Here is a 143,501-nt window from a genome sequence, read left to right on the forward strand (position 1 = left end):
CCTGTCATGATCCTAAAGCCACAGAGAAATGTGGCCATGTCTGTCCTATAAAAGCCCATGCTTGAGCCAGACACAGTGGTGCACTCCTGGAATCCCAGCACTTGAGGAGGCAGAGGCAGTCCGATCTTTGTGAGTTTGAGGCCAGCCTGGTCTACAAATCGAGTCCAGGACAGCCAAGGCAAAGAAAGAAAGAAAAAGAAAGAAAGAAAGGAAGGAAGGAAGGAAGGAAGGAAGGAAGGAAGAAAGAAAGAAAGAAAGAAAGAAAGAAAGAAAGAAAGAAAGAAAGAAAGAAAGAAAGAAAGAAAGAAAGAAAGAAAGAAAGGTAGAGTTAGGCGGTGGGAGGGAGGGAGAGGGAGAGGTAGTCCAATTCTCCAGCTGTGGGATTACCGCACTAGCCTTCAGGTGGTCCAAGTGAGACAGCGGGCTTTGGGAGGGAGGAGAAAGGCCCAGAGGCCCACCGGATGCGCCCCACTCCACCTTGGCCCTGTGGAACATGCTACTGTGTAACTGAGGAGAAAGCGAGTCCACAGCTGGGTGAAGAGCTCAGAGGGCAGACTGATAGGCAAGTGGAGACTAGAAGTCCCTGCTGGAGGCCGAGGTTTGGGGACCTGAGGACAGGTGAGCACAGAGGCCAGAGATGAGGAGATAGCTCCCGGGATGGTTAAGAGCTCTGGGGACAGCCTAAAAGGGGTGGGCATCAGGTCTAGGGATTGATCCTAGTCCTGGCTGTTTAACAAAAATGCTGGGTTCCCGTCCCACTTGTGTTTCTGCTGGGGGCTTATGACCCACGCATCCCTTCACTGGCGCGAAGGATGCACCCTGCAGCTCTTTCTCACGCTCCACCTTCCGGCAAACCCCAGGGTTAATTTTCCCCTCCCCCCCTCCCCAGAGCAGGAGCGTCTCCCTGCTTTGTGCGCCCAGGCGCTAGAGGCGAGAGCCAGGGGACAGCTGAGGTGAGGAGGGTGTCGGGGGCGGCGGGGACCAGGCACAAAGAGGGGGAGGGGGCTCTGCCTGCAGCTGTCCCGCGAGGGGCTGGGACAAAGGGGCCTGCTGGCGGCCAGGCCCAGCCGTTTTCATGCTTGTTGGGATTAGGCATAGGGAAAGGCGCTCCGGACCGTGATGATCTGCAGCCCGGTGCAGCGCGGCGCGTGGGGCGGTCGGCGCCACCACCCTTGGCTTTGTGTGCAGTCCCGCGGGCCGCCGCCGGCTCAGGGAGGCCACCCCTTTGTCTGCGTCTCTCTGGGGGAACCCCGAACGTCAGCTGAACGCACCCCCACCTCGCCCCAGCCCTCGCTGGTCCCTGATGGCTGGACGGGTCCCCAAGGATTCAGCCCCTCCCCAGGCTCTAACACGCCAGACCTCAATACAATGAACCCTCCGTTTCCCCCGCGCCACTCCGGTCCCGCACACCTGCCAAGTTGCTCAACCCAAGGAATCTTTCCTCAGATGTATGGGTGATGAAACACAAAGATTAGGTGATGGACTAGCGCTAAAGCTTGTTAGGGAGGAGTAGAGCTGGGAAGGAGCAGGTGGGAGGACCCGGGAAGTTCTGGGATAGGCCAAAGTCTGGCCAAAGTATCCCTCAGGCCCAGGACAAATCGCGATCTTTATTCCTGAGGGGTTGGTGGGGCATGAACGAAGTGTCCCCGAGTGAGCGACGGTGTGTGTTCATACACAGACGTGGGCGCTGATCTGCTAAACCTGGTGGATATGCAGGATGCTGAGGCCTGGCTCAGATCCTGACGTCCTTCTGCCCTTCAGAGCATCCATCAGACTTACGGAGCTGCAGCAATGCGGGGGGTGGGGTGGGGGGGTGGGGAGGCGGTGGGGGTGGGGTGGGGGAGTGGGGAGGCGGTGGGGGTGTGGTTCGTTTTTGTTTGGTTTTGAAAGACAAGATCTCATTTGTCCCAAGCTGTCGCTATGTAACTAACTTTCGAATTTCTGCCTTTTTCTCCTGAGTGGGATCACAGGCATTCCCCCTACTACACTTGCTTTTAGGAGATGCTCAGGATCAAACCTAGGGCTTTGGGCGTGGTAGGCAAGCACTCTACCAGCCACTCAATTCTTCCCTCCCCTCGAAATCCCTCGCTCCCACCCGAATTGATTTTATTTTATCTGTGTGAGTGTTTGCCAGTAACACCCTGGAACTGTTACTTACAGAAAGTTGTGAGCTGCCGCCAGAGTACCGGGAACCCAGCCCGGGTCCTCGGCAAGAGCAACGAGTGCTCTTGACCGCTAAACCGTTTCTCCCACCGCAGCCATGATTTTTAATACACAGCACAGCTGCTCTACTATAACCCCTTCCCTGCCTACGGTGGCCTTCACCCTCTCTCCCTCAAATAATGACAGCTAGAGTTTCCGAGCTGCTTCCAACCAGCCAGGCTGGGGCCTAAGCCCTCCACCTACAATGGACTCATCCAACTCCTTCGTGGTAAGGACAGCACTGCTGTTATCCCTGTTGGACAGATGAGGAACATGAGGCCCGGATAATTCCAAGACATGTGTGTCCACTGCGCACCAGAAATCTGTCCTCTCTCGCCTGCCCTTCACTGCTCTCTAGGCTCCAGGAAGGAAGAGCAATACTGCATGGCTCCTCTCCTGTTCCTATCACCTCCAGGCAGGCACCCAATAGGAGGCACTAACCCTGGGGTTTGAGTGAAGTCTAGAAGACAGGTTACACACTGCCATTGGGGGCAGTCACTCTCCTTAGAGGCAGCCACTTCGCTGGGTGGTCTAAAAGTTTCAGGCCCTAGATTGTGGAGGACACTTAACATGTTTTGAAGCTTTCTGACCCTCCCAACTCTGTATTCTTCCTTTGTGCCCAGATCATTTCCTGCACCCCAGTTTTTTAACCACATCTTCTCTGATCATTTTGTAGGAGCTGACCTATTTTTTGTCAGCTTACACAAACTTAGACATATCTGGGAAGAGGGAATCTTAATTAGGAAAAGGCCTCCACAAGGCTCCAAAAGGCCTGTAGGCAAGTCTGTGGGGGTATTGTCTCGACTAGTGATTTATGTTGGGGTGTGGCCCTGCCCATTTGGGGGTAGTGCCATCCGTAGGCAGATGGCCCTAGATGGTATAAGAAAGCAGGTTCAGCAAGCCATGGGAGCAAGCCAGTAAGCAGCACGGCTCCGTGACCTCTGTATCAGCTCCTGCCTCCAGGTTCCCATCCTACTTGAGTTCCTACCTCAACTTCCCTGATTGATGGACTGTGATCAGGACATGTAAGACAAAACCCTTTCCTTTCCAGTATGCTTTCAGTCCTGGTGTTTTATCACAGTGGTAGAAACCCTAAGACTGAGACTGAGGTGAGAAAGATCTGGATGAGTGGAGCCCTCCTCTTACTTTCTCCCCTAGCTAGGGCTACCTGCTCCTTGGCAGTCCCTTCGTGCTTCAGGTCTCCTGTTGGTGTCAATATCAACCCATAGTTTTCCTAAGCATGACTCTTCAGATAGCATCCAAACACCGGGTTGGAAGAAGGTGGCAATGACCTTCTGCCTGCATCTTTCCAACTGCATGATCCTCTCCATGATTCCCCGACATCCCCAGGGAGGAAAAAAACAATCCCCACCCCAACAATTAACACAAGCTTCCAGATTTAAAAAAAAAATCTTAGGGGCTGGAGAGATGGCTCAGAGGTTAAGAGCACTGACTGTTCTTCCAAAGTCCTGAGTTCAATTCCCAGCAACCACATAGTGGCTAATAACCATCTATTATGAGATCTGGTGCCCTCTTCTGGCATGCAGGCAGACAACTGTATAAATAATTAAATCTTAAAAAAAAAAAAAAAATACCCGGCTGAGACCTTCTCAGAGTATAATGTTCCCTTCCCAAACCCAGAGCGGCCTCTACATTAGGCTCCTTATCACAAGTCTCATGGATTTTTGCAGGCCAGAGCTGTGCAAGGGCAGGGCCAGGGTGGGGCCCTGAAGGTCCTCTGCAGTAGGGGTTTGATCTGAATGCCTCCAGAAAATCGTAAGGTCCATTTGCTCAATCTTTATAGCTGCCGCAGGTGAGGAAACAGGTCTGCCCCCTATGAGGTATGGAGTAGCCCCAGCAACATCAATTTGCTCCAGCCCCTTCCACTTACAGTTCTGGATTTGGTTGGCTCAGCCACTGGGGTTCCGCCTCCTGGCCCCCAACTGAACTGTAGCAGTGTGGCTCTGGCCAGTCCCCTTTTCAAACCTACCTCCATCCCAAGAACTGTGCTTACCCCCAGACCCAAAAAGACTAGTAAGGTCCCATAATATATGATGAACTTCACGGTTTCCTCGGCCTGGTCCTCATCTTTTGCTCAGCTCTGAAAGCCCCCTGGCTCCGACTTCAGACCCTCCCCATCCTGTACTGGGGTTCAATCCCAGCATCTCTCTCAGGCTAAGAACCCTCAGCCTTCAAACAACTTTTTGAAGTTTTTAATTGTTTCTACAATCATTTGCTGATTTATAGTGTGGGCACATGGGCCACCTGTAGAGAGCAGAGGCCGATTTGTGGGAGTTGGGAGAACAAACTTACATCATCAGGCTTAGTTGCAAGCGCACCTACCCACATTGAGCCATCTCACAGCCTCAGAGAGATCTTCGTGGAGAGAAATATTAAGTCACTTTGTCTGTCTGTATTTTGAAACAGCGTCTCTTCCAGCCCAACCTGGCATCCAACTCACTCTGACCCCAACTCCAGGCTGCTCTTAAACTTCTGATCCTCCTGCCCCAACCTCCCAAGCAGAGATTAAAACCTCCCAAACTGAGATGCCCCACCCCCCAATTTTGTTTGGTTTGGCTTGTGTGTGTGTGTGTGTTTCTGGTAAGGTTCTCACGTGTACAGCCCTGGCTGTCTTGGAACTTGCTCTAGACACCACCCTGAGCTCTACCTCCCAGAGCACCCCATGACCCTGATTCTCCAGGGCTGGGACTAAGGCATGCTGGGATGCACATGGCACAACTTTACTTTTTTAAAAGACCCTCCCCCATTTTTAAAAGATGTTCCAATTTTTAGATTTTTTTTTTTTTTTGGAGACAATGTTTCTCTGTGTAGCCTTGGCTGTCCTAGACTCACTTTGTAGACCAGGCTGGCCTTGAACTCACAGAGATCCACCTGCCTCTGCCTCCCTGAGTACTGGGATTACAGATGTGCACCACCAGGCAGGCTAGATCCAACTTCCTTAAGGGGGGGGGAAGGAGAAAAATAGATGATGGAGGGAGGGTGGGATTGGGAGGGAGGGAGGGAGGGAGAGGGCTACAGCTGAGATACAAAGTTAATAAACTGTAATTAATATAAAAATAAAAATTTAATTAAAGAGATTGATTTTCTGTAAAAAAGTTAGGTATGACTAAGGAGATGGTCCAGAGGTAAAGGCGCTGTGTAGCCAAGGATGACCTTGAACTCCTGATTCCTCTGCTCTACCTCCCAGGTACCTTGCATTACTAGACATTCACGCCCACGCCTGAAAAAACAAGCAAACCTTTTTGTTTTCACATGCTAAATAAGCACTTTGCCATTCAGCTACATATTTAGCAGATGAATTTTTGAGAAATTAAGAAATAATAATATAGCTGGGCAGTGGCGGTGCACACCTTTGATCCCATCATTCCTGGAGGAGGCAGAAGCAGGTGGATCTGAGTTCCAGGCCAACCTCCAGGACAGCCATGGCTACACAGAGAAACCCTGTCTAAAAAAGAAAAAAAAATCATTTAAATGAGGGCAGAATGCAATCATATAAATTGCTATCAGCTGATATCTGCCATGTTATTGGTCCCAACTTAAAAGGGAAACTCAGTGTGAAAGAGGCCACCAGGCAACAGACAGGACAAAAACACATGCTCACATGATTTAATTTTCTGCCTTAGTTTATTTATCCTGGATTGGTCCAGAGGCCAGGTTCACATTCAACATGCAAGAACTATAGAAAGTCCCAGGGCCCACATTCCACCCACCCACCCACTCACCGATCAAGGACGGAACTGTCTGGAGATAGAGTGGAAGAGGCCCCACTTTGCAGGTGGGGAGACTGATGCCCAGAGGTAGCTGTCCCTGTCACCTGCCACCGTTGCCTCTTCCTGTCATTGCTCACCCATTAGGACCTTGCATTCTCTTGGCACCCAGAACCAAAACAAAAGGTTCTACTACCTTAACTACTGCCCCACCCAATACACGTTTCCAAGGCATGAAGCCTCTGCTGCAGCCTGTCAACCCTTGTTCAAAGGGGCCACAGTAAAAGAAGAGTATAGTCAACCATCCTGAGAGCTTCAGGAGGCTGGACTGACACTGTCCTCTGTACGACTGGAAAGCTGAGCTCTAGCTCCTCTGGACAGGCTGATTTCAGAAAAACAAAACAACCCAATTGGACATTCATTGCTGCTGAAGCAAGGTAGGCACAGCCACGGAGAGGTGAAGAGAAGGGAGGTCCCCTCCCCCATGGCCTTGGTGTATCTGGTCTAATACCTGCATGCTTACATGGACACAGTTCCTTTCAACAGAAGTTTAAACCGTATGGATTTCAGCCTCTCTCCTCACAGTAGAGCAGTATGGTGGGTTTTGTAATTCTCCTAATCTTCATAGAGTTCTACATTGTCACTCTCTCCTCCCTCCCACAGAGACAAAGACAGGGTTCAAAAAGATCCTTCCTTTCCCTTCCTTCCTTCCTTCCTTCCTTCCTTCCTTCCTTCCTTATTTCTCCCTGTAGCCCTGGCTCTCCTGGAACTCACTAGATCCACCTGCCTCTGCCTCTTGGTCAACCCCTTGAGTGCTGGGGTTAAAGGCCTGCACCACCAGCATCTTGTTAAGAGGATAGTTTTATTTTTCTTTATCCCCACTCCCACCCTTGCCATAGGCTCCACCACCATGCCAGTTTCCTTCCCGATACCCATTCTCCACCAAGTGTCCTGACCAAACAGCAGCACAGGTGCGAAGGAAGGCTGGAGCAGCCAATAACTCTCTTATTGGAGGATGGGTGTGCAACTCAGTGGTAGGACATTTGCCTAGCATGCACAGGGCTCTGGGCTCAATCCCTTGTACTGTAATTAGCAAAACAAACAAAAAGCAACCACCCCAAACAAAAAACTCTTACCAAAAAGCCAACATCAGGGAGGGCAGTCTTAGCAGACAGGGCAAGGTCTGGATTAAATAAGGGGAAGGGATGGAAAGGTAGCCGGGGAAATCCAGGAGAATGGGTTAGCTACAACCCTCAGATACAGGACAGCGAGACAGGCTTCTTTCTCCAGGAAGCTGTGAGACGCAGGACAGAACAAGGCTGGGGTAGACTCTGGGAACACAGGGGATGGGTGGATGCCCTGCAGGTGTAATTGAACGTATGTTTGCACACACCTGCTCTAAAGTCTTTCTGCAAATACACATGTTCCCAGGACATGCTTCCTATGCCGGCACTGGCAAACATAAGTCTCAACACACAAAGGCTCATTCATACCGAACACAAGCTTGTATATATTCAAACTCATATATACGCATACATATCTTTTGCCTGTATATCTTATTCCAGAATAAGTGGGTACCTGGCCACACATGCATACATAAACATACATGCCACATATAACACATATAAGTTCATTCATACATGCCTGGACATAACCTACCTACCTGTTAGCACAAACACTTATTTGCACTCATGCCAACTAATACTCATGTATTTATTTGTGCATAACCACAGGCCTGCAAGCATACACACTTTCGCACACCCTTAGCCCTGGTCCTGGGGCCTGCAAGGTGCTTCCCTCTGTTGGAGACAGCGGATAAGTTCCTTTCGGTTGTCTAGGATGGTGTCAAAGCTCTCCTGCAGTCGGGCCTGCTGGTCCACCAACTGGTGCTGCAGAGCCCGGATCCACTGGAGCAGTGCCAAGCGACGGTACATCACCAAGTGCACATGATGCTTCTCCTTCTCCCGCTCTTTGTAGCGCTCCTGAGCCTGCAACTGCAGCACGGCCTGGGCCACAGAGGGCAGCAGGGGATCCAGGGGGCTCGGGCCTCGAGGGCTCTCAGAGATGGGCTCTGGGCTGCTGCTCAGGCTGTCGATGCTCAAGGAACTGCTGGCATAGCCCACGTCCTCCAGGGGGGAGCAGATGCTGCTGGCGCTGCTCAACTTCTCAGGCTCAGCCCCGGGGATCTCCGCACCCTCCGGGGGGCTGCGCACTCCAGCCTCGGGGAGCCCAGGGGCTTGGAAGACCTGGTTATCAGAGGGCGACTGGGAGGAGCTCCTCATCAGGATGGGTTCCGCTTTGCCGGGCACACCATGCCAGTTCTTGTTGGCATCTTTAGCACTCTCCACAAAGTTGGAATTATTGTCTGGTTGGAGCTCTGGCTGACATACTCCGGGAGGCAGGGCCCCCAGGTACTGGGCCCCCTCTGCTAGTCCTGGCTGGATGGCGGCAAACATCTGGTCTGCGAAGAGGAAGCAGAGGAGTGAGTCACAGCAGGACAAGGTGGAGTGGCAACCTTGAGTGCAGTAACCTCTTTACGGTTCCCCCTCCCTTCTCTCTAATTAATATAGTTTGTCTCCCTCAGAGGGTTTTTCCTTTAAAGCTTTTTTGTCATTTTCTCTCGCCTGCCTGCTTTCTTTCTTTCTTTCTTTCTTTCTTTCTTTCTTTCTTTCTTTCTTTCTTTCTTTCTTTCTTTCATGTATACAATGTTCTGCCTACAAGTATGTCTGCACATGAGAAGAGGGCACCAGATCTCACTCTATGGCCACCATGTGGTTGCTGAGAATTGAACTCAGGACTTCTGGAAGAGCATCCAGTGCTCTTAACCACTGAGCCACCTCTCCAGCCCCTTCATTTTCATTCTACATACTTCTCCTCAGAGAACTTTATTCAGTTTTATTTGTTTGTTTTGTTTCTACACAGGGTTTCTCTGTGTAGAAACCTAGATTATCCTGGATTTGCTTTGTAGACCAGGCTGGCCTCAAACTCGCTGTGATCCGTCTGCCTCTGCCTCCCAGAATGCTGGGATTACAGACATGCGCCCCTGTGCCTGGCTCTCCTCTTCAGGGTCCTCAGGCAAGAGAGCTCTGCTCCCTTGTTAAGTCATGCTAGCCAGATGCGTAAAGCACCCTGGACTATGTACCCTCCTTCCTCGCCCCGCCTCACCGTCACATTCTGACAACTCCTCTTCATGCTCACTTGGCTCTGGTCATTTTTACCCAGATGATTGCCACGGCCTTCACTCACCCACCTCCAACTAAAAACTTAAAATTTAGGGGCTGGAGAGATGGTTCGGCAGTTAAGAGCACTGGTTGCTTTTCTGGAGGTCCCATGTTCCATCCTCAGCACCCAAGTCAGGTAGTTCACAACTCAACTACCTGCAACGGCCAGCTCCATACCAACACCCTCTCCTGGCCCCTTCATTCACCCACAGGCAGGCGTGCTCGCGTACACACACAGGCGCGCACACACATATGCTGACTTTTAAAAATTATTTTTAAAAAAGATGCCCCGTTAAATAACAACAAATAATATTTAAAAAAACATATATCTATATCTACACAGACATATACAGATTTCACAGGGGTCGTGTAAGACCATTGGAAAACAAATATTTACATTACTATCCATAAGAATGGCGAAATTTCAGTTACGGAGTAGCAACCAAAGCTGGGTGGTGGTGGCGGCGGTGGCGATGGCGGTGATGTGGTGCAAGCCTTTAATCCCAGCTCTTGGGAGGCAGGGTGAGTTAGTAGACTGGTCTACAGAGTGAGTTCTTGGACAGCTAGGGCTACCCAGAGAAAGCCCTGTCTCAAAAAACCAACCAACCAACCAAACAAACAAACTTACTAACAAACCTAAAAGAAGTAGCAACAAAAATAACCTTATGGTGGGGCCCACCCCGACATGAACTGTAAAGGGTCTCAGCGTTAGGAAGGCTGAGAAGCGCAGCAGGTGTCAGTGTTTACCTGCTGAAAGTGAACGAGAGGGGCTTCCGTTGGATTCCTGTACTTAGGAGAACACAGTAATAGTAGCAGAGGACCTAGGGCTTGAACTTGTCTCTTTCCTCTCCTCCACACTAAGGAACCCCTTTCCTAAGGAGAACCCACAATGCCAAGCCTCTTACAAGTCTGTCCCTTCCCCTCCCACTGCTCCTGGGACATGTTCACTGCAAGTCTGCACCCATCCTGGGCCCTCCCCACTCCTTCCCTAACTTTTGAGCTTGAACTGGCAAGAGATCCTACTTCCTATGAGTGGAAGAACGGAGGACTCAAGAATGAGAAATACTATTAAATCAAGCAGCCACTGGGAAGGTTCCCCTATAGGTGGCAGGGACCCTCCTCCCCACACCCAGCAAAGGGCAGAGGCCATGAAGAGAGTAAGGTTGGGACAGGCATCTCACCCTTTTGGCTTGTGAGAAAAGGCCTGAAAGTCATGTCCCTCTCCCTCCCCCTTCATTTTAATTTTTTTTTCCTAAGCCTGGTCAGGCTCATTAAGGAAGCTGGGGTGGGGTGGGAGTGGGGCTAAGGATACAGGTTCAAAAAAGAGTCAGTGAAATATGAGTTCAGACATCCCAGGAGCAGGATTTTCCCAAACCAATCCAGTGTAGGGGTAAGGGGCTGGCTCCAGGACGGGAATTGGCATTTTAGCAGGAAGACAGAGCACTGTGACTCTAATCTCTGCAGAGGTGGCTCCCCGACCCGCTCTCCCGCAGCTGGGCCCCAAGCCCTCCATCAGGCCCGGACTCACGGCCTGGAGACTCCCGCTCCTGCGGGGCTGGCTACGGTTCCTCCGGACCTGCTCGCTGCGGGCTTGGGGTAGGGTCCTCCGCCTGCGCGAGCTCCCGTAGAGGCGTGGCTGCTTGGTCCCGGCACACAGCTCCCAGCCCCAGCCCCGGCCTCGGCCCGGACTGCAGAGTCCAGCAACGTCTGCGCGGCTGGGCGGGGCGGCCTGACCCACGTGGGCCGGTTCGGTTCTCCCCGCAGGAACTGACTCCTCCCGCGGCTTGACCCCAGGGCCTTCCAGGTCCGGTGTCATCGCCTAACCTCTCTGGCCCGGCGCCATGGATCCATCGGTTCACCTTGCTGCAGACATGGCGACCAAGAGCCTCCTTCCCAGGTTTCCCAGGGGCTCAGAAATCCGCGAGGCCGCGGTGGTGCGCATCCGGTCCTGCCGACCTTACCCTGCCCCACGCTCCGCTCCTTTTGGGTTTTGCACACACCTTTCTGCCCAAAACATCCTCTCTTCATCTCCACTTACTCGTATTTTGGATCTTTGAGGACCCTCCTGCCGCCTAGACCTGGTTACTCCCTCTTCTATCCTGTGTCAGAGGGGGTTAAAAAAAAAAAAAAAGCCTTCACAACGTTTCTTACTGTACCGTGCCTGTCTGATTAAATTTACCTAGTGAAAGCTTTGTGTATTTTATTGTTTTGTTTGTCTGTTGTTTTGAGACAGAGTCTCATTATGTAGCCCTGGCACTATGTAGAAGCAAGGCCTGCCTGTCTCTGCCTCCAGAGGCAGGGATTAAAGGCATACTCCATCACCACCTGGCTGTTCTCATTCTAAGGTTTTATTTTTTATTTAGGTATCTGTGTTTGTGTCTCTCTTTGTGCGTGTGCATCTAAGGATGGGAACCCTGATCCGGGTAAGGCACAGTTCTTCCTTTAGACATGAAATTAAAAGACAAAATGGTGACGATTGGAGTCTGGAGTTTGCAGCAATCCTATTTCCTGCCAGGTGGAAGAGGCCAGTCTGTACAGTAGGAGAAAACGATACTGACACACAGGGCAGAGACAAAGGCACACAGCTGGCTAAGGGCCCCAGTTTCTGCTTCCTGAGTTTCTAGAGCTCTGTTTTGTTTTTCTCTGTGTAACCTTCATTGTCCTGGGGACTTGCTTTGTAGACCAGGCTGGCCTCAAACTCACAGAGATCTGCCTGACTCTGCCTCCCCAAGTGCTGGGATTACAGGCTCGCTCTACTACGACGGGCTGAGTTTCTAGTTGTGATGCCTTCTCCTCAAGTTCCTATCTTACCATGCCCAGCCTGAGTGGAACTTACCTCACTGATAATCAGAAGATTCTTGAATTAATACCTTAGCACGACGGGGTAACCCCAGCTTCTAATCAAGCGTTACTGCTGTGTAGCTGTTTAGCCTGAACTGACGCATGAGAGGGCAAGTTGTGAGCTTCGGAAGCTAATGATTCCCAGGGTCCCTCTTCCCAAGGTAAGGAATGCAGTAAAGAGTTCCTGGGGCAACAGGCTCTCTTCTGTGAGGCTGCCTGTGAGTTGTGCTGGAAGCCCAGGGATGTAGATTTTCTGAGTGATCATCCATGCTGGACTAAGCCTTTCAGTGATCTAGCTACCTTCAAGTCATCAATGCCCCTGTGAGCGAGCCCAGACCCGTAAGCAAACCCCAATCAAGTCATCTATCTGGTTCACCAAGCTAGACCTTGATGGGACTGTTTCTTTAGTCTGGCATCACCGCCCTCTCTAGTGGGAATAGATGCCTGTTCACATCTCCTCGGACGGAGTCAGACAATCGCTTAACCCTCAGTAAGCAGCTCATTTCCCCTTGACAGTCACCGTCAGGCCCACACATCCAGTGACCCGCCACCACGCAGAAGTGGGAGGGGCCTGAAATGCAAAGAAACCATCCCCTTGGTCCTGGCTAGAAGTGTTCTTCCCTAGACACCTAACCTTCCTGACCTGCAGAACCTAGAATCTCAGAGATAACAGGAAAACTCGCCAAGTCTTCAGGCGCGACCACACGCAAGGTGCCATCTTCCACTACATTTTTATACAAATTCTGACTTCAAGACGCAGAATTACAAGTTGGGTACTTGTAGTCCCAGCTATTTAGAAGGCTGCGGCGGAAAGAACACTGAGATCAAGGGTTGGGAGGCCAGCCTGGACAACACAGTCAACAGATGTATAAACCAAGGCCAGGGAGGTTAAGAGCACTTGCTGTTCTTGAAAGAGGACGATTGTTTGGTTCCTAGTACCCACATGGTAGCTCACAACTGGCTGTAATTTCACTTCCAGGGGATCAGATGCCCTCTTCTGGCCTCTACATGCACATGATACAAGCAAACTGTTAATCTACATAAAGGTAAATATGTCTTAAAAAGAATTACATATAAGGGCTGAAGAGACAGCTCAATAGTTAACAGCACTTGTTGATCTTGCAAAGGACCTGGGTTCAGTTCCCCACAACCACACGGGGGCTAGTGACCATTTATAACCCCAGTTCTAGGAGATCTGACCCTCCCTTCTGGTCTCCACGGGCATCAGACACACATGTGATGCACACAGGCAAACACTTACGTCATAAATCCCAACCTGGTTCAGCTCAGTCAATTCCAATGTTCTCTGTAGCCAAGCGGACCTTAAACTTGCGACAGCCCCTGGAGTAGCTAGGATGACAGATCGGTGTCTCCAGGCCTGGTTTCTATCACCCTATAAAGCTAGTAAGACTGGGCTTGGTGCCACACATGCTTAATCCCAGCACTGGGGAGGCAGAGGGAGGCAGAGGCAGATGGAGCTCTGTGAGTTCAAGGCCAACCTGGTCCACATAGCAAGTTCTAAGTCAGCCAGGGCTACGCAGAGAGACTCTGTCTCAAAATAAAACAACAAACAGTTGCTTCCAAATACACAGTACTACATAAGTCAAGAGGATTCCAAGGGCGCCAGACAGTGACCTCGATGGTGATGTTGCAGGAGATATTCCGGCATTGTATAAATAATGCAAACAGTGATTCCTCCCTCCCCCCCCCCACGACAGGGTTTCTCTGTGTAGCCTTGAGCCTTGACTGTCCTGGACTTGCTTTGTAGACCAGGCTGGCCTCAAACTCATAGCGATCTGCCTGTCTCTGCCTCTCTGAGTGCTGGAACTACAGACGTGCACCACCGACCCAACTAGAGACAGTGACTCTTGCTGTTCCATAACCTTCAGAAACATGATACTGTGGAGAACAAAAAGCCATGGCTATTTCCGTCTGGATGGAGACAGAGAGGCACATACCTGTTATTCATTCACCAGTTGCTTCTCCAGTCAGGACCCTGGCGGATGACTCACCTCAAATATAGAAGTATCTATGACTGTGTCCACTTCTCTCCCTAATATGTGCCAGAGACCCAGAAACCGCAAGCTACCCAGGGCTCGGCTGCAGGACAGGCCATCATGAAGGCCTAGAAGTGAACAGCCTGAATACTGGCAAACAGGGGATGGAGACATGGCTTGGCGGATAAAGTGTTTGCTTACTGCACAAGTTTGAGGACCTAAGTCTGGACCCCCAGCACCCGTGTGAAAGGCAGGCGATGGCAGTTTGCACCTGTGAACATTAGCACTGGGGAGGCAGAGCTGCGATCTCTGGGCCTCACTGGCTAGTCAGTCTAGCTGAAATCCAGCTGACTCTTGGTTCTGTGAGAAGCTCTCAAAAAATAAGGCGAAGGGGCTGGAGAGATGGCTCAGCAGTTAAGGATATTTATTGCTCCTGAAAGGACTGTGGTTTAGTTCCCAGAGCCCACAGGGGATCCCGTGCCTTCTAACCACCCCAGGCACCAGGCACACACATGGTGCATATACACACATAAGCAAAACACTCATACACATAAAATAAATCCTTAAAAGACATGATAAGGTGAAGCAACATAGGAAGTTACTCAAAGTCAATCTCTGGTCTCCACATGTGTATACAGAGCCAAACACACCCGCATGAGCACACACATGCACAAACAGGCACAAAACACACACACACACACACACACACATGTTGGCAAAGGACAGAGGCAAGAAAGGCCAGCAGTGAGTAACCAGGTTCAGGCCCCAGGGTCTGGGGTATCAGACAAAAAGAAGGGAAGGCAGGAAATTCTCCAGGACACAAGGATGAGGGCTCCTCCTGGGTGGGTATTTTTCAGTGTCAACATGCCCAGGAAGAGAGGGTTGGAAGGGATCTAAGTATCTCAGCTTCAGCAACCTGGCCCTTCCCCACCCGCCTGTTGACACGCAGGGCCCAGCCACAGAGCGCTCTGCTCAGATACCAGGACAGAAATTCAGAACGGAATCAAGCAGTCTTGACGAGCTCCCTGTTTAGAGAGGGGACAGAGAAACTTAGACCCCATGCTGCCAGAGGCCTCACAGCGGAGCTGCTAGAGAAAAGAAAGTGCAAGTGAGAGGGTGGGGAAAAGCCTCCAGAGGCTGAATTTGAGATAGGGCTTGACTGACTAGAAGTCACCAACACAAAGCAAGCTTTGGAGGCAGCCTGTTCCGGAGGTATGAGGTATGGGGACGGAGTGAGCCAGGGCGGCTGGTGCTTGGAGGCGAAATGGAGGTAGAACATTCTGCTGAAAACAAAGCCCAGCTGTGCGAGGTCTTGCTCGCCAGGACTCAGGCTTCATCCTGTGACAGCGGGTTGGTCACTGGGGAAGCCTCCCCCCAACTCCCCACCCGTGACTCTGCTTCAGAACATTCTAGTCCTGGAGGACAGACACTCTGCTTCACTCTCTTCCTTTTTCCTGATATCACCTGTCAACTTTCTCATGCGGCTTCGGAAACTTCTACAAATCAAAAGGCTTCCACGCGTTTGAACTAAATACGGGTACTGTGCCTTTAGAAGAGTTGGATATGAGTTATTTGTGAACTTTGTTACTGGAGCTTCAAAACACAGGCACAACACAGGAGGGCCTTTGCCCTAACCCCGAGGGGCCTAGAGGCAGATTTAGAAGGAAGATTATACTCCAGAATTGGCTCTTCTTGGGAAAGGAAGATCCAGGAAGCCTGTGACCTAGTTCTGTTCATCTCTTCTCCATCGCCTCTTAAAGGTAAAGGCCACCTTAGACTATCTCAAAAGGCTGTGTGACTTAGGTAAAAGGGTAGGCTGTTTTCTCAGATGGGAGTGAGGCTGAGGTACTTCCAACCAGAGGTTTTACAGTTTGTTGTTTTTTGTTTGTTTGTTTTGGCTTTTTGTCTTAGGGCAGAAAAAGGTTTTTTTAGTGTTGGGAGTTAAATTCAGGCTCTCTTAAGGCTAGAGAGATAGCTCAGTCGCGTAGGGCTAGATAGGCTCAGAACCACTTACAAGCTTGGCAGGAGTTCTACCACTGAGCTGCGGCCTCACCCCTGCTACTGCAGGCTTCTTAAGGACCTAGACTATAGATATGAGCCATTGTGATGCCTGGGAATCACTTTTTATTTTCTTTGAACAAAACAAAGCTGGATGTTGGTGGTACACACCTTTAATCCCAGCACTCAGGAGGCAGAGGCAGGTGGATCTCTGAGTTAAGAGGCCAGCCTGGTCTACACAGTGAGTTCCAGGATAGCCAGGGCTACACTGAGAAACCTTGTCTCAGAAAATGAATGAATGAATGAATTCTTTTTATTCTTTTTGACAGGGTCTCACTATGTAGCCCTGGTTGTTCTGGAACTCACTATATATAGAGAAGGCTGGCCTTGTATTCACAGAGATCTCTCCATCTCTCCAGCCCCAAGGAATGTAGGTTGTTTGTTTTCTTGTTTTGTTTTTGTTGTTGTTGTCTTGTGGTTTGTTTTTTTTTCCGAGACAGGGTTTCCTCTGTGTAGTTTTAGCTATTCTGGAGACATGGTAAACCAGGTTGGCCTCAAACTCAAGAGATCCCCGTTTCTGCTGGGATTAAAGGCATGCACCACCACCACCCTGCCTGAGTATGGTTTTAAAGGTCAGTGGGGCACAGTTTCAAACCCACTGCACCACATGAGCACAGAAAACGGATCTACTTCCTATCCCTAGGCCTACACCCCAGGAGAAAAACAGCAAGGCTGCTTGAAACCCTGTAGACTCTCTCTGCAATGCCTTCAAGTAGTAAATACCTTCTCCCAATATCTTCCAAGAGACCAGGATAGCCACTCTACAGCGGGAGCTTGTGACCAGCCTAGAGCCCACAGCAGGAGTGACTAGATGAGAGAAGCGCATCGGAAGAAGGAATGAGGGAAGGGGGTGCCTGCCTTCCTGTGTATACCCCTTCCTAGCAGCTGCCTCTGTGGGTTCCATAATCAATCCCCTTCCCTCACCTCCACTCCACCCTCTGGCCGCCCACCTCTCCTCCACCCACGCCATTCATCGGCAGGGCACCCTATTAGTGCAGCATTTCAGGGCCTGACAGATCCTTTCTGGGTGCCCCCCACATGTAACCACTTAACCCCCAGCACAAAAGGCCATGCTGAATAGGCTAGGAGCCAGCGGCTCGTGCGGAGGGGGAGGTCTCAATAGGATTTGGAGAGCTGGGTGTATAACGCGCTCTGCTCCAGCAGCCCCCAATGGAGGAGCTGAAGTCGGGCATGTGCCGAGAGGAGGAGCCCGGCAGCTGCAACCCGCCCCCGAACAATGATTTATTCATTCTCTTGGCACGCTCAGAGAAAACAGGCTCCAGGGAACGTGGCCCCACAAATCGCCCTGGGCCTCAGATAATTCCCACCATCACCACTGAAGTTCAGAGAGCTCACTCCTCCCACCCCCCGTAATTTATTAGCTAAAGCTTAAGTTCCTCTTCCCTGTAAGGGAGGGCTTCTAGAAGCGCTGGGTTGGGGGTAGGGTGGGTCGGGCAGGTCTCGTCCTTTGAAGGGGCTACACCCAATCCGGGTCTCTTCAAGTTCCTTCTCTTGCCCACCTGCGGCCTGTAGAGACCCGTGTAAACAGCCCTCTCTAAAGTAAAGAAACAAAACAACAAGGCACATAGAGTGGCTTGTTTTTAGAACTGCCCTCACAGGGTAGGGCAGAGGAAGAAGCTGGGTGGCTTAGCCTAGCAAGCTTGCTGGCTTAAGTGAAGGCTGCCAGCAAAAGGTACTGTTCTTGCTGTCCCTGCTCTTCTGTCAAGCCACCTCCTCTAGAGGAATCTCTGGAAACTTTGGGGGTTGGGGTCCATAATAAAAGTAGGTAGGCAACATTTGGTAAATCGAGGCAGGAGGATCACAAGTTTGACGACAGCCTGGGCTCCACAGAAAGAACCTATCAAAAAAAAAAAAAAAATCAAATGTCAGGCAAGTAGTTTGTTTGATTCTTTTTTTTTTTTTTTTTTTTTTTAAGACAGGGTTGCTCTGTGTAGTCCTGGCTGTCCTGAAACTCACTCTGTAAAACAGGCTGGCCTTGAATCAAAGAAATCAGCGTGCCGCTGCTTCCTGAGTGCTGGGATTAAAGGCCCTCCCCTCCCCCCGCCACTCCTGGCCAAGTAGTTCCTTTCTTTTAAAAAAAAAAATCTTCTATGTGTACAACTACTTTGCCTGCATGTATGCATACGTCCTATGTGCATGCCTGCTGTCCAGCTACATAGCTGAAACTCTATCTCATAAAAACAAGTAGCCTTGGGTTGTAGGTCAGAAGCGGGTACTACAGCCCCTGGAGTTAGGGATGGTTGTGAGCTGCCATGTGGATGCTGAGACTAGAACCTGGGTCCTCTGCGAGAGCAACCAAAGCTCTCAACCACCGAGCCACCTCTCTAGATCCAGCGCTAGTAGTTTCAAGAACAAAACTGTGACAAGCAAACTTGCCTTCCCACCTTCATAGCTCATGTCACTGAGGCCAGACTTTTAAAAAAATCATAATACATAAAACTAAAAAAATCAATAATGTTAGCAGAACAGGAGTGTCAGGTTGAAGTGACCATCCTCAGCCTGGCCCCTGGGCCTCCTAGCTCCAAGCTTGTAATTACCTTGTCACACAGAAAACAAATCTACTGTGGACCTTACCAGTGAGAGGTGGGAGATCCAGGGCTGCCCAGTTGGGAAGGGGAGGGAACAGCAGGGAGACTGATTAATCCTCAGTGCCGGAGGTGAGAGAGCTCAGGACTGGCAAACCGCGGCCTAGAGAGCTCAGAAAGTTTTCTTCCTTTCAGAAGAAGGGCGGACACACCAGAGGAGCTGATTTGGGGACTAAGGAGAAGGGCTCAAACCCTCTCCTGCAAGCCTCAAGGAGGGACGATTGCTAAGAGGCTGCTGCCCTCTGGTGGGCATAAGGAGAACCAGCAACACCTCCACCGCTGACACCCCATCCTGAAAGGAATCTCCCAAGACCAACATCCTTAGGAAGCTGGTACTCAGAGTGTAGCATTCACTCAAAAGGTCCTCTTGCATGGCACAGTGCCACAAACCTCTTTAAAAAATTAAATGCACATTGGTGTCCTGCCTGCATGTATGTCTGTGTGAGGATCTCAGATCCCCTGGAACTAGGATTACAGAGAATTGTGAGCTGCCTTGTGGTAATGGGAATTGAACCCAGGACCTTTGGAAGAAGGCAGAGGCAGGAGGATTAAAAGTTTATAGTGAGTTCAAAGCCAGCCTGAACAACATGAGACCCTGTAGCAAGCAAGCAAGCAAGCAAGCAAGCAAGCAAGCAAACCAATAAACAAAAACCCTAGTACCTTTGGTTTTCCTGTCTGTGAAAATGGGAAAGAAACAGGAGCGGGCTAAGGAAGTTGAAAGCTCCCCACAAGGAGCTCTGAGGTTAGAATGGCTCTTCGGAGTCGTCCCCACCTGATCCGAGCTGGCCAGGCCTTTACATACCTGTCCTCAGCGGAGGTGAGCTGTGCCTGAAAGGGGCCTGGCCTTGCAAGGTACTCTGTGGCTGAGACAAGCCTCAAAGGCTGAGCCACAGGAAGTTCCGCCCACAGTGTTCCCAGCAGCTGGGTCAGTAAGGTCTTCAGTGAAGGGTTCACCCCACCTGCCACAACTGCTCATCACATGCGTAAAACGGCCCACAGGGTTAGCGTGGGCCACAAGCTCTGGGCTCCAGGCTCAGTTACCAGCCTGTTATGCACTGAGCCTTGGGGATGGTCAGGCGAGCCTTAATACTCAGCTTTCGGATCCATTCATGCCACTAGCATTCACTGAGATTTCCTGGGCCAGGCCTGGAGGCGGACACTTTCCATTTTTTCTATTTAATCCTCACAACTGTGGAGTGAGTATTAGGGCAGATTATTCAGATGAGATCAAGTTATTAAGTGGCTTTCACAGTCCAATGACACTTTAAGAAATGACACTCACAAAGGGGCAAGTGTTATTTCTGCTGTCAAAGACTCTTCGGGCCACAAAAGGTCTTGGCTGCGTTCCACCTGTGTGTGACGTGAAACAGGATGGCTGGAGGTTGGCAGTCGGAGCATATCCTCGGCTGGAGCCAAGCGTTCTGTTCCACAGCCCCCTGCTTCAGCTCCTTCCTAAGAGAGGTGAGAGAGGCACCGACTGTAAAGTCCTGCCAGAGGCCACTGTCAGCCAAAAGGAAGCAGGAGATTGCTGCTCCAGAAACCCCTCAGCACCCCGTATCTCTCCATGGGGACAAAGGCTGCGGACAGAAAGCCATCAGCCCCGACTTGCTCTCATTCTTGGTCAATTAAGCCTTTCTAAGCCTGATGGTAGGGGTGTGTACCTTTAATCCCTGCACTTGGGAAGCCGAGGCAGGTGTGTGAGACTGAGGCTAGCCTGGGCTACATAGTGAGAGCATCTCAAAAAACAAAAACTGAACCTTTCAGCACATCCAGGCCCCAACGTTAAGTTTTTATTTTATTTTAGTTTAGTTTAGTTTTAGTTTTTTCATTTTAGTTTAATTTAGAAAGAGGGAAGAGGGGTACTTAGATGCTATTGTTTTTTTTTTCCCCTGAGAATGACTGGATAAATTTACTCAATACTCCTGCTCTCCTTCCCACTACATACCACACACAGCACGTGCATGCACATGTGCTGGCGTGCGCGCGCGCGCACACACACACGCACACACACACACACACACACACACACACACAGACACACGAACGCGCACACACACAAACGCACTCGGCCTTCCCTCCTGGGCTCCCAGAACCTAATTTTTCACGTTTAGAAAACCCAGATGATTTTTGCCTGGGTCCATCTGGTTTTCCAAATAACCTGTCTTTTTGATAAATAACGTAAGTTAAATTAGACAAGACAAACAAAGAGAGGGGTGAGCAATCAGCTTCCCTCCCCCCCCCCCCAGCCTCTGAGAAAAAGAGGGGGCTGAAAAGCCCAGAGCACAGTTCACTCCCCACCGGTCCCCAGCACTTTCAACCCGTGGACTGGGCCAGTGCTTCTCCAGCCTAGAGTGGGGAGAGCTTAGCCACCCCCACTCCTGGCCCACCAGCCCACCAGCCCTAAAAAAAACACCACATGCCGTGTTTCATCTGAACGTTAGCAGAGAACCCAAGTGTTCAGCCCCAAAGCTTCCTCCAATCACCCTTAGGCTGTGGCTACTTCAAACTCCCTCTTCTCATTATGTACCCCACCACAGGGAAGAACGAAATCAATACACTGAAAATGAAAAACCTTTAAGGTGAGAGAAGATGGGAGAGAAAGAGGGGACGGGAAGGGCATGGGTAGAACTAAGATGGTGTAACTAAGGGATGCAGCGATCTGGCGCCTTGTTCTCAGAAGGTCAGATCGCAGGCCGACACCAGCTGCACACAAAGCCAGGCCTGTTATTTTAGTTCACATTGAGAGTCCTGGCAATACCTTAGGCCTTCATTCCTATAGCTGTCAAAGTTTCAGAATAGCACTAGCAGCCACTGGCTGCTGGATTAGGTAGCCCCATGGTCTGGGAGAGCAGGGGGCTTTGTTGAGGCACGGCGTCATCTCCTACCCACCCCGCCAGTGTGCCCAGGCCTCAGCCCCATCGTCTCCTGAGTGGCGAGTTGGATATGCAGCCACATTCCATCGTACCTTTAGTCCAGCCATAACCCAGTGAGCCGCACAAAGTCAGCTCACATGAGTGCCCACCTCCAGTTGAGGGAACAAATCCAGCGGGAAAGACTCAGACAGAGCGAGGTCTCACACATCCATCTCTAGTCCATGCTCCTTTAGAAAGTGTTATAAACAAGCCAGCCATGGTGGCTCACACCTGTAATTCTGGCTGCAGCCACCAAGGCAGTGAATAAGCTAGCAGAGCCTACACAGTGAGGTGCAGGCCAGCCTGAGCTATAGTGTAAGACCTCACCTCAAAAATACAAAAATAGGGGGCCAGAGGGGTGGCTTAGGCGGCTACAACTGTCTGTAGCCTCAGCTCCAAGGGCTCTCATATCTTCTTTTGGCTGCCTTGGGCACCTGCACATACATGGCATTCACACACACACACACACACACACACACACACACACACACTGCACATGAGTGGGTATGCTCACACCACGTGCAAATAAAAATAAATCTTAAAACAAAAATAAAATTAAAAAAATACTTCTTTTTGAGACCGAGTCTCACTACATAGCCATGGCTGTCCTGAAATTCACTCTGCAGACCAGGCTGGCCTCGAACTCACAGGGACTTGTCTGCCTCTGCCTCCCTAGTGTTGGAATTAAAAGCATGAGCCACCATAATCTGCTATAAAGTACTTTTTAAAAAGTGTTGCTGGCAATTCAGCTCTAAGCTTTTCACCAGGTGTCTCAACCCTTACTGCTCAAAGAATATTAATTAAATAGCTTTGTGTGTCAGGTACAACGCTACCCCACAAAACAAAATAGTCTTTCAAGGAATTTGTCTTAACTGATAAAACAAACCTATCATAAAGTAGAAAACTGTGATAAACAATCCAGAAGTGTAGGGACCATTACACAGGTTACATCACCATTATAGTCATTGTCTCTGTTCCCCGCTCAGCCTCTTCAGGCCTGAACCATGCTGCTCAGGCTTTCCCTCTAGCTTGTGGCAATCCTCCTGCCTCTACCGAATGCTAAGATTATAGGCATTCACCACCACACCCAGCTCTGAAAAGTTTGTTTTTGATGTTAGGGATTGAACCCTGAGCCTTGTGCCTGCTAAGCAAATAACCTGACAACGAACAACAACCCTTCCCCGGGGAAAGGTTTAGAGCAGCCAGTGCATCCTCCACACATTATGCACGTGGAAAGGGCACCTTCTGCCTGCTATGGAGACTGGAAGAAAAGGAAGCAAAGACAGAAGTGGGGACATCAGGGGACTACTGCAGCACCCTGGAAAGAAGCTGAAACTCAGCACAGCCCTGGCTGCAGAGCTGGAATAAGTGAGCCAATTCAAGATGCAAATTATGAGAAAGAACTTACAGACAGGCCTGCAAATGGACAAGATTGTTCTTTACTTTTCCTACTCGAGGGATGGGGATGCAGCGATAACTATTTCTTCAAGATTTATTTTTATCATTTTAAAATTGTGTGTGTGTTTGTACATGAGAGTGAAGGTGCCTGGGAGAGGCTAGAGGCACTGGATTCCCCTGGAGCTGGAGTTAATAGGCAACTGTAAGACACATGACGTGGACACTGGGAACCGAACTTAGGTCCTCTGGAAAAGCAGCCTCTGAGCCATTAGGAATTAATTTTTGAGCCGGGCATAGTGGCACACGCCTTTAATCCTAGCACTCGGGAGGCAGAGGCAGGCAGATCTCTGTGAGTTCCAGGCCAGCCTGCTCTACAGAGTGAGCCCCAGGGCAGCCAAGGCTACACAGAGAAACCCTATCTCAAACAAAACAAAACAATAAAAACATAAATAAAAATAATCTCAATCCAGGGAGAAGTTTACAGAGAAGTTGAGATGATGGGGGTCTGGGAGGCTCAGCCTCTAGAGATTTAAAGCCTCCAAAAATCAAATACAACTTGATACTTTACAGAAGATTCTTCACAGCTTGTGCAGCTGTAGATTGACATGAATTAGTGAGGCGCAGAGATGGGTTTAAATGACTTCAATACCACATGCCCCTACTTGGTAAGTATATTTTCATAATGAAAAGTGACTTAGAATTAAAGACTCCATTTTTTTCTTCCCTAAAGAACATGTTCTTCGGGGCCAGCAAAATGGCTCAGTAGGTAAAGGCACTTGCTGCCAAACCAGAGGACCTGAGTTCAATCCCCAGGACCCATATGGTGGAAGGAGAAAACTAACTTTTGCAAATCATCCTTCTATTTCTACATGTGTTCCCACACATATACACAAATATAAATTAAATATAAACATAAATTAAATGCAGCAAGATTAAAGAAAATAGGTTGCTGGAGAGATGGCTCAGTGGTTAAGAGCACTTTTTATTTTTTTTTTTAAGAGGATCTGGGTTCAATTCCCAGCACCCACATGGCAGCTCACAACTGTCTGTAACTCCAGTTCTAGAGGATGTGACACCTTTACACAGACATAAAAGTAGGTAAATAAATATGAAATAAAAATAAATAAAAATTAAAACATTACAGATAATACATTTCCCCAGAGACTCAAAGAAAAGCAATTTATCTCCCAGATTTGTTGGGCAATGACTTTCTTCTATTTAGTGGTCAGTTCCTTTTTATCATTTCTTCTAAGAAGAGCATGTGGAGCGAATGGAGTGCCTGCTCAGCCTAGGCAAGGCCCTCGCTTTGCTCCCAAGTAACTTACCGCTCCAACAGGGCATGTGGAGAAGCGGAAGGGAGAGCTGTAACCTCACCTCTTGGCTCTCTTGCTCAGCGGTGAGGAGGTACCTTGGTTAGGTGCTCAGAGAGTGCTAGCCATCACCTTGGGCCCAGAGCAACACCCAAGTATATGCAAAGCCCGCCAAGAAGAAGGTGCTCCCCCTGCCCCAAGGACGCATGGACCCTCTCCTTCTGACCGGCTCTGAGTTAAGACCACTAAGTGGGCAGTCTGATCATTCAGGGATGAAGAAGCCAGCAAAGGGCAGCTGCAGAGCCCTTTTATTCCCCGGAAGGGAAACATTCTGAAAATGAGATACTCTCTTAACTTAGGCACTGACCTCAGAATGAGCACTCAAGCTGGACAGCAAACCCTGCCCTTAAGGAAATGAGATTTATTGAAAATCTACATACATATTAAAACAGCTTTATACACATTTCTCCTATTACAAGATTACAAATATACAAATGTATGTTCTGTCCAAGTCAGCATCCTGAGTATTAGAAATAAAATAAAAACAAAAAGCCCTATCAACCAAGAGAAAACCTACATCTTAGTTTCATCAGTTGAATTGGCTGGTTTATGTCTCTCAAAAGACAGACACAATCTTATTCAACTTCCCATGGTCAGCTTTTGACACTGAAACCCAACATAATCCTGGAATGGTTTTTGCAATGCAACACTGAATTCAGTTCTGAGGGGGGAAATTGGTGTATATTTCTGAAAGCCCAGTGACAGGTCAAAGAAAGTGATGGCAGTTCTTTTCAATAATTTTATTAAATTTCACTGTTCTGATCTCAATATTAGTGATGAAGCAGTAAAATGTTCTCTGATTGGTCAGGGCAACAAACTCAGCCCAAGAGATGTAATAAATAGTGGTCAGGCAGATGGATCTCTGTGAGTTCAAGGCCAGCCTGATCTACAAAGTGAGTTCAGGATATCCAGGGTTACACAGAAAAATCCTGCTTCAAAAAACGGAACAAAATATAAAAAAGTGGTTGGATTTCTTCTAGTCTGCAGAAGGGAGAGAAGCTCAGGAACAAATGCTTTAAGTTGAGACTCTTGTCCCAGAGAAGGTCTCTCTCCCACGGATTACCCAGTGCCAGTGGACACTGGGTATCACCCCTCTTCTTCCAACTATACTCCAGAAAATGAGGGTTGATCTCTTTATAAACTCGGTACCAGCTTATGTCCGTATTTCAAAGGCATTAAAGGTTGATCAGAAATCAAGGCTAGAAGCTTACAGGACACAGAAGGAATGAGACCGGTGCAGCAGGCGGGTGGGTGTTTTTCAGATCCTCCATCTCAGCTGCTCACGCTGAGGCCTGGTAGCCATGTCCCACGGTGTGGAGGAATCATCCTGGTACTGGCTTTCAGTAATTTTTATGCCACACTTTCTTCCTTCTCCAAACACCACCACTTCAAAGTGGTGTCAACCCAGGAAACTGCTAGGAAAAATGTCAAATGCTTAACAGAAGAAGTGAGACTTCAATTATTCTGTAGGTCGATGTTGCAGGGTCTGCAGTGACAACACTGGTGGCCAAACTGGAAAATAACACCAGGAAAGAAAAAAAAAAAAAAACAACGCTGCTGAGAGCCGTGCCGTAGGAAGAACTCTGCGCATAATGCATTGATCATGAGCACCGGAGTGGGTCATCAGCAGAAACATCAGTTCCACCTTTCCGTGCCAGACCTACTTTGAGTAGTTTTGACAGACGCTGGTCGCCTGGATGGTGTTAGCTTTCCAAGTATCTGAAGATGCTTCGCTTTGGTCCTGGACTGTTCTTATCTGTCTTTAGCCGCTTAGGAGACGGTGACATCATTAATGATGGTCCCCTTCTTCTCACCTAGAGAGAACACAGGAGTCAGGACCAGCTCAAGACTCACACAAATGCTTACCTTCAGTGAGTTCTTTAGCAACTCAGTCAAATCACAGATGATTAACAGACAAAAAAAGAAAGGGGAGCTGGAGAGATGGCTCAGAGGTTAAGAGCACTGGCTGTTATTTCAAAGGTCCTGAGTTCAATCTCCAGAAACCATATGGTGGCTCACAACCATCTATAATGAGATCTGGTGCCCTCTTCTGTTGTGCAGGCACATATGCAGGCAGAGTACTATATAAATGAAAGAGAAAGAGAGAGAGAGAGAGAGAGAGAGAGAGAGAGAGAGAGAGAGAGAAAGAAAGAAAGAGAAACTTTGAAGGCAACTTTAAAAGCTGACTGTGGATCTGAGTGTGGAGGTTAGAGGTTTCTGTTGTCTTCCTCTGCTGTTCTCTAACCTGTTCCTTAAAGTCAGAGTCTTCTCTGAACAAAAGTTTGACATTTTAGCTAGGACAGCTGGCCAACAAACTTCCAGGATCTGCCCGATGTTGAGGTTACAGAATTGCACAGCCATACAGCTATGCCTGGCATTTAACATGATGCTAGGGTTCAGACTAAGGTCCTCATACTTGCACAGAGAGTACTCTTAACCTCCCCCGCCCCCATCGACATGCTTTTATAATTAAAACAAATAAATCTGGGGCTGGAGAGATGGCTCAGTGGCTAAGGTACTTGCTCCTCTTGCAGAAAGACCAGATTCTGTTCCCAGCACCCACGGGACAACTTACAGTTGTCTGTAATGCCAGTTCCGGGGGATGTGGCGCCCTCTTCTGGCTTCTCCAGGTACTAGACATGCACACAGTGCATGTACATAGAGGTAGGTAAATTACAAACAAATCTCACCACAAGTAAGCTCTATTTGGGAAGCATATCAGTTATCAAATCCTCTACCTGAGGCTTAGATGATTCCTTTACTGCCTCCGCCTTGGTGGGAGAAAGTGTATGAAAGACAAAGTTTCTTGAGTTTCGGGGAGCGCTGGGGTTGAGGTCAGACAGGGCAGCGAGTTTCTGAAGCACAGCTTTGGGCTGATTCAGCAAGGAGCCTGTCTTCAGCTGAGGAAACAAGAGTCACTTGATATCAAACCACAGATGCCACAAAGAAGAAGACCACCCATCCCTGTCTGCCTTGCCTGGTGCTGAGGGGATCATTTCTACCTTAAGCAAGACCTGCCCACTTCCTGTGGCCACCTCCCTCCCTGAATGACCATCTGATCTACAGACCACGATGTCAGATTAACAGGGTCCTAACTAACCTGGTGAGCACCTCCTGGTCTGATGGCTTCAAAGGGGTTACTGGACACAGACTTTGATTCCTGAACAACGGCAGTACGATTGGCTGGAAAGAAAACATAGAAAGAAGTGTTCTTGGCAAAGCTGGGTAGAATCCCTTCTACATTCAAATAAGCAAAGAGGACTTAAAAGCTGACGTAAGAACTCGTTTATTTTATATTCATGACCTTAAAACTATAGCAAGTGTCACTAAGGAGACAATGAAATTAAGCTTATCAATTAATCATTAACAAGGCCTAATTTAGGAAAAAAACAGCAGTTGGTGATTGTGGAGTAGAGTATGAGAGCCCATTTCTGGAGTTCAGTACACCGACGTTCAAATCCCAGCTCCAACACTTGAGCACAGAAATCCTGAGCAACAATTCACAATTCACCAGCCAAGCCTTAAAACTTAAAGCAATACTGGAGAGATGGCTCAGTGGTTAAAAGTACTGGCAGCTCTCAGAGAACCTGAGTTCAATTCCTAGAACCTACATGGCAGTTGATAAACATCTATAGTTCCAGAGGCTCTGGCACCCTTACACAGGCGTACTTGTAGCAAAACATCAATGCACATAAAAATACATAAATATTTAAGAAAAAAAAAAACAAACAACTTAAAGCAAAACAAACTAAATAAACCAAAGCACAACTTCTACTGACAGATGGCTTAAGAGCCAATCTCTGTCCCTCCTCACCTCGATGGCCCCTTTAAGACAGTATTACAGAAATGCTATGTTAGCTGCCATAGTCCCCGGAGGTTAGAGTCCCATCCAAGGCTCCAGCACTGACAATCCAAGTAGCTAGACCCAAAAAGAACCAAGCAAGAGCTCACCATTCTTCTGCAGAGCTTTGGCTGTGACTTTCTTGGCCAACATCATAAACTGACTGTCCTCCCCAATGTCCTCTTCTTCGGCAGAAATTTTCCCCTGTTGAGCCTGAACATGAAGACCATACAGTATTAGCCAGGTAGGGCGGCACAGACTGACAGACTGAGGAGAGGCAGAGGTTGGCTCTAAAGCCATCGGGCAGTAGAAGTTGTGCTTAGGTTTATTTTGCTTGTTTTGCTTCAAGTTTTTGTCTCCAAAACAAACAAAACAAACTCATGCAACATTAGATTACTGACAGCTTTCCCAAACAGTCAGTGTAAAGGGGCTGGAGAGAGCTCAGTGGTTAGGAGCACTGGCTACTCTTCTAGAGGATCTGGGTTCAACTCCCAGCACCCACATGGCAGCTCATAAATGTCTACAGCTCCAGTTGCGGGAAGTCTAATGCCCTCTTCTGAGCTCTGCCGGCACTCTACCTGTTCCCGAAGCCACTGCTCTCGTTCAATTCGCTCTTTCCTCCATTTGGCTTCAGTCTCATCAAGCTGCTCTTCAACCTGATCGTCATCAGAGTCTCTGTGGAACAGATCCATCTGGGAGGTGTCATCTAAAGGAAGGAGGAAAGGCGCTTAGCATTCTGTAATCCTCATGGAGAGAGTGGTCAGACAGACAACCACAAGCCTGCATCTGTGGAACATGGACATGAACCTTTCCCAGAACAGAAGAAATGAATGGACACAGCTATGTCTACCATATAGCCTGGTGTGTAGGCGGTTTTCTGTTTTGTTTTTTGTTTTTTTTCCCCAGAAAGGGTTGCAAGCAGCCAGGTTGGCTTTGAACTATGGAGCTAAGGATGATCGACTCCTGATCCCTCCTCCTCCCAAATCCTGGGATTACAGGCATGCACCGCCATGTCTGGTTGTTTTCTAATGTGGTGCTGGGGATGGAACTCACAGGCATCCATGTTCTAGGTAAGCAACCTACCAACCAGGACTCCTGGCTTAGTTCTGACTGCCATTTACCATCTTAAAGTGGACAAAAATGTATGCTGGAACCATTTCTTTCTAAAGGACCAAGATACCTATGTGTCTCCATCGGAATTTTCTCGTTCGTCCAGGCCCATCGCTGTGCAGATCCCCATCAGCAAGGTACCTCTCTTGGTATAACCTCAGTCGTCGCTTATCATCATCCAACACGGCTTTCCTACAACAGAAGAGACAAGGTGCTCGACACCAGGATCATTCATTCTGTCAGGTAACATGGCGGCTTGAAGCGCCCTACTGCTTAGAAAGGCTTGTTAGGGTACTAACATGTGTATTTTCTTGACCTGACTCTCCAGTTCCTCATCAGATGGAAGCACTTCCTCAATGATGTCTTCTTCATATTCATCGATCTCTTCCCCATCATACTCATCTTCACTTCCCACATCACTTCCTGACACCTCCGCCTCATCTTCCAAGAACTTCTTCAATCTCCTAGAAAGCAATTTGAAAGATTAGAAACCAGACAATGGATACATACATGGAATATGGATGCAGTAAGAAAAGCAGAAAGCCACTGTGGTTATCTCTGCTCCAGGGGACAGCCCCACAGGAGTGGCCCTCCATAAACCCAGTTAAGTCACAGAGCAAAAACAAACAGCTGAAAAGTAGGGTGCGCTTGGTGTGGTAAAGGGGGTGGAGTGATGGCTGTCAGGATGGAGGGACAATGAGAGAAGCAGAAAAATGAATGTGACCAGAATGTATTGAATACATGTAGGAAATATTCAAAGAACTAATAATAAAAGAAAATGCAGAACCAACCATTAATAATAGGCTTAAATTTATAAGATACATGTTGATAATATCTCAAATACTCTTTTTGATATTTAAACGGTGGTCACTTAGCCCATACCACGGCCAGGAGCTGTTCTTTATAGATATTACCATTACCCTCTTTCTTAGGAATGGGTACTAGTACCTCTGTCATTTCATAGTTAAGAAAGAGAATATCTAAGACACGAGGACTGGAAGCTATAACACTCAAAATGACACTAGTTCTGGGAGGAACTAGAGATATTTGTAGAGAAATCACATGTAAGGAGGCTCAGAGAGACCAAACAATTCACTTAAAATTACCACAAGTATGAGGAGGGACTCAGCCTAGGCTTGGGCAATCCTACAGCCAGAAAACTTGATATATTTTGTGTGTGAGTGCCTGCATGCAGAGGTCTGGGGACACCTTGTGGGAGTCAGTTCCAGCCTTCCACCTTGAGTCAGGGTTCAGCTGCTTCACTGTGTATTCCAGGCTAGCTGACCCACAAGCTCCCAGGTCATTCTCACTCTCTTTAAAAAACGAACAAAAGCCAGACACGGTGGCACATGCTTGTAATCCCAGCACATGAGGAGGCAGAGACAGGAGGATCTCTGTGAGTTCAAGGACAGCTTGGCCTATAATGTGAGTCCGGGGCAGCAAAGGCTACACAGAGAAACTCAGTCTCAATACAAAACAAAACAAACAAAGTCCAAAGCAGAGCAAAAACCCCAAACTTAAAATTACTTCATTATTTTATGGGTGTTTTGCTTGAGGGTATGTCTGTGTACCACATGCTTGTAGTGCCTGCAGAAGACAAAAGTGGATGGCAGATCCCCTGGAACTGGAGATGGCTGTGAGCCACCATGTGGGTGCTAAGAATTCAATCTGTGTCCTCTGGAAGAGCAGCCAGTGCTCTTAACCACTGTGACATCTCTCCAGCTCCCCCATTCTCCTGTTGCTTAGTAGTGCTGGGATTCTAGATGCACACTATAATCCCAGCTGGCTTGCTTCCTTCCTTCTAACGTATGGGTTCTGGAGATTGAACTCAGGTCATCAGTCTTGCACAGCTATCAGTTTCACCCAGAGCCATCTCCAGGTTCCAGAAAACCCTTAATATTCCCTACTATTTGGGAGTAGCTGTTAGGAGGTTCAAACTAGTTTGTTTTGTATTTGAGCTCACCAGTGCTTAGAGAACAGTATGATGCAGTGAGTTCAGGATTCCCAATTGACTGAGACCACCACAGTTTGTCTTCTTCTATTTTCTTTTTTGGCTGAGTCTAGACTTGCACCCACCTCTAAGCTTCAACTCCACTCTTACATTTTGAGACATTTCTTATTAAGTTGCCTAGGTTGACTACACCTCTGTGGGCCAGGGTGATCTTCACTTATCAATTTCCTACTTTAGCATTCAAGTAGAGTTACAGGCCTGTACCACCAGCCCGGCCTATTGATTTTTTTTCCTACTTCATTCTCCTTGAGAAGAAGGCAGCTATCGACCGTGGCTTCAAAGTCTTGTGATCTATGGTTACAAGAAGCAGAAATTTGGAGGGTCTAAAAGATGACTTCCCCCCCCCTTTTTGAGTCCAGGTCTCTACATAGCCCTGGGTGTCCTGGAATTCACTATGTACACCAGACTGGCCTCTGTGGAACGCACAGAGACCCACCAGCCTTTGCCTCCCGAGTGCTGGGACTAAAGGCGAGCGGCATCGTTGCCTGGGCTGGAGAGTCCCTTTAGGTGTCCCTAGTCACCAGGTTTCCCAGTCTTCTCAGTAATGTAGCTGAACAGTTCAGCTCTGGCTAACATTCTTTAAAAACTCTGATTTGAAGACCTCTGCAGTTAAATAAAGCTTACCAACCACTGACTCAGGGGGATAAGATCTATGGATAATTTAAAGCTGTACAAAAACATAAGGTGATAGGTGACAAATTAGAACCCCAACTGGATCTTAAAAGAATGGAATGATAGGCCAAAAGCAACAATATAAACTTAATAGATCAATATAATGTCCTGGATATGAATCCAAAAGTCCTGCACATGTTCTATGTTAACTGAGACTTCTTTAAAATCATAGTACTATGGATACGTTACAAGGACGGACAGTCAAGAGGAAAAATTAAACACACAGGGAAATTATTTAAATCTCAATTATCAAAGAATATTTGCATAAAAAGTTAAAAAGAAGTTGTCAAAACTTTCACATACATTCCAGTCAACCAATATAAACAACTCTCTTCCTTTCCCCTCCTGCCCTCCCTCCATTTTTGTGGCACTGGGGATAAACCCAGAGCCTTGTACATAGCAGGCAGTGCTCTATTATTGACCTATGCTTCCAACCCGTTTATCTGTCCATTGATAGGTCTGTCTGTCCATCCCTCCATTTACCCACCCACCTATTTTTTGGGGTATGTGGTGTTGGAGCTTGTCAGGGCCTCATTTATACAAGGCAAGCACTCTACCAAAAGAAAAAAAAAAGTGAGCCATTGCTTGCCTCATTTATACAAGGCAAAGGCAAGCACTCTACCAAAAGAAAAAAAAAAAGTGAGCCATTTGCCCAAGATGAGAATCAAGAAAACTAAGAATGACAGAAATTCAGAGGAGGAAGGTTCCAGGCAATGTCAGTTATCTCCGAGATCCTTCGGTTACAGGAAGTGATTTGATTCTTGTGACCTTGGGCTACATGACAGAAGTACAACAGCCAGAGCACATCCAAGCAGAAAGAGAATATGCCAGGACATGAGAAGAGCAGAAGCAACACTACCGAGAATGTCACTAGGTCAGGGAGAAAGCATAGAGACAGGACTTAAAGAAAACACAACTATCTTTGAGAGTCAAGAAGTTGGCCATAGAAGGATTTTTAAAAACTTATTAGTTTGTATGCATGTGTGAACACAGTGGGGAGGTCAGAGGACAACTCTTGGTTTTCTGCTTTCACCATGGGATCTATAGACTGAGTCAGGGTTGCACAGGAAGCACTCTTACTGCTGAGTCATCACATTTGCCTCAAGGCCACGAGGGAATCTGTTTAATTTACATTAACCACAAAAAGTAGAAACTGAACCATCAAGTTTGCGTAAAGGTAACAACCTATACCTCAACTCAGGAGAGTTGTCTAGAAGCTGAAGGAAGGAACGTAACACCTACATTTGCCTTTTCATCTTCTCAGACTGCTTCAGGAGCTCTTCTTCATCCTCTTCCTGGTCCAGGGCCAGCTCTTCATCACTAGAGTTGCTGTGTTCATCCTGCGATGACAGAGCAACACACTCAGAGTTCTACCCAATGACACAGGGATTGCATGAAGGGACCGCTGCCCTGCCATGAATGTATAATGAAGGTTTGTGTGCTCTTTCACCTGTTCTGAAACTTATTTTGCAGACAGAGTTTTGTTGTGTAGTCCAGGCTGGCCTTGAACTCATAAATCTCCTATCTCAGCCTCCCAAGTGCTGGGATTACAGGCATGTGGTCCTGAGTTTGAACTCCAGCACCATGAGACAAAACCGGAAGGCAACAGCAAGATTTACGAACTTCTGTCCCCAGGCCTCACCATAGGACATTGCTTCTGGTTAGACACTAAACTCAGAATTCTCAAGTAGTGATGCAAGAGCAAGAACCCGAGGGGAGTAGAGCAGAGTTTGGTTCCCTCTGCACTCACCTCATCACTAGTAAATCCATTTTCCCTTGAAACAAGCTGAAAGTCTCCAAATTCCTCCTCTTCGCCCTCTTCCTCCCTAGAAGACAAATCACTAAGTTACTGTAAGCAAACCACAAGCAGTCAGCCAAACTAAGAACTTAAGAGATTTATCAGCACTAGTAACTTCTTTAAGAAACAGGAAATAAAATATTTTGTCTTTTAAAAAATGTTTTGAGGGCTGGAGAGATGGCTCAGAAGTTAAGAGCACTGGTTGGTCTTCCTAAGGTCCTGAGTTCAATTTCCAGCAACGACATGGTAGCTCACAACCATCTATAATGATATCTGGTGCCCTCTTCTGGCATGCAGGCAGAACACTGTAGACATAATCAATTTAAAAAAAAAAAAAAAAAACTTGAAAAGTTTTGAGCTTGATGGCTAAAGCACTTACTATGGAATTTTTGCGATAACTGGGGTTTTGATCCCCAGGACCCACATCAATGCCAGGCTGACAGAGTGGCCCACCTATAATTACAACCTCATAAGAATGCCCAGGGTGGACAAACTAGAAAAGCTAGACACGCCTGGGTGTAATGGCACACATCTTCAATCCCAGCACTTGGGAGGCAGAGGCAGGTTGATCTCTGTGGGTTTGAGGCCAGCCTGGTCTACCCAATGAGTTCCAGGCCAGCCACAGCTACATATTGAGACCTTATCTCAAAAACAAAACAGAAAAAAGTATATTAACACTATTATACAAGCAATGCCAAAGTCTTCCAGCTAGTGAAACTGTACCCCCACTAAACAGATCTTCTTTCCTCTCTCTAGCTACCATCAAATTTCACTTTCTGTCTCCAAAAAACTGCTTATTCCAAAGACCATATATATATGTGGACGTTGACAGTATTTGCCCTTCTATGACAAAATTTCTTGTTGCTAGCATAACATTTTCATGGTTGCTCCATGCTGAGGCATAATCCTTCCTGTTAGGCTAGGTGATGGTATACACTTGGAGGATCACCAATTTGTGGTCAGCCTGAACTAACAGCGAATTCCAGGCCAGTATGGGCTGCACAGGAAGACCTGGTCTCAAACAACAAAAACAAATTTCCTTCCTTTTGAAGCCGTTTAATACATATAAATTTTATTTAGCAGATGTGCTGGCTGGTTTTATGTCAACTTGACACAAGCTATAATCATCAGAGAGGAGGGAATCTCAATTGAAAAAATGCCTCCATGAGAAAGAGCAGTATATAAGCCTGTAGGACATTTTCTTTTCCTTTTTTTCATCTTTTTTTTTTTTTTTTTTAATGTACATTGGCGGTTTGCCTGCCTGTATGTGTGCGTGAAGATGTTAGATCCTGGAACTGGAGTTACAGACAGTTGTGAGCTGCCATGTGGGTACTGGGAATTGAACCCAGGCCAGTGCTCTTAACCACTGAGCCGTCTCTCTAGCCCCTGTAGGGCATTTTCTTAATGAATGATAAGGGAGTGAATGGGGCTATTCCTGGGCTGGTAGTCCTGCATTCTAGAAAAAGCAGGTTTAACAAGCCTGTAAGCAGCACCCCTCCAGGGCCTCTATATCAGCTCCTGTCTCTAGGTCCCTGCCCTGCTTGAGTTCCTGTCCTGACTTCCTTTGATGATGGACAGTGATGTGGATGGAAGAGTACACTAAATAAACCCTTTCCTCCCCAATTTGCTTTTTGTCATGGTGTTTTATCACAGTAATAACCTTAACTAAGATAGCAGCCCACTGTATTCCCTCTTCATTAGGCTATTATAGAATAATGTTAAACATAAATTATAAAAGCCTGTTTCATTCAGTTATTTATAAGAAAGGAGTTCATGTAGCTGAGGCTGGCCTTAAACTTTCTTGCCTTTGTTTATTTATAGACTTATTTCTTTAAGGTGTGTGCATGCGCAAGTGTGCGCAGCTATAAGCACATGCATGCCACCGCCTGCATAGAGGTCAGAGGACAACCTGTAGGAGCCAGTTCTTTACTTCTGTGTTAGACACCAGGGATTGAACTCAGGTCTTCAGGCTTAGTGGCAAGTACCCTTACCTACTGAGCCATTTACTGGCCCTGAACTTGTGATTCTCTTGCCTGTTTCCTGAATATTGGATTCCAAGCATGACCAAACCAGGCTGTTGTTCATTTGTTTTTTTGTTTGAGGCAAGTCTTTTCCATGTCACTCACTTGGCCTGGAGCTTACTACAGCTGAAGATGACCTTGAACTGCTGGCCCCACTCCTTTTACTACCTAAGCTCTAGGGTTATAGGTGCATACCACACCTGCCCACTTGTGGTTTTTTCACTTTTAAGTCTGTGTGTGTCTTTCTTTTGAGACAGGATTTCAATGTGTAGACTAGGCTGGCCTGGTAGTCATGATCCTTTTGCCACAGCCTTCCCAGTGCTGAGATTATAGGATATACTACCACGCCTACCACGAAGACTTCTTTTGAACCTAAGTTGGAATTGCTGAATAAGATGGTAATTTTATTATCAATTTTGAGAAACCATAGCACTGTTCTTTCCTAGTAGTAAATAAAGGTTTCCTTTACCTTTGCCAATACTTAATTGTCTATATAAAATTGTTGTTACCCTAATGGATGTGAGGCAGTATCTCAGATTTGCCTTTCCCAGTTATTTAGTTTATTGCTAAACAAGGTTTTTGTTTGTTTGTTTTCTGAGACAGGGTTTCTCTGTATAGCCCTAGCTGTCTTAGAACTCACTCTGTAGACCAGGCCTGGCCTCAAACTCAGTGCTGAGATTAAAGGCATGGGCCACCATGCTGGGTGGATCCTTGGTTTTATCTTCCCAAGTTCCAACTAATCTTTGAGACTCACCTGTCTGTTGGGAAAGAGCCTGAGCAAAGGGCAAGTGCCTCTTCCATAGGATCATCTGTGCTGTTCTCCCTTTCTTGCTTACTCAGCTCCAACGCAGACATAGGGGAGGCATCTACCTCAATAAGAAAAAGATCAGTAAGGAAGGAAATGACACCTTACTCTCCCTAGCCATCTAAATATGGGCCAACTCAATTCAGTTCGTAAGTATAATGTTGAAAAGCTTACCATCCATTCTTTCAACAAATTCCTCCTGCCCCCCTTTTTTGAGACAGGGTTTCTCTGTGTAGCTCTGGCTGTCCTGGATCTTACTCTGTAGACCAGGCTGGCCTTGAACTGTCTCTGGCCTGTCTCTGCCTCCCTAGCGCTGGGATTAATGGCATGTGCCATCACGTCCTAGCCTTTCTAACTTTTGTATATAGATTAAATTATACATTGTGATGCTGAGGCTAAAGTGGTCCTAAGTTGACACTGTTATTCTAAGAACATAAGAGCTGTAAAGGTAAGGAACTGAATGAATTCCGTCACGTCCCTGTTTTCTGTGCACTCGCCACAAGGGGCACAGGGCTTCTCAGGACACTGACGTTAGCTGACTTAAGACTGGCTGTGGTAAGCTGGGCACTCTTGCTGAATATTTACCTTGAGAAGGAAATTTGCCTGAGCAAAGATTCAGAAGTTCATCCATGTTTTCTTTTTTGTCATCCCTACTAGGCTGACATTTCCCTTCGGACTGAGATGTAAACTGTCCGGTACACAAATCCAGCAGCTCATCCATGTTGGCATCCATAGCATTCTCATCCATACTGGCCAGTGGCAACTGAGGCTTCAGAGTTTGATATCGATTCCGGTGATTTCTAATGTTTAAAAATCTACGAGCAGCATGAGATGTCAGAAATTACCCAAAGAGACGAAACTGCAGGTAAAAACTGTCTGGTTTCCAACACCAGAGTTAGAAGCTGAAGGTGGCTAGCAAGATGGCTGAGTGGGTAAAGGGCGCTTGCTGCCAAGCCTGATGATCAGAGTTCAATCCCCAGGATCCACACAGTGGAGGGAACCAAGCGCAGCAAGTTGTCCTTACATGTGCACATGTGCACTTACACATGCATGCACACAAGGTAAACAAAGTGTAATTTTGAAAAATTATACAGAGAATTACAAAAAGGAGCTGAATGTGATGGGAATCGTGAATTTCAGCTTGATGGCCGGGATTTAGAATCACCATGAAAACAAACCTCTGGGTATGTTCAGGGATTATCAGATTAGGTAACCTGAGGGGAAAGACCCGCCTTCTCTGCGGTGGCTCTACTGGGGTCCTAGGCTGACTGAAAAGCAGCTGAACAGAAGCATTCATTGCGTTCTTCTTCCTGACTGTGGAGGCAATGTGCCCACTGCCTTCTGCTCCTGTCGCCGTGACTGGGCTGCCATGATGGATGGTATCCACTGAACTATCGGGCAAAATACGCCCTCCTTCCCCAAATGGCTGGCAGGTATTTCAGTCACAGCAAAAGGCAAGTAACTAACACACCGAGCCTCGATTCAGAAAACAGGATTCAAAGGTCAGCCTCATGCTAATCTAACCGGGGAGCATGGGCAATGTCAAAAGGTAAGGTATAAAGGTGGCTTCTAACAATACATCAGGGATGGGCGTTATAGCCCAATCTCACCCAACAATCAGAACACAAGAGGATGAACAGCCCTTACTATACAAGATCTGTGTGTCTCAGATAAGGTTAGAGAATCGGGATGTCAACAAGAGGTATCTACATTTTATTTTCTGGAGATTTCGTTCAAACTCATAGAATGTGAGTCTAATGGTCGGTACACCTTCTCTTTCTCAGAAGAGAAAGCCAGATGGAGTGACAGAAGCTCATTTTATTTTTAAACAAAATTAAGCAGCACCCAGCCTTATCCCCACCCACAGAAACACAAAACTACCTACCCATCTGCATCCAACAGTTGGCTCTGAGTGTCATCTTCTAAACAGAACTGGAAGTCTCCTGCTCCTAGGAAAAGTGTCTTGGGCTCTGGGGAGGCGGTGTACAGATCCTGGGAATCCTCTATGGGAAGTGAAGGCTCAGACAGTTTTCCTGAACTCTGGCACCAAAATAAAAACAATAGCAAAACATTTTACAAATGCCATTCAGTGTCATGACAACAACAGAAGCTGCTCCTTGTGATATGTCATCTGCTGTTAGGCAATCACAGTTGAGCAGGACAAGGCATAGTCAAAGGCGCTCAAGGAAAAATACCTCTAAGCAAGAAGAAAGCTTGCTAATACACAAGGGAGGTGGATTTTTAAGCTGAGCACCAAGGTGGTGGGAGGTGGCTGGCTGGGGCACACTCTGTTTGGCATTATGGGAAGTGAGAGCAGGAGGAGATTAGAAAAACTATCAGCACCTTACCTTAGAAGTTGAGCTGATCAAACTGGCTCGAAACAGCCCAGGGGAAGGGGATCGGAACCCTCCTGCTGTAGGGAGAAAGCTGGCCCCACGGCCTGTCTGTCTGTTGCAAGGCTGATAGGATGGAATTGTGGAGCCAATCAGTTCAAAGCTGCTATTGTGGCTGCTCTCCTTTGTTAGCAGTGAACACAAGTCATCTTCATCTAAAGAGGACGGGGAAATACCCTTTAAAGGTGTGATTACAGAAACGAGGTGGATTTGTTTAGGAAAAAGGGCTGAGGATGAAACAGGTAAAATTCACCGGCAAACCACTTATATTCTAGGTTTCAAATCATTCTGTTGAAGGTAAATTACTCTAATTTACTACAACAGCATTGCACAATCAGGGCTCATGACTAAGCTAAGTGACACCTGGAAGTTTTCTTTCCTCTCTACCCTGCCTAAGGCCTCCATCAGTCTTTATTATTCCAACAAATTACATACCTTTGTTTGATCTGTGTATAGAAATATTTCATGTTTCACTCAATCAAGAAATCAACATCCACCCACTCAGGACCTAACACATGTCCACCGTCTACTAGAAAAGGATAGCTCAGGGCCTGGAAAGATGGCTCAGAGGTTAAGAGCCCTCGCTGCTCTCGCAGAGGACCTGTTCAGTTCTCAGCACCCACGTGACAGCTCACACCACCTGTAACTCCAGATCCATAGGTTCCAGTACCTTCTCTGACTTTTGTCACACACATTCATGCAGGCAAAACATTTGCAAAGTAAAAATAAGTCAGTGTTAAAATTAGCCCCCCCAAATGGGCTATAAAGATATTCCAATTTAGGGGCTGGAGAGATGGCTTGGAGGTTAAGAGCACTTCCAGAGGTCCTGAGTTCAATTCCCAGCATCCACATGGTAGCCCACAACCATCTATAATGAGATCTGGTGCCCTCTTCTGGCGTGCAGATATATATGCAGACAGAACATTATATACATACATACATACATAAATAAATAAATAAATCTTAAACCAACCAGAAAAGATCACTACTTACCCAGTTTGCCAGACTGCTTGCCCAAGTGTTCATCTGTTTCTGATTTTTCTTCAGTAGGAAAGTAACTACAAATTAAAATAATACACTGCTTTAGTATCTGTTCTTACTTCCTACTCTCTTGTAAGAAATTCAAAAGATGCACTAGAAATGGCCCCACCGTTAAGACCTCTTCCAGAGGTCCCAAGACCGGTTCCCAGAACCCACATCAGGCATAACCACATAGAACTCCAGCTCCAGGGCACCTAACACTCTCTTCTGGCCTCCTCAGGCACCTGCACTCACGCACACACAGACATGCACACACCTTAAAAAATACAAGTCTTTAGAAATCCAAAAGAATTTTGTATGTCCTTAGAGGAACTTACCCAGTCTTGGAAGAGCTGTCCTTAAACAGAAGTAAGGTGGAATCCGAGGAGAGGGGCTTGGGAACGGAGAGGTCAACAGACTTGCCAATTTCACTACTGCCATCTGTATTTTCTTTATCTGTTTCCTTTTCATCTTTGGTTTCTGTATCTTCACTAACAAGAAGAAAGTCTGCAGTCTATGCCAATCATGTAAAAAATAATACAAGTCAAAAAATGTAAAGCAGATCCATTCTTAGCCTGAAATATGGATTCTTGGTTATAGGTAATATCTCAAGTATGAAATGGTAAACTTAAAACAAACTTCTTAGAGTTGTTTTTTGGGTGTTTTGCTTTGTTTTTTGAGGCAGGATCTTACTATGTGGGCCTGGCTCCCTGACCAGTCAGTCTAAACTCACTCTGTAGACTAGGCTGGCCTTGAATTCACAAGAGATCCACCTGCCTCTGCCTCCCGAGTGCTGGGATTAAAGATGTATGCCACACCTAGCTAACTTGTAGAGCTTTTCACACACTCCTAATATTGCTACAATATTATGAAGGAAGATTAGGTTAGAGTGTTACTAAGGCACTAAGAGAGTAAGGGTGTGTAGAGATGGGATGACTGCTGATCATAGTCAACCATAGACGACCATGGCTGCCCAGCTCAGCACTACTTTCTCGCTCTTTATGCAGGGTTAAGCACCTATGTCTTTCAACCAACAGGAAAGGGCTTTTCAAACCTCACAGGCGTATAATCAATCACCGCCTCCCCTGAGCTGCAAAACCACTATTGAATAAGGCCAGAGGCTGTTCTATAAATGTCCTCCGTAACTAAGAATGAGATTAATTTAGGAAGACCTCTTGCTCGAGAACTTATTCCAGACCTCAGCCTAAACAAGAACAATTGCTTTTTGATCTGAATCAGTGACAAACAGAAAAGTTCTTATTAATAAAGTTATTTTCAACATAGCACTATATTAAAATATATAAACTACCAGACAGAAACAGGACACAGACAGCTGTGAACTTCAGATACTCAATATTGCCAAGAGAATTGTATGGGCTTAGCTTTGAGCACATATATACATAGCTAATTTCATCCATCCTTCAGACACACACATGATACACTCACATACATAAAGTCAGTGTTAAAATTAGCCCCCCCAAATGGGCTATAAAGATATTCCAATTTAGGGGCTGGAGAGATGGCTTGGAGGTTAAGAGCACTTCCAGAGGTCCTGAGTTCAATTCCCAGCATCCACATGGTGGCCCACAACCATCTATAATGAGATCTGGTGCCCTCTTCTGGCGTGCAGATATATATGCAGACAGAACATACATAAAGGCAAAAACATGCATACACATTTTTAAAAACATCTTTTGGGCCGGGCAGTGGTGCATTCCTTTAATCCCAGTACTCAGGAGGCAGAGGCGGGGTGGATTTCTGTAAGTTCAAGACCAGCCTGGTCTATAGAACAATTCCAGGACAGATAGGGCTATACACAGAGAAACCCTGTCTCAAAAAAACCTAAAAAAAAAAAAAAAAAAATCTTTTTGGGGGATGGAAAGATGACTCTGCACTTTGTGCTCTTCCTTCCGGAGTACAACTCTGTTTCAATTCCCAGCACTCAGGCAACAACCACCTGTGACTGCAGTTCCAGAGGCTCCAGTACCTTCTCTAGCCTCTGCAGGCACTGCAGGTAAAGCACCCATACACATAAATAATAAGTAAATCTTATCTTTCTCTTATTCATCATGGCCAAGCAACAAAATTATATAATTGCCCCAAACCTCCTGAGTGTCTTGATTCTCCTCCTCTTCTTCTGCCTCCTCTTCTCCATCTTCTTCAGACTCATCTGTCATTTCTTCTTCTTCCTCCTCCTCCTCTTCAAACCCATCTTCATTATCTAATTTTAATAACGCTTGGCGCTTTTGCCGCTCCTCAAGCCTTCGGAGTTTCATTGCCTCCTGCAATTTAGCTTTTAGCATCTGCAGTTTTTCACCTGAACAACAACAAAAGATTAGTGTGCTATAGATATGACCGACTACACAGTACAATAAGTAAACATGCCATTTAAGCAACTCTTTGTATTCTAGACACCCAAAAGGAAAATCAAAGACCTTAGTATGCTAGGCTTTTATTTATTTCAGCACAGGATAGTATAAGAGAATGTCTGTACCCAGATGATTGTAAATAACTGTTTAAAGGACGGTTGGGAGGGAACAAAGCTTCAGTAGTCTCTAGCTCAAAAGGTCAGGGATACAGCTCAGTAGAAAAACATTCAGTTAGCATGCAAGGGGTCCTGGGTCTGAGCCTCAGCACTGGAAAAGTCCCACACTCAGAAGCCATGATGGGAAACAGTGAAACACTTATTTATATAGAGACAAACAATTAAAAAAAAGTAAACTTGGTAAAAGAGATAATTCTCTTGCCTCAGCATCCCAAATGCTGGGATGTGCACTTCTGTGCATCACCATGCCTGGCTTCTCTGTACATTTTTTACAGTGAGTATTTATGACTTTTTATATTTGGGTAAGCACTTTTTTTAAAAAAATAAAGCTATTGTGGGCACACCCCCCCATGCCACCTTTGAATCATCCTGAAGGTGGTGCTGCCAGTCTCCACGGAAAAGTTCTGTAACTTCATGCCATACCCTCAACAGAAAAGAGAAATACCTGGTTTTGTGTGGCTTGCTCCATCCAGTTTCTCAGCTGCCAAAGTCACAGGCACCACATCCATCTTTAGCTCCTCCTTCCCGCCAGTGCCCAGGTCCTTCACGATGATGTTCACATTCACCGTCTGACGAGCCCTGGGATTGGCGGCTGGGTTAGCGTGCCTCCAGAAACGCTGCTTCAAGGCTTCCAATTCTAAACCCAAACATGAACCAGCGTGTCAGTGTGCCATGCTCATGCTCTTTAGAACAGTAAGTTTTCCAACTTAACAGCATTGAGGAATTAACAAGAGAAACCAAAACCCTCTAGCTAGTAAGATCTGCACAAAGTTCATATGCTGTAACCCACAACTATTTTCTCTCTGGTTTAAAAAACCAGACTCTTTAAAGCAAAATTTTATTGCATTTATTTTGTGTGTGTGTGTGTGTGTGTGTGTGTGTGTAAAAGCATGCCATGGCCTCTGTGTGGAGGGCAGAGAACAATTTTTAGTCAGTCCTTTCTTTTCACCATGTGGGTCCCAGGGACCAAACTCAGGCCAATAGGCTTGGTGGCAAGTGCCTTTGAGCCCTCTGCAGCCCTCAATTACCTTTTAGTATCAAATCAGTAGTAAACAAACAAAAAAACTGCTTCCATTTCAGCTATTAAAAAGCTTAATTTGGAGCCAGGTGTGGTGGTGCATACTTTTAACCCCAGGACTTGGGATTAAAGAGACAGGTGGATCTCTGCTCGTTTAAGGCCACCTTGGCCTACACAGCAAGTTCCAAGATAGCCAATGCTACATAATGAGACGATATCTCAAAAAACAAAACAAGTTCAGTTTGGGGCTGGAGAGATGGCTCAGTGGTTAAGAGCACTGGCTGCTCTTGCAGAGGACCTGGGTTTGGTTCCCAGAAGCTACACGGTAGCCCACGTGACCCCTGTAACTCGTCTTCTCCTGACCTCTGAGGGCTCCTGTACACACACAGTGCACATTCATACATTCAGGCACATACACATAAAAATGAAACAAATAAATAATAACTTTAAAAAGAGGCAAGATTAGTTTTAAAAAGAAAAAGCTTATTTTTGGTGGTTATTATTATGTTTGTTTGTTTTTAGAGACCAGGATCTCAAGTTGTCCAGGCTTATCTTGAACTACTGATCCTCCTGCCTCCACTAAGAGCTGAGATTATAGGTGCACACCACCACACCCAGCAATGGTTAATTTTTAAAAACATGCACTCAAATCCCATGTTAGTAGCAGTTTGGTTATGTTCTTTACTTTCCTCAGAGGAGACACAAATCTTTTTATGTGTCTCTAACAATTATTAGTAAAAACCCAACTCAAAAGCATGGTTTGTCTACTTAGAAAGAACAGTGGGAGAAACCCTAAGTTTGCCTCCTATTTATAGTGGCTCGGTAAAGAAGCAACAGGTGGTCCCAGCAGAAAGAGAACAGAAATAGGCAGATCATTATTGGTGCTAATAAAATAAAGCAGTTGAGTAGGAAGATTTCAGTGAGGCCCTAAAATAACAGTGAGGAATTTCCTTCATTCATAACTAGAGAAAGTGAGGATTCTCAAAGCTCTCCATTCTGGAGTCAGGTGAAGCAGCCACTTTCTTTGCCTTCGTTACCTGCCTCAACCATCCCTCAGTCTTTTCCTAGTATCTCTCATCTCTTCTCTGAGTAGAGAAAACTCTGTCCCAGCTCAAGTTTATAGGCCCATAGCTTTGGTCCACTATTCTCATTCTCACTAGCTTCCTGTGCCTTCATAAAGAATAGAAATAGTGTATTTCCTACATGATACAATTTAAATCTAGATTCATTTTTCTCATGGACATTCACTCTATGAAAAACAGAAATTGAGCTGGGCGGTAGTGGTGCACGCCTTTAATCCCAGCACTCAGGAAGGCAGAGGCAGGCAGATTTCCGTGAGATCGAGGCCAGCCTGGTCTAGAAAGCAAGTCCAGGACAGCCAAGACTACACAGAAACCCTATCTCAAAAAACCAAATAAACAAACAAACAAATAAATAAAAATTGAAATATTATCCTTGTTTTCATTCTTCTTTGTACATTTTGAAATTTATTTAAAAATTTTAATTATGCGTGCGTGTGTGTGTGTGTGTGTGTGTGTGTGTGTGTGCATGTGACTGCAGGTGCTCCTGGAGGCCCTAAAGCATCAGATGCCCTAGTGTTGGAGTTACAGGTGCCAGACGTGAGTGCTGAAACTGACTCTAATCCTCTGTAAGAGCAGCACATGCTATTAACCACTGAGCCATCTCTTCAACCCTTTCTGTTTCTTTGGTTTTTGAAACAGGGTCTTGGCTATATAGCCTTGGCTGGCCTGGTCCTTGGTACATAGCCCAGAGTATCCTTGACCTTTCAATAATCCTGCTTCAGCCTTCTATGGGCTAGGATCACAGGCACAGGGAGTCATGCCCAGCTCTAAAACTCTTTCAAACCATCAAGTATGCTGGTCATCAGTTTGAACATCCTAAAGTAAGTGACTGAGTCATTTTCCCTGCCTAAAACAAAACTTTTCAAGGGTCCTTTACTAGAAAAGGCTCAACTGAAGCTCTACCACGCCCCCAAAGCCCTACTGGATCTAGGCTATCATCAATTCCCCTACAACTTTCAGTCCACCAGGCAGCACTTCCTGTGATTTCTATTATCTGTCTTTTGTAGTTTCTCTACCAGACAAGCTGCCTGCTTTGGTATCTCCCCTCTGTTTTCAGGACTGGTTTTGATTGTTTTTTCTTTTCAGAAACTTCTCCAAAGTTTGCTCTAGGGTTCCTATGCATCTCCTCCAGTCAACACATACTGACCACTTTATTTACCATCTAGTACAATAATGGTTGGCTTGCCTATCTCTATCATATTTTCATTTCCTTGAGAATAGTATCCTGTTTAAAAACTGAGCTTTCATGTCAATTATATTAAAGAAAGTCAGGGTCTTACTATTTGGCCCTGGTTGGCCTGGAATTCTACGTAGACCAAGCTAGCATTGGTCTCACAGAGATCAGCCCTGCCTCTACCTCCCAAATGCTGGGATTAAAGGTGTGCGCCATCATGCTCAGTGAAAACATGCTGAGTTAAATGAGAAAGCATCCATCATGTGGCAGGAATATGCTAAGTTCTGTATAAGCAAAGTATCATGCTAGGAAAAAATCACCCAACTCCTGAGCCTCAGTTTCTTCATTTTGCAAAATAATCTCCAGGGTCATTAAGAGTCAAGGAAGATAATAAAGAGTCTACCAGTATTTAATATAGTAGGTCCTCAAAAAAGGTCCCCCCTGTATCCCCAGGACTGCTTAGATAATTGCTAGTGCCACGAAACAGTGTTTCCTCAGCGCTGTGGGCAGCAGCTCCTTCTTGTCCTTTGCTGATGAATCTACGCTGCTTGTGTTAGGAAACTCCCGACTGTGCCTCCAGCTCTAATCAAACTCTCTTCTCCCAGCATGTACTGTGCCGAGCCTTTTCTGTACCTTCTAAAAATGTCCTTGTCAGGCGTGCTTGCAGTGCACACCTGTAATTCCAGCACTTGGAGGCAGAGGGGGAAGAATCCTGCAAGTGTGAGGCCAGATTGATCTACATTGTGAGTTCTAGGATAACCAAGGTTACATAGTGAAACCCTGACTCAAAAAAAAGTTTAAAATAGATACACACATGTGTATGTATATATATGTATGTATATATCCCCAGAGTATCCTTCTTTCACCTCTACGAAGTCCATCTACCCAATAAAGTCACCAAGCATGTTTTACACACCAGACATAGTGGCTAACATAGCACCTGTCAACAATAAGTTGCAGATTCAAATATTCTTGATGTAAACAATTCCAGTTACCAGCATTTGAATGCTTTTTTTTATCCTATTCAGTTGAATACATTATTTCAATACACCTCAGTATAGCTCCTGATCCACACAGTGTCTTTCTTTTCTTTCTCTCTAAGATGGGTTGGAGCGAGCCCAGGCCTGAGTGTTGGCACATATTGAATCCCAACCATGAGGCAGGCAGGTTGGGGAGTTCAAGGCTAGCCTCGACGACAGAGAGATCCATTTGAACAATAACTAAATAACCTACACTCGGTTAAACAATTTGTAATATATGCCTGGGATAGGGGTGTGACTTAAGTGGCAGCGTGCTCACACGCATTCGTGAAGTCCTAAGTTCAATCCCCAGCACCCATGAACCAGGCCTACAATCCCAGCACTCACAGGCCAAGGACATCCATGGCTACACAGTGAGTTTGAGACTAACCAGAGAAACATCAGACACAAGAATGTCCGAGTGCCTGGAGCTGCAGTTGAAGGTCCTTAGGCGCCATCAGGCATGGGAGCTGGGAACTAAACTCTCTGTCCTCCAGGGAGCAACACGTGCTCTCACCCCATGAGCTGTCCTGCCAGGCCCTACAGTGAGAGTACTGTAAGCGAAGGGTGTATGTATGATTTACCCAGTGTACGATAGACTGCCTTGCTTGTAAGACAGGATTTTTATAAGGTTATAGGTGACTTCCTCTGTCAGCCTGGAAGAGTAGAACATTTTATAAACGCAGCAGATAGTTCAGTATCTGTTGAGTTTGAAGGTGGGGAAAGAAGTAAAGTTTTGCAGAAAATTTAAGTGGACCAAACTGTTTCTCTCTGGCTGTGAAAAATGGAATGTTTTTATGAATGAGTTCATTAGATCTGACACAGGGTCACAGAAAAATTTAGGTGTTCAAGTCAAAAAGGGAGAAATAAATTCCTAAATACCATAACCCAACAGCAGTATGTCTCTTTGGTATGTTAATTACCACCAGGTTTCTATTTGAAAAAAATTTAAAAGATAACCCTGACATCTGCCAAAGCCATCTGAAAGGAATTCTGCCCACCTCACGAACACCTAGAATGAGATCATGAGCAATCACTGGCTTCTCCCACACTCCCCATCTTCCACAGCAGCAGAAGCTGAGGGTAGGAACCACCCCAGAGAATCTCCCCACTTTCAAGGGTTACCTCGGTTGGGTTCAGGTTCATCAAGTATCACAAAGGAGTCTTCGTCAGCACCCAGCCGGGGCTGAATGGAAACATCCACTCCTAGCTGCCTAAGTCGGTCTGCGGTGAATCTTCTCACCTTCTTGGGTGGCGTACCTGCCAAGGATTTAGTTCTCTGCGCAGGCTCTCCCTCTTTTGCACCTGTTTCTTCTGTTGTTTTCAGTTTTTCTCCCTCTAGGGCATGAGGGTCAGACACTGTGAGTTCTCCAACCTGATACCCCTCATTGATCCTGGAGATGGAGGGTTCCTGCTGTGCCACTGAAGTGTCCCCAGGAGAAGGTCTGTCATCACCGTGCTTCTCAGTCTTCTCAATTTCCAGCTCTCTTACTGGATCCTTCCCACAAGCCTCATCTGATCCAGCAGTAATTCCAGCTTCTTCTGAGACCTCAGGGGGAACATTAGTTTCCGTTGCAATTTCTGCACCTGTTGTCTGCTCAGAATCTTTGCTGGGATCGTCGGCATTCATTTCAGCTGCATTGGTCGTGTTTATGGTTTCCTTGTAATGGCCTGACTGATACTTACATGACCTAGAGGAGGGGACATGAACTGGAATTGAAAATTCTCACGGTGAAACACTCTCATCCCTCAACACAGAATGAATCATTTAAATCAGCTTTACAGGACTAAGGATTCTGAACTTTACACCAGATGCTACAGAACTGAATATCCACTAAGACTATAATCACAAGGAAAGCAATTTCTTACTTCAGCAAGGCCATGGCATTTCCCTGGCAAGTGGGCCTGGGTTTACGTTTGAAGAAATCGTGAATAGTTTTACTCTCAGGCATATGATATGGAAGATTAAGTGCAGATTCTAAAAAAATGGAACAAAACAAGGAAATACTCATGTGTATATTCTGAAATGTCACTTCACACTCAGTTAAGCAAATACTACAAAACCAAGGTATCATGAGAAACAGAAAACAGTCCTGCTTTTACCAAGGGCAAGAGCCAAACACATGCAAGGTCCTTAAAGATCACTGGCTTTTGTGCTTGTTTTGATATGAAACAAGGTCATGCTGTGTTTCACAGCCTGGCCTGGAACTTGCTGTATAATCTATGTTGACCTCAAACTTTCAATCCTCCCACTTTAAAAACCTTAAAGGCCTTGGGCTATATGCCAGGCAAAATAAACCAGAATGCTTTTAACAAATGCATATTCATGGATCCCTTTTCAAACCTATTGAGTCAGAAACTTTTATATGTCTCCAATAATTTCACATATTTCAAAACTCCCTAAAGGGATTCTGACACGGTCAGCTCATAGACAAAATATAACAGTTTTCCCTCATGGGGCTACAGAACTTTGGCTCTCAGAGGATCTGAGCTCAGTTCCCAGAACCCATGTCAGGTTGGCAGCTCACAATGGCCTCTGTGGGCAACTACACTCACTCCCACATATATACATATACACACATGTAATTTTAAATATCTTAAAAAAAAACAATCCCCCCTTTAGCGGCAAATTTTCTGTTTATATTGATAGTCCAAGGGCTTGAGAACAATGGACATTTATGAAGTTTCATATCACAATGTGAATTCACATTACAAGTGTTAGCAAACCAACTCCCCAACATCCAAGATGAGCAGACAAAAAAATACAAAGCAAACAACTTATCCTAATTTCCCTCACAGTTTATTGTAGTGGTTTGTATTACCTCGGACTAGACGCTGAGTCTCGCTATGCAGTCTTTTTAATGCTTCCTTACTTAGCTTCGCTGCCTTTCTTTCCTTAAAAAACACAAAACAAACAACAACAAGAAAGGTGAAACTCCATTAATGGTCTTTTCCAGAAAGAGATTTGTCTCTGAAGATTTTTCTCTTCAAGAAAACAGGAAGAGAGGGCTGGAAAGATGGCTCAGAGGTTAAGAACATTGGTTGTTCATCCAAAGGTCCTGAGTTCCATTCTCAGCAACCACATGGTGGTTCATAGTCATCTACAGTGAGATTTGGTGCAAACATGCAGATAGAATGCTGAATAATAAATAAATAAATAAATCTAGTAAAAAAGAAAGCAGGAAGAGAAGGAAGAACAGGCACTCATACAATCAATACAAGAATAAGGAATGTACTTATTAGCAAGTTTCAGAAAACAAAGGTACCCTAATGATATTTCTGTTCCTACTGTATTCAGGGAGGCAGAGGCAGGTGGATAGCTGCGAGTTTGAGACCAACCTGGTCTACAAAGTGAGTGTAGGACAGCCAGGACTGTTGAAACCCTGTCTGGAATTCCCACTTCCCACCCCCCCCAAAAAAAAAAACCATCTTGGATGACAGAGAGATGGCTCAGTGGTTAAGGGCACCTGCTTTTCTTGCAGAGGACCCAGGTTCAGTTCCCAGCACCCACACGGTAGCTCACAAGTAACTGTCCATAACTCCAAGTCCAGGGGAATCTGATACCCCCTTCTGGGTACCAGGCATGGCATGCACGTGGACATAGACATACAGGTAAAACATATACACATAAAAATAAACAAAAAGAATGAAGTAAATTAAAAAAAAAAAAAGAAAAAAGAAAGAGCTTGGTTACCAAGGCAATCGAGTAAGATACAATATTTATCTGTGAGAAATGCACACTCTCGTGTGGGAAGAGAGCAGTGTGAATACTGGGTAGGGCTCTGTCTTACCTTCCTCACGCTGCCTTTGGATACCTCATTTTCTTCTTCCAATGAAAAGGTCTCACTCTCCAGAGATGGTTCCTTTTTCTAAAAGATTGATTAAAGGCAAACGATTGAAGACAAAAATTAAACTCAGATAGAAAGATGTGTTTCTCTTGTTTGGTGTCAGGAGTAGAACTCAGGGCCTAGCACAGGCTGGGCAAGTGTTCTACCACTGACAGACATCCCCAGCCCTCAAGTTTCACTTAATGAGACAGGGCCTCATTAAGTTCCCCTTCACGAGGCTGGCCTTGAACTTGCAATTCTACTGCCTCCCGAGGAGCTCAGGTAACACAGCCACCAGGGCTGGCAAAAGGATGTTTTTCGCTACCTCATATTACTTTACTCTGAAATAACTGCCATAAAGTTTTCCTATGTGCCTAGAAAAGTTTTAGATAAAACTGGAATCAAAACCCTAATTTTTCTGTTTATATATTTCCTAAGAAGGAAATGACTGCCAGGGAACTTCAAAAAAAAAAAAAAAATCCCTCCTTTATGGGGGCTGAAAATGTTAACTCAGCAATTAAGAGCACTTGCTTTCGCAGAGGACCTAACACCTACATCATAGTTCATGGGAGTTTATATTTCAAGTTCCAGCGACTCCAACGCCCTTTTTAGCTTCTACAGGCACTGCATGCACACAGGGCATATACACAGGCGGCGCGTACATACACACATAAAAGAGGGAGAAAATCCCTTGTGCTGGTTGATTTTTGTCAACTTGACATGAATTTAGACACATCTGGGGACAGGGAAGCTTAATTAAGGAACTTCTCAGTGTGACGGGTTTGTAGGCAAGTCTGGGTGGGCACTGTCTTCATTAATGAATGATTAATGGGGGAGAGGTCGAGCCCAGGTGCCAACCCTGGGCAGGCCGTCCTGGCTTGTATAAAAACGCAGGCTGGGCGAGATGTGGAGATCGAGCTAAGCAGCACTCCTCCGTGACTTCAGATCTCGCCCTGACTTCTCTTCATGGTAAACTATGACTATAAGCTCAAATACATCCTTTCCTCCCCACCTTGCGTCTGGCTGTAGTGTTTATCACAGCGATAGAAACTAACTAAAATATTTCTCTCTTTTTGTTTAGGTTTGTGCATGTGTGTGAACGCATGTTTGCTGTATATGCATATTTGCACTGACAAATGTTTTTCTCTTGCTTGGTGTGAGGAGATAAACATTTGGTGTGCTGACAGATACCCATATACAGCAGACATGTGTTCACACACACGGAGGGCAGAGAAGGCTATCAGGTGTCCTACTCTGTTAGCCCCCTTTGGTTGAGACAGGGTCTCTTTACTGAATTTGGAGCGAGGTTGATCACCAAGTCCTCACAGTCCTCACAGTCCTGGGTTTATAGCTCATGACCATACATGGCTTTTTTATCTGGATTCTGAAGATTTGAACTTTGGTCCTCATGCTTGCACAGCAAACAGTCTTACACACTGAACAAGTGTAGAGGACCCAGATCTAATTCCCAGCACCCACAAGGAAGCTCATCATCATTTGTAACTCTTGTTACAAAGGGTCTGATGCCCTCTTCTTGGCCTTCATGGGCACCGTATGCATGTGGTACACAGATAGAAAAGCAAGCAAAACACCCAGATACATAAAAACAAACAAGTATTTTAAAAATTAAGTTAAAAAAAAAAAGCTGCAACAATAAATCCAAAAACAAAGCAAAGGGTGAAAGAGGTGGGTAGGTAGGGATGATTTTTTTACTTGCCTTGTGATGTTTTGCTTTGTTTTTTACAGCCGCCCTTATTGACTCTAATGACTCTTCATCTTCCAATGGAGAGTCATTTTCCTCCTCCAAACCTGTTTCAAAAAGATCACTATCTCCAAGAAGACAGCCACTGTCATTAAGTGGCTGGTCTGCATCACTTTCCTGGACAATAAATACAGAAAAGGCACAAGTGAATCATTTTAAAGTCTAGCATTTCACAACATCACATGGTAATTTGGAACAGACAACAAAAAGCTGACCTTTCATCAACAGACAAATGTGACACATCTAGATATTCTTACCAGCTCCTAAGCTATACTTGTCCTTTGAGACCCAAGCTAGGACTTTTATACAACTACCCAAAATTTACTTAGTAAACAGTAAATGTGTCTTGAAAAATTAACTAAATACTTACAGAGCAACTACTTTGTAAAACTGGGGGATAATTTTTTTTATTTAACAAATGAACTTTTCAGTGATGCATGTGTAGAGGAATGTTAATTCAGAACATGGCTATTCTGGCAAGAGATCACATCTAAAGACCTTCTAGGTATGTGTGATACAGCTGGAATACAAATAGACCTTTAATCCCAGAATCAGATCAAGTTTCAGGTGAAGAGACTGCTTAGATCCAGGAGTGGCGAAACACGTCTTTAAACCAGAACAATGACGGTAAAGTTATTTGTAGAAGGAAGCACCCATGTTTGAAAGTGATGTTAAATTGAGTGGCAGAAAATGTGACAAATCAGAGAAAGACTAGACAGAATAGGGTACAGCCAACTCTCACAAGAAAAGACAGGAAATGAAAGCTAGTTACAGTGCAATACAGAGAAAAGAGACAGTTTTACCAGGACAATAATAGAGACGGGTTTCGGAAAGATAACCCAGGTGAAGACAGAAAGAGCCAGAGAATGAGAAGAAGCTACAAGATTAGAGCAGATTGCTAGAGTTAGTTTGAGGCCAAGCTGAGTAATTCAGGAGCTGAGAGAAAAGCTAGAACAAGAAAGGCTGAGCTTCTAGGCATAGGTTAGTTTGTGTGGAGGCTAGAAGCTTCCAGGACTAGACCTAGGTTAGCAGACAGAGGAAGTAAGACACAACAATTATAGCAGGCAAATAAAAGTTCATTCTACATGTATGCATTTTCAAAAATCCTCCCTTCAAAGTCAATTTCATCAGAGGAGTAGTGAGAAGAACTACAAGAACACACCAAGAATCCAGGAGCCCATTAATTTGAAAGTGTCCTTCACGCAACTACAATGGCAAAGATCACTAATTGTAAATTACCGTCACTCTTTATGCAAAGCAGACAATTTAAAGCTATATTTTGTGTGCAAAAACAACATAAGGAACTAAAACCTAAAACATACTCGGATCTACCAGAAAAATAAAACTTAATTACTCTTTAGAATGCACCTCAACAGTAATACATAAAATATTCATACACACTCAAGGATATATTGTTCACCCATAAAAAATGAGATTCTGTCATTTGCGGCAATGTTGATGGAACATTATGTTTGACATTATGTCAAACTAGAAAGAGAAACATCACGTTCTTAGTTCTATGAGAAATTAAAAAGCTGGTCTTGGGCTAAAAAGATAGCTCAGCAGTTAAGAACACTAGCTGTTGTTACAGAAGGTCCAGGTCCAGTTCCCAGCACCCTCCCCTGGTGGCTCACCACTGCCTGTAACTCCAGTTCCTGAAGATCTGACACCTCTGACCTCCACGGGAACCTGCACCATCCACGTGGTGCACACGGATTCACAAAGGCATAAACATATGCATATACAAAACAAACCTTTCAAAAAGAGGAGAGAATAGAATGGCAGGGCCTTGGACAGGGCATAGGGAGATGCAGGAGCGTGGGTGTTAAGAGTAACTCTTAAGGTCCACAACAAAGTAGGGTAACTACGGGTGGACAACTATTAACTCGGTATTTCAGCATAACCAGCAGACAGGATTTTTGATGTGTCGAACACAAAGAAATGCTAACTGCTGGAGGTGATAGGTTTGCCAATTGTTCCGATCCAATCCTTACATGCTACACACATGTAATATGTACTGAAATATCACAGTGCCCCCTAAGTATGTACAATTAAAATTTGCACCAAGTAAAAATAAATTGTAGGCCAAGCAGTGGTGGTGCACGCCTTTAATCCCAGCACTCAGGAGGCAGGGGCAAGTGGATCTCTGAGTTCAAGGCCAGCCTGGTCTAAGGAGCAAGTTTCAGGACAGCCAGAGCTATACAGAGAAAACCTGTCAAAGAACAAAAACAAATATAAAAATAAAAGTAAATAAATTTCAGAACTTGGATAAAGACTGCATTACAAAGTTCAGAAAAATGACTGCTGAGTTTGGTGGTATACTCCTTTAAGCCCAGCACTTGGGAGGCAGAAACAGGTAGATCTCTGTGAGTTTGAGGCCAGCCTGATCTACAAAACAAGAGTATCAGACCAGCCAAGGCTACATGGTGAGACCCTGATCAAAATCAACAACATTAACAAAACACACACACACACACACACACACACACACACACACACACACGCACACGCACACGCACACGCACACGCACACGCACACGCACACACGATTCCAAAGTTCAGAAAATTACAACACACCCGATATTTTGTTTCCTTCTTTTTCAGTCTCCTAATTTTTTCCATCGTTCTCTCCTCTTTCTCGAGTCTTCTCTTGGATTTTGCTTTTGCTTCGGTTCCTTCTCTGGAGAGTTTTTTGGAAAGCGTTCTGTTGGTGGTGAAGTCCATAGGGCTTCCAGGCTGGAAGCTCAGCTCTGAGGTGGGTGTCTGTTGAGTTTCAAGGCTCTCCGGACACAGAGTTCCCTCACTGTCACTCTCATCGCTATCAGCCAGCCTTTTGGAAATGCTTTTGCTCCTTCCAGTCTTGCCTGAGTATAAGTTCTCTTTAGTCTCCTCCTGGCTGCCATAGGTGGGTTTCTCCGGAGAGCCATCTCTGTCCTCAGCTTCAGAATCGCTGTCTTGCAGCACTTTCCTGCTCTTCAGCTTCTTGCTCACAAATATCTCTTCATCAGAATCTGAAGGAAACAGCTTTGGTTTTTGTTTTCAAGAAGGTACCCAATCATTTGGCCTTCTTCCTAGCTACTTAAAAATATATTTAACTACACATGTGACATGTCACCTTGTGGGATTATCCAAATACAGAACTGATTGTAGCAAAGCAAATCTAAAGATATATTTTTAAAAATTTTTTCTGTGGCAAAACTTCACTTGCTAAAAAAATGTAATCACATATATTTATAATGTGTAAAGTTGTTCTAATCATCTTGGCAGGTGTTAGAAATCCTTTTCTATAATGAATGCACTTAAGCAGACAATGTAGTAACTATTAGACATTTTATCTATTCAGTTATATAACCGGAATGGGTATTCTTTATAAAAATATGTGTAAGCACTATTATTTTGAATACGTAATAAAGAAAATAAATAATAAAGTTGGGGCACTAACAATTTGATAAGTCAAGAAAAATAATGAGATTAACTGAAATCACTCACCACCCAAGACCCCCCCCACACTCTATTTCTGAAATTAATATAACGTATATTACAAACCTCTTTCACTCAAGAGTGTTTCTAAGCTGCCCTGTCCACTGTCCACAGGACTATCTGCTTCTTCTTCTTCTTGTGAAACAAGTTTTAGATCACTGATTTCCAGGTTAACCTAGAAAATGAGAATAAAGTTTGCATTAACAAGGAGAAGACATAGCTCCAAGTATGTAGGCATCCACAAAACATGGGATCATCCAGCCGCAAATGGAAAGAGCCCATGCAATGGTTCGATGAAGGGATGATATTTACAGTTACTGGCCAAAACCAAAACCAAGCACAAACAGAAATTGCCACACGATACTAAATGAGCAACTCCTTCTACTCTTAACCTTTAAACACACCAATCGCACAGATCAGATTCGCTCTTTTCCCTTTTTTAAACTGAAAGTACTTATTTATTTAATGTGTATAGGTGTTTCACTCGCATATGTCTGTGCACCATAATCATACAGTGCCAGACGAGGCCAAAAGGGGGCATGAGAGCCCCTAGAAATGCAGTTACAGACAGGTATCATGTGGATGATCGGAACCGAACCAGGGTTCTGTGCAGTTACAGAGGGGTCTTAACCATTGAGCTATCTCTCCAATCCCTTTTAAATTAAAAAAAAAAAAAAAAAAAAAAGTACTTACTTATGTGTAAAAAAAAAAATTTTTTTTTCAAGACAGGGTTTCTCTGTGTAACAAGCCCTGGCTGTCCTGGACTGGATTTGTAGACCAGGCTTGTCTCAAACTCACAGAGATCCACCTGCCTCTGCCTCCTGAGTGCTGGGATTAAAAGTGTGTGCCACCACATTCTGAATGTGTATGATATTTTTTTTCCTGCATGTATGTAAGGGCACTGCATGCATGCCTGGTGCCCACGAAGGTACCAGGATCCCCTGGAACTGGAATTACAGATAGCTGTGAACCACCATGTGGGCAACAGGAATCAAACCCAGATTCTCTGGAAGAACAGCAAGTGCTCTTACTTATTAAGCCATTTTTCTAGCCCCTCTTTAATTTTTTTTTTAAGTTACATCTTCATTTATTTTTTTGTATGTGTATGTATGGAAAGGGAGTGATGTACCAAGGAACATGTATGGAAGTCAGAGGACAACGTGCAGAAGTCTATTCTCTCCTACCTGGTGGATCCTGGAGACAGAAGTCAGGCTGTCAGGCTTGGCAAAACTGCCTTTACTCAGGAGCCATCCCTCGGGCCCCTGTGATATTTACACTTACACTCACACACAGTGCGGTAATTGTGCTCATCTACCATTTCTCTAACTTTCTCTCTCTGCCACTATTCTCTGTCCCTAGTAACCCCTCTCCTACTTTTTTTCCCTTTCCTCCTCCTCCTTTTCTTTTTAAATAAGACTCAGCAAAAGTATGGCTTATGAAGTCAGCCACCTGCTTTTGTAAATAATTTAACTGAAACCAACGCTTGTGAGAAGACATGTTGGTGCAGGATGAGATCTTATCTTGACTTAAGTCTGACATTTTTGTTCAATATCTAATCATGAAAACTTTATGTCAAAATACGGCTTTAGTTTGGTGATTTAAGTTTTCTGGTACACCATTAAATCTGTTCCCAAGGCAACTGTTTGGTCCTAGTCCTGGCTCCAGAAAAGAGCACAGAACCCGGAAAAAGTTTTCTATGGCTGAATTCCACTAACGAGCCATCAGCTACCAGGTGGACACCGTGCGCGGGGGACACTCGAAGCCCTGCTGGCAAACACAGCGGGCCCACGCACGAGACCCTCAGCGGTCCCTTCCAGAACCAGTTCCAACTGCGTACCACCCTCACCCCGCACCCTCCAGGCCGGGCTGACCAAGGCCTCTTTTTCTGCCGGGGATGCTGTAAAAGGAGCTTGCGCGGTAGGAAACGCGCCAAAGAGCAGGGCGGGCTGCAGTGACAAGCCCAGGACCCAGCAGCGCGCGCCGGCGAGCCAAAGAGCCGCAAGGACCTAGCGCGGGAAGCTAGGCAAAGACCCACCGGAGGCCCCAGGCCCTGGTACCCAGAGCAGGGATCACGGAGCGGTGCACGCCGGTAATTGTAGTCCTCCGGGCTCGGCGCTCCGGCCCTGCTGGGGTCTCCCGTCCCACCCGGTCTACGGCGAGAGGCCTCCGCAGCCCGGACCGGAGCCTAAACTCACCTCAGAACCCGCCTCGCCGGTCATGATTCCGGCCTCCCCACCGCGCGGCTCCGGGAGAACCCGTCCCCAGCAACTTCCACTTGCCGGCGACAGCTCCCGCCGTCTCCAGCCCGGCAGCGGAGTTCGAGCTTTCGCGCCTAGACGCAGTCCGGCACCCACCCTCGATGGTTTGCGCCAATCCGAGGGAGGATTTCCCCCCAGGCCCCACCCTCTGTCGTCCTGCCAATCAGGAAGCGTCTGCCGCTGGCCCGGCAAAAGTAATTTGGGTTGGTTTGGCGGGTCGCGGCTGCGCTTGTCAACCAGATCAAGGAGTGGCTTTGGGGTGACTGGGGGTGACCGGGTGCGAAGGGGTCCGGCGCTATTGCGTGGAAAGAAGGTATCTCGCGAATGGTGTTCTTGGACTTGTGATCTTTGCCGTAGTTCCATGGGTAATACCGAATGCAGCTTGGGGAGAGAAACTTCAGGAAGTGAACTAGGAAGTCCCCAGGTATTCCGGGGTGCCCCACACCTGAATTTTTGCTAAGGGAATCCGAGACCCCTTGGAGGCTTTCTCTATCAGTTCGTCCCTGGAGCAGCCCTGTAGTTATGCTTTTGCCTTTTTGTGTCAATTCTCTGCCCTTTCTTTGCCCTGCTCTATGGGCAGGCAGGACTGACCTCTCTGGACTGTATTGTCTCAGCTGCTTTGTCGTTTATCTTCTGTATGGTCAGGCCAGTGGTAAAAACTCCTTACAAAGTTATTGTAAAGAGACCAGGGAGAGAAAGATCTGAGCAATCCTCCCCCCTCCTCCAGCCCCCAAAAGCTCGCGTGCCCTTCACCTCTACTAGTGTAGGGACCAACTCCGTCCGGTTGGCTGAGGTCTTTTCCAGGTTTAGCACGGAAAGCCTCCCATCCCTAGAACCTCCTCAGAGCCGTTCGAGAATGGCTGGACACCCCTTACACTAGTCTTCCCTTTAAAATTTCCAGCCTTATCTGAATCCACATTCAGATAAAGAGCAACCACAGATAAAGAGTCACTTCTGACCCCTCAACCGACTTCTGCACCCCTAAGGGTTCTTGAGGTGGGGGTGTAGCAGAAAGTACAAAGAGTCCCACCTTCGTTTTTCACCTTTTGATCTATTTTACTGTGACCTTATACATCAGTGATTCATGAATATGCATCTATCTTTAGCGCTTCCTCCAGCGTTTGGAGGACCAACCTTTATTGGCAAGGCACTTTGTGACAGAAACAATGGGCAGAATTTTATAATCTTTCTTTCTTTCGGTTTTTCGAAACAGGGTTTCTCTGTGTAGCCTTGGCTGTCCTAGACTTACTTTATAGACCAGGCTGGCCTCGAACTCACAGAGATCTCTTTGGCCTCTGCCTCCTAGAGTGCTAGGCTCACAGGCGTGTGATACAATGTCTGTCTTATAATCATTTTCTTAATCTTTAGGGTAAGCTTGTAAGGTAAGTGGCATGATCATCTCTGTCTTAGCAAAGGAAAAAAAACAGACTTAAAAAAAGCTAGGAACTGCTGGTGCCCGATGTCCCCTGCTTTTCATGATTTGAGGGCCCTCTGAAGTTTCCCTTCTTCCCCTGTTCTGTTACCCCTAAAAATATTATTTTCAGGGGCTAGAGAGATGGCTCAGAGGTTAAGAGCACTGGCTGCTCTCCCAGAGAACCCTGGTTCAATTCCTATCACCCACATGGCAGCTCTCATTTGTCTGTAACTCCAGTTCCAGGGGATCCAACGCCCTCTTCTGGCCTCCATGGGCAAAAGGCAAAGATGTGAAACACAGACATACATTCAAGCAAAATACCCACACGCATCCAAATAAATAAAAAGTTATTTTCATCTATTAGTTTATACTTCCGAAAAGTTAGGTACTTTAGATTTTTACATAGCACACAGAATCAATATTTACAGATCAGCTCAGGCCAACAAGATGGATACTCAGGTAAAGGTACTTGTTGCAGGGGCCAACATTAGCCCTAGAGTTTTAGCCCTAGAACCCACAACGGAAGGAAAGAACTGACTCCCCAGAGTTATCCTCTGACCTCCACAAGTGTGTCATGGCACCTGTATGCTTCACACACACGCATCATTTTAAAAAAAGAAATCAAAAAGAAATTCTGAGAATTACACATACATGAGAAAAATTAAGTTTAATATGTTCAGGCCATTCTCAGGTGTTTTGTTATGATTTGTTTCATGGTGGATAAACAAAGACAGGTGCTAAGGCTTATTAAGAAAAGCCTAAAGAGATGTCTATCTTTCACTCCTCCAGTGTTTTTTGTTTGTTTGCTTCTTTGCTTTTTGATTTTTTTTTTCTATGCTGAGAATCAAAGCCAGGACCTCATCCATCATAAATGCAATAGCTCTAGAATGTTTTTCTTCTTTTTATGAAAGAGGGCCTATCATGTTAGAGATATACCACAATTTTGAATAATTTATGAACTGGTTTATTTTAAAGGCCTGGGCCTGAGACACCTCATTTCTGGAGACGCACTGCCACCAAGTGGTAAGTCTCGGTAATGTTAGTCTACCTTTTTTTTTTTTTACACACACACACACACACACACACACACACACACACACACACACACCCATTCTTTTAATTGAGGAAGGGAGTGGTATGCCAGTGTTGGGGACCGATAACAACTTGGAATCAGCTTTCTCCTTCCAGCATATGGGATCTGGGAATCGAATCCTCTATAAAGCTGGAGTTACAGTTGTTTGTAAATCCCCAGGTGTGGGTGAGAGCAGTAAGCAATCTTAACCTCTGAGCCATCTTTCCGGTTCCCTCATTCTACTTCTTATCTGCAGCCACTAAAAGATGACTTGGGTTGTGTTTGAGTAGGAAAGTCACTGTGAGGTTATTTGAAGAGTTATCTGAATGTGTCTTTAGTAGAATGAAATGTTTGTATCACCAAGCATTGGACTTCAAAAAAAAATCATATTTCTTGCTGCTTTAAAGCTCTTAAGAGAATGTCCTTAGAGGCCACAACTGGTTTTCTTGCTTAACACAATATTTCCTAATTTAAAAAAAAAGTCATGCAATACTTGAAACATAGTAGGTGCTTAATTGCTGCATGAGTGATCAAAAATATTATACAAAAAAAACAAAAAAAGACCAGGGCCTTTCTCCAAGATAAGGCAGTCTAAAATAAAAACCAGCTACTTTATGCAAAGAACCTCCTGTGCCACAAGTTTGTCCAACCTGAAGCCTATTAAAGAGTCACCTGAGGGGGCTTGGGAGATAGCTCAGAGGTTAAGAACACTCCCTGTTCTTCCGAAGGTCCTGAGTTCAATTCCCAGTCAACCACATGGTGGCTCAGAACCATCTATAGTAAGATCTGGTGTGCAAGCAGAATGTTGTATAAACAATAAATAAATCTTTAAAAAAATAGTTACAAAAAAAAAGAGTCCCCTGAGCTGGGCGTGGTGGCACACACCTTTTGATCCCAGCCCTCAGGGAGGTAGACACAGGCGATCGCTGTGAGTTGGAGGCCAGCCTGGTCTATAAAAAGTCCAGGACAGCCAAGGCTACACAGAGAAACCCTGTCACCAAAAAACAAAACAAACGAGTCACCTGTTCATTCAACAGACCCCAAGCGCCTATTTTAAGCCTCTGATAGACATGAAGAATACAAAAACCTATAAAAGCAGTTTGTTCCCAGAGAGCCTCCCACTGCCAGTTGGAGGCAGGCAAGCAGGCAAGTAGATGCAATATGTAAACGTGTACAAGAAATTGTAGGGAGCTGGAGGGAGAGGCGTCTGCAGTTGGTGGCAGACGAAGGCTGGGGCAAGTCAGGGGAAATGACTCACTGAATTTTAAAGATGAATTAGGGCTGGCACAGGAAGCATTCCATGTATGTGCAGGGGCTTGATAAAGCATGTTGTATTTGGGGAACTGAAAGTAGGTCACTATGGCTTAAGCGTTGGGTGTGTATGTAGGGTTGGAGTAGGGACCAAAATGAAGGCTGTGAGTTACACGTGGAACAAAATGTCTGGAATGTTCTACTCAGAATTTCAACAGTATGAGCTGGGCAGTTGAGGAGTAGGGGATATTGTTAAGGAGAGTGATATAGTCATATATGTGTGTGTGTGTGCATGTCTGAGAAAGATTAGTCTAGCAGTGTGTGAAAGGTGAATTGAAAGGGGATTAGACTGGAGGCAGAAAGACCAGTTGTCTCTGGGCGATTATGGGAACTTGAACTAGGTCAGTGATAGTAACAATGGAAGAGAGGAGATGGATTAAAAAAAAAAAAAAGAGGCAAAATTAATAGTGCTTATTGGATGGTTAACTTGAGGAGGTGAGGTAGACTCCAGTGAGACCATGTTACTATCCATCAAAACCGAGAATGCATGTCACTAAGCAAAAATTCACCCACCACTCAGGAGGTCTATGGAAGGGAGATTGTGAGTTTGAGGCCAGGGGAGGGAGGGAAAGCGTGAGAAATAGAGACAGACAGAGAAAGAAGAAAGGGGGACTTGAAAAGTGTCTTGGCCACTGGAGTGCTGGCCTAGCCACAGTCTAGACCCTGGAGTCCATGGCCAGCGAGCGTCACAGAAACCGGGCATGGTTGCACACAACTGTTGTCCCAGAACTAAGGAGAACCTTAACTCGGCAGCTTTTTGGGTTCTCCTCACACATCGTCCCTTCACTACTGCATCTCTTCCCCAGTTGTCTAACCCAAGAAATACGTGCCACAGGAGTTCCTCTGCCCTGCGTGGACTCAGTTTTCTCAGGAGACTTTAGATCAGCGCAAAGAAAACTCCTTCAGACATTAGTCTCCCCACCACTCCGATCACTCAAATGCACATCAGGCTGGGCTCGAGGGAGGGCGTAGCAGTTAAGAGCACTTGCTGCTCTCGTAGTGCAGAACTCAGTTTCCAGCGCCCACATCAGGTGGCTCCGAACTGCCTATAACTCCAGCTTTCGATGATCTGACACCCTCTTTTGGCTTCCGTCAGTACTCACACATACCCGTCCAGACACACATACACACACATAAATAGAAACAAACTACATCTTTTAAATGTATATATTTATGTCTATAGGTCATATATTCTATACATATATTATGTATATAATAGCTATCACATGTAAGTATATAAGTATACTTTGATCATATAAACCTTAACCAATGTAGGGAGACTTATATAGGTATGTATGTTTGCAGAAAAGGATTCCACCACAGAAGAACAGAGGGATGTTGGTCCATCCCTATATCCTGTTCAGTTTCAGGGCCCATTTAATAAGTTGATTAATGCCTGACCTCTTTCGGATATGTCGAATGACTAAAGTATACCTAGATAGTTAGAGCCTCACAGTACTATGTAGTTGGGATGTTTTCATAAAACAAGGGACAGAGCCGGACAGAGTAACACTGTGCCCACCATAGGCTCGAAGGATGGTTTTACTATTGGTATCAACCAGAGATTTCTCCTGGCTGTCGTCATGACTCAGATTTGGTTGGCATTGGGTAGGTGAGGCCAAGTTTGTTAAATGTCAGTGAGAAATGCTCAAATAGGCAAAGAGGAAGAGGAGGGGAGTATTTTAGGCAGGAAAAATAGAATGAGCAAAGATGTGGAGGTAGGAAAGACACTAAGACTTAAGGAATTATTCAACTAGTGACTGTGAGAAGAGTGGGTGATGATGATGGAAAAGGAGATGGGGACTAAGACATAAAGGTTAAATCCAACTCACAATAAGAATCGGCAGTGTGGGCTGGAGAGATGACTCAAAGGTTAAGCGCACTGGTTGCTCTGCCAGAGGTCCTGAGTTCAATTCCCAGCAACCGCATGGTGGCTCACAACCATCTGTAACAAGATCTGGTGCCCTCTTCTGGAGTGCAGGTGTACAGGAAGGCAGAATATTGTATCTATAATAAATAAATCTTAAAAAAAAAAAAAAGAATTGGCAGTGTTATTTGAGCTTGAATATCTGCCATAACCAAGTCACCTTTCTTTGTAGATAAAAAAAAATACACACAAAGCAGTAGATTATGGAACATTTGGTGGCCAAGGTTGATGCTTTTTTTCAGACCCAGTGAGCCTCCAGATGATTGAACTGTATAAGTCAGCAAAGGTAAACCAAGAGAACAAGCCAGATTACAGAACTGTGGACAAATAAGTGGCTGTCATTTGGTACAAAATCTCAGCTCTTACAGAGATCACATTCTTGTAGCAGGCAGTAAGTGGATAAATAAATAAATGCTTAGAAGAAAAATAACATGGATTTAGAGGATAATAAGTGTATCTGATGGCTAAAGGGAAAAGCTGCTATTTCACAGGGTCAAATCTTTTAAAAAGATTATATTGTGGTGTGTATGTGTGTATATGTATATGTGTGTAGATGTATGTGTGTGCATGTACCTTCTTGGTCATGTGGAAATTGGTTCTCTCCTCTCATATGGGACCTAGGGCTCAGTAGCAAGCTCTTTACCGCCTTAGCTTTCTTTCCAGCTCCAAGAGAAAAACCAAGAAAAGCATAGAACTTTATTCAAGAAAATGGGAGCTTATGGGTGTGGAGAGAGCTCAGAGGTTAAGAGCGCTCACTGCTCTTGCAGAGGATCCGGGCAGTTCAAGTCCCAGAACACACTCCAGTTGCGTAGGATCCAACCCTCTTCTGACCTCCATGATTCTAACCCAGATTCTGGGGCTGGAGAGACATCTCAGGGGTCAAGATTCTGTACTGCTCGGGCAGAGGATCCAAGTTCAGTCTCCAGCACCTATGTCAGGCAGCTTACAACTACACATGGCTCCAGGCTTCCATGCCTCTGAGCTTTGTGGGCACCTGCACTGATGTGCACATACCCACACAGAGATACACGTATAGACACACCATTAAAATAAAGAGTAAGTCTTCAATCCAGATTATTCTATTTGCTTTTAAATCTACTTATAAGACCATAGGAGAGCACCCCTGGAAGAGATCTTAGAAATGGTCTTGTCCTGATGACAGGCAGTGGTGGCATACACCTTCATTCCCAGCTCTCAGGATGCAGGGGCAGGGGGATCTCCAAGTCTGAGGCCAACATGGTCTACAGAGTGAGTTCTAGGACAACCAGAGCTACACAGAGAAACGCTGCCTCAAAGAAACAAAACAAACAAAAACAAAAAAAGAACTCCAGAGAAAGTGTTATCTTTTCTATAATTTGTTTAAATAGTATAACGAATTATATACAACATGAAGCATCATATATTTATGTATGCTTTGTTTATGTGCAAAGTATAGTGTTTTAATGTATATCAAAGTTGATATACATGTGTGTTAACTATTTTTAATGTAAACTCCGGAGGCCATACTTAACATTTGAAGTACTGTAGTAAGAAATATACAGTGGTTGCAGAGTGCTTGCCTAGCATTCACAAAACCCTAACTTAAATTCCTAGCACCAGGTACAGTGTTATATACTATAACACTGTATACTATAATATATAGTAGTGTATATAGCATATAGTGGTGAATCCTGGTAATCACAGAACGTAAGAAGCAGAGGCTGGAGGACTCAAAATTTAAGATAATACTTAGCTATACAGTAAGTTTGAGGCCAGCCTGGACTGAATGAGACCTAGTTTGCTACCCTTGGTCAAAGTTTCCTGACTTGCTTCCTGACCACTCATTGAAAGGTCCATGCAATCTTCATGCTCAAGGTTATTTTCTCTGTACAAACTGTCTCAACAGTTCTTCCCTGCTCCTGTGAAGTTCACTGGTTCCCTATCTCAGCTCTGTTTTCTTTTGTTCATTGTACCCTTATCTTATTTGTGTTTACTGGTTGTTTTTTTTTAACTTGGTCCAATGAGCAGCACACGTATCTACCTTGCCTCAGTTTTCTTGCTCATAAGATGGAAGGCCATTGCTAGTTCTGTGGGTAAAAATAACTTGCCATGTAAGCCTTACAGCCTGAGTTCCACCCCTGGGACTCACAGTGAGAGGACATAACTGATTTCTGAAAGTTGTCCTCTGGCCTCTAAATGTGTCTCTATATAATCACATATTACACTTACAGAGATGTACATGTGCATGCATGTGTGGACACAGAGAGAGAGAGAGACAGACAGACAGACAGACAGAGACACAAAGACAAAGATAAAGAGAGACAGAGAAATAATAAATATAATTTTAAAACATTTAAAAATAGGAGCCCAGATAGGAGTGTGTCTATGCCAAGTTTGCTGTGATGCCTGAGGTGGTCACTGCTAGTTAAATGTTTAGCACAGTGTCTGGTACCTGCCATGAACTGGATCATGTGGCATGGAAAACCAGGAGCTGTCCTCCCCAGCATCTGACCTGCTGAATGTTTCTAGGTCTCGAAGAACCTCGGTTGGTCAGGTTGGTTTTTTAATTTCTATATTCTGATTTATTTTCTTTAGGATAATGAAAGCAGAAGTCTGGTATGTATTATAGACGAGATTGGGCACATTCAGGGTAGTATGGGTGTAGACCTGATATGTATTACAAAAGCATCTATTGCAAAGTATGTTTTTTTCTTGATTAGACAGTATTTAAATTAGTGCAGTATAGGTGAAGACTTAGAAATCTTCTCTTGTGCTTGATAGAAAGGATTTTGAGAATGGTTATGTTCACTCAGTATACAAACATTGGCTCAAAAAAATTTGTTTCTCAGCATGGACCAATCTCTAGAATGAACCAAACCTCCAGAGACATGCATTTGTTAGGACTAGCAACTGGAACATCATTACCAAGTTGGCCTGACCTGCTGGGGATGAGAGAGTTGGGTGACATTCATTGGCCTTGACAATAGTGTGTCCCTGTAATCACAGAACTCAGGAAGCAGAGGCTGGAGGATTCAAAGTTTAAGATCATATTTAGCTATTTAGTGAGTCTGAGACCAGCCTGGACTCTATGAGACCTACTATTAAAAAAAAAAAATGAAGGAAATACTTTTAGAAGTTTCTGAGAAATTGCAAGCAATAAGCCTGCATTCCAGGAACAACAATTACTATAAGAACAGCTGGCTGTCTTTCCCTCTGACCAGTGCTACAAGGTTGTTAAACGTGTTTCGGCATTGGCCATGGTTTTCTGAGGGAAGTGGGTGGAAAGAAGGCATGTGGTTTAGTTAGAAGCATTGCATTTTACAGCTCTCTCCACCCTATATGGTCCGGTGGAGAATCTAGTGAGTCCAGGAACTAGATTCTTCAGAGCAATGTCTAGACTAATTCCTTATTCAGGCCTTTGCACCCCTTTCAGCCAAAAATCTTGCTACCCATTTCTGACTGGATTAGATGAATCCTGTCACTGTGTCATTTACCTGAAGTGAGGCTTTCGTGAAAGCTTCTTGACAAAGTACATAAAATGACCAAGAGCTGAGACCTCATTGTGCTTATAAATTGGATGAGTGGATTTACTTGATTGTTAGTAAATACTTGAGCCTGTGTCATTTTCAGTCCAGATTTGGTGTTGCTGTAATGCACAGCCAGGTAGTAAGATGGAGGAACGTACCTCTCCATGTGGAGGTGATGACTGCTCTCCAGCTCTTTAACAACAAAATCCAACTTGTTAATAAATCCATGTGCTATGTTCATATAAGATTAATAATGATCAAATTGGTTTGGATCAATTTGAAACAAAGTGGCTTAACTCACATAACATTAAATGCCCAACCAAATTAAACCCAACTGACCAAAGGGAAGTTAGGATGAGTCTAGTCGTGTTGAGCAATGCAGGGTTTTATAAAGCTGAATTTGCTTCAGTCTGGAGAGTGGGTTGGGAAGGAAAATACAGGATCCAGGAACACGGGAGAGGAGAATGTGTTATCATGGACTCCGGTAAAGCAGTGAGAAGGGCAGATGGCACATTGGAACGAGGCAGGCACTGGCATCAGAGACATCCTTGTTCAGACGCCAGCTCTGCCACTCAGGTGTGTAACCAAAGAGAAGTTGTTTCTCTCTCTCTATTTTGGATTCAACATGCATGCACAAAGCAGGGCCAGGGAAGATGACTCAGATGGTAAAACACTTGCTTTACAGCATCAGGACATGGATTTGTATCTGTAGCACCTGGGTAAAGACATAGATGCCATGGTGCATGCATGGGATCCTAGCATTCAGGGGGCAGAGACAGGGGGATCCTTGCTCTTGCTGGCCAGCGAGTCTACCCACTCAGTGAGCTCCAGGCTCACTAAGAGACCCTGTCTAAAAACAGAACAAAACAAAAGTGCAGAGTAAGTGAGGAAGACACTGGATATTGACTTCTATTCTCTACACATACACACACAGGCACACACACACATGTACATCGTCATCATCATCATCATCATCATATGTTGGTATGTGTCAAGTTTTCTAACTCACTGTAAGTACAAAATCAATGCTGATTCCCCTGGCCACCATCACAACTATAAAATGCAACGGTAGCATGAAAGCTGAAGTGCATTTAGGGTTTAGCCCTTTCTCTGTCCTGAATATTATGGCGCATGCCTGTAATCCCAACACTTGGGGAGACTACTTTTAAGAGCAAGATGACTGGCTCCTGAGAAATGACACCTGAGGTTGCCCTCTGGCCTATGTATGCGCATGCAAGTGAGTGTAGAAGTGGGAACACACCCACACGCTCTAAGTTTTAGAACAGTACTGTTTTACAGTGAATGTTATGAAAGCGTTTTCAATTATTCTTAGCACCAGCTTTGTAAGAAACACTAGAATTGGACAGCATATCTGGGGATCCCTTTGTGTTATATAGAGATCGTTACTCTACTTCTCAGTAAAATCTTGCTTGATTCGCCTTTAGAGAGGGAGTGAGAGAGAAAGAGCACAGATCACACTGATATAAATGTGTGACCTAAATCACCCTCACCTGTAGTGAGAATTCTGCGATTTCGGTTTCTCTGAAAAAACAAAGAAATACTCTAAGAAGTGGTCTGGTTTTAAGCCCGGTGTAGAGATATGGTCTGCTTTGGACTGTCCGGAGCAGCTGACTCTGGTTTGCCTCAGGCATTTTTTTTTTTTTTTTTTTGCCAGCTGAAGTTAGTTTCTGTGATTGGAATTTTTTAAAATTCTGGGCCTTTTCAGAGAGTTTATAAATGCTAGAGCCCCGATAGGGTTGGTTGGTGGTCATTCGGGGGCGTTGGTTTCGGTTAGTGGTAGTGCTCAAAACAAAAACAAGAAGGAAAAAAATTAGGTTCAGAGATCTCTTTTTCCCCTGTATCCTTTCTCCACTATCTAGTGATAGGGGTGAAACTGGGGGATAAAGGGTGGGGAAAATAAGAACCTGCAAAATAGCAAAGACTCTTCCCTATGCCACAAGCATGCACTCAGTCCGAAGTTTCTAAATATTTCCCCCATATAACTTGAAGGTTCCTTTTTTATAACTGCTATTTCTTTGAGGTCTTAATATAGTTGTGCAAAGTGTTCAACATGAAGTCCTGCGTGACACACAAATTTGACAATAAGGAGCCAGCTTGAGTTGGCTGGCTCCTTGGAAAGTCAGATAGCTGGAACACAGCATGTGTACAATGCAAAAATACTTCTGGCTCACTTGAGCCAGAAGAGCTAGAAGAGGGGTGGGGAGAAGAGGAACTTCAGGCATACCAAGATCTCCAGGGGGGGCTGCAGGCAAGACTGTCTTCCCTGAAACGCTGTTCCCAGAGCTGGTAACTTTGCTAAGCACTGACCATATCAAAATGTGCCGCATAAGGAGGAAAATGGTGGCTTTGAACTTAGACACCTATCTCCTGTTCTTCTAGAGCTCCACAGTGAGAGCAAGTGAATGACCCTGGAATTAGCCCAGGAGGATAGAGAGTGGGAGAGCTCAAGGAAGGTGGTAAGCTGTGCTGAGAAAGCTGTACAGCGAGAGTATAGAGATGATGCTAACGGCAAGCAAGCCCTTCCCTGGCCCAGAAGTACAGCTCAGTTAAAATACTACAAGACCGAGAAACTCAAGTAGAGAGACGCAGGGAGAAGGATGGGTTGGAGACAAGAATGTTAGTAGGAAGTGCCTACAAATGGGTTTTCCTTTAGGCCGCTGAAGATTTATTCAGAACAATGAAAAAAATAGAAGATTGGAAACCTATGGCCTATGTCTAATTTGTACTCCAATTTCAGCCCCCACATAGTCCCTTATGCTGTAGTTCTGCATGGAAATGGTGAATGATCTGGAGAACTGAACGTCCTTAGAGAAATTAAAGCTTCGGCTATGAAAGACGATCACCTGGCAACATTTATAAATGGAGAGAAAATTCCTGTCACCCCCCCCCACCTTATTTATTTATTTATTTATTTATTTATTTATTTATTTATGAGACAGGGTTTCTTTGTGTAGCCCTGGCTGTCCTGGACTCACTTTGTAGACCAGGCTGGCCTCGAACTCACAGAGATCCGCCTGCCTGTGCCTCCCTGAGTGCTGGGATTAAAGGTGTGCCCGGTTCTTTGTTTTTAATCATGTATATGTTTGTGTCTTATTGTGAGTTTGTGCATATGCATACAATGACTAAAATGGCCAGAAGATGGCATCAGATTCCCCTGGAGGGGGAGTTAACAAGCTTGATGGTGCACACCTGTGATCACAGCTCTAGGGAGGTAAAGCCACTTTAGGCAGTCCTGGACTATCTTGCACATCACTGTCTCACAGGAGGGAGGACGGAGTTGGGCTATTTATACACTGATTACAGAGAGCTTTCTCTATTCAGTTTAATCTCTGGCAGGCACTTCAGGTCTAAGGTTAGAGTGGCATTTCTTTATCCATCTGGGAAAGCCCTCAGGCACAGAGAGACAGAAACCTGGAGCACTGACAGAACTGGAATTTTGAAATCATTCTTAATGCCTCTCCTTTTTTTTCACATGCCAAATTCAGCTCATCAGCAAATTCTGTCAGCTCCGTTTTCAAAACACAGCCAGGACTCACAGCTACACCTTCACGAAGGCCACTGTGCTCATTCTCCTGCGTCATTCTGAGACCTGCTTCTTCATCTTCCTGCTTGTGTTCCTGCCCCTCATATTGGTTTCCCAGAGCCGCCACAACAAGCTATGTGGGACAAGTGTCAGAAGCGTACTACCTCACAGTGCTGGAGGCTAGAGGTCTGAGAAAAGCCAGGCCACGCTTCCTTTGAGATCTGGAAAGCAAGTCTCCTGTACCCCTGCAGAGTCTGTGTGCATGCCTGTGTACCCTATTTCCAAAGTTGTCTTCTTTTCATCCTCCTTCTCCTCCTTTTGTATTTTTTATTTTGTGTTTGCATGTATGTGTGTGTGTCTGTGTGTGTGCATGTGTAACTCTAGCTGTCCCTGAACTCACTATATAGACCAGCTCTCCTCGAATGCACAGACATCTTCCTGCTTCTGCTTCCTTAGTACGGGGATTAAAAGTGTGTGCTACCACACCTGGCAAAATTTCTTTTTTATATACAGATGTGAGTCATACTGGATTAGGACCAATCCTAATGATCCTACATTATGATAATTGGCTGTCTCTTCAAAGACCCTATTTCCAAATAAAATTTTGTTTGGTTCTTCTAGGAGCTAGGAGTTTAAACTATCTTTTGTAAGGAATGCTAGTCAATGTTGTAGAAAATAAAATGGCTATTAATGTTTACTATTAATGTTGAGGCCTGCTCTTTTTAGGTAGCATAAGTATAGTCATTTTTGTTTCAGGCCCACCAACCACATCATCTCAGCTCATTGCTGATATAAAAGAATCTCTGTACAAGATCTCTGTACAAGGTCATAAACTATGTTTATGTTCAATGGAAAACTCTGTGGCCTTGTTGTTTCTAGAAATTACCCAACCTTAAGCACAGCTTGCCCCAATTGGTAGACATAGTTTCAAGGGTCTGACTGGAAGTGCTTGTCTAGTTAGCAAAATACTCCAGTCAGAGCTGACTACTCTGCTCCACCATCCGCCCCCTGTATGAGCTAATTGTGTTTTTTGCCTTTATAAACTAACTCGGAAAACACGTTGATGTCACACTGTGTCCCTCAATAAGCCATCCATATTGGAGCTTGTTGTCTGAATGGTTTGTGCGACCTCCTCTGGATCCTAACAATTAATATCTTATAATTATTTTGGTGGTTATTATTCAACTGATTTCATATCAGTTGAATAAAAGACACGGACACCTGTTAGGTTTTTAATATGCCTATACACTGGAATTGGGCAGAAACTAACCCCTTAAGCTATCTTATTATCTCCCAGCCCCACATTCCTTCAATTGCTCTAATCACTCCCAACTGGGCAACTTCCCACCCAAGGTAATGTAAATACTTGCACAAGCTTTCCATCTGGGCTGTTCTCACCAGCCACACTGGTGCTCAGAGCTCCTCCAGGCCATGTGCATCTCTCCATGCTAACCTGTGGTGACTCTGCTTTCTCTTCTCCTCCCCTCTACCTGGCTCTTGTCTCCTTCCTCTCTTCTCCTCTCCCCTTGTGATCCTCTGTCCCCAAATCCTCCAACCTTAGCTCAGACTACCTCCCTTACACCTGCCCAGGTGTAGGCATTTTTATTTAGCTCATCGGGGATTACTTGGAGGCAAAGCTACACTTTGGTATACCTAAGAGACTGCTCGTAGGATGTAAGCATCTTGGGGGGCAAGCAATTGACATGTGCATATGAAGCACCAGACGTGCTGAAACACGTTAACCCACTACATCGCTGCCTGATCCCATAGTCTACTCTGAATTAATTTTATTTACATGTGTATATGTGCATGACTGCATGAGTTTGTGTATACCACATGCATGTAAGTCCCCTTGGAGGTCTGAGGGCATCTGATGGAGTTATAAGCAGTTGTGAGCCACCTGATTTGGGTGCGGTTAGCTCTCTTAACTGCTGAACCATCTCTCTTACCCTTCTATACTAATTTTTTTTTAGCTTCTTTTGAACATGAAATAAATTGGCTGTGGCAGTGACACTCAGTTATAATGTACCAGAAGTGTGGAGGCAGAGACAAGAGGATTAAAAATTCGAGATCAAGCAGGGTGGTGGTGGCACATGCCGCTAATCCCAGCACTCAGGGAGGTAGAGGCAGGAAGATCTCTGTGAGTTTGAGGATAGCCTGGTCTACAGAGTGAGTTTCAGGACAGCCAAGGCTACACAGAGAAACCCTATCTCAAGAGAAAAAAATGTATGCAAGAACAGGGCTGGAAAGTTGGCTCAGAGGTTAAGAGTATTGGCTGGTCTTCCAAAGGTTCTAAGTTCAATTCCCAGCAACTACATGGTGGCTCACAACCTTCTGTAATGAAATCTGTAAAGCCCTCTTCTGGCTTGCAGGAACACTTGCAGTACAGAAAACTGTACAAATAATAAATAAGTCTTTTTTAAAATAAAATCAAGATGATCTTTAGCTATATACTGAGTTCCAAACCTGACTATATTACATGAGATCCCACCTCAAATATAAAAGAAGATCCCAATAAAAGAATGAAAAAAAACCTCAGAACTTAAGATTTTTTTTAAAGATTTAAATATTTATTACTTATGCAATGTGTGTTAGCATGTACACAGAAGAGGGAACCAGATTTCATGTTTAGATGGTTGTGAGCCACCATGTGGTTGCTGGGAATTGAACTCAGGACCTTTGGGAAGAGCAATCAGTGCTCTTATCCTCTGAACCATCTTTCCAGCACCTAGAACTTAAGATTTTTAGCATTAAAATAGTTCACTAAAGTGCGTGATGACAAAAAAAAAAAAACAACTTACAGACAGGTATATTATTTTAAATTCCAGCATACCAGATATAAAGAGAAGTTTCTATAAAAAGTTCCAGAGAGGAAAATAGGTCACATACAAAGCATCAAGAACCAGAATGGATTTATTTTTCTCTGAAGATAACCTAGGACATAAAGGAACAGTTGCCAATGTTCTTAAGAAGAATTATGTTAGCCCAGAATTCTATATCCCAATAATAACTATTGTTTTCGTGTGAGAATAGAATCAAAGCGATGAGACAAAGACTCCGAGATATCCTAACTTTAATTACAAGGGTTGGAAGATGAAGAGGAGGAAAGGTTGCTAACGTCCATGAGCTAACAACCTTCAGGCAGAAAACAAATGAACCTTTTGGAAGCTAGAGAGATGGCTCAGTGATTAAGAGCATTGCTGCTCCTTCCAAGGACCTGGGTTTGATTTCAGCACCCCCCATGGTGCCTTACATCCATCTCTGACTCCTGTTCCAGGGAGCCTTTGCCCTCTACTAACCTCTGAAGGCACTAGGTCAGGCACATTAGTCAGACACATGAAGACAAAACAGTCATATACATAAAATAAGTAAATCTTTAAAAATATTAAAGACTTCACATTCTTTTTCTATAATTTAATTTTTTATTTTATGTGCATTACTGTGAAGGTGTCAAATCTCTTGGAATTGGGGTTATAGGCAGTTGTGAGCTGCCATGTGGGTGCTGGGAATTGAACCCAGGAAGAACAGACAGTGCTCTTAGCCACTGAGCCATCTCTCCAGCCCCAAGTCTGCATATTCTTGAATGTGTGTTAAAATCTGAACTGGAATTCTATCATGATGGCCTTGGTGTCACCACACTCTGCTCACAACCCAACAAATCCAGAAACAGCAATTGCTTCTCATAAACTGTACCCCTGTTCCAAGCCGTCCGCTGCTTAATGCAATCTCACCTCTCTAATACAGCAATGTAGAGGCAACATACACAGATTTTCATTAAAAAAGTGTTTTTAGTTCTGACTTAGCAGGTGTATTTTGAACTGCTCTCCTGGCCCTGACGCTGACAGCTGTGGGATGGTTTTCCGGGGACTGGTCCTACTGTCAAGTGTCTGCAATGGCAAACCAAACGGAACCCCACAGCCCTTTTACTTCAGGAGCCCTGCAGTCTCAAGAGCTTGGTCTAAATATCCAACACACACTCCCTGCTCATCAGGTACATGCCTGTGTGTACCGCAGTGTGCATGTGAAAGTCAAGGGACAACTTGAGGGAGTCCACTCTTGTACTAAGCGGGTTTTGGGGATGGAACTCAGGTTGTAAGGCTTGGCAGCAAGCCCCTTTGCCCCCTGGATCATCTTACCAGCTCTGTAATAACTATTAAGAGATGCAGCGAAAGAAAAGATAGAGTTCTGAAAATGGGGATATGAAAGAAAAAAAAATCATTTATCTGATATGTTTGATAAAGGGCAAAAAGAGGTATTTTAAAGCTTGTAAGTTTACTAAATGGTGTTGAAAATGGCTAGTTTTTCTGTTAAATGAATTTCACTTCACTTCACCTCACTGCAATACCAATAGTTGGAGTAAAGGTTGGGTGTTTCCAGGTTCTTGGTCTCTTATGCAAGGAGATGAAATAAAAACTCACACAATTTTGCCAAACTCGGAAGGAAACATTATTTAAAGCAAAGCCACTGAGCTCGATGTCATAAGACTGAATCGTATCGGAAAGCCAGCTGTAGCATTTGTTTGTTTTGTTTGTTTTTTAACTCTACCTTATTTGGGGTGTTTAGGCCTCTACCTCCCTTCCACTAACCCCTCCCCCCCAACATTAAGTAAGAGAAAAGGTTAGTGGGGAGACGGGGCCCAGACCTCTTTACTTCTCCCTACTAGTTAGGGTCAAGGGATTCTTTTAGGGCTCTAATTTCTGTCAACCTCAGGTGCAGCCAGCAGTCCTCTCCACGGTGCTGTGGCCCAAATCGTTTCTCTTAGTCTGTCTGTTCCAAAACACCACACCAAACCACCACACTGTCTCTTGTCTCTGTTTTCTCCAAACTGCTCCATGCCACAGGCCAACACGGAACAGCACACACAAAAAAAAAACGCTTCATTATTTATGCTCTCAGAGTCCTAGACCACGCCCCTTTCTGTGCCTCCCTGGCAAAGACCATGCCCCGCAGGTGACAATTAATAGCCCAACTAAAACCCCACACTTGGAATTAAAACAAAAGCATATTTACATAACAAAGAAACAAAAACTTCCATTATGACTTTAATCTTATCACTTGAGAGCCAATGGCAGGCAGATCTTTGTGACTTAGAGACTAGCTAGTGAGGAGATCCTGTCCCAGAGAGAAAGAGAGAGCATAAAGAAACAGAAAAGATCAGAATATACTTCAAGGAAGCCGTGGCCCACATGAGTAAAAATATTCAAAGGCCCTGATTCATGCCTTCCTTTTATAGGAATCAAGAGAAGGAGGAAGTTGGTTACTAAGGGGCATAGTGAGGGTGGTTCTCTGTTTTGATTAATAGATTAGCTTATATAACCATTTCCCTGCTGCACCTGTCTTTTCCCACAACTTACTCTGTAGATCAGGCTGGCCTAGGACTCAGAGACCGCCTGCCTCTGTGCTGAGATTAAAGGGGTGCAGCACCACCACTCAGCTTGAATTGTAACTTTTAAGATGGTACATTTTAGCCAGGCATGGTGGCACACACTTTTAGTCCCAGCACTCATAAGCAGATCCTGGTCTACCTAGTGAGTTCCAGGACAGCCAGAGCAAGATAGTGAGACCCTGTCTCAAACCAAAAAACAAACAAACAAAAAAGGGTAGTAATTTTTACTGCATAAGAATTTTAAAGAGGGGCTGGAGATATGGCTACAGTTTGCAATCAAACCAGATGACCTGAGTTGGATTTCTGAAACTCACATGATGAAAGGATAGAACTGATTTTCCCAAGGTGTCCTCTGACCTCCACACTTGAGCGTGGCACATACATACTCACATAGATACACACAAGTATACATGCAAATTTTAAAAGAAATTATATCTAACTTAAGAATTTGGAAAAGAACAAGGCTGCTGTGGATTAGAAGCTGGTGGTACAACATTACATTCCGGTGGTTCCTGGAGGGCTGGTTTATTAGTGCTCATTGCTTGTCCTAGTTTGGTTTTCTGTCGCTGTGATAAACACTATGACTGAGAGCAACTTTGGGGGAAGTTTATTTGGCTTATACATCCTGATACAGTTGATCACTGAGGAAGTCAAGGCAAGAAATTCAAGCAGGAACAGAGGCAGGAACCATGCTTACTGAGTTGGTCTCCATAGCTTTTCTGTTTGGCTTTCTTATACAATCCAGTACCACCTGTCTCCCGGTAGCACTGCCCACAGTGGCTAGGCTCTCCCACATCAATCATTAATCAAGAATCTGCCAAGCTGGGCGAGGTAGCACATGCCTGTAATCCCAGCACTCAGAAAGCAGAGGCAGGTGGATCTCTGTGAGGATGAGTCTACAAAGCGAGTCCAGAAGAGCCTACACAGAGAAACCCTTTCAGAGAAACCCTGTCTCAAAACAAATCAAGACAATACCCTACCGACACTCCCACAGACCAGTCTGATAGGGACATTTTCTCAGTTGAGGTTTCCTCTTCCCAGGTGACTCTGCATCCAACTGACAGATGCTAACCAGCACAGTGTGAGTACCTGCCCCCAGCAGCTGGAATGGATCCACTTTCATTTCTAGTTAAGTTTGTTGTTTGTTTGAAAGATGGACATGGCAGTACATTCTATAATCCAAGCTGAGGCTAGGCCAGCCTGGGCTATATAGAGAGACCTTGTCTCAAAAAACAAACAAACAAAACAAACTAAAGAATTTTGTTTGAATTGAGAGGTTTCCCAGCTAAAGAGCAAGACTGCTTACTGCAGTTGGTCAAGCACAAAGAAGTCCATTTTTGGTGTGCAAGCAATGGGCTTTCAGAAAAGCTGGTAGGAAGGGATGTTGTGGAGTCAAAGTACCAACAGATAAGAAGAAGAGACAAGGGTGGAGTGTCACAAGCAGACTGGTGGCTGGAATCCTCCCTGTGAGCTCAGCATCCTCCAGTGAGTATCGCCTTGGATGCTCACAGCCTGCCTCTGTGACAGCACCTACAAGTTCAAGTGGTTATCTTCATTTGTCAGCCTTAACTGAGCACATTCTGTGTACCCAGCTCTCTCCTCCAGATGGGTGAGCTAAGTACTTCTCTCTAAGTGGCTCGGGTATGAGCAGGTAAACACGTTTAGTCCCTGAGGGCTCTCCTTGAGCTCACTGTTTCTCAAGGGGCAACCCCAGGAGGACAACAGAGACACTGCATTCTGGGCTTTAGCTGGTGAAGGATGCAGAACAAGGAGAACTAGTAACCACTGGGCATTTGCTCACGATGTTCCAGACAGGCAAGAGCACATACCAGACAGACTTGTAGGATTCAGCCTCCTTTTTGGGATAACCTTAAGCAGGTGAGGGGTATTTAGAGTTAATAAGTTAAAGGATGGGAATTGGAGCCTAGACTCATCTGATTAAAAACAAAACAAACAAACAAACAAACAAACAAACAAACAAGCAAACAAAAAACCCTGCACCCAGAGAAGCTGGCACTTTACCTAGAAAGTCTCATCTAGACTGACTACAACACTGTACCATTTGCAGCTTCCACCATTCACACATTCACTTGCTCACTCATTCAGTTCATAAGCTCTGTTCCCCAAAGGCATTTGATACCCAGTAGGTTGTTAGGAAACAGAGACACAAATCTCAATACCTGCATAAGGCCTCAGAAAGACCTTTCCTCAAGAATTTATAGAGCAGTAGGAAGCCAGGCTTGGACTGAGATATAAACAAGAAGATGAGTTAATTGCATCATCAAAGGAGGCCCTAGAGTGGTGGCCAAGGGACAAGAGGACTTAACAAGAAAAATAATAATAATTCAAGTATTGACAGTAGAGGTAAATTCTCTACCCACCTCCTTCCTGGAAGTGTGTGAGGTAGAGGGGGTTAGCAGCCATTGGCAGAGACATGAAGGGGAAGTGGTATGAAGGCGTGGCTTCTTAGCCACAGCAGGAAGCAGAGTGGAAGGGCCTCCTGAACTGAGACATATGGCAATTTATTGACTTCAGAACTTCAATAAGAAGGGTGACTAGGAAGAGGGTAAAGGGTGTCTCGGAGGGAGGGAGTCTGAAAATGGGACAGAAATAATCAAGTAAGGGTTGGGATATTTGAAGGGTGCAACATGACTGTCCTAATTGGAACTATGTATTTCATGCTCCAGTTTCTAAGCTAATGTGAACACTTTTGGGGTTTTGTTGTTGTTGTTGTTGTTGTTTTGAGACAGGGTCACATATAGCTCAGACTAGCCTTTAATTCCTATGTAGGCAAGGATGACTTTGAACCTCTAATCCTCCTGTGTAGTGCTAGGACTTCAGGCATATGCCACTCTGTCCAGTTTATGCAGTGCCGAGGATTGAAGCCAGGGCTTCCTGTTTGCTACACAAGGTCTCTACCAGCAAAGCTCTATTCCCTGCTCCACCAACATTGTTGACATTGTTTAAGGAAATACTGTGAGGAGGACAGGGAGGTTGGCTATCAGGTTTAAAAACTTGAGCCTTGGTTTTTAAATGCTTGAGAAATGCCTCAGCCATTAAGAATATGCACTTCTCTTGCAGAAGACCAAGGTTCAGTTCCCAGCACCCATATCCAGCAGTTCATAAACACCCTTTACCCTAGCTCCACAGGACCAGAGGTACTCTTCTGGCCTTCGTGTGCACATTCACATACATAAACCCACACTCAACCACGTACATATCTCCATAATTTAAAAATAATAATAGTAAAAACCCACAAGGAGAGCAACAGAACCAAAAAATCTGGGCACAGGGGTCTTTTCTGAGACTGATACTCCAACCAAGGACCATTCATGGATATAACCTAGAACCCCTGCTCAGATGTAGCCTGTGGCAGCTCAGTATCCAACTGGGTTCCCTAGTAAGGGGAACAGGGACTGTCTCTGACATTAACTCAGTGGCTGGCTCTTTGATCACCTCCCTCTGAGGGGGGAGCAGCCTTACCAGGCCACAGAGGAGGACATTGCACCAGTCCTGATAAGCTAGGGTCAGATGGAAGGGAAGGAGGACCTCCCCTATCAGTGGACTTGGAGAGGGGCGTGGGAGGAGATGAGGGAGGGAGGGTGAGATTGGGAGGGGATGAGGGAGGGGCTATAGCTGGGACACAAAGTGAATAAACTAATTAATATAAAAATAAAAATTTAAAGAAAACAACAATATAACTTGAGCTTTATGCTGGGCATGGTGACACATGCCTGTAACTTCAGTATTTAAGAACTGAAGAATCAGTAGTTTGAAGTCATCCTCAGTTAGACAGCAAGTTCTAGACCAGCCTGGGGCATGTGAGACTTTGTCTCAAAACAACAGTAATAGAATCCAAACCAAAACAAAATACCCTGAGTTTCTAGCTGGTGGTTTTTCTTTTCCTTTAGTTGCACACCAGTTTTTATTTTTCTTTCTATTGTGTGTGTGTGTGTGTGTGTGTTTGTGCACAGCTTAGTAGCTCTCACAGGAGTTATCCATTCTTTTGTTTGTTTGTTTTTGGAACAGTGTCTCTTATTGGCCTGGAGCTCTCCACATAGACTAGGCAGGCTGGCTGGCCAGTGAGCTCCAATCATCTGCTTGTCTGTGCTTCCTCAGTGCTAGGATTACAAGTGTAGGCCATCATGCCTGGCTTCTTACTGCTGCTTCTTTTTAACTGCACTCAGGACCTCATGCTTGCAAAGCAGGGGCCTTACCTGGCTGAGCTATCTCTCCAGCTCACGTTTATAGCCTACATTTATTTTGTGAATACTTTCTCCTCCAACATTCTGCCCCATTGTTATTTTTAAGTTAATATCTGACTTGCTTTTTGTTTTATTTTTGGAGCTTCTCTTTCCCTTTCTCTCTCTCTCTCTCTCTCTCTCTCTCTCTCTCTCTCTTTATTTGTTGTTTTTTTGTTTTTTCTTTCCCAAGACAGGATCTCATTGTGTAGCTCTGGCTGTCCTGGAATTTACTATGTAGACCTTAAAGTCACAGAAATCCACCTGCCTCTGCCTCCCAAGTGCAGGGATTACCTCCCCTCCTCTGTTTTTTTTGAGACAAAGTTTCTCTATGTAGTACTGGAACTCACTTTGTAGGCCAGGCTGGCCTCGAACTCACAAAGATCTGCCTGTCTCTGCCTTCTGATCTGCCTCTTGATTGCTGGGATTAAAGGCCTGTGCTACCACAGCCTGGCTGAGATAGGATCTCTTAAAGCATGAGCTGGCCTTGAATTCCTGGGTAGTAGAGGTTGACCTTGTACCTCCTGCTTTTTATTTCCTAATCGCTTCACCACTCAGGGTTTGGTTTTGTTTCTTAAAATAATGTAAAGTATTTATTTGTTTGTTTATTCGTGTATCCACGGCACTCGGTGGAGGTCAGAGGAAAACATTTCCGAGTCATTCATCTCCTTCCCCCATATCGGCCTTGGCTATGGAACTCAGGTTGTCATATTATAAAGTGCCTTTACCCCCTGAGCCCTCTTCCTTATAAGAAGAAGAAGAAGCTGGGGGCTGTAGGGATGGCTTAGCGGCTAAGGGCACTTGTTGCTCCTGCAGAGGATCCAGGGTTGATGCCCAGCCACTACAATCCTTACACTCTGTTTCGCCAGCTCGGGGGGACCCACTGTTGTCTCTGGCCTCCGCAGGCACCAGACACAAACACACACATGCAGGCAAAAAACACTCACACACATAAAATAAAGATAAGTTAACTTTTTAAACAAAAGGAACAATTTGAATAGAAGATACACAGGGAAGACCGTGAAATGCCACGGGAAGAAAGACATCTACAACCGAGGGAGAAAAATCTCTGAAGAAACCCTGTCTTGATCTCATTCGACTGTCAGTCTGCAGAACTGAGAGAAATGCATTGCCACTGTATTAAGCTACAGTCTGTGGTACTCAATGGCGGCCCTGGCAAACAAGAACCAGGGTGTTGTGCCTTTTAAACCAGTAGACCGTCTCGGCCCAGGCGGTTGACTTAGACACCCTATGGTCCTGTCTGACTGGAAGCTCTCACTGGAAACCTTGAAGATAGTGGGCCTGCTTCGGTGACATGTTGATGAGTCTTGGGACCCAGAACAGAACCTGCTGTCCAGGCGCAGGGAAGGAAAGGTGACTGGATGTGTGGAGCTAGCTGAAGGAGTGAATGAAGGATGGCTGTGCAGGAGGTGAGCAGGGGTGAGAGCGAAGAGGTCGGCTGCGGTGGGGGGAGAGTTCCCTGAGGTGAAACTCAGGGCGAAGCGGAGGGCCGCTGCCTGCGGGGCGGCAAGGACTGGGATCCTGCTCTTCGGAGGGCGGCTGTGAGGGAGACGGCGGCCTGAGGAGGACGCGGGGAGCGGCCGACGAGCAGGCAGGCCGGCGGGCGCGCGCTTGACGCGTCCCCTGGGCTCGGCCCCCAGGGCGCGCGCCCGCCCGTGCCGCGCCCCGCCCCCCGCCTCCGGCCGGCTCGCTGGACCCTGCGCGTGCGGGGCCGCGCACGCCCCCTCGGCCGGCCCGGACCCCGGGCCGCGCGCGCCCGGCGCCCCCTCCCCTCCCCGCCCGGCGGGCGCGCGCCGCCTCCCGCTCCCGCTCCAGCTGGCGGCGGCGGCGGCCGCGGGGATTGTTTTTGTTGTCGCTGAGGCCGGAAGCGCCGTGAGGGAACCGGGTCCCTCTCCCCGGGCCGGGCGCCGCCGCCGCCCCCTGCCCAGCGCCCGCGTCTTCGCGGCGCCGCCTCAGCGCCAATATTCCGGAGAGCAAGCGTTACGCGGCGGCGGCGGCGGCGGCGGCGGGGCCCGGAGCGGGAGACGCCGGGGACCGGGGCGAGGCGGCCCCCGTCGCCGCCATGGAGGCGCTGGGACCCGGTGAGGAGCGCGCTCGGGCCGGGACTTCACCCGGGGCTCGGGAGGGCGGACCGCCCGGCTGAAGGGACTGTCGCGGGCTCGGCTGCCGGCTGCCAGGCCCCGGGAAGGAAGGGGCCCCGAGCGCTCGTCCCCGGGGGGCGGGGACCGCGCCCCGGCTGAAGACCCTAGGTCTATTCCGGACCCGTCGCGAGCAAGGACGTCGAAGGCAGGGAGTCTCAGGAGGTGACCCGTGGCCCCCGGGGGTAGGGCAGACCAGCCCTCGGGAGATTTCTGTCCACGGTCGCCGCGAGGCGAGCTGGGGCCTCAAAAGGGACGGTGTGTCTGGTGCAAGCGGAGGCCTGGCCCAAGCCCGGACGGCCTCTCACCTGTAAGGTGTTCTTGGTGTGGGGCTGAATCCCTGTTTTTCTTGCCCTGGCAGCTGGTTCCTCAGACGAGGGAGACCCGTGCACCACCGTCCCTGAGAGCCAAAGGGGAGATTGTCCATTCTTTTTCCAAGGCCCTGAAGTTTGCTATCTGTCAGTTTGTTGGTCCCAGGGTGCTGTGTGGACTAGACCTTGAATGACAAGCCAGTGCTGCCCAGCACAGGCATCGATGGCCTGCCTTCTCTTTTAATTGGGTTAGGAGTGGTTGTGAGGATCAAACCAGAAAAGTGTTTTTCAAACTGTGGTTCGGTGCTGGTGTGGGTGGCCCCTGCTTATCTCCTTCTCTGCCCCAATCCAAGGAAGCATTCCAAACTTGCACGAATGCCCTGAGATTGGAGCCTGGCCCTCCAGTATCAAGCCCCAACAGGTTGCTAAAGGCTTGGCTAAGTAGGGCAAGATTTAGGGGCAGTGATGGAATTAATTTCCATAGTCAAACCTTGTCTACATAGTAGACTTAGTTGAATGTTTTTTAAGTTCATAGAAAATTAGGTTTATTGTTTGAATTTGGAAACTTTGCAGGTTTGTTTACTTAGAACATGTTTACGTAACTGAGTGATTAACTGCTGTCTTCATTTGCCGATTAAAGTCTTTTAAAAAAGGCTCTCATAATCAAATTTCATTGGCCTTTTAAAAATAAATTGGCTTAGCTGGGCATGGTGGCATATACTTGTAATCCTAACAGTTGGGAGGTGGAGGCAGGAACATCCAGAGTTCAAGGCCAGCCTCAGTTATAAAGTGAGTTTGAGGTCAGCCTGGGCTCCTTGAGACCCTGACTATAAACAGGTTTGAGCCTGCTGTGATGTTGCGTACTTATAACCTCAGCATTTGGGAAGCTGAGGAAAGAATAGCAAGAGTTGGAAGGTAGCTTGGGCTACATAGACTCTGTCCAAAAGAAAAAGCCACGTTGGTTTGTTATATATTATCAAATATATTTATATATAGTTATTTATATATATTTATATATAGTTATATATATCAAATATATAATTATATATTTGACTTCCCCACAACTTAATTGCATTAAACTTCCATTTCCTCTTCTATAAAACAAGGCTGTAAGACTGATGTGAGAATAAAATGAGACGATTGTGAGAAGTCTAGCAAAGACTTGTACAGATGTTCAACAAATGTTTCTTCTCTTCCCTCTCATGAGTAACTAATAATTGAAGCAATTGTTGCAATTATTAGCTGATATGGAAAGAGACTATGTAACTGTGTACAAGCTGAGTTTCACAAAAAGAATCAACATGGTGATGTAAGGAACTGACCAGGAAACCAGCTGCCCACCCTCTTTGGTTTGATTTTAGTTTTTGCAGGTTTGAGGACTTAGCAGTTTACTTAGAATTGCTCAATTTATAGATAATAAATATTCGTTAATCTTATTTAAAAAAACACCAATGAGTAAGCCAAATTTTTACACAAATCTTCTCTGTTGAGTAATATTTTCCTGTGTGCCGTATAACAGACTCTTGTTTTGATATCTGACTACCTTGGAAACCCAGTTAATAACAAGTAGTAACAGTTGCTTGTTGAGCATGGAATCGAAACAATGGAAGCCCATGGGCCTTCTGGGATGTTGCTTCCAGGCTGTTTTAGAATTTAAGAAGCATATTTACTTCCATTAGAGCATGTGTTCTGTCTAGCATATTGTGTCTTCTGCACTGAACAATCCCTGGAGGCCTCTTAGTCCTCCTTACCTCTCTGTCATCTTCTGTCAGTAACTTAGGAAATTAGACGACCCTTTTCCCTCATAGTGATTATAACCTTTATTTTTGCATGATTCTTTTTTTTGTAGTTGTTTGCTTGTTTGTTTTGCAGTGCTTGGGACGGTGACAAGAGCCCTGAATAATAGGCAGCTGCCCCACCACTGAGCTGCAGTCCCCCAGCCAATTGTAGTACTTTATAATTTGTAAAATATTTCCCTGTGGGCTGGAGAAATGACTCAGTGGTGCTCTTCCGGAGGACCTGGGTTTGCTTCTCAGCACCCATGTGGTGTCTCACAACTATAACTTCAGTCCCAGGGGGCCTCTGTGGCCTCTGTGGGCACTGCATGTATGTGGTACACATAATTATGAGCTTATTTGAGTCAGACCAGGTAGCTTATAACTGTAATTCCAGCAAGGAAGCCTGAAGTAGAGGGATTACTGTGAGTCCAAAGCCTAGGTTACTGAGTAAGAGCCTATTAAAACAAAACAACAATAATAAACCTCATAATCCAATCATTTAACAACCAACCAACCAGCCAACCAAATAAACAAACAAAAACAAGCAAGCAAGCAAAGCCTGTTAGCTCGTTTGATCTTTTGGGAAGTGGACAAGGAAGGTATCTGTTCTCATTTTACAGATGAAAAAAATGAGATTCAAAGAGTATAAATGACTTCAAGACTCAAAGCTCTACTGGGAAATGAGGACCAAAGTGTGGAGTGTCTTATTTCTACTCAAATGCCCTCTTTTTTAAAGGCTGATTTCATCCATTCTGAGTTAAATCATGAATGCTTTGTTTTCAGAAAATGTAATATTTTGACTATCAAAAAGTTGTAGGGATGCCACCAATATAAAGGCAGACTATCTGTGAGCATTAGCTATAACCTTATGCAGCTGTCATTACAATAGCTAACACTCACTGAACACATGACTGTTACAAAGCACTGTGTTGAACCTTTTATAGGCAGCGTCTCTTGGAATCCTCACTATAGCATTATGAGATAGATGCTATCATTACCATACAGCCCTGTTTTATAGAAGGGGAAGCTGAGATATAGAGAAGCTAAGAAATGTGCCTGATGCCCTACAATTAGGAAATGGTAATACCAAAACCAGACCGAGATAGTTAGGTTCCTGAGGCTTAGCCACTATGCTTTATTGTTTTATTAAGTAGATAGTTTATTTAATTCAGAGAAATTGGAATGAAGATTTTAGAATATAATTTCTAAATAATTCTAAGCTTATTTAAAGAAGTGGTCACTTACTTAGCTGGGTGCCATGGCACATGCCTGTAACCCTGGCAGTCTGAGAAGCAGAAGCAGGCAGATCTCTGTGAGTTCAAGGCCATCCTGGTCTACAAAGCAAGTCCAGGACAGCCAAGGCTACACAGAGAAACCCTGTTTCAACAATAACAAAACAAAACCAAAAAAACCCAAAACATACAAAAACCAAAAAGTAGTCACTCACCAGTCTTTTCTCTCTCTCTCATACACACGCAAAACAAAACAAACAAGCAAAAAACATGAAATATTTCATTCTACTTTTCTGGGGAGTGGTAAAGATCAGCCTAGGCATCGTCTTGTACCTGTAGGGGCATCCTGTGTCAATGAGCTATTCTCTATCCTTCTGTTTAATCTCTTGTATTTCAATCCCTTTGCCTATCCATCTGCCATTAAGTACTTCAGAGAAGTATAATCAAAGACTTGTGAAATCTGGGGAAGAAATGGGAGGACTTGATCCAGTCACTGTTAAAAATCAGATTCATAGGCAAAACATTTGATCTGAGTTTCTGCTTCCAGATTTCTCTTTTCAAGTTGGATTCCTTCTAATTTTATGATAATTGTTTAAGTGTAATTGTTTTCAAGGCTGATTTATCTCTGTGACTTGGTTGGGTTGGTTAGTAACTGCCTTTTCATGCCCAGAATAGATCTCTATGCACTGTAGTAATGCTTTTTATATACTGTGTATCTGTGCTTTGTTGAAAACTGATTGTCACATTTTTTATACTAGGGTAGATATTTCTGTTTTATTTATTTTTTTACCTGGAACTAAGAATGTTCTTCCATGCTTATTGAATTCATACAACTTGCTGGGTGATGAGTCAGGTGTTGTGGTGACCAGAACTGGGACTCTAGTTATTCTAAGAATTTATAAGTCTAGTTAGTACAGAACACAGAATAAGTTAACAACTTACTCCTTTTTAAAATTATGTTTGGTGTGTGTATCTATCTCTCTGTGTCTCTGTGTGTGCACACGTGCACGAATCATTTCTCTCCTTTCACCATGTGGTCATAGGGATCAAACTCAAGTTTGGCAACAAAGTGCCTTTACTGAGCCATCTTGCTGGTCCACAAGTGATGGATGCTCCTAGAGGTACAAGGTAAGGCCCTGGGCTGATCCTTGGCACCCCCCCCAAAAACAACAAAACAAAACAAAACAAAAAATAGAACAAAATATAGTCAGGTGAGTGACCACTTCTTTAAATAAGCTTATATTTATTTAGAAATTATATTCTAAAATCTTCATTCCAAAAGCCAATTTCCTTGAGTTAGGCAAACTGTCTACTTAACGTATTCAAGGTCTTGAGTACACAGGGAATGGATCTTTCTCAGAAAGTTGCATCTAAACTACATTTTGAAGTTTTGAATCTAGGAGGAAAATGAACAATAAATTAAATATGTGAAGAGATTTTCAGTACTTTAACTATATGATGATTTGGCAATACAGATTCCATTAAGATATTTGCTGTGATGTCCTTAAGTGATGTCGGACCAGAGCAGATAAGTCTTTCAAAGCTTTTCCCATTTTAGTGACTTGTCTCTGTTCTCAGTGACATGTCATGTTAGTAAGAGAACGTGTAACTTTCCACTGTAACCACAACCTACTTTACTCAGTGCCTATTCATAATAGAAAAGATGCTTATTTTTTAGGCCAGTGTCCACTTGATATTCTCATTAGAGGAAGATTGGTTAGATATGTATCTGTAGGCAGTATCTACAAAATTCTTTGCCAATGAAGGTTAATAGATGTTCTGTTTTGAGAGGGGCAATAGAGGTCAAGAGGGAGAAGGAAGAAAGGGAAAAGATGAAGGGCAGAGGAAGGGGAAAGGAGAGAAAGAGAGCTATGGTGAAATGAGTTGAGTAAAAGCTGAGTTATTTTTTTTTATCCATTACATATCGTTTTAGAGAATATGATAGTCTGTTTTGTGGGCCTAGGGAGATGGCTAAATGGGCAGTGCAAGCATGATGACTTGAGTTTGGATTCCCAGCATCTGTGTAAAAAGCATGCAGCAGAAGTTGAAGGGGTACTACTGAAACAGGCAGAACTTTGGAACTCCTGTTGGCCATCCAGTCTATGAGCTTTAGGTTCAAATGGGAGATTTTGTCTCAGAAAGTAAGGTGGAGGGAGCTGGAGAGATGGCTCAGTGGTTAAGAGTGCTTGTTGCTTTTGTGAAGGACCCAGGCTTAATTTTCTTTTTTTAATATTTGTTACAGTTTATTAACTTTGTATCCCAGCTGTATCCCACTTCCTCATTCCCTTCCAATCCCACCCTCCCTCCCTCATCTCCTCCCTTTCCAAGTCCACTGATAGGGGAGTACCTCCTCCCCTTTCATCTGACCCTGGTTTATCAGGTATCTTCAGGACTGGCTGCAAAGTCCTCCTCTGTGGCCTAGCAGGGCTTCTCCCTGAGGGGGGGTGGTATCAAAGAGCCAGCCTGAGTTCATGTCAGAAATAGTCCCTGTTCCCCAGTACATGGATACTGAGCTACCATGGGCTACATCTGAGCAGGGGTTCTAGGTTATATCCATACATGGTCCTTGGTTGGAGAGACAGTCTCAGAAAAGATCCCTGTGCCCAGATATATTTGGTCCTTGTGGAGCTCCTGACCTCTCCAGGTCATACTAACTCCTCCTTCTTTCATATGATTTCCTGTACCCTGCCGAAGGTTTGGTTATGAGTCTCAGTATTTGCTTTGATACACTGCTAGGTAGAGTCTTTCAGAGACCCTCTGTGGTAGGCTCCTGTCCTGTTACTTGTTTTCTCCTACATCCAATGTCCATCCCATTTGTCTTTCTAAGTGGGGATTGATCTTACCCCAGGTCCTCTTTCTTGTTTATCTTCTTTAGGTGTATAGATTTCAATATGTTTATCATATCTTATAGGTCTATATAAGTGAGTATATACCATGTGTGTCTTTCTCCTTCTGGGATACTTCACTCAGAATGATCCTTTCTAGGTCCCACCATTTGCCTGCAAATTTCATGATTTCCTTGTTTTTAATTGCTGAGTAGTATTACATTGTGTAAAAGTACCACAATTTCTGTATCCATTCCTTCGTTGATGGACATCTGGGTTGTTTCCAGGTTCTGGCTATTACAAATAAAGCTGCTACAAACATGGCTGAGCAAATGTATTTGTTGTGTACTTGAGCGTCTTTTGGATATATGCCTAGGAGTGGTATAGCTGGATCTTGAAGAAGCGCTATTACTAATTGTCTGAGAAAACACCAGATTGATTTCCAAAGTGGTTGTACCAGTTTACATTCCCACCAGCAATGAAGGAGGGTTCCCCTTTCTCTACAACCTCTCCAGCATGTGTTGTCACTTGAGTTTTTTGATCTTAGCCATTCCCATGGGTGTAAGGTGAAATCTCAGGGTTGTGTTGATTTGCATCTCTTGATGGCTAAGGACGTTGAACATCTCTTTAAGTGTTTCTCTGCCATTCTATATTCCTCTACAGAGAATTCTCTATTTAGCTCCATACCTTATTTTTTAATTGGATTGCTTGATTTATTACCTTTTAACTTATTTAGTTCTTTATATATTCTGGATATCATGGCTCTGTCAGATATAGGGTTAGTGAAGATCCTTTCCCAGTCTATAGGCTGTCGTTTTGTTCTGACGACAGTGTCTTTTGCTTTACAGAAGCTTTTCAGTTTCATGAGGTACCATTTATTGATTGTTGATCTTAGAACCTGTGCTGTTGGTGTTCTGTTCAGGAAGTTGTCTCCTGTGCCAATGAGTTCTAGGCTCTTCCCCACTTTTTCTTCTAACCGATTTAGAGTATCTGGTTTTATGTTGAGGTCTTTGATCCACTTGGACTTTAGTTTTGTGCAGTGTGATAAATATGGGTCTATTTTCATTTTCCTTCATGTAGACATCCAGTTGGATCAGCATCATTTGTTGAAGATGCTATCTTTTTTCCATTGAATGGTTTTGGCTTCTTTGTCAAAAATCAAGTATCCGTAGGTGTGTAGGTTTATTTCTGGGTCTTCTATTTGGTTCCATTGAGCCACTATTTTGTGTCTATGCCAATACCATGTGGTTTTTATTACTATTGCTCTGTAGTAAAGCTTGACGTCAGGGATGGAATACCTCCAGACGATCTGTTGTTGTACAGGATTGTTTTGGAAATTCTGGGTTTTTTGTTTCTCCATGCGAAGCTGAGAATTTTTCTTTCAAGGTTTGTAAAGAATTGTGTTGGTATTTTGATGGAAATTGCGTTAAATCTGTAGATTGCTTTTGGCAGGATGGTCATTTTCACTATGTTAATCCTACCAATCCATGAGCACGGGAGATCTTTCCATCTTCTGATATCTTCTTCAATTTCTTTCTTCAGAGACTTGAATTTTTTTCAAACAGGTCTTTCACTTGTTTGGTTAGAGTCACCCCAAGGTACTTTATGTTATTAGTGGCTATTGCGAAGGGTGTTGTTGCCTGATTTCTTTCTCAGCCCTTTTGTCTTTGGTATAGAGGAGGGCTTTTGATTTTTTTGAGTTAATTTTGTATCCAGCCACTTTGCTGAAGGTGTTTATCAGCTGCAAGAGTTCTCTGGTTGAATTTTTGGAATCACTCATGCATACTATCACATCATCAGTGAATAGTGATACTTTGACTTTCTTCCTTTCCAATTTGAATCCCCTTGATCTCCTTTAGTTGTCTTATTGCTCTAGCTAGGACTTCAAGTACTATGTTGAAGAGATACGGAGAGAGTGGGCAGCCTTGCCTTGTCCCTGATTTCAGTGGGATTGATTTAAGTTTCTCTCCATTGAGTTTGATGTTAGCTATAGGCTTGCTGTATATTGCCTTTAATATGTTTAGGTATGTGCCTTGTATCCCTGATCTCTCCAAGACTTTAAACATGAATGGGTGTTGGATTTTGTCAAATGCTTTTTCAGCATCTAAGGAGATGATCATGTGGTTTTTCTCCTTCAGTTTGTTTATATGGTGGATGACATTGATGGATTTCTGTATGTTGAACCACCCTTGCATACCTGGGATGAAGCCTAATTGGTCATGGTGGGTGATATCTTTTATGTGTTTTTGGATTCGGTTTGCAAGTATTTTATTGAGTATTTTTGCATCAATGTTCATAAGAGAGATAGGTCTGAAGTTTTCTTTTTTTGTTGGGTCTTTGTGAGGTTTAGGTATCAAGGTAGCTGTGGCTTCATAGAATGAGTTTGGTAATGTTCCTTCTGTTTCTATTTTGTGGAATAGTTTTGAAGAGAATTGGAATTAGCACTTCTTTGAAGGTCTGGTAGAATTCTACACTGAATCTATCTGGCCCAGGGCTTTTTTTGGAAGGGAAACTGTTGGCTCCTTCTATTTCCTTGGAGGATATAGGACTATTCAATCTTTCTACCTGATCTTGACTTAATTTAGGTAGATGGAATCTATCAAGAAAATTGTCCATTTCTTTTAGATTTTTAAATTTTGTGGCATATAGGCTTTTGTAGTACGACCTAATGATTGACCTAATGATTGTTTGGATTTCCTCAATGTCTGTAGTTATGTCCCCCTTTTCATTTCTGATTTTACTGATTTGGATAGTTTCTCTCTGCCTTTTAGTTAGTTTGACTAAAGGTTTGTCTGTCTTGTTGATTTTCTCAAAGTTGATTATTTCCAGCCATCTGCTCCTCTTGGGTGTATTTGCTTCTTTTTTTTTTTTTTTTTTTCCTGGGGCTTTCATTTGGGCCATTAAATTGCTTGTATGAGAGGTTACAAATTTCTTCTTGAAGGCACTTAGTGCTGTGAATTTTCCTCTGAGCACCGCTTTCATTGTGTCCCATAAATTAGGGTATGTTGTGCCTTCATTTTCATTGAATTCTAGGAAGTCTTTAATTTCTTTATTTCTTCCTTAACCCAGCTGTCATTGAGCAGCAAGTTGTTCAGTTTCCTTGAGGGTTTTTTGCTAATTCAGTTGTTGTTGAGGTCCAGCTTTAGTCCATGGTGGTCAGATAGGATACAGGGGATTATTTCAATCTTCTGTATCTCTTGAGGCTTGCTTTGTGACCAACTATTTTGGAGAAGGTTCCATGAGGTGCTGAAAAGAAGGTATACTCTTTTGAGTTTGGGTGAAAAGTTCTGTAGATATCTATTAGGTCCATTTGAGTTTGGGCCTCTGTAAGTGCCTTTATTTCCCTATTTTGGCTTCTGTCTAGATGATCTGTCCCTTGGTGAGAGTGGGGTGTTGAAGTCTCCCACTATTGAGGTGCTGGGATCGATGTGTGATATAAGTTTTAATAATGTTTCATTTATGAATTTAGGCACTCTTGTATTTGGGGCATGGATGTTCAGGCTTGGTTTTCAGTATCCACATGGTAGTTTACAATCATCCGTAACTACAGTTCCAGGGGGTCTGATGTCAACAGGTCCTAGGCAGGCATGTGGTATACATACATACATGCAGGCAAACGCTCACACATAAAAAAATAAAATAAAATAAATAAACCTTTAAAAAAGTAAGGTGGAGATTGATAGAGGAGAATATACTTGATATCTACCTCTGGCTTCCACATATATACACAAGGGAATGTAACATAACACACACATGCATGCCCGTGCACATACATACATTGTATATAATATATCTAATATATATTGGGCAAAGAGAGACTATGCAAGGTATCTTCAACATATGAGAAGTTTTTGTTTTGTTTTGTTGAGTTAGGGTCTTCTATGTACCATAGGCTCCAATTTGCAACCCTCCTGCCTCTTCCTCCTGAGTACTGGGATTATAGGCATGTTACCTTGTGAGTCGTGATTGGAGGGCTTCTCAGCCTGGGTACCAAAGGTATTTTGAACAGATGAGTCCTGCTTTTAGGTGTTAGTAGCATTCCCAGCTGTGACTGGTTACACTGTCTCTAGATATTTACCTAATGTTCAGGTCAAGAACCTCTGATTTAGACTACTGATTTTGAGGTCTGGCGCTCTGATACTAAGTACATAATGTAGATTAGGTACATAACAAATGAATCAGGGTTTTTTTGTTTTGTTTTTATTTTTTTGAGATAAGGTTTTTCTGTGTAGCTCTGGCTTTCCTCAAACTCACTCTGTAGACCTGGCTGTCCTTGAACTCACAGATCTGCCTGCCTCTGCCTGCTGAGATTAAAGGTGTGCACCATCACCGCAGGCTATGATTCAGGTTATACTTTGTTTTATTTTGTTTTAAAAATTATTTTAAAACATTTTAACTGACTTATTTATTCTTACTTTACGTGTATTGGTGTTTTGCCTACATGATGTCAGTGGAGGGTCCCAGATCTCTAGGAACTGGAGCTATAGACAGTTGTGAGCTGCCATGTGGGTGCTGGGAAATGAACTGGGGTCCTCTGGAAGAGCAGTCAGTGCTCTTAACTGCTGAGCCATTTCTCCGACCCTTGTTTTTGTTTTTAAGGTTTATTTTGAGAGGCTACTCTGGAGCCCAGGCACAGCTGGGCTGGTTCTCACTCTTTAGCTCAGGTTATCTTGGAATTTATGGCAATCCTCCTGTATCAGCCTCTTGAGTGTTGGAACTATAGGTGTGGTCTTCCACCTGGCAAGACTGTCATGGTTCTAATATCAGATTAGAAGATATATCATAGTTGGTATTGTTTTAGTTTTATACTATGATAAATATAGCTGCTGTTTAGTCTGCAGTTTGTGTAGTATGTAATAATGCAAGGCTGTTTGTGGGTAATTAATGACCTTCTCCAATGACAAGGGCCCTTGATGGCCCCTAGAGTTTAGAGATTATTTCTTTTTATTTATTTTATGTGGAGGTAGGGATTGAACCTGAGCTTTGTACAAACTGACCAAATACTATCTCTGAGTTACAGCTTTAGCTTTTTGTTTGTTTTGTGTTTTTTTTTTAATTTTTTTTTTAACTCGGTAAGTGTTGCCGCTGGGCTACATAATGGTTTCATTATTTCTATTTCTATTTCTATTTTATTTATTTATTTATTTTTGAGACAGAGTCTCACTGTGTAGCTCTGGCTGTCCTGGAACTCAAAGAGATCCTTCTGCTTCTGGCTTTCGGGTGACAGAATTAAAGGCATACACCATCTCACCTGGCTCCTGGCTTGCTTGCTTCCTTCCTTCCTTCCTTCCTTCCTTCCTTCCTTCCTTCCTTTCTTTCTTTCTTTCTTTCTTTCTTTCTTTCTTTCTTTCTCTCTTTCTCTCTTTTGCTCTTTCTTTCTTTCTTTCTCTTTCTCTCTTTCTTTCTCTCTTTCTATTTTTTTCTTCTTCTTCTTTTATTTTTCGAAACAGGGTTTCTCTATGTAGCCTTGTCTGTCCTGGAACTTACTGTGTAGACCAGGCTGACCTCAAACTCCGAGATCCATTTGCCTCTGCCTCCCAAGGGTTGGCATTAAAGGCATGTGCCATCACCACCTGGCTTATTATTATTTTTTTGAACCTCCCCCCCACAGGGTTTCTCTGTGTAGCCTTGGCTGTCCTGGGCTCATTTTGTAGGCTCGGTTGGCCTCAAACTCAAAGGGATCCTCCTGCCTCTGCCTTCCAGACTGCTGGGATCACAGGCATGTGCCACCACAGCTGGCTGTTATTATTTTTAATTTTATTAATTTTATTTTATCTGTCTTAAGTGTTTTGCCTCCACATGATCTATGCACCATGTGCTTGCCTGGTGCCTACAGAGGCCAGAAGAGTGTGTCAGATTGCTTCAAAGTAGAGTTACAGATAGTTGTGAGCTGTCATGTGAGTTCTAGGAATCAAATCTGAGTCCTCTGGAAGAGTAGTCAGTGATCTTAATGGCTAAGCTATCTCTCCAGCCCCCTGATTATTTATTTTGTTTTTGTTTTTCAAGATAGGGTTTCTCTGTGTAGCCTTGGCTGTCCTGGACTTTATAGATCAGGCTGGTCTTGAACTTACAGTGATCTGCCTGCCTCTGCCTCCCAAGTGCTGGAATTAAAGGGATGCACCACCACACCTACCTACCCCCCTTTATCTTAATACATTTAGTGTGTGTGTGTGTGTGTGTGTGTGTCTAAGTGAAGTCATTTCCCTCCTTTGATCATGTGGGCACTGGGTATCAAATGCTATTTATTGAGGCAGGATTTGAGCTCTGCCTTTGAGCTCTTAATTTTCTACCCTTAGCATCCCAGGTGTTAGGATTACAGGTGTGTACAACATGTTACCATGCCTGGCTACATGTTATTTTTAAATGTATATAATTTTATAAATCTGTGTATGAGATAAATTCATCATACTGTCTCTCTAACTTGTATATTCCTTATATTGAAAATAATAGCAACATGGCTGTTTAAATAAGTTTATTATTTTCAATACTCAATTTAAAAAAGTGTATGTGAGTGTTTAGCCTGCAGGTTTGTACTGCATGTGTGCCTGGTGTCCATGAAGGCTTGAAGAGGGCATTGAATCCCCTAGAACTGGAGTTACAAACTGTTTTGAGTTCCTATATAGATGCTGGGAACAGAACCAGAGTCCCCTGGAAAAGCAACAAGTGTTTTTAGCCTCTGAGCCATCTCTTCAACCTCAGAGATTCAAAATTTTTATATCAGATCATGTTACATGATGAATAAGATCTCAATAATTGTAACTGTCATTATAATGAAGATAATATTCTCATTACCAAATAGCACAATGCATGTCTTTCAATCTCTTTAGGACCTCCAGCCAGCCTCTTCCAGCCACCTCGGCGTCCTGGCCTTGGAACTGTTGGGAAACCAATTCGACTGTTAGCCAATCATTTTCAGGTTCAGATCCCTAAGATAGATGTTTATCACTATGACGTGGATATTAAGCCAGAAAAACGGCCTCGAAGAGTCAACAGGTAAGGATTAGAAAGAGTAGACCTGTTAATATCTAAGTACATATATTTCACACAATTTTTCTTGCATCATATTGTCTTCTGAAGTCTCTAAGCCGGTAGGCATTGTTTTACCCTAGTAGTAAGTTTATGATATGATCCTCATTGGTTGTTCTAGCAACTCTGCTGGATATATCATTCATTTATCAATAAATACAAGCTGTTTGATAAAATTAACATGTTTTTGTCATCATCAGTCAAAGGTTCCAGAAGTTTATAATAATAGCTGAAGATGTTAGTGTGTGGGAAGTAGAGATGTCTAGAGATTCAGATTTTATCACTCTGTACATGAAAGTGTAATGATGTAAGAATTGTCTTAGAGTATTGGAAAAAAGCTCCAGGGGAAGCCCTGCTTATTTCTAGCATTATCCAAGAGGGATTCTGATGAGGTGACGTGTTTTGTGGGTATGGTCAAATTGTCAACATGAAGATAATATATCCTGTATCAAAAGCACGCACTCCCCTGTCTCTGTGTCCATGTGGTCATCCTCCAGCAGCCTCTGATACTAATAAGATTCTTGCTTTCCTGACAATGCTTTTGCTGCCAACTGAGCTGGTTGGTGATATTTAGGGAGTTTGTTTTGTTTTGTTTGTTTGTTTGTTTTATCCTTTTTTAAAAAGTATACTGCAAAGCAAGTCCAGGACAGCTAAGGATACACAGAGAAACCCTATCGTGAAACTCACCCTCCAAATTATATAGCTATAATTTGGCTTTCTGCTGTAGTTTAGTGTTGTGTAAGCCCATGGTTATTCATCTGGGGTATAACTGAGATCAATCATAATAGATATGCTAAAAAAAAAGCTACTTTTAGCTGTTCAACGAACACTGCATTTTTTTATTGACTTGTTTATTTTGCTCTGTCTTGTTTTTCTTGAGGTAAGATCTCATATAGCCTAGGCTGGCTTTGAATTCCTGATCCTTTTGCCTCTACTTCCCAAGGATTTGCAGACCTGTACCTATACCCAGTATTTGTTCTTTTGAGACAGGGTCTTGATATGTAGCCCAAACCAGCATTGATTTACAGTGTCCTTGAATTCAGATCTTCCAGCCTTAGCCTTCTGAGTGAGGACATGTATTTTAAATATTTATTTGTATATGTGGAGACTAGAAAAGGGTGTCAGATTCCCCTGGAGCTAGAGTTACAGGCAGTTGTGAGTTGCCCAACATGGGTACTAAGAATCAAACTCTAACTACTCTTAACTGCTGAATCACCTCTTCAGCTCCAGGGTATGCTACACAGGCTAAGGTCACGATGTTTATTAGATGTACAGAATATGTAAAACTTGTTTTAGTGGAGACTGGAAATAGGCATTTGAGAACCCTGAGCATATTGTTGGAAAAGCCATGATAATGAATGGGGTCAATGTAGAAAGTGAACATAGTTGGAGAAAAGCACAACTCCGAACAGCTCTGAGAACTGGGGTTGTAGGTATAAGCCACCATACCTGGCTCAGCACAAACCTGGACTGAGTATTTACAGTGCAGCAGGTACTATTCTGTGCTGTTCAGTATCAGAATTCTTGCCTAACCACTGAAATTACAATCTTTTAGTAACTTAGAATGATGGGGAAGGGCATGCCGTGTATGCAAGCTAGCTTTTTTAGAAAGCAGAGTTGTTCTTTTGGCCACATATGAATACATAGGAAAGGTGAAATTGTAGGCATCAGGAGAATGAGTGCTGTTCAGAAGAGAGCACCTACAAGTGCTACCATCCATGCAAGTCAGAGAAATCTTCATTGTTACCCAGCATGCTCTTGGCATTGCTGTAAGCAGACAAGTGAAGGGCAAGATTCTTGCTAAGAGAATGAGCATATTGAACATATTAAGTTCTCTTAAGACTGAGCTAGCTTTGACTGAGCTAGCTTCCTGAAAATAGTGAAAGAATATGATTAGAAAAAGGAGTTTCAGGATGGTGATAGCACATGCCTTTAATCCCAGAGGCAGAGGCAGAGAGGCAGACAGAGAAGCAGAGAAAGAGAGAGAGAGGCAGAGGGCAGGTGGATCTTTGTGAGTTTGAGATCTGCTTGGTCTACAGAGTGAGTTTCAGGACAGCAAGGGCTCCACAGAGAAACCCTGTCTGGAAAAAAAACAGAGGGAAAAAAAAAAAAGAAAGTCAAAGAGAAAGTGCCTATGTTCAGCTGACAGGCCCGCACCACCGTACACGGTGCACATTGTGAGGACTGATACATAGGAGTGAGCTGCTGTGGTCTGTCCCTGTGAATTTATAACAAAACAGGCGTAGAAGGACAGGGAAAAGACCCTCCAGGCTCTTGGGGGAAGGACAGTGTTTGTCTCTTTGAGAAGACTACATTCTAATGGCCAAAATTTGATAAATCAGGTCAACACTTGATAAATAAACATATCAGTTATTAGATGTTGATAAGTACCATGAAAAATGAAGCAGGGATGGGGGCCAGACTGTAGCTTAGTAGTAGAATTCCTGTTGTTATCCACAAAGCCCTTGTTTTGATACCCAGCACCACATAAACTAAGTGTGGTGGTGCAGGCCTGTCGTCCCCACACTTAGTATCCAGAGCTCTGCCTAGGCTACATGAGACCCTGTCTCAAAAAAAAAAAAAAAAGGACAAACTGAGAAATTACCTTTTTTTTAATATGGAAGGAATGTATATCTCTTAAATTAGCTTTTTATTATTTATTTATTTTAATTTGGGGGGCGTTCAAGACATGCTTTTTCTGTTTTAGTCTGGTTATCCTAGAACTTACTCTGTAGACCAGGCTGGTCTCAAACTCACAGAAATCCACCTGCCTCCACCTCCCAAGTGCTGGAATTAAAAACATGTGCCACCATCACTCAGCCTTATGTTAGTTTTTTAAAAAGTGAGAATATATGGTATTACATTTATCCATCTACCTTTCTTTTTCATGATTTGTTTATAAATGTGAATTTCTCCCTGTTTTAACTTGTAATATTTCTGGATTAACTGTTTATGATATTTGAGTTAGGATACAGTTTACAAACACAGAGCTCAATAAGGTTGGTAAGATAGTGCCTAGAGAGATAGTCAAGTATGCCTTTTGCTTTTGGAGAGGACTGGAGTTTGGTTTCCAGCGTACTCATTGAATGTCTTACAGCTCCAGGGATCTAGTATCGTCTTCTGGCCTCTCACAAACCTATATCTGTATGCACACATCTTTTTACAGTTGGTAGCACAAAGCACCCTGCTTTAGCACTCACAACATTATGGACTCAGATATGTCCATGTCTTGTATTATATATTCCATTTTCCTTGCCATTGCATTTATTTTAGGACCTGCATAGAGTACACTAGTGTATATGCAAGACTACTTGAGTAGAGCCAGGCATTGCCTAAAAGATTCCTGTCTAATAGAGACTAGATCAGTAATATTTTTGGAGTGAGAATATTTTATAGCATTTTTTGTTTATACTACCTAGAAACTTTTTGGAATAAAACAAAGTAGTATGCAGAATAATAAATAATTAGCATTAGAAAAGGGGGTTGACCTACTCATTTGAATACCGTGCATCTTAGATATACTGATGCACAAGTTTCTGAGTTCTATTCTTTTTTCTAAAACCAATCTTCTTTTTTTTTTGTTGTTTGTTTTTCGAGATGAGTTTCTCTGTGTAGCTTTGGCTGTCCAGGACTTGCTTTACAGAGCAGGCTGGCCTTGAACTCACAGAGATCTGCTGCCTCTGCCACCCTGGGTACTGGGATTACAGGTATACACCACTGCAGCCAGCTAAAACCAATGTTTTTGATAAGGATTCTGATTTTATAAGAAATATCATTTAGTGGTAAACATCCATACAAAGCTTAGATTCTTTAAATATACTAAAATAATTGTTAGTCTTATAAAGCTATAGTTACTTTTAAAAAATTTTTATTTGTGTGTGTGTATGTGTGTGTACAAGTATGCCATGGCATGTGTGAAGGTCAGAGAACAACTGGAGAGAATTGGTTTTCTTCTTTTACCATGTGGGTTCTTGGATTAGCAAGCACCTTTATCTGCGGAGCCATCTCATTGGTCAGCTTTTTTTGTTTTTTTGAGACTGGGTCTCATGTAGTCCAATTTTGTCTTATACTCAATATTTAGTCAAGGATGATGTTGAACTCCTGATCTTGCTGCCTCCACCTTTCCAGTGTTAGGATTACAGGTATGTTCTACGTGCTCATTTGTTGTTACCTTTCTTTTCTTTTTTCTTTTTCTTTTTTTTTTTTTTTTTTTTTTTTTTCCTGAGACAGGGTTTCTTTGTGTAGTCCTGGCTGTCCTGGACTTGCTTTGTAGAGCAGGCTGCCTTGAACTCACAGAGATCAGCTTGCCTGTGTCTCCTGAGTGCTGGGATCACAAGCGTGTGCTGCTGTGCCTGGCTCTGCTGTTACCTTTCTTAAGTTGTTTTGTTTGTTTGTTTGTTTTTCATTACTTGAGTCAGCTTTGTGACTTCAACTTTTTTCTAGTGGCACCACATACAGTTTAGAAGAAAGCATGGTGACGCTTTGCTTTCTGTTGAGCATTTCTCAAAGCTAACTGCCACTGTCTCCATTACTGTTAAGGGAGGTAGTAGACACTATGGTGCGACACTTCAAGATGCAGATATTTGGAGATCGGCAGCCTGGCTATGATGGCAAAAGAAACATGTACACAGCACATCCACTGCCGATTGGACGGGATAGGGTAAGTGTCACCAGCAAGGAGTTCTAGGTTGTTTGGTAGTAGCTACAGATGACAGAATGTTTTCCTCTTGGGTCATTCTTTACATCTTTATCCAGTTAGTTATTTATTGTGGGGAGGCATGTGCTTGCTAAGGTGCATATGAGGTGGTTCTTTCTACCCTGTGTAGCTTCCAGAGATTGAATTTGGGTTGTTGAGCTTGTTGATGAGCACCTTTTCTCACTGAACCATTTTGCCAACTTCCTCCTTTTCCTGCTGTTCTTCCTCTTATTGATATAGGACTTGTGCTCAGGGCTGCACAGAAGCTGGGTAATTTCTCTACCACTGAGCTATACTCACAGCCTCCTTCACTTCAGTCCTTAAGAGTTGTTTTTCATCATGAGAATAGATTGGTTACACTTTTCACAATTATTGCCTCTTAGCTGATGATTAAAGATAAGAGGGGCACTAGGGTTACATTGATTTTGTCATCTTTGCATATATTTTATATTTTTCACATTAAAAATGTACTTTAACAAAATACTGCCTAAATATAGCAATGGGATTTTTATAACTTCATTTATGAAAATAATAGTGCAGTGCTTTTTTTCCCCCAAGACTGGGTTTCTCTGGGTAGCCTTGGCTGTCCTGGACTTGCTTTGTAGACCGGGCTGGCCTTGCATGTACAGACATAGACCTGACTTTGCCTCCCCAAGTGCTGGAATTACACGTGTGCACTACTGCACCTGGATCCACAGTACATTCTTAAACATTTACTTTAATAGTAAAAGAGTGCCAGGCGTGGGTGGTACACATCTTTAATCACAGCACTCAGGAGACAGAGGCAAGTGTATTTCTTTGAGTTCCAAACCAGTGTGGTCTACCTAGCAAGTTCTAGGTCAGCCAGGGTTACACAGTGAGACCCTGAGTCAAAAACAAACAGTAAAAAAGTACATTTAAAATTATATGATAGCTGGGCACAGTGGCACATGACTGTAATCCCAGCACTCAGGGAGGCAGAGGCAGGCAGATTTTTGTGAGTTGGAGGCCAGGCTGGTGTACAGAGTGAGTTCCAGGACAGCCAAGGCTACACAGAGAAACCCTGTCTCAAAAAATTAAAAAAAAAAAAAGGAAAAAGAAAAATATTAGGGATGCTGGAATGGTGTGGTGGGTATAATCCAAGCCAGACATCCTGGATTCAAGTTCCTGAGAACCCATTTGGTGGCAGGAGAGAACTGACTTTTACAGGTTGCTCTCTGATGTCCACATATGTGCTTTTCCACATATGGTTCCCAGCACTGATGTCACACAGTACGCCTGCCTGCAACTTCAGCTCCAGGAAGTCCATCTCACTTTCTGGGTTCTACAGGAACCTACACTCATCCACAATAATAAATAAGGAAGTAAATATTCTAAAAATTGCCTTTAAAAAGTACTTTTAAAATTTAAAAGGTAGTGTTGGAGAGATGGCTAAGTGGATAAGAACCCTTGTTGCTCTTGTAGAAGAGTCAGGTTCAATTCCAAGCACCATTTGTAATTCCAGTTCTAAGAGATCTGACACCCTCTTCCTACTTCCTTGAGTACCAGGCATGCATGTGGTATACATACATATACATAGGCAAAACACCCATATATACAAAATGAAAAATTTAAAGGTAGGACTGGAGAGGTGGCTCAGAGGTTAAGAGCAATGGTTGCTCTTCCAGAGGTCCTAGAATTCCCAGCAACCACATGATGGCTCACAACCATCTATAATAAAATCTGAAGCCCTCTTCTGGCATGCAGGTGTACATGCAGTTGGAATACTGTATACATACTAAATAAATCTTTTAAAATTTTTTAAAAAGGTAATTCAGTGGTGTAACACTTGCCTAGCATGCACAAGGCTCTGAATTTAATTCCCTTTTTAAAGATTTATTTACTTTGTTGTGTTTTATGGCATTGGTGTTTTGCCTTTATGTATGTTTGTATGAGATTGTTGGATCCCCTGGAACTGAAATTACGGACAGTTGTGAGCTGCCATGTTGGTGCTGGAAATTGAACCCGGATCCTCTGGAAGAGCAGCCAGTGCTCTCAACTGCTGAACTGTCTCTCAGCCTCCTAAATTTAATTCTTAGAACCACAAAAACATTTTTATTGATTTAAGTTAAATTTATAAATAGTATGTGACTGTATGTACTTTTTAAACTTATTAGACAATCCATAAAAGCTGGCTTCTTGACTTTTCTACATGTTTGTACCTTTCAATTTAATTTTTCTTGTTAAGGTAATGTTCCACATTCATTTGTTACATGTCACTTTAAATATTTTATATATGTTATATTTCTACATGCATGTTTATTTAAGTGATTATTTTTTGCATATTAGTCTATGGTTTCTTTTTCATTAAACAGTATTGTCTCCATTTACATACAATTAGATACACCTTAATATTTTTTTCTATTTAAGACAAATTTTTTTTTGAGATATGTCTCAGTCTGGCCTTGAATTCATGGTCCTCCTGCATCAAACTCTGATTGCTGGGATTATAGGCATGAACAACCACTGTATTGTTAAGAACATTCACATTATTGCTATTCGTCACCACCATCTAGTCCAGAATTTTTCTGTTATCTTAAACAGAAACTCTCTACCCACTAAGCAATATTTCCTTATAACTCCCTGCCGCCTGCTGTTGTAACCACTGCTCTGCATTTTGTTTCTATGACTTTGACTGTACTGAGTGCCTCATTTAAGTAGAATCATCAATATTTGCCCTTCCATGTCAGGTTTATTTCATTTAACATTATTTATTTATTTGTGTGTATGTATGTGTGTGTGTGTGTGATGGGTGCATGGCTGCTATGGTGTGCATGTGGAAGTCAGGACAATTTGTAGAAGTTGGTTCTCTCCTTTTACCGTGTGGTGCCCCAGGATCAAACTCGGGTCATTAGGCTTGATGGTAACAGTATTTACCCACTATGCCATCCCTCTGGCCCCTTATTTTTAATTATTGTATAATATTTTCTATTAAATATTTTTTTTAATTTCTGGACAATTATATTGTTTCCAGTGGTCTACAATTATAGAAAGTGTTAAGATAAATATCCACTATGTATATGCCATATGGAATATTCTTGGGGTCTTTCCCACAGTTGTTATAAACCTGTTTGTATGTATGTATTTTTCCCTAGGTTGATATGGAGGTGACCCTCCCAGGTGAGGGTAAAGACCAAACCTTCAAAGTGTCTGTGCAATGGGTGTCAGTTGTGAGCCTTCAGCTGCTTTTAGAAGCTTTAGCTGGACACCTGAATGAAGTCCCAGATGACTCAGTCCAAGCACTTGATGTTATTACAAGGCATCTCCCCTCTATGAGGTCAGTACTTTACTTTGGATCTGTTCCCACAAATGTCAGGCTTTTGACAGGTTGTTCTTAGCCATGCACAGGTTCCTGCATAAGTAACAGTTCAAACTTGATTTCAATTCACAGACTGACCACAAAATGTTCTGCGTGAAGTATTCAAACCTTTGTCTCTTCAGGTACACTCCAGTAGGCCGTTCTTTTTTCTCACCTCCTGAAGGTTATTACCACCCTCTGGGAGGGGGTAGAGAGGTTTGGTTTGGCTTTCATCAGTCTGTGAGACCTGCCATGTGGAATATGATGCTCAATATTGATGGTGGGTTGGAACTCTATCTGTTACTCTGGTTTTTGTTTGCTTGGTTTGGACCCTTCACTTTGCCTTGATGCTAAGTATCCTTTCTCCGTCTGTTAGTATCTGCAACTGCTTTCTACCGGGCTCAGCCTATCATTGAGTTCATGTGTGAGGTTTTAGACATTCAGAACATCAATGAACAGACGAAACCTCTAACAGACTCCCAGCGTGTCAAGTTTACCAAAGAAATCAGAGGTAGGTATTCATGTTAATGTCATCTTGGAGTGAATGCAACATGGGGCAGGTAATCTGAGCTTGAGCCAGACAGACCTGGGTTCCCTTCCTAGCCTAGATAGTCCTCACAGTGAGACTTTGAATAATTTTTTTTTTAGCTGTGTTAACCACAGAGTCTCACTGTAATTTAGACTTGAAAATAGACACCATAACATATTGATGCTTATACAAACTTATTGAATGAATTAATAAAGTCAGTTATATCACCAGGCATGGTATCGCATGCCTGTAATCTCAGCAACCAGGAGGCTGTGGCGGGAAGATCACAAGATCAAAGGTAATCTGAGCTATGTAGAGAGACTGTCTTCAAAAAAAAAAAAAAAAAAAAAAAAATTGGATGAACATTTTAGATCATCTGGGACCTAATTTATTTTAGCTAAAACTTTGACCTTTATATGATAAAATTGTCACCATGTTCTTGTAAGTTTTACCCTGTATTAAGTTATTGACTTTTTTTGTGCATGTGGAGAAATCTTTGTTATCTGTAATAGGGTAGGAGAACATCATGAGATTCTTTGCAAAGTGCTGTACTCCTTGAATTTATGTTTGTTTTTTTTAAACAGATTGTCCCTGTGTAGCCCTGGCTATCCTGGAACTTACTCTGTAGATCAGGCTAGCCTCAAACTCATAGAAATACTCCTGCCTCTGCCTCCCAAGTGCTGGGATTAAAGATGTGTCCCACTATGCCCAGTCACACCTCGACTTTTTTAAGACATTTGAATCTGGCTTTGTAACTATTATTTAACTGAAACTTATTTTAAGTTTTTTTTTTAAGGTTTTATTTATTTATCATGTATACAATGTGTGTTTGCATGTACACCTGCACGCCAGAAGAGTGCACCAGATTTTATTTTAAATGGTTGTGAGCCACCTAGTGGTTGCTGGGAATTGAATTCATGACCTCTGGAAGAGCAGCCAGTGCTCTTAATCTCTGAGCCATCTCTCCAGCCCTCAAGTTTTTTGTTTTTTTTTTTTTCTTTTGTCTTCAGGTCTCAAAGTTGAGGTGACTCACTGTGGACAGATGAAACGAAAATACCGAGTTTGTAATGTGACAAGACGACCAGCCAGTCATCAAACGTATGTTGATCACATCTAAAATAATATGGTTGCCACACGTAATGGTTTATACCTGTAATCTCAGTACTTGGGACTGAGGCAGTTGGACTGCTGTGAATTTGAGGACAGGCTCAGCTGTCCCAAGAGACCCGGTTTCACAAAATGAAAGAAAGAATCAATAAAAGCAAACCCAAGTTAACAATAAAACATGGCAGCAGTTTGATAACAGGAAGCTTCTATACATCACTGGAGAAGACGATACACAGTGGTGTGATTTTCAGGATCACAAGAATCTTCACTTACCATCAAAGCTTTAAAAAATATTTTTTGCTTATATGTTAAGCAGTCATTCAGTTTACCTTTTGAACCAAGTATACTAAATATAGATCAACTTGCATTTAAGAATGTAATCATCAGGGCCTGGAGAGATGATTAGTCCATATGGCACCTAGGCTCATGTAGGCATGAGCTCCTGAGTTTGGACTTTTAATTGTCCAATAAAAGCTGGGCATGGTGGTGAACATCTGTCATTCTAGTGCCAGGGGCCCAGAGATGGGAAGATACCCAGGAGTTCATCCAGCCAAGGCAGTAGGTGCTTTAGGTGCAGTGAGAGACTCTGTCTCAGTTAAGCTGGAGTGTGATAGAAGATACCTGATGTTGACCCTGGATCCATATGCACTCATGCATGCACACACAGAATGCACACATGCATGCACACACAGAATGCACACATATGCTACATACATATATATGCAAACAAAACTAAGAGTTTTAAAAATACAATTGTCATTGTTAGTATCAGTTATTATACTGTTATATTTTCAGTACATGATGACTCTCCTAGGGTCAAGCCGTCATACAGGCTGTTGTGGGAAGACAAATACTGCCTTGTATGTTGTGTAGTTGTTTCTCCCTTCCTTTATGCCTTGATGCCACTCTCCTCCAGCAGTGTGTTCTTTTCCTCTTACTCAATCTTGGTTTTCTAATCACGCAAGTTGTAGTCCATTGAGTACTGTGCTTAATATGTATGGAAGTATCTGTACAATTAGTACAAATGCCAGATTCATTCTTGTAATCAGGACCACTAAACTTGTGTCTGACGTGAAAATAATAATCGGCTCTTGGCTCTCCTATGTAAATAGTGTTAAATAAATATATAAATCTTACATTATTTTGGTTACTCAGGAGTTCATTTCTTGTTGTTAAAACTTTGCATTCATGATATTTTCTCTCTCTTACTTTCTGTATGTGTGTGTATCAGTATGCACCCATACTGATATGTGGCACTCATGTGGCAGCTGTCTATCACTCAAGTTCCAGGAGTCAGCGGCCTCTATTGACCTCAGAGGCACCAGGCATGCACATGGCAGACATAAATACATCAGTCTGACTTCAAACATGAAGTGGTTCTCCTGCCTCCCCCTCTTGAGTAGTAGGGTTTGAGGTGGGAGCCACCAGGCCTAGAGCTTCTTTTGTGGAAAAAAAAATTATTAAAAATTTTTCCCAGCTTCAACAAACATTGAAATTTCAATGGAATTGTTCTGGTACAATACTAAAATGATTTAACTGAATGTTCTCATACTTATTTTTTGGTGGTGGTGCTGGGGATTTAACGAAAGGCTTTATTCATTCTGTACATATAACTTGTCACTGTGCTAAACCCCTAGCCCTGACCCTTGTTAATTTTTTTTCATAGTTTATTTATCTCTGTGCGCTCTCTCTCTCTCTCTCTCTCTCTCTCTCTCTCTCTGACACACACACACACACACACACACACACAGAAGACATCTTAAGCAGCTGTCTCTCCATCACATGGGTCCTAGGGCTTGAACTCAGATTGTCAGGCTTGGTAGCAAGCACCTTCACCTAATCTTGCTTCCCACCCTTTTTGAGAGTCTTATGTAGACCAGGCTGGCCTCAAATTTACTATGTAAAGGAAGGCGACCTTGAACTCCTGCTTCTCCTGCTTCCATCTCTTAGATGCTGGAATTACAAGCATGTATCACTATGTTTACTTATGTGGTTTATGTCTCTGTGTTTGAGGATCATGTTAAACAAGCTTTCTACCCACTGAGCTACATCCTCAGCCCTTGGCCTTTGTTTTTAAAGTGACTAATCAACATAGGAAATGTTAATAGGTTTTGTTTACTTGTTAAAATGAAGTAGATGTTCTAAATAGACTTTTTTTTCTTCCAGCTTTCCTTTACAGCTAGAAAATGGTCAAGCTATGGAATGTACAGTAGCTCAGTATTTTAAGCAAAAATATAGTCTGCAGCTGAAATACCCCCATCTTCCCTGTCTTCAAGTGGGACAAGAACAAAAGCATACATACCTGCCACTTGAGGTAAGCCAAAGGAAATATTCCTTTGCTAATATCTTAAATTAAATTTTTTTAAAAGAATCTGGATAGTGGTGGTGCATACTTTTGATCCCAGCACTGGGGAGGCAGAGGCAGGTAGATCTCTGTAAGTTGGAGGCCAGTATGGTCTACAAAGTGAGTTCCAGGAGAGCTATATACAGAGGAACCCTGTTTAAAGAAAAGAAAAAGAAGAAGAGGAGGAGGAGAAGTGGAAGCTGAAGAAGTTCAGGACTAGAGAGGTGGCTCAGCATTTAAAAGCACTGTCTGCTCTTCCAGAGGACGGGGGTTCATTTTCCAACACCTACATGTCAGCTCCCAACTGTCTGTAACTCCAGTTTTAGGGAATCTGACACCCTCTCACACACATACAAGCAGGCAGAACAACAGCATACATAAAATAAAAATGAATAAGTCATTAAAAAATTTTAATAGTGTTCAAGCTGGGTGGTTGTGATTGCATGCTTTTAATCCCAGCAGAAGCAGGCGAATTTCTATAGCCTGGTCTACAAATAAGTTCTAGGACAGCCAGTGTTACACAGAGAAACCCTGTCTTGAAAAACAGACAAACAAATAAAAAAAAGTGATGTAAACTCATGGTAGAGTTTAGTCTTTTTGAAGTATTTTATGCATATAACTTTATTATATAACTGTTTCTGTAAATAGACAAAGACTTCATGTATAGAAGCACATTTCCACAAAACCTAGCTTCTCTTTGTTTCTTTGCAGGTCTGTAATATAGTGGCAGGACAGAGATGTATAAAGAAGCTCACAGACAATCAGACATCCACAATGATCAAAGCTACAGCAAGATCTGCTCCTGACAGACAGGAAGAAATTAGTAGACTGGTCAGTAAGGAATGGTCTTCAAGATTAGCCAGCTGTAAGATTAAAAAAAAAAAAAAAGTTCCTGAGGGGACATAGTCCTGTTTGATTTTATATATGCAGGCTTTCCCATTCCTTAGGTGAAAAGCAACAGCATGGTGGGTGGACCTGACCCATACCTGAAGGAATTTGGGATTGTTGTGCACAATGAGATGACAGAGCTCACAGGCAGGGTGCTTCCAGCTCCGATGCTGCAGTATGGAGGCCGGGTAAGCTGCTCCACACCAAAAAAAGATAACACCTTTGAATTTACCTGTAGTTGTGCTCATTATTACTTTCTGACTTCTGACTGTACAAAATAAAGTTTTGTTTGTTCCCTCTTCAACATAAAAATGGTCTTAGATTGTAATATCTTTTCTCTTTTCTTTTGTTTCTTTTTTGTTTTGTTTTTTTTTTTAAAGAATAAAACAGTAGCCACACCCAACCAGGGTGTCTGGGACATGCGAGGAAAGCAGTTTTATGCTGGCATTGAAATTAAAGTATGGGCAGTGGCTTGTTTTGCGCCTCAGAAACAATGTAGGGAAGATTTGCTAAAGTGAGTATCCCATTTTCAGCTCAGTAATACTCCTTCTAGATACGCAATACCATCTTTCTGTGAATGTGCTGATTACATTGGCACTGACCCCTTATGCACACAGTAATGCCATCTGGCTCTACTGAAAAGACCCTGCGCTATATTGTAAACTCGAGAATTCTGACTCAGCTTATGCATATTTGGAGTAGAAATTTGTGAAGCAATTCACAAAAAAAAAAAAAAAAAAAAAAGAGTGAAGCAAATAGAGTAGAAGCAATACTATTTGGAAAATTCTGCAATTCTTAGGAGTTTCCATTGATATTGTACCTTTTCAGGTAAAAAAAAAAAACTAATGTATTTTTGGCAATTATAACTTACTAGTGAGTTTGTTTTGCTGCAGGAAAACTGGCTAAGAGTTGTGTCACTTCTTACAGATACACCTGTGTAAGGAAGTCCATGAAAAGGGTAAAGAAAATCAAGAAACAAAAGTGGGGTAAAAAAAAAGGAATCCTACAAAATATTGTCAAATGTACAAAATAAATTATTCTGATTCGAGGTGTATTGGTTCACACTTTAATCCCAGCACTGGGGAGGCATAGACAGGTGGGACTCTACGAGTTTAAGTCCAGCTTGGGCTACATAGCAAATTTCAGGCCAGCTAGGGCTAAATTGTGAGACCATTACTTATGTATAGATTGAAGTAATATTTTAAATCCAAAATGAAAAAAAAATTAATTTGGTTTCTTGAGCCAAATCTGTTTGTCACAAGTTTAATTCTAAATATACACACTTGAGTATTATAGCATGTTTACCTATTCTCAGTTGAAGACAAGCTCAACTCCTCTTCCTTTGCCAGCTTTACCAAAATATGTGTTACCTGAAACTGTGACCCTCTTTTATTTCAGCTCTGAAATACTTACTGGATTATTGAAAAAAAAATCTTTTAAATATAAATGTTATTTAGTCCCTAAAGCTCAGCTGAACTGCAATTTTTTAGAAATTCAAAATTGGGTTTGGAGGTATAGGTCAGTGGTAGAATGTTTGCTTAGGATTTAAGGTTCAGAATTTAATTTCCATTACCACCAAAAATAGTAATAAAAATTCAGACTGATGATCTGGTAGCTTATACAGATTGTTCTGTTATAATTGCAGTGGTAGAACTGCCAATCTATTTTTCGCTCCTGCTGAAAGATATTTTTGTTTGTTTGCATGTGAAAATGAAAGCACTGTGCCACTGGTTTTATTTTAACAGGAGTTTCACTGACCAACTTCGTAAAATCTCTAAGGATGCAGGGATGCCCATCCAGGGCCAGCCATGTTTCTGCAAGTATGCACAAGGTGCAGACAGTGTGGAGCCCATGTTTAAACATCTGAAAATGACATATGTGGGCCTGCAGCTAATAGTGGTTATCTTGCCTGGGAAGACACCAGTATATGGTATGAACACTTCTAATGTTGAGTGAGAGATGATTTCAAGTCCTATTTTGACAGGCTAAGCTAGGTGGTTCTATAGCGCACTGTGCACTCTCAGTGGTCTAAGCCAGAGAGTTAGTCATGTGTGGGGGGTACAGCTCCGTGGTGGACTACTTTGTTTAGCATGCTCCCTGGCCTAAGTTTGATTTCCAGCATTGGAAAACAGTGAGGGGAGGAGGGCACTATGATACTTCCTTTTCCTCTCTTCCTTCCTCCCTCCCTTCCTTTTCTCCCTTTGTCCTCCCTCATTTTCTCTCTCATTGAGACAATATCTTTTTTTTTTCCCTCAAGCCTAACATATCCAGCTTTATTAAAGATGTTTCTATAAACAATCATGGTATTTCAGGCAGGACATGGGCAGATAATCATTAACAATATACAAAAACTTCCAAACTCCACTTCTTATATAGGCTACCAAAATCAGAAAGCCACTATAAAACCCAATGAAATCTTCACTCAATGCTTTGAAAAGGGGAGGGTAGCTTAGAGTGAGGGTTGACATTTCACATTAAGGATGTTGTTTAATGACTTTTTAAAAGCCAGCCCTGACTTTCAGGAAATGACATGAAAATGTTAAAATTATCAATCTGAAGATCCACAATTTTTTAATAAAAGGAACCACCGCTCTGCTGAGGATACTCAGTCATGTCGTTGTAAAGCCCAGTTGCCCAATAGAAACCAATTTTGGGGGTCAGGTTCCAATAGGTCTCTGGTTTTAAGGGGGTTGATGTTGATAGTACAGTGGGAGAAGAATACAAAAATGAATTTAGAGTTATCCTGTACCACAGGCATTTTGTGCCATGGTGACTGCATATGTCAACACCAGGACATCCTTTCTGGAAGCCAACAGGAGTCTTTCAAAATAATCAGGGAAAATGTTTTCCATCATCAATCCAGCTTGGGAGACATTTTGTTAGTGACACATGTTCTTTCCCCCAAACAGTGAAGTGTTCTGTGTGGTAACATCATAGATTAAAAAAGAAAAGTAAAACAAAATTCTGCATTTTTATAAAACTTGATAAAATATACTGTTTTAAACTGTACAGTCACCAGAAGTACACAGTTATCAAAAATGCACACATGTCGCTTGGCATCTCCAGCACCTTCAGCTTTCTCTGCCTGGTCTGTTTTGGTGTCTCCATTTTCCACAGGATTATTTGCATCCTTACTGGCATTAGCTTTCCCTTTCTTCCCCTTAGGTATCTTCTCTCCCTTCTTTGCAGGGGCCTTTTTAGGCTTGGGCTCTGGCTTTGGAGGAGCAGGTTTAGCAGACAACCTTGTAGATCTTCTTTGTGGCTCGTCCTTTACCTTGGTTTTATCTGCTTTAGCATCCCCTCAGCCTTTCTTTTGGGCATGGTGGCAGTAGAGGATGTCAACGCTAGACACAGGCATGCAGCGGTGGCAGGCGGGTTTGCTCACTCTTGCTGCTTCTTCACACTACGCTGAGACAAGATCTTATGTAGGCTGCTTTTGAACTCATTACATGATAGAGAATGACCTCTTACCTCCACCTCTCAAGTGCTGGGATTCTAGGAATGTAACTCTGTACCTGATTTATGTGGTACTGAGGCTTGAACCCAGGGCTTTGTACTTGGTAGGAAAGTGTACTCTATCGACTGGGCCATATCCAGGCCAAGATTTATTTCTTGTTTCTCTTTTGTGTCTATTCATAATAGACAGTGGCCTCTGTTCCATATAACACACCCTTCTTACTCCTAGAGTCAACCTGTTTGGTAGAGAAAACATTGGAAGCTTGCTGGCCACCTTCTAAATAGTGTTTTTCGCTCTGCATCTGGATACAACCAGCCATGAGGCCTTACCCAATCTGGGGGAGGAGGTGACTAGACATAGGGCCAGGAAATGCTGGATAGGCCTTTCATAGTTTAGGGAACTGTAAGAAGTAGAATATTCTGGTGAAAAGCATTTAGAAATATCAGAGTGGGGAAGGTGGAGGTGGGGAGAGGGGTAAGGGGTCTGCTGCTTTAGAAGATGCTTAGTTTGTTTCTGCTGTTAGAAGGGTGACATGGAGGTTTTTCTCTTGGTTACCATCTGAATAAAAACTGTAAGAGCGTAGACCAGCCCGTAAGTTTTATCAAACATCTCCAGCCCTCTCTATTTGCTTCTTTTGCCACTTTCTATTTATTTGTAATGATTAGGGAAACAAAAAAATAAAATTCAGAGGGCCTTGTGTGTTCTGAGGAGGGAGGAGTTAGGAGATTAACTCCTTCACCAGACCAGTTCTAAGGAGGAAGAAATCTCAAGGGACCAAGCAAGTGGTGTCAGGCAGCACCAGCGGAATAAAGGAAGTGGGTTGCCTCCCAGAGCTGCAGCACAGGGGAAAGCAGAGGCTGCTCTGAGGGTTGAGCAGATGAAATGCTGCACCTGACACTCAGGTCCAGCACTGTGTGGAGGCTGTAAATGCTGAATGTTTAGCACTGTTCCCTTTACTCACAGCAATTAGGTGACTAAGCATTTTAAAGGGAACTAATTTATTGACTTATTTTTATAGCGGAGGTGAAACGTGTTGGAGATACCCTTCTAGGTATGGCCACACAGTGTGTCCAGGTCAAAAACGTTGTGAAGACCTCGCCCCAAACCCTTTCCAACCTTTGCCTGAAGATCAATGCAAAGCTTGGAGGAATTAACAATGTGCTTGTACCTCATCAAAGGTAAGATCATGACTTCTTTTTCCTATGCTATTTAAAATCTAAACTATGTGATTTATGATAACACACTTTTCAGCCAGACATCGTGGTACATACCATTACTTAGGGAAAAATAAGGCAAGAGGAGTTTGAATTCCATGCCAATCTAGGCTGCATAGCAAGACCTTATCTCAAAACAAAACAAAACAAAATTAAAAACAAGCAAAAAAGAGTTTAGCCAAGTGTGATATTACATATTTTAATCCTAGTACTCAGGAGTCTGAAGCAAGCCAATGAGTTCCAGGTTAGCCTGATCTACATAGTGGGCTCCAGGCCAGCCAAAGCTACACAGTAAGACCCTGTCTCAAAAACAAAACAAAAACAAGATCTGAGATGTAGGTAAGTAGTAGAGTACTTGTCTAGTGTATGTAAGGCCCTGGGTTCTGTTTCCACCAGTGCAAAACAAATAAACAAAACATCTCAAATATGCATCTCAATGACTTTCTTATGTAATGCTTGTAAACCTATGTACCTACCACCAGTAAGACTTAGGGCAGTTTCAGGCTCTATCAAGCTTTCTCTTGTCACTCCAGAGGTAACTCTAAGGGCCAAGGCTGTAACGGACTGGTATAGTACTTGCCTATCATGTGAAACTCTGAGTTATTACAGACAAACAGGTAACCCCAAAAGAAACTCCTCTTCTTACTTGTCACTATAGATTTGTTCTATGTGTTGGTCTTCCTATAGATGGAATCACTGGTGCAGTATGCTCTGTTTTATCTTCCTTTTTCTCTTTTTCTTTCTTTCTTTTTTCAAAACAGGGTCTCCAATGTAGCTTTGGTTGTCCTAGAATGCACTATGTAGACCAGGTTGGCCTCAAACTCAAAGAGATCTGACTATCTCTGTCTTCAGATTGCTGGGACTAAAGAAGTGAGCCACTATACCCAACTCATCTTCCTTTTTTTAACATTGTATTTACGCAATTCACTTAACATTGTTGCATTTATTAGTTTCCATTGTTATGGATTATTTTATTATGTAGAAAAGTCATATAATCTTGTCTGTTCTTTGATTGATATATATTCATTGTGCAGTTCTACAGTATTGATAAATGTAAGCATTTCTCTTCTGTGGGGCTCCAGTGTAGAATTGTTGGTATAGTGAATAGTCTTATAGATAATACATAGATTTAGCCTTAACAGGTGCAGCCAGGTATATTTTCCAACCTGTCCATACCAATTTACATTTCCACAGAGAGTTCTAGTTGTTCCTTATCTTTTTAATACTTGGCAGTATCAGTATTTTTAATTTTAGCTGTTTTTATTAGAAAAAATAGTATCTTATAATTTTTTCAAATTGCTTTACTCTGATTGATGATGACAAGCATGTTTAGGCTTAATTTTAGGTGTCCACCTCTAAATGGTGACTTTTGAGGAACACTGTGTTGTGCTGCTGCTGCTGGGTATCAGATGAGCTGCATCGGCCCTCCACACTGAGCCATATCGCCAGCCTCAGAGGCTCCTAAGGAAACCACGCTCTCGCCACTCCAAGGCTTTTGTTTAAGTTTCAGCTTGTCAGGCTGCCTCTGGAGTAACCAAACACTAAGGCAAGGTAGTGCTGTTGTCGGCAGAGTACTGGTGAGGATTGAAAGATATGGGATTTGCTGTCTGTGTGAATTTTTAAGATACCTGCTCCTGAGTTCATTGTCTATGAAGATAATAAATCTGCCTTTTCAACTCCAAAATACCATTTTTATATGAACTCTTACATGTGAAAGTGATTTGAAAAGCTACACTGAGGGCTGTAGTCTGTAGCCTTGGCCATTGCTGTATTGGGCAGAAGGTGAAGTTGAAAGCCTTCCACACAGTTCTCATCTTTGTCCTTGAGTAAAAGTTTTAGGTAACTAAATTCTTCCTGAAACACTGATAATGAGGCATGTATCACAGGTGAAGTTAACCCAAACTCTGGAACCACTTACTTTTACTTCAAATATTTGGGATAATATGATGACCTTGGAGCATAGGACCTGTTATTTGGTATCACCTTCTTTTTTTATTATATATTTTTAAATTATGTACATGTGTGCAGGGGCAGTATGATCTGCACACAAAGACACTAGTACAGGTGCTCACAGAGGCTACAGATGCCAGGTCCCCTTGGAGCTGGAATTACTGGTGCTTGTGAGCTTCCCAAAGTGGATGCTGGGAGCTGAACTCAGGCGCTCTGGAAGCATGATCTACCATCTTAACCACTGAGCCATGCCAGCTCTCCAGCCCCTGGTATCATATTCTTAGGTTGGATTCTGACCTTGTATATTCTTTATTCTCTTACTTTTTTAATTTATTCATTTTTTGAAACTAAGTCTTTTTATGTAGCTCAGACTAGGCTAGAACTCAAAGTCTGCCTGCTTCAGTAGGTGTTAGGAATGTTACGTCATGTGGGGATTATGTCCTTTTCTTTGAGACTGAGTTTCATGTATCCTAAGCTGGACTTGTACTGAACCCTTTACACAGCCAAAGATGATCTTGAACTTCTTATCCCGCTGCCTCCACCTCCTGACATGAGTGTTGGGTTATAGATACCACCATATTGGTTTTTATTTTGCTTTGTTTTGTTTTCTTGGCTAGCTTTTACAAAAAAAAAAAAAAAAAATTCATTCATATTTTCCTTTGATTCCTTTAATAGAAGAATTGGTGACACTGAATGAATTTATATATTCTACTTATCAAGTGCCAAAGATGAGCAACATTTTAGGTACTAGTAATGACCAAGATCGAGCAAAATTCCTACTTTTGTGAGATTATATTTGTATAGGTGTGTGTGCAAGTAAAAATGAATAAGTAAAATACATTGATTAAGTGATAAATATTATGTATAAAAGTAAAACAGAAAAAGTGGACTTGATTCGCTTCTCTAAATTTAACAACTTAAAGTGAATTGGTTTTGGGAGGTTGGTGTTTTGTCCTAATGGGCAAGGTCCTCTTTTCTAAGATGATGCCTGCAGTTACCTCTGGTGATAGATTTTTCTAGACTCAGGGATTCGTAGCCATATTTTGAGTGGCACTGTTTTCTTAAATTCGGATAGGCCCTCAGTGTTCCAGCAGCCGGTTATCTTCCTGGGAGCAGATGTCACTCATCCGCCTGCCGGGGATGGGAAGAAACCTTCTATTGCAGCTGTGGTGGGCAGCATGGACGGCCATCCCAGCCGATACTGTGCCACAGTCCGGGTGCAGACATCTAGACAGGAGATTGCCCAGGAGCTCCTGTACAGTCAGGAGGTCGTGCAGGACCTGACAAGCATGGCTCGGGAGCTACTGATCCAGTTCTACAAGTCCACGCGCTTCAAGCCCACCCGCATCATCTACTACCGTGGAGGGGTGTCCGAGGGACAGATGAAACAGGTGCTCCCATCAGCCCTGGCTGCCCTACCAGCACTCTGATGGCGCCATCTAACCTGCCACTTGAGAGCTGAGACCTGAGGGATTCTGGGAAGTTCTCTGTGAAACAAAATTCCCTTTCTGTCTCCTAGGTAGCTTGGCCAGAGCTAATAGCAATTCGAAAGGCATGCATAAGCTTGGAGGAAGACTATCGGCCAGGAATCACCTACATTGTGGTGCAAAAGAGACATCACACCCGGCTCTTCTGTGCAGATAAGACAGAAAGGGTAAAAGCTCCCTTCCCTGACTGTGTGGCAAGTAAATGTAGTGTTGAGTAGATGGATACAGTATTCCTCCAAAATCAGCTGTGTCTAATTATAATTTGATAAACATGCTAAGTGCAGTTGACTTTAGATGATCAGTTCTGGGTAACATAAGTGTTAAGAATGAATGTTTCTCTTGTATGACAGTAATGCTGGTTTCTGGAGTTTTGGAGAGGGACTTGGGGAGTTGTATATTAGTTGCTTTTCTTATTACTGTAACAAAACGCCTAAAAAAGCTTTGCTTTTGCTCACAATTTGAGGGTACAACCCTTCATGACAGGGAAGTCATGGTGGCAGGAGCTTGGCAGCTGCCTGCATTACATCTGTAGTCAACAATCATTAAGTGCTCAGCTCACTTTCTTTGTTTCAGTCTCTATGGAATCCCAGCTATAGACTGGTGTTACCGACAGTTTGGATAGATTGACCCACGTCAGTTCATCTCATCTAGAAGCTGAGTGTGGTGCTGCACGCCTTTAATCCCAAGGTTTGAGAGGTAGAGGCAGGTGGATCTCTATGAGTTGACGGCTAGTTTGGTCCATTTAGGGAGTTCCAGGGCAGTCAGAGCTATGTAAAGAGACCCCATCTCAAAACAAAACCAACAACAACAACAAAAAAAAAAAACCCACCAAAATTTAACCTAATCTAGAAACTCCCCCTTATGTGTCCAGAGATCTCTCTCCTAGACAAACAATTCTAGATCCTGTCAAGTTGGCAGTTGTTATTCCGCATCACATGTTGTTTGTATAGTTTTGAGGGTGCTGGTTAGAAACATGTCAGATACATTACAGTATAACAGGAAACTTTAAAGTGGGATGGGGTGTGTGTATGCGTGTGTGTACATGTGTCTGTATGTTGTGCTGAACATGAAACCCAGAGCTTCACACCTGTTTTTTGCTGCTTTTCATAATTGATGCATGAGTGATAGTTCTGGAGTGTAAAACAGGATCTCTTTGGTGATTTTATATCAGTTCAGGGAATTATTAGGATATCTACTTGGAATGATTATGATGTCATACTTACTAACCACAGGCAAGAGACTTTATTTCAGCTGAGCATGGTGATACATGCCTTTAATCCCAGCATTCACGAGGCAGAGGCAGGTGAATCTTTTTTAATTCAAAGCCAGCCTGGTCTACAAAGCGAGTCCAGGATAGGCAGGACTACACAGAGAAACCCTGTCTCGAAAAACAGACAAACAAACAATCGACTCTAAGCCACAATGAAAATTTTTGATAATTTGACCTAGGATTTTTCATTATGTATGTATATGTGAATGTATATTTGTATATGTATGTGTGTTTATATGTATATGTGTGTATGTGTATGTATATATGTATATGTTTACTTATTTATTTGTGTGTCTGTGTGAGTGTGCATGCATGTGAATTCATGTAGTTACATGCATCTGTACATTCATGCAGATGCCAAAAGAGGGCATCAGGTGTCCCCCTCTACTATTCTCTGCTTATTCCTTTGAGGTGGGGTCTTTGAACCTGGGGCTTGCATTGTCATGGCTCAGCTGGAAGCCAGCGAGCCCCAGTGTTTTTCCTGTCTCTGTCCCCCTTCAGACCTGGTGCTATAGGCATTTACTGGGACACTCAGTTTGTTACATGGGTTCTGGGATCCAGACTTCAGTCTGCAGGATTATAAAGCACATGTTCCTAACTGTTGAGCCACCTCTTCAGCTCCAGGCTTTGGAATTGTCAGGTTTATGTTACTGTGAAAGCAGTCAGTATTTGGTAGTAACTGTACTTTAAATTTTGAATTTGGTCATGTCCTGGGCCGGTGATAGGCAGTACCATAATTGTGAGAATTTTGTGATTTTTGTTTCTTTAGAAAAACATAGAAATGTTATGAGAATATGTTTGTTTGTTTGTTTGTTTAATCCTGGGTGTGGGGTTGTGAGGCTGTTTCACAGGAGACGATGATTTCCCTTGTGCTCTAGCAGGTCTGTGATTTTGCCAGCTGTGGATAGTTCTGTGAATGTGTGACATTTGGAATTCTGGGAACTTTTCAGAGGATATATTTAAATGATAGGGCCCCAAGAGGCAGGATTGCTATTGTTGGCTGGTTAGTGGTTGGTTGCTGTTGGTTAAAGTATGTCAAGTAGATGTGTGCAAAGAAACGAGAAGAAATTAGATGCCGTGATGGTGAAGATTAAAATTGCCCCAAGGAACTCGACGCCCCTAATCATCAGGAGGTAGTCTAAGGATCACTTTGCCCCACTTCCTCTCTATCCTTTTTTCTCTCCTGTGTCATGTCAGGGGGTTAATAAGGGTGGAGAAGGGTGGAAGAGAGAAAAAGGAGCCCACAAAGTAGCCCGCACCAGCCACACAAGCTCTCACAGTGTAGCAACCATCAAATGAGTGAACAGTGGACAGTTTACAGTGTGCTATACTGCTAAACTATGATGTTCAGAAGGCTGTATGGATTAGGTGAACTATTTTATGGATATTCAAATTTATATGAGTTTATTGGATATAATCCCTTCAGAAACTGAAGAACATTTGTATTCTTTTTTTTTTTGGGGGGGGTCTGAGACACAGTTTCTTTATGTAACAGAGTCCTGGCTGTCCTGGACTCGATTTGTAGAACAGGCTGTCCTCAATCTCACCGAGATCCGCCTGCCTCTGCCTCCTGAGTGCTTGGATTAAAGGCACTGGCATACATTTGTGTTCTTACCTGTGAAATGTGACAATGAAAAAACATCTGGACATCTAGCTATTTTTCTAAGCATTTGGAAAGATAAAGCAAAAAGATCATGAGCTGCAGTCTACCCTGACTTATCCTGTCTCAAAGAAAAAGTACTGAAGGTGTACCTCGTGTACACAAAGCCCTGCATTCAGTTTTCAAGACTGGGATTCTTTTCCCATAGCCCCCAGGTCGGCTAGCCAGTTTACATTAAATACTCATCCTCTAATTGCTCTAGCTGTGAAGCAGTGATAATTCTTAGATTTTGCTATTATAGATTATCTGAATGCTTTCCTGAAATTGAAGCAGAAAATATCCTACCACCCATCTTTTATTGCCATGGTTTTCTCTCTGCTCCAGTGTAAACCTGCTGTCCATGTAGTTTAATGTAGAGTGGAGAGGAAATCTGGGACTTGGATTATCTACTCCTACCCCAAGTGCTGGGAATGGAACACAGGGCCTCAAATACACTAGGAAGCAATTTGCCACTGAGCTTTCACCAGACCCTGAATTCTTTCTATCCTATAGTTCTGTTCTTTACATCATTCAAGATTGATAGTTCCAATTCTTTAGTTTATACCATGGACCAGTATTTCCAATTCTCTGAATATGCCTCTTGCTTGCCTAAAACTCTGAAATATATCTACTTGTCCAATTTGCTTTGTTTCCATTGTCAAGCCTTCTTCAGAATCCTACCTCTGTTTTCTGAGAAGATGGGACCTGGGAGGCATGGATTTTCTCAGTTACCTACCTTCCACTTTCAAATGTGATTTTGTGTTTTCTTAATCTCTTTTCTCAAATCTCAGGCTCATGCCCCCATCAGTGCCTTAGACTCCACCAGATCTTTCTCCCTTCTCTAGAGCCTCACTTCATAATAGCTCATTATTTTGAAAATTTTAGTCTTTCTCATTCTTTAAAAAAATTTTAAATTGTAGCTGGGTGTGGTGGCACACACCTTTAATTCTAGGCAGAGGCAGGTGGATCTCTGAGTTGGAGGCCAGCCTTGTCTATGAAGCAATTACAGGACAGCCAGAGCTTTGTTACACAGAGAAACTCTGTCTCAAAAAAAAAACAAAAAACAAAAAACAAAAAAATTTAAGTTGTACTTAATTAATTTAGTGTTTATGTATGTATATGTGTGTGTAGATCAAAGGACAGGTTATAGCTAGGTTCCAGAGATGGAATGCAGGTCATCTTTTGCTGAGCCAACTCATAGGCCCTCATCTTCCTTTTTCCATAGCCTTGTCTTGTTACAAAAGTTGTTCAGTTCTTTTTCAATTTCCCCAATAAACATTTGCTAACTCCCTCTCACTGACCACCTTATCTTTTTTTTCCTTTTATAAGTTTGCTTTTAGGAGAATAATTATTTGACTTGCTGTCTGTACCTTCACATCAAACTTCATACTTTGACTTTCAGGTAGTAGGAAGTTCAAGAGAGAACTAAAATTGCACCTCTGTGCAATTTTATTCATCTCCAGCCAAAGTCCCACAGTGACCTCTTAGCTACACTTAAGGCAGCACAGTCTACTTTGGCTTTAGCAAAATGACTTACCAGGATTTCTACTTGCCTCTGCAGTCAGATTTCCTTTACAAAAAAAAAAAAAAAATTAGATTTGTTTATCTTATTTTATGTGTATGAGTGTTTTCTTTCATGTATGCATGTACACCACATTCATGCCTGATGCCTGCAGAGGTCAGAAGGGGTGGGGAGGCAGATCCCTGAGGACCACACTTACAGGTGGTTGTGAGGAGTATGGTTGCTGGGAACCAAACTCAGTTCCATTGAAAGAACAAGTACTGAGCCATCTCTCCAGCCCCTCGTTCACTCTTCTTCTAGTTCTCAATTTGAACCCATCTACTTTTCTAGGATCACTTGCTTATCAACTCCAGGTCCATACTCCCATCACTAGATTTCTCTGTCAGACTCTTGATTTGTACTTTTAATTATCTACCAGATATTTTTACTTAGAAGCTCTGTGAGCATTTGTATCAGTCCTCTCAGATTTGGCTGTGTAGTGGCGATAACAACAAAAACCCATCTTTGTGGCTTACAAAGATTCATTTCTTGCTCACATTACACATTCACTGTGGCCCTGCTGCAGCTGTGACCCTGTTGTCCTCCCTTTGGAACCTAGGCTGACAGAGTCATTCTGGAACCTTGCCAGTCACTGTGGCAGAAAGGAAAACAGATAAAAGATAGGCTGAATGCTAGCTCTTAAAGCTTCTTCCCAGAAGTAACATATTTTGGGCCATGTTTTATCATCAAAGCAATTTACACAGCCACTCCTGTGGTAGCTGGGTAAAGCTTTATAATCTTCCCTCAGGGAGGGGCACAGAAATATTTGGCATCAGTGATACAGTCTACCATAGGCATGTCAAGCAAACACGTCTGAACCTCTCACTGACTGTTTAATCCCTATCCAAAACCTCCCCTAGTTCTCCTTAGGTTCTGTTATTTGGCATCACTGTGTTTTATGTTAGCCAAACTATAAACTTCAGAGTCATTTTAAAATTCTTCATCTGCCTTATTGTCCCTGACCTGTCCAGTTTGCCAAATAGTCCCCTGTTCTCTGCCCCCAAATCTTTCTCACCTTAAATTCATGTGTTTCCACTACCCTGGGCAGAACTTCTCTGTAGAGCAGGAAACTCTTAGCAGTCTCTTCATGGCCATTTCTCCTTCATCCTGCTATCAGGGGTTGGGTTCCAAAACACACCCACTGCTCAGAAGCCTTCAAGTGTTCTCCATTGCATACAAAACACCTTCCTTTGCTTCTTCGTGTTTTCCCAGGGGAGCCAAAACAACATACTCATTTCTTCTTCCACTGTGCCCTCATTATGTCTCTCATTTCTCATTCCATTCTTTTCTTTGGAGTGACCACATTTATCCCTCTCCTTTTTATTGTTTATGTTAAGGTATACTACAGGTACAATAAAACTCAATCTTTTTAGAATGTAGTTGTACTTTATGGTTCAGGCTAATGCATATAGTTCTGTTTACACCAAATCTTTTTTATAATGGTGTTGGACATTGAATATAGGGTCTCAAACATATAAGCAAGTGCTGACACTCAGCCATATACCCTGTCCCTTTATTTTATTTTGAAACAAGGTCTCACTAATTTGCTGATGTTGATCTTGAAGTCACTCTGTAGCCTGAGCAATCCGTAAGTTTGAGATCCTCCTGCTTTCATCTCCCAAATGGCCAGGCTGACAGGTTTGCGTTACCAGAAGTCTTTTGTACTCAGCCTTTTCCTTACCCTAAGTTTTGTCAACACTGACAGGCATTTTTAGGTTATAATTTTGCCTTTGCAGGGTGTTATGTAAGTATTATTAGAAACATGTAGCTTTTGTGTTTGGCTTCTCTTATTTAGTGTAGTGTATTAAAGTATCACCCTTGAGATTGTGTGTAGTAAACATTTTTTTTTTAAATTATTGCTGTGTTTGGATGTGATAATATGGAGTTACAGGTTACTCATGTGTCCCTAGATTTAGGGCACTTCTAGTGTTTTCAGACTTTATCTCATTTTATTTATTCATTTATTTAAAGATAAAGTTTCACTGTGTACCTAAGATGGCCTCAAGTTTGCAACCTTCCTAAGTGTGTTACCATACCAGGTTTTACCTTCCTTTTCAATTCCTACTTAACCTATAAGGCATAGTATGATTACTCCCTCCTTAGCAGCCTTTCTAGTGCCTCCTGTCTACCTGTTTCACGTTGCACCAAAGTGCTTGTGTCACGAAGGCAGTTCATTCTCTCTGCTTCTGGCTCTTAGACTCAGCATTTGCTGTAAAGCCCAGCTTGGGTGCTCAAGTAATAATTGTTGAGTTCAGTGTGTCTGGTTTCCATTTCCACCAGGCATCATACTTAGTTTTAGGTTTTCATTTGTAGACTCATAGAGTTTGTTTTTGTTGGTTTGGTTTTTCAGGACATGGTTTCTCTGTGTAGCTCTGGCTGTCCTGGAACTCTCTCTGTAGACCAGGCTGGCCTCGAACTCAGAGAACTGTCTGCCTTTGCCACTCGAATGCTGGGATTAAATGTACGTGCTGCCACTACCTGACATCTTTAGAGATTTTTTAAAAAGAGGTTCTGTGGTTAAATTTGGAAATGCCATCTATTCTATTGTCTTCTTAAATATTATACCTGATTAAATAGTGGTTTTGAGAAATAACACATTAGGAAAGCCCGTGTATTTTTGTGTGTTGCTGGACTTTGAACCCACAGTTTCTCATGAGGCAGGCAAGTGATAGACCACTGAGTTATATTTCTCCCTCTAAAAAGCCTTGTAAACTATGGTTTAATGTAGTATTCCTCAAATAAACACTTAAGTACACTGTAGAAAACTAATATTCCTAAAAAACACACTTTCAGGAAAAATGCTAGACCCATTGTGTACCTGTTCATCTAATTCAGGAGGAATGTAAGACTCCCTAGTAGATGCCTGAAACACACACAGACATGGTTTTTCCTAAATATACATGCCTGTGATAGCATTTAAACTATAATTTAGTCATAGTAAGAAATTAATAGTAATACAAGAAAGCCAGAAACTATAATAAAAGTTATGTGAATCAGATGTTGTGTCTTAGACCAGCAATCTCAGCACTCGGGAGACTGAGCTACTTCTAGCTCAGTTAACTATAACTTCGAGACCAGCCTTGCTACTACTAAATTGCAGGCCATCCTAAGCGACATAACAGATCCTGTCTCAGAAACAAACACAGAGATAACTGAAGCCATAACTGTAACTCAGTTGTACTTTCTCTGGTTCAGCTAGATACACAAGCTTGATATGATTTTGAAGGGAGAATTCGCCATACTCCAAGTTCTTATATGCATTGGTATGGGATCCATAGCTGGAAGGAACAGTAATTAGAAAGGAGGCAAATAAACCCTGTGAGAAACATGTGCCTCTGTGCTAATTTAACTTCCTGATATTAAGTTCTACTGAAGAGCAGAAGACAGAGACTGAATAACAAGATTTAATTTGCTGATCTTCAATGCATTTCTGGAGCCCCTCTCTCTACCTTTCTAGAAGTTTGATTTTAGTGTTTTGGTTGTGGAAGAACCTTAGGATTTTAGAAATTCAAGAGGTCATTGCCTGGTTTTATAGATGATTAGATTGAGGTGCAAAGATGCTCTGCTGTCTTCAAGGCTGTGAGGACTGACCTGGCTCTGAACTGTCTTCTCAATCTCCATCTCAGTTGGGACTTCTGGTAGTCTTCTGCTAGGTACTCTTTGACTGACCCCATAAAAATTTTAGTTTTGCTAAACCTGGTGAACCAGTTCAGAGAACTTTATCTTATCTTGTATTGAAAGCTGTGTGTTGGCGAGGGTTCTTTTTCTTTCAGGTGAGGAATGAAAGTCATTTTTTTCTGGGGAAGTTTATCTGTCTTGGCTTTTTTCTTTGTTGCAGAGCTAAGGACTGAACCCAGGGTCTTACTCATGTTCATGCTAAGCAAGCACTCTACAACTGAACCACATTCACATTCCTTACACACTGTTTTTCTCTTCTCTGCATACAGAGTGTCATCTGTAAATATATAGTAATAGTGATACACAAAACTACAGATAAAGTCATTATTTGGATCCTCCAAAAGGTTCTGGAGACATGTTTGAGAACACACTTTAGGATGAAAGGTTGGGCTCAGAAAAAGTTACAAAGGGACCCAACTTTTTTATTTTTTTAAACAGGGTTTTACCCTGTAGCTCAAGCTGACTTTGCTGATCTTGAACTCACAACAATCCTCCCGCCTCAGCCTCCCAAATGCTGAGGTTACAGTTATGAATCACCATGTCTGGCTTAACATCTTGAATTAATCTAGCTTTGAGACTTCACATAGCAGCAATCTACTAACTTGTTACCAATTAATGCATCAAAGGAAAAAGTGGCTTAAGTCTGCCTATTACTCAGGTAATTAATTGTATTTTTAAAAATTACATCTTTTTAACAGGTGGGGAAAAGTGGCAATGTCCCAGCAGGCACTACGGTGGATAGTACCATCACACATCCATCTGAGTTTGACTTTTACCTCTGTAGTCATGCAGGAATTCAGGTAATTTGGAAACTGGTCCAGATCTTTGACCCATAGGGAGCTATTTGCCAGTTTAGCAGCTAGTTTGAGTAGACTTGTCATTAAACACTGTTAACTGCTATGTTTCAGGACTGCTGTGTAAGGATCTCCTTGTAGGTATAAGAGGCAGAAATACTGTTGAGTTTAATAATTAGATTCCAGTTACTCGGTTCTCCTAGGTAGCCAAGTCCTGCTGGAAATACATTAATCCTAAAACTCTCCCTCCAGGGAACCAGCCGTCCTTCACATTACCAGGTCCTGTGGGATGACAACTGCTTCACTGCAGATGAACTTCAGCTGCTCACTTACCAGCTCTGTCACACCTACGTGAGGTGCACACGCTCAGTCTCCATTCCTGCCCCTGCATATTATGCCCGGCTTGTAGCATTCCGGGCGAGGTATCATTTGGTGGATAAAGATCATGACAGGCAAGTTCCTCAGAAAAAATCTCTTCCTTTTGTGGAAGCATGTTTTAAAAAACAAGCTATACAGAAAACTTTTAAAGATTTAAAAGTCCTTTTAAGGGTTAACCCTCAAGGAACAATTAAAGCTACATGAGGCTTTGAGAGCTTTTGATGTGACTTTTGGTCCAAGAAGTGCTCAGGCTTGTTTAAACTTGTGTCTCTAACAAAGTCTCATTGGGAGCTACCTGTGGTTTTCACATAGAGCTAACTGCATTTCAGTTCTGCTAAGGTTCCAGGCAGCCTCAAAAGGTGTCAGGCAGAGCACCCTGTCTCCAGTCAGAGTAGTCACAGCCTGTGGATTCTACTTCATGCATGAGGGCCCCCACCTAGTTGATTTTGCTTCTGGTACAATCCAGAATTGACCAGAGTAAGTTGGGGCTTATGGGAAAACAGAATGCATGACTATCCTTAGGTAGGATTTCAAGAGACTCAGACATTTTGACCTGTTACTGAGCTACTAATAAATGCCTAAACAAACTCTCTGCATTAATTTTCTTTCCCAAATGGCCATCTATAAAGTGGAACAGTTTCTGGGCTCTTCCCCAAGTCTCAATACAGTTGCTAAGTAGTAGACATTCCACTGCAAGTCTATTTCTGTAAGTGATTGAAAAATATGCTATTACAGAAAACACCCAGCTGTGGCTTTGTACCTTGCATTCTCTAACATACATTCATGCATTCAGTACATGTATTTGGTATTGTATGCCTAGTGCTGTGCTAGGTACTAGAAAATAACAAGATTAGTAAGCCAAGTTTCTTTCCTGTGGGGATTTTGTTTCAGTGTGGAGGTAATCCAGGTGAATATAAAACTGATAATTAGTCTAACTCAGTGTAGGTAACCGTGTAGTGGGGTAGCAGAGGAAAGACGAGTAGAGATTTATAGCCGAGTGGGCAGGGCTTAGCTTTACAAAGAAAAGAGCATTTTCCAGGCAGAGGGAACATAAAGGAGAGAGAGCAAGGGACATTTTGGACAGTATCAAATTTTCCTTGGCTGGAGCATATTAAAAGGAAACAGCAGGCATGGGGCAGAAAGCTGTGTTGGAGTGAGACTGTCTTTGCTAAGTATAAAAGCTGTTCCTGGGCTGGAGCAGTGTGAGTGGAGGAGGAGAGGGTGAAGCTAAAGATGACAGGACAATATCAGCATTAAAGAGAGAAGTCAGGGGCCAAGGTTGTGGCTCACTGGTGAGTATAGTGCTCAGCACACGAGGCCCCAGACTGACTCCTCAGCACTCAGAAAGGGATGTTTGCCAGACCCTATGCTACAGGATGCCCCAAGGTGGATGTTTAGAAGTTGTGAGCACTCTGTTAGGCTCACAGACTCATTAATGTAGGACATTATTATTGTTAGCAAGTGAGAGCAAAGTTGAGCCAGGCATGGAGGTGCATGCCTCAGAGGCAGGTGGATCTCTGTGAGTTTGAGGCCAGGGGAGCCCACACAGTAAGATCCCGTCTCAGAAGAAGAAAAAGGAGAAGAAGGAAGAGGGGGAGGAGAAGAAAGATACTTTTTCCTTGGAGATTTTATTCTAGTTAAGAAATAATACCTAGAAATTTCCCAATTAACAATCCCATTTCAGTTGTATCTAGTACTGTAAAAGAAAACATATTCTAGGTGACCCTGACCTGGACTTTGGAGTCAGGGAAGATTCCTGAGAGGGACATGACTTCTAATTGAAGCCTGAAGGGTGAATAGGAACTAACCAGACAATGGAAGTATTTTTGTAGGTGTTATCAAACACTTGGTTTTGGTGAACATTATTTAATTATTGCAATTATTCATTAAATATGTTGTACTGTATTTTCCAGTTGAACAAACATGTCTAAGGAAACATAAATTGTTTGAGTAGTCAAGGCTTCAGTCAAACGTTCTTGAATGCAAGACCTGTTTGTGCTATTTGAAATAGTCTTCTGTTAATGCCTGGTTTCTTGTTTTGTTTTCATTATAGTGCGGAAGGCAGTCACGTATCAGGACAGAGCAATGGCCGTGACCCGCAGGCCTTGGCTAAGGCTGTGCAGATTCACCATGATACCCAGCACACTATGTATTTTGCCTGAGAGTCTTGGAAAAGAACTCAACCAATTTGGCATCCCACGCATCCTCAAAATGTTGCAGATGCCTACTGCCTCTAGATAGTGCCACATTGATTCAGGTGGTCCCTACCAGCAGCTCTGAATAGTTGCACTGAATTTGTACTCTGCAGCGCGGTCTGATGCATCAACAAAATTGAGCCATTTAAAAAAAAAAAAAAAAAAAAAAAAGAAACTCATAGATTATGTCTTCTAATGCACTGGGCAGAATTTTTACCTCAACATGCAGGCTGATCAGCCTTGACTTTCTAAAGGACTTTCCAAGAAGGGTTTCTATGGATATTTTGCTAGCTGTGGTATTCACCGCATCTAGTCTTATAAGCAGAGTAGTTCCTTTTTCTGTGTTCATTGAGTGGGGTATATGCATAAGTGGGAGAGAGAAACCAAACAATCTGTTTTATTTCCGTGTAACTTTTTAATTGGATTGGTCCATAGACTTTTTAATGGAGATTTTTGACTTTGCCACTGTAAATGCCTTTAAGGAGCATTAATTTTTGAAAGTTTTACAGAATTTTATCACTTTCACTGCTTTATCTTACTGATCTCTTCAGGCCTGTGCTGTGCTGTACAGGCTGCCTGGCAATTGCACTATATTTGGCTGCAGATTTGAACAGGCAGTTCTCTTACTTGGTGGCTTTTGTGAATGTGACATAAGCAGATGTGGTGCGTGTCGCAGGGACAGATAACACTGCCGTTTTTAAAAGTACCCATGTTCTCCCTATTTGGAAAAAAAATTAGCTGTTAGTATTTTTCCAAGTTTTCAAAAGTGCCCATTTTATGCTGCTGTGTGGTTTGTTAGAGCTAAATGATTTTTAAACTTCTCTCATAGAAAGTTAACTTTGGCAATAAGCATTTTTTAAGGTTCCTCCCCTTTCTCCCCCAACGAGGTAGTTTTCTAGATGAGATTTCAGTATGATTTTATCAACTATTTCTTATATATCATAACCTGGACATTCTGAGACCAGTCTATAAAGACACATATTTCCATGCCCTTTAAAATAATTGTCTTTTTTAAACAAACAAACAAACAAACCTATTTTACAGTCATAGTCTGTGTCCTGTCACTTCAAAAAAAAAAAATCAGCTAGAACCAGGATGTTTCCTGATTGGTCAGGCTTTGCCAATGTATAAGGCACATTGAGTGATGCTGCACTTGAAAAAAGAAAAACAAAAAAAAGTACCAGCATGTAAAAAGCTTTTTTCCCTGGGAATCAAAGCTGTGCTCACGGCTACCTACAGTGTGGTTTTGTTTCCTCTTCTTTCAGCCTGAAATGTGCTTGCTGGCTTTGCCTTTCTCTTTTTCAACTAAAGCTCTGTAGAAGAACTTGATTTTATTTTTCTTTTCCTATAATAGATTCTGGATTCCCTCACAGGAAGACAGGTCTCTTTTTCTTGTTTGAACAAAGGGAGTTGATGTAAAGCCAGCATCAATTAGAACATAGGGGAAATGTGCTCTGTATTTAGTGTAGGTGATACTTTGTAAAGGACAAGCGTTACATAGTCAAGGTAGTTCCACCCAGGGTTCTCAGCCCACATTTTACTCCATCCTGGAAGGACAGGGAGTGAAAGGTAAGAAGCTCTGTCTCAGGCTTCACTCCTCCTGGCTGAGGAGGGTGCTGGGGAAGAGACAGACACAATGTGCTGAGCACAAGTTTGCAGTCTCTGTCTAGAAGCCACTGGTGGGAAACACTGGGTCAAACGGTGAAGGGTATTTGCTTGAACTTACTAGTTGGTTCAAGGTCCAGATCTGTTAAACGAACCCTCTCAAAATCTCAACAATATAAAGCACTGTTTCCCTTCAGTCTTTTAAACTAGCTCGTAGATATATTAATGTTTACATTTCCACGTGCTGTTGCTCAGCAGTGCCACCAGTGTTTGCTGAGACTGATCTCCAAGTGAGTTTTATAATGTCCATTAATTCTATAGCACATGAGGATGAATGCAGACATCCCTAATCTCTGCAGACAGTGGGGGAAAAGCAAGGCCTGTGGCTGAAGCACAACCTAGGCAGGAGTGAAGAGACAGCAGATGTTCGTTCCCTAAGATTTTCCTTTTTTGCAAATACCTCACTTGGATAATACAAATCAGGACATGTTGAAGAATGGCTGACTGCTGCTTTTATTGATGCTTGTTCAGGGAGAGCACAGAAGATACTCTATCACAGCCACTCTGGACCCAAGAGGAGGAAAAACAAAACAAAAATGGAAGATTTTTAGAAGGAAAACCTGCCTGGAGGAGTCTGTGATGTGAAGAACTCTTGCTGGCCGACTGGCCAGCAGGCACCACACCTGCACTGGAATGCCTAGAGCTCACCTGAGAAGGAACTCTCGCCGTCCTCCAGCATGATAGAACATGGAGCAAGCTGGGTGCCCAGAAGCCCTGATCCACATTCCTGCGATTGGGCTGTAGGCTTGACCTTGAACAATATACCTGAAACACCTCAGTCAGTCCTAGTATGCTGGGGTCAATCGGTGTGGTGGTGGAAGAAAAGCCAGGAGGCCTATTTTTTTTTTTTGGGGGGGGGGCGGGGGAGACTACCAGTAAGGGTGTGATGCTGTTGTTTTGGACAAATGGAAAGAAATATGGAAGAGGTAGGATTAAAGAGTTGGGAAAAAAACTTGCTGAGGGGTGAATAGTTAAGGGGTGGTTACTGCAAAATCAGAACTGCAGTAATACCATTGCAAACAATTAAAACATAGTTTTAATTAGGGTTGACAGGTAACCCCTTGAAACTGACAGAATTGTTATGCATGTGTCAATCAATGGGAGATGTGCATTCTCTAGAAGTAGTGTTAGGCTGTTCAATTTTTTTAACGCAGCCTATTTAGGTGCTGTCAGATAGTGTGGAAGATTTTGGTGTAGCAACAGTAAAGAATAACAATTTGGGGCTAGGGAGCACAGGGCTGAGAGTGGGAAAGACCCAAATGTTGAACCAATTATGTTTTGTTGTTGTTGTTAGATGTTGAATCCTGAGCTGTTTATAAAGTGAACCAGCTGGCTTGATGCAGCCAGTGTTCTGGGTAGGCGAACCACATTGATTCTTACTGTAAATTCTCTATGCTGCTTCCAAAGGTGATTATTTACAAGCAGGCATTTCTGAATTGTCTGTACTTTCGGATGTGGTGCCTAGCCTATCTCCTATTTCAGAGCTTACCTATCTGGCTCAGCTACCTATTCCTTCCCAGGAAAAAAAGGTAATCTACTGTTTTAACAAGGATCCCCCTCTCTAGTTACCCACCCCTGTCTCCCGGACATGCTGTAAGATTCTCTTGCTCAGTAGCAAGGTGGCAGCTCTGCTTTCATTTTAAAAAAGTAGAGGTTACAGGCATCGTATTCAACTTTTTTTCTTGTAAAATTAAAGGAAAGGTCTTTATTTTATTGATAAACCATTTTCTTATCCGTTGCTGTTGGCATATTCATATTCTTTCTGTGTCTACTGGCTGAAAATGTTTGTGTTTGTTCATCTGACTGATAGTATGGTTTTTGTTTCTATATTGGTAGACTTGTAATGTTTTAAAATGTATTTTATTAATTTGACCTGGATGTCTGTCGCCAGCAATACGAGGTACTTTCCAAGCTGTTAAGGAAGGGTTTGTATCCCTATGTCAGATAATATAATGGTTGTTTAAATTTTTCAGAGTTTTTGTTGTTGTTGGTATTTTTTTGTTGTTGTTTTTCAGGTTTTTGGGGGGCCTGCAGGGATATTTTGTGTTCATGTGTCCAAAAAGGGGGAAGGAGGATAGATTGGCATTCTTGTGCTAAAAGTTGTTTTTCTTGTAAGTTGTGTAATAAATATGGAATATACTGTCCTGGCATCATGCATGGCTACTTTAAACAGTATTGTTTATTTGGGAAAGTGGACAAAAAAAAGAAGTGAAACAACTGTGTGTTTAACTTCTGGGTCTCCTTATATTTAGGAATTGCCATTTGGGAATTTTTGTAACACTTCACATACGGAAACTTTGACAGGATTCATCAGGGTTCTAGGTACTGCTCTCAATGGGAAGCTCTGGTTAAATGATATCTTAAGGAAACACTGAGAGAGTCCCAGAATTTAGGAGACCAAGGCAGGAAGATTGTTTTGATTCTGAGTCTAGCCTAGGCCTTAAAGTGGGACACTGTGTGTTAGCTGCTCTTCTCTTTGATGGGATAACACAGTACCAGGAATGGCCTAAAGGAAAATTGTTGTTGTTGTTGTTTTCTTTGCTTATGGTTCTAGAAGGAGAGTCCACAATGGTGTAGAAAGTTTGGCAGCAAGGCAGCCTCAGTAGGAAGCTGAGGAATCACATCTTTAACCACAAGCATGAAGCAGAGAGTGACCTAGAAATGAGACAAGGCAAGGTTCATGCTCCCAGGATAAACTTTCTCCAGCAAGGCTGCACTTTCCATGGCTTCCCTAAACAGCGCCACCTACTGGGAACCCAAGCGTCCAAATGCCTGAACCCCTGAGGGACGCTTCTCAGTCAAATCACTACACCAGGTCTAAGAAAGCAAACAAACCAAACCAAAACAAATGTCCCAAGACGGTGGCCAGATGCTTATTGTTATGACTAAATTTTCTAGAGCATCTCCCCAAATTCACCCAAAACACAGAGTCTCCAGTCTCTTATCTTCTTTGCTTTGGGGGCAAGGTCTCTCTGTGTAGGTTAGGCTGATCCTGAGCTCTTACTCCTGCTCCATCAGAGTGCCAAGATTACTGACATGAACCAGATTACTACCATGCCCAGCTCATGACTTCTGAAACTTTCAACAGTAAAAAGTTGTAACAATAATGCAGAGATTTACCCAATCTGAACTTTATTCTCAGAGAATTTAGTTTATCAGGAAAGAAAGTCCTGCATGCAATGAACTTCTGAGAAGGTAGGTTTTGGTTTTTGTTTTCCATCGGCACAATTTCTTCTCCTTATTTGTCAGCTATCAAACACACATCACAAATGAGGTACGTGCACTCTCCACCTAGATACTTAGAACACAGGAGAGTTACCTTCCTCAAACAGTTCATTCTAGAATCGGAAGAGAGAGACCAGGGAGTAATGATTCTGCCATACAAGCATGAGGACCCACATGAAAGCCAAGTGGGCATGGAAGCTAGCTTGTCATCAGCAATTAGGTGGAGACAAGGAATCCCAGGAGCAGGCTTGTTAACTAGCCACATTGGTGGCTATTTTGAGACTCAGCCTCAATGAATAATGTGGAGAATAATGGACACTCCCAATGTTAGCCTCAAGCCTCCACAAGCACATATGAGTGCACACATGTTCATTCATACATAACATGCACACACATCACAGACACATGCATAGTTGAGTAGGCATAGGGTAGAGGAAGAGGTGGCACAGTTATATGAATGCCCATTTGTCAGGCACTTAACAGGAGCATCATCTTAGCATCACCCTTTCTAGGTTGAGAGTGGAATTCTCACTTTCAAGTAAAAACAAAACAAAACAAAACTGCTGGGTAAGGGACAAAGTTCATTCATGCAGTGTGTGCATATGGCCACATGCCCAGTCCCTAGCATGGCAAAAATAAAGTCAGCCGATCAAGCTTCTGAGAGGTTAAATACACAATCACTGAGTGGCAAAACTATAATTTGAATACATGATTGTTTAATTTCATTGCACCTACTGTTGAGCATAAAATGACAGATTTTCTGAACAGAAAGCAGCGTTGCCATGGGAGTCAAGAAGGGTTTTAGAGTATTAGCAACTGTGGGACAGGGCAAGAAGCACAAGCAGGCTGAGAACATGGACTGGGGAACTCCAGGCTCACTACTTCCTCATAGCATAGAGTAGCTATAATTGTCTGGATATGTTGTAGTTGTTGGGTTTTGTTGTTTCTGAGACAAGGTTTCTCTATGTAGCCCTGGCTACCCTGGAACTTTCTCTGTACATCAGACTGGCCTCAAATTCAGAGATCCACCTGCCTCTGCCTCCAAAATTCTGGGATTAAAGGCATGTGCCACAACCACCTGGGGTATTTTTAAAAAGAGAAAAGAACAATTATGAACTTACCAAGGAAAAGAAATGTTTAGAACTGTTTAAGAAACATTTTCAGAAGAGATGAGCGTAATGGCACATGCCTTTGATCCCAGCATTGAGGAGGCAGAGACGGACAGATTTCTGAGTTTGAGGCCAGCCTGGTCTGCAAAGTGAGTCCAGGATAGCCAAGGCTACACAAAGAAACCCTGCCTCAAAAATAATAAATAAGTAAATAAATAAATAAATGAGAAAAAAAAAAACCCAAAGCAAAAACAAAACAATAGAAGCATTTGCAGGGCTTCTGTTAGGGGTAAGAATTACAAAGATGAACAATATGAGCTCTGGCCATTGAGTTTGTTTAGGAGGCTCGGGGTGAAGCATACAGTTAAACAGGTAACTTAAGAATGCTCTCATGGAGTTATGGTATTTCTTAGGGGACCTTCAAAGAAGCTTTTTACCCCCATTCACTTATTGGGAGTGCCTGTCAGGCAAAGAAAGCTTGCAGAAGTTGGTTCTTTCCTTCTACCAGTATGATTTCTGGGAGTCAAGCTCAAGTCACCATCCTTGGCAGCAACACCTTCACCCACTGTGCCATCTCACTGACCTAAGGGATGCTTTTTAGAAGAACTGGTGAGTTAGCTGTCTTCTAAGTAATAGTTTTTATGAGGCAGAAGGATGGCTGTGAGTTTTCAGCTCAAACTGGTCTACAAAACAAGTTCTAGTCCAGCCTGAGCTATCACACTGAGAACCTTCATATAAATACAGTGATATAAAACTGTTCAGCCATGGAAAGAATGGCTAAGGGCTGGAGAGATGGCTCAGTGATTAAGAGCACTGACTCCTCTTCTAGAAAAATACAGGTTAAATTCCCAGCACCCACAAGGTGGCTCACAGTTATTTCTAAGTCCAGTTCCAAAGGATCCTTTGCTCTTCTCTGGCCTCCGTGGGCACCAGCCACAAACATACACTTGGTACACAGACATATGTGCAGACAAAACCACCCACTCACATAAATTTTTTTAAATGGCTGAAATCCTGTCTTGTTGACAACATGGTTGGGAATGATAATCCATAGGTTAAACAATATAGGTACAGAAAGGCAAGCACGGTATAACCTCATCTGTGTGCAGAATGTAAACTAGTTTGTCTCTTAGAAGTAGAGTGGGATGCTAGGAACAGGTTAAGGTTAGGTAACTATCATTAAATACAGAGTTTCAGTTAGGTGGGATTATCACAAAAGCTCTATTGTACAGTGCAGTGGGAGTTGGTTTATTTCTTAAAAATCACCAAGAAAGTCAACCTTTGAGCATTCTTGCCACAAAGATGCTGGAAGCCAGAAGAGAGCTCCAAAATTCGTGGAGCTGGAGTTACAGGAGGGTTGTGAGATGCCTAATGTGGGTGCTTGGGAATGGAGTTCGGGTTTTCTTTATGAGTGGTATATGCTTTTAGCAGCCAAGCCATCTCTCCACCTCTGCTTCTCCCACCATCCCTTTTTCACTGTAGTGCAAGCGATTGATCTCATAACCTCAGCCTAGTTTCTTAGAGCTTAAGGGTTGGAGGAGAAGAAAGTGGAGGTGATAAGGTTGGAGATGGGTTGGATGCCAATTCATTACAGGACAGGACTTGAATGACATTTTAAGGAGTTTAGAAATTGTCTTATATACACAGACTCTGCTCCCTTCTAGTTTTGTTGGCAAGAATATTGCAGCAGCTGGAAGCTGAAATTCTGCTAAGAGAAGCTCAAGCTTCTCTTTTTATAAGCAAAAGTATATGAGAGTTGAACTTGAGCAGCAAGGTTCAGTTAGAAGAAAGAGAGACAGAAAATAGAAAAGGCCTTGGTGGCTAAGTGGATATGGGAAGTGAGGGGAGGGAAGTAGATCCATCAGGAGGAATCCCAGCCTCTGGTCCGGGTAGCTGGGTAAATAGTGCACCTACGAGGAAGAACATAGGGAAACAACAGGTTTATGGGAAGGAGGAAGGTGGCAAGTTCAATTTCAGGCAAGTTGTACTTGAGGGCCAGTCATTTGGACAGGAGAAAGGCAACGGACATCAGGATGTCAGTGCTGATTAAAGTCATTCAGATATGGTAGCAGGAGGATCATGCAGATGAGATGAAAAGCATGGAGCCCTGAGGAACTCAGATGTTTAAAGGCAGACAAAGGAAGAGTAAGGAAGAGACAAAGAGAGAACCAGTTGTCCTAGAAACTGAAAGAAAGGAGGATTTCTTGCGAGGTATGGTTGTGCACACTTAAAATCCAAGTACTCAAAAGGCAGAGGCAGGAAGTTTTAAGTTTAAGGCCATCCTAGTCCATGTAGTAGGTTCCAGGAGGCTGGGAACCCAAACAGGAGAAGGAGAGAACCAGTTCCTGTAACTTGCAAATTATCCTCTGACCTCTTATACACACACACACACACACACACACACACACACACACACACACGGTGATAGCTAGCTAGCTAGCTAATAGATAGATGTAAAAAGTTAAGTTAGAAAATTCTATAAGTAGAGTCTCTTCTGTTTCTCAGGTTTTTTTTGTTTTGTTTTGTTTTGTTTTTTTTTTGCTTATAAGTCAACTCTTCCCCTCTGCTTCCTTCACTGTTTCTCTCTATCAGATACTTTCTTTCTGTCCAGTATTTGCAGTTGTTCCTTCTCTCTTCACCAGTTCTCCAGTGTCCCTACGTGCTCAAGCCTCTCTCATCCTGCAGATATGAACCACTTTCAACTTCATCCGATACCAGATTTCATTATTTCCCTTTATGGATGAGTCTCTAGCTAGATCTGTCCTCAACACTTCTTAGAGCTCTTCAGCCACGATCTGCTCCCTCCAGCCACAGATAATCACTTTCATCACAATTTCTCCTAACACCATTGCTGCAAATTCCAATAGACATTTTCAGACTTTGTGTTTATTTTTTCACAGTACCGGGGTTTGAACCCGTGGCTGGCTTTACATACAGCAGGCAAGTGCTCTATGACTGAGGTATGACTGCTCTAGAACTTTCACTCCTAGGTCTTAAAAATTACTACACGTATTCATTTATATGTGAGTACACATACACATGAACTTGTACACACACATGCCATGGTGCACATGCAGAGGTTAAGGCCAGCCTAAACAAAAAAATGAAACAAAAGAGTCGCTATCTTTAAAAAACATTTAATTAATGAATTAATTTGTATGTGTATGGTCCCCCCCCCCCCCGCCGAGTTGCTGTGTGCCATGTGCGTGCAGGTGCTGGTGGAGGTCAGAAGAGGGCATCAGAGCTTCATTGGAACTTGAGTTACAGGCAGTTTTGATCCACCATGTGGGTGCTTGAAACTGAATTTGGGTTCTCTGTAATTGCAGTAAGCACTCTTAACTGCTGAGCCATCTCGCCATCCTCCAACAGCCAAGCTACCTTCACTTGGTAGCACTCATAGGAATATATAAATGGACCCTACTGGTTTTGGTTCATCCCCTCCATGTTCTGTTTATGAAGTTTGCCTGTGTTGTCTCCCATAACTGAAATGTGTTCACTTTTTTTATTGCAGTATGCTGTACCAAAAAAACAAAACTGTGCTAACAAGGTTTTAGTAACTTATTTCTACTTTACGGTTATTGTGAATAATGCTGCTGTGCTGGTTAGACACAAGCTGGAGTTGTCTGGGAAGAGGGAACTTCAGTGGAGACATTGCCTCCATCAGACTAACCTGTGGCCATGCCTGTGGGCTGTGTTCTTGATTAATGATGGATGAGGCAGGGCCCAGCCCACTGTGGGCGGTGCCACCTCTGGACAGGTGGTCCTGGGTTGTGTAAGATAGCAAACTGAGCAAGCCATGAGAGCAAGTCACTAAACTGTTCCTCCATGGTCTCTGCTTCAGTTCCTGCCTCCAGGTTCCAGCTCTGCACTCTTGAGTTCTCACCTTGCCCTCTTTCAATAGAGGATTGTGATCTGGTTCTTTCCCAAGTTGCTTTTTGTCACGGTCTTTATGACAGCAATGGAAAGCACACTTGGATGGAAGGAAATTGGTACCTGGATCGTTGCTGTGACAGACCACGTGTTTTTTTGTTTTGTTTTGTTTTGATTTGATTTGGGGGGTTAGCTTTGGGAGATAAGCTGAAAGAAATGCAGGTGATGGAGGAGGCCTGGCTTGTGAAGTTTCAGAGGGAAGCAAATACTCCCTGAGGTTGCTTATATGATATTTTAAATTAAAAACCCCTTATTTCTAATCAGCTGTGGCTGAAGAATGAGCTGTGATTAACAAGAGGTCAGCACCACCGAAGTGAAATCTTTGTTTTGTTGGGACAATTGATGTTGGTTAGCTGAGACTAAGAAATAAGCTCTGACTAAGAAGAGACCAGCCTTCTCGTGGGTAATGTTGATCAAATTCAGGTACTCATGCTTATTCAACGAACACTGAGCCATTTTCCTAGCTCCATGTTTTTGTTAAATGTAATTAATTAATTAACTAATCAAAGCAGATTATACATTTTAAATACAAGTCTGCTGAATGGCAATTAAACCCGAAGAGAATTCCCTGTTCAGGAACACTGGCTTTCACACAGCATCAAAGAGCTGACATTAGGGAGGGGGCGGGGCTAGATGGCGCATGCTCAGTCTCCCACCCCAGCTAACCAATCACATGCCTGTTGGGGAATGTAAGCCCAGGAGAGCCACGTGGTGTGAAAAGCCTCCTCCGACGCTAGCGAGTGGCCGACAGAACTCAGTGGTCCTTTCTCCCAAGCCAGCTGCTCAGGGACACAGCCAGGCAAGTGACTTCAACTCTTCAGTTTGGAGTGCTGAAGCGGTTGGAAAGTGGGCTCCTGAGGGTGGGGACGGCCCCTTGGGCAGGCAACTGGTCTGTGTAGGTTCTTCCATGTCCATGGCCCGTGAACCCCACATCCTAACCCCTGAAGCGAAATAATGCTTTCATTCTTGTTGCCACAGTATCCTCAGCTACCTCTACTCTCATGCTTTTTTGTTTTGTTTTGTTTTGGTCAAAGAGATTGGCCGTTCTAAGGTCACACAGCAGGTAAAACCAGGAATTCAAGTGTTTGTTTTGTTTTTAAATTTTACATTTATTTCTTGTGTCTGTGGGCGGGCGTGTGTAATACTGTAACTTGTGGAAATCAGTATTTCCCTTCTACCATGAGGTACCTAAGATCCGACATCAGGCTTGGCTACAAGTGCCCTTGAATTGAGCCAGATGTGATTATACACTGTGATATCTATTTGTGTGTATGTATGGTTTACATACATATATGCATATGTTTTGTCTGTATATGTAAATGTGCATTAATATTAAAAATCTGAAGTCTTTCCTTTAAGCCATAAGTAATGGGAATTCCTGGGGATAAAATAGTACTTTAAATTTTCTAAACTTAATAGACTACCTAAACAGATTGCACCCATGAATTTTTTTTTTTTTTCTGAGACGCAGCTTCTCTGTGATAGCCTTGGCTGTCCTGGACTCGCTTTGTAGACAAGGCTGGCCTCGAACTCACTGAGATCTGCTTCAGCCTTCCTGAGTGCTGGGAGGCACCATGTTCATTAGAGGTGGTGGCCATTGCCCCTGTCCCTCCTAAATCAAACAAAACAATAAATGTGCTCAGCCAGGACATGCTTTTAGCATGATTGTTGGGTGTTTTCTTCTCAGTGTACAGGGTGTGGAGTATTTCTTCATTAGAAACACCTGAGACAGATTTTTTTGTTGGTTTGTTTGTCATTTCTTCTTGTTTTTCCCCCCCTCTTCTCTCCTAAAGTGGATCTTCTATTGGTCACATGGAGTCTAGTGGATGCCACTCTACAAATCTTTTGTTTATTCTGTTTTCTACTTGCTTTCGTTAAAAACTTTTCCCATTGTTTCACTCTTTTGTTTAATAAATGCATTATTTTTTCATTAACTCTATATAGGAGCTATTTTTCCCCTTAAAGAAAATAAAGGTTTAGGGAGACTGATGTAATTGTCTAAACTTAAACCAAAGACTATTTATCTCATGTATATTATAAAGTAAAATAATGTAATAACTGATATTAGCCACAATTTCGCTTACCCAGTAGACATAAAAAGAGAACTTTTTTTTTTTTTTTTAATGTTTTATGCCTTTACCTTTTAAAGTGTTGTCTGCTTTCATTTGTAGTTTGGTTCCATTTTTTTTTTCTTCCCACTGTAACTATAATCTTGAATTTGGGTTTCCCATTCCTTCACTTTTCAGTATTTTTGATTTGTTTGTGTTTATGTATTTGTGTCTGTGGGTATTTGCAGTGCATGTGGGTGTCCGTGGAGGCCTGAGCAGGGCATTGGGTACCCGGAGCTGGAGGTACAGGTGGCTGTGAGCTGCCTGATGATGTGTGGGCTGGGAACCAACCCGGATCTTCTACAGTGACAGTTTGCAGTCTCGGCTGCCAAGCCTCGTCTCCAGCGCCCCTGCTGTTCTGCTTAGATTTCTGTATTCTATTTTTTGTGTATGAATGTTTTACCTGCGTGTATATAGGTACATGTGCCTGTATGTGCAGGCCTGGTGCCTGCAGAGGTCAGCAAAGGGCCTCAGAACCCTAACGCTGGAGCCATGGGTAATTGTGACTCTCTGTGTGGGTACTAGGAACTAATTGTGGGTCCTCCGCATGATATGCAAGTGCTCTTAACAGCTGAGCCAACTTGGCTTCCCCTTGATTTTCTGTCTTTTTTTTTTTTTTTTAAGATTTATTTATTATTTACACAGCATTCTGCCTGCATGTGTGCCTTCAGGCTAGGAGAAGGCACCAGACCTCATTATAGATGGTTATGAGCCACCATCTAGTTGCTAGGATTTGAACTCAGGACCTTTGGAAGAACAGCCAGTGCTCTTAACCTCTAAGCCACCTCTCCAACCTCTGGTTTTCTGTCTTATTGAATGTATACATTTGTAGCCTTAAACCAGATATATTTTCTTGGGCTGGAGAGATGGCTCAGGAGTTAAAGAGCACTGACTCCTCCTGCAGAGGATCTGGGTTTGATCTCCAGTAGCCACATTTTTGACCATTCCAGATCTGGTACTCTTTTGACCTCTTCAGACACCAGGCATACACATGGTACATATACATGCATATAGGCAAAAAAATGAATATTAAAAAAAATCATGTAGTCAAACATGATATTGCACACCTTTAATTCTAGCACTTGGGAGGCAGACAGGCAGAGCTCTGTGAGTTTGAGGCTAACCTGCTCTACATAGTGAGTTTCAGGGCTATGTAGAGAGACCCTGCTCAAAAAACAAAAACAAAACCTGTATGTAGTTTGCTTTAACATATTTTTAAGTTTTGTGTAATCAGTGATAAGCTTTTTAATCTGAATTTTAAAAACCGTACAGAGTGAACATTTTATCAACATTTAGGCTTATTTTCTTTTGTGGTGGTGTTGTTATTGTTTTTGGTTTTTTGAGACAGGGTTTCTCTGTATAGCCCTGGCTTTCCTGGAACACCCTCTGTAGAGCAGGCTGGCCTCAAACTCAGAGAGGTCTGCCTGCTCTTGCCTCCTGAGTGCTGGGATTAGAGGCGTGCAGCCAAGGATACGCAGAGGAACTCTGTCTCGAAAACAAAAACAAAAACAGACACACAAACATTTATTTCTAATTTGTGAGTGTATCTGACTGTCTGTGCATCTGTGTCTGTGTGAGGAAGCCAGAGGCATCAGATACCTGGAGTTGTAGGCAGTGAAGAACCTCTGCCTATGAGTACTGGAAATGAAACTTGGGTCCTCTTCGAGAGCACTGTGTGCTACCTTCTAAGCAGCCTTCCAAGACTCTCCCTACCCCTTTTGAATGGTTGGGGTCTCTTTGTGCTTAGGAATCCTTCTTTACCTCAGGTGCCCCGTGTGGTTGTCTTCATGCATTTCGCTGGAGCTGGTTCTGTGTGTGGAGTGATGCAGGGCTGATTATTTCTATATAAACAGTTGGTTGCCTGATTCTGTTATTGGGTAGTCTGCCCCTTGCTTAGTGTTCGCATTGCCACTCTGGCCACATACCAGTGCTGTTTGTATTCATAGAAGGTCTGTCTCTCGATTTCGAGCTGTCGTCTCCCTTATCGCCTGTCTTATCTCCTGTGGTGCGGGTTAACCTTCTGTCGTGCATATTGTGAAAACACTAAAGTGAACATTTCAAGCTGGGCCTGGTGGCACAGACCTGTAATCACAGGTACTTGGAAGGCTGAGGTTAACTTGTTAACCACAAGTTAACAGAGTGAGTGCTAGGCCAACCTGAGCAGCTTAGTGAAAACCTGTCTCAGAAAATAAAAACAAAACAGAGCAAACAGAGCTGGCAGTATAGCTCAGTGGTAGATCACTTGCCGAGCATACCTAGTCCCTGGGCTGTATCGCCACTGCTGAAAAAAACAACCAACCAAACAAACGGGAAACATGACTCGTAGGTTTTTACATTGCACACCGTTCACATGGAATGTTCCGTTCATCCTGGGACATGGGCATCGCTTTGTGTAGCCCTGTCTGCCCATGTTTGTGCCTGTATGTTACCTGTCAGCTGGTGGCCTTCTCTGATGTTATACTGACTGTTGTGGTATTGGAACGCTTGTATTTATTTCACTCAGCAATGGCCATGGTGTACAGAGCCGTGATGCTTCTGAAGGGGAACCATGAAGTTCTCCAGCAAGCTCCCAGGATCCTCCGTGCTTTGTTTCCTCAGTGCTGGGATTACAAGTGCACACCAGCCACCATACCTGGCTTTCCACTGCTTTTTAAATTTTTTTGTTATTTTATTTTGGTTTGGTTTTTTGAGACAGGGTTTCTCTGTGTAGCCTTGGCTGTCCTGAACTTGCTTTGTAGACCAGGCTAGCCTCGAACTTACAGAGATTTGCCTGCGTATGCCTCCCCAAGTGCTGGGATTACATGCACATACCACCATGCCAGGGTTTTATTATTATTATTATTACTGCTACCACCATCATTATTATTTTAATATTCTTTCTAATGTTTATTATTAGGAATAAAGTTGGTCTGGAGAGATGGCTCAGAGGTTAAGAGCACTGGCTACTCTTCCAGAGGTCCTGAGTTCAGTCCCCAGCAACCACATGGTGGCTCACAACCATCTGTAATGAGATCTTGTGCCCTCTTCTGGCGTGCAGACCTACATACAGGCAGAACATTG

The 143,501-nt window shown here is 43.5% G+C and overlaps 3 protein-coding genes and 1 pseudogene across 8 annotated transcripts; 1 reads left to right on the top strand and 3 right to left on the bottom strand.

Annotated features, from left to right (window-relative positions):
• Positions 1 to 5,828: 5,828 nt before the first annotated feature.
• C3H1orf216 (chromosome 3 C1orf216 homolog) lies at positions 5,829 to 11,215 on the bottom strand. 3 transcript variants are annotated; one of them, XM_060379542.1, is made up of 3 exons: positions 10,680 to 11,215; positions 9,814 to 9,898; positions 5,829 to 8,391 (listed from the first exon to the last, which is right to left on the bottom strand). In XM_060379542.1, the coding sequence occupies exon 3, from the start codon at positions 8,384 to 8,386 to the stop codon at positions 7,694 to 7,696; it is 693 nt and encodes a 230-aa protein (XP_060235525.1). In that variant the 5' UTR covers positions 8,387 to 8,391; positions 9,814 to 9,898; positions 10,680 to 11,215; the 3' UTR covers positions 5,829 to 7,693. The 3 variants fall into 3 exon arrangements, with proteins under 3 accessions (XP_060235525.1, XP_060235526.1, XP_021482801.1); XM_060379543.1 differs by having other exon boundaries at positions 9,814 to 9,901; XM_021627126.2 differs by lacking the exon at positions 9,814 to 9,898 and having other exon boundaries at positions 10,680 to 11,210.
• Positions 11,216 to 24,679: 13,464 nt separating this feature from the next.
• Positions 24,680 to 58,229, bottom strand: Clspn (claspin). Of its 2 annotated transcripts, XM_021627128.2 has the most exons (26): positions 58,107 to 58,229; positions 55,978 to 56,086; positions 55,009 to 55,442; positions 52,387 to 52,548; positions 50,634 to 50,711; positions 49,665 to 49,737; positions 48,712 to 48,820; positions 47,968 to 48,533; positions 42,995 to 43,186; positions 42,110 to 42,321; positions 40,343 to 40,518; positions 39,978 to 40,042; positions 38,940 to 39,139; positions 38,477 to 38,631; positions 37,177 to 37,406; positions 36,541 to 36,652; positions 33,718 to 33,793; positions 33,210 to 33,307; positions 29,584 to 29,748; positions 29,355 to 29,476; positions 28,753 to 28,880; positions 28,285 to 28,387; positions 27,434 to 27,516; positions 27,072 to 27,233; positions 25,998 to 26,147; positions 24,680 to 25,845 (listed from the first exon to the last, which is right to left on the bottom strand). In XM_021627128.2, exons 1-25 carry the CDS (start codon positions 58,128 to 58,130, stop codon positions 26,037 to 26,039), a joined length of 3,945 nt encoding a protein of 1,314 aa, XP_021482803.1. In that variant the 5' UTR covers positions 58,131 to 58,229; the 3' UTR covers positions 24,680 to 25,845; positions 25,998 to 26,036. The 2 variants fall into 2 exon arrangements, with proteins under 2 accessions (XP_021482803.1, XP_021482802.1); XM_021627127.2 differs by having other exon boundaries at positions 24,680 to 26,147.
• A 24,163-nt stretch (positions 58,230 to 82,392) lies between these two features.
• LOC110562996 (protein argonaute-4) lies at positions 82,393 to 132,211 on the top strand. Of its 3 annotated transcripts, XM_060379545.1 has the most exons (18): positions 82,393 to 82,672; positions 95,703 to 95,868; positions 100,441 to 100,561; positions 103,711 to 103,892; positions 104,057 to 104,193; positions 104,290 to 104,424; positions 105,453 to 105,540; positions 107,716 to 107,863; positions 108,605 to 108,724; positions 108,841 to 108,969; positions 109,162 to 109,295; positions 110,527 to 110,711; positions 113,257 to 113,416; positions 116,478 to 116,793; positions 116,922 to 117,056; positions 125,736 to 125,837; positions 126,084 to 126,283; positions 128,263 to 132,211. In XM_060379545.1, exons 1-18 carry the CDS (start codon positions 82,654 to 82,656, stop codon positions 128,369 to 128,371), a joined length of 2,586 nt encoding a protein of 861 aa, XP_060235528.1. In that variant the 5' UTR covers positions 82,393 to 82,653; the 3' UTR covers positions 128,372 to 132,211. The 3 variants fall into 3 exon arrangements, with proteins under 3 accessions (XP_060235528.1, XP_021515604.1, XP_060235529.1); XM_021659929.2 differs by lacking the exons at positions 82,393 to 82,672; positions 95,703 to 95,868; positions 100,441 to 100,561 and having other exon boundaries at positions 103,760 to 103,892; positions 104,007 to 104,193; XM_060379546.1 differs by lacking the exons at positions 82,393 to 82,672; positions 95,703 to 95,868; positions 100,441 to 100,561; positions 104,057 to 104,193 and having other exon boundaries at positions 103,787 to 103,892.
• Positions 111,720 to 112,139, bottom strand: LOC110562991 (non-histone chromosomal protein HMG-17-like; annotated as a pseudogene).
• Positions 132,212 to 143,501: the final 11,290 nt, after the last annotated feature.

This window comes from Meriones unguiculatus, chromosome 3 (assembly GCF_030254825.1).
Source record: "Meriones unguiculatus strain TT.TT164.6M chromosome 3, Bangor_MerUng_6.1, whole genome shotgun sequence".
NCBI classification, from domain to species: domain Eukaryota; kingdom Metazoa; phylum Chordata; class Mammalia; order Rodentia; family Muridae; genus Meriones; species Meriones unguiculatus.

Coding starts and splice junctions, on each gene's coding strand:
- C3H1orf216 (XM_060379542.1), bottom strand. CDS start 8,386: ATGTTTGCCGCCATCCAGCCAGGACTAGCAGAGGGGGCCCAGTACCTG.
- Clspn (XM_021627128.2), bottom strand. CDS start 58,130: ATGACCGGCGAGGCGGGTTCTGAG. Junction 33,794..36,540: donor GGCTCTTTCCCAACAGACAG/GTGAGTCTCAAA, acceptor TTTGTCTTCTAG/GGAGGAAGAGGGCGAAGAGG. Junction 27,517..28,284: donor CAAAGCTCTGCAGAAGAATG/GTGAGCTCTTGC, acceptor TTTTCTTTCCAG/CCAATCGTACTGCCGTTGTT.
- LOC110562996 (XM_060379545.1), top strand. Junction 95,869..100,440: donor CGGCCTCGAAGAGTCAACAG/GTAAGGATTAGA, acceptor ATTACTGTTAAG/GGAGGTAGTAGACACTATGG. Junction 109,296..110,526: donor TGTAGGGAAGATTTGCTAAA/GTGAGTATCCCA, acceptor TTATTTTAACAG/GAGTTTCACTGACCAACTTC.